This window comes from Acartia tonsa, chromosome 14 (genome assembly GCF_053477335.1).
Source record: "Acartia tonsa isolate MP-2025a chromosome 14, ASM5347733v1, whole genome shotgun sequence".
Classification (NCBI taxonomy): domain Eukaryota; kingdom Metazoa; phylum Arthropoda; class Copepoda; order Calanoida; family Acartiidae; genus Acartia; species Acartia tonsa.
This window is the reverse complement of record NC_137273.1, coordinates 14,691,840-14,824,544: the sequence shown is the minus strand read 5'-3', so window position 1 is coordinate 14,824,544 and position 132,705 is coordinate 14,691,840. Positions and strand designations below refer to the sequence as shown.

Genomic DNA, 132,705 nt, shown 5'->3' with positions numbered 1-132,705 from the left:
CTGTCTTTTTTACCAAATTATCTTGCGTCTTATAGGTCATGGGAAACGTTTATAACTATATAATTGAGTCGACTTTAAACTCCCCCTCCCACACCACAACTTCAAGTGCCCCTCGAGACTTCTAGGGGGCGTAGACGCTAGTATTAAAAACACAGTAATTATTCAAATAAATATAATCTAAGGAAGAAATATACAAATATATATGAAACAATAAATGAAAAAAAATTAAATTTGGCAAACTTTAGGTTAAGCCAATGAAAATCATTTCAAGTGGCCTGCTTGAATATGCAACTCCGCAGGGGTTACTAACATTTTGGATGCTCTTTATCTCTCTTATTGCTTCTCCTCTAGCTAACCGTTTAACCCTACTGCATCTTTGATGGTAAGGATGCTCATTACAATTAGGCTAAAACCATGAGTTAGCTGACAACTTTCCCCTCTGACATCTTGGGTAGTTGGGGTAGTGAGCAATCAGGAAGGCCAACCATGACTGATCTTTTTCCCCTATTGCATATTGGATGGTTAGGATACTCATTACAATTAGGCTAAAACCAACTAGTCCAACTATGATTGATCTCTTTCCTCTATTGCATCTAAAATAAAAATAAAAGAACATTTAGTATTCATAATCAAGACAAAACTTCGCATATAGTTTCATTTTATATAGAGATTTTTAATACCTAAATAAACTGTTACGTGGCAAAGGCGGCATACGTTCAAATTGACTCGCATCCATAAAAAAAACTATTTCTCTGGATACTGTGGGTTTTGCAGTGGAGTTTATTATCCCTTAACGGTCGGGGGGGGGGGGGGGGGGCGTTGAACGCCCCCCCCATCCGGTTTTTTCTATCTCATTTTCTGTGTGTGAAAGATAAAGAGCCCAAACTGCTTGACTTTTTAAGTATGGGTATGACACATAACTGAGAGTTGAAATTTTTTGAATATCTCCATCCTAGCGGGCACAGGATGCCAGCAAACCTGGCAGGGTCATCCAGGTAAAGAACAAAAATATTTTTAGCATTTTATCTTACCAAAATACTAAAAGATCCTCTAGTAGTACATCCTCATATTAAATACAGGTGTTCAAGTCAATTTCAGGTTCCAGGTATGATCCTGCAGGTCCTGATCCTCCAGGTCTCCAGAAATCTTTAAAAGGCTCCTGTGGCCGCAATTTTTGACTTAGAGACTTCAAATTTTAAACTTAAGCTTTTCTTACATGTATACAAAATGTATTTAAATTTCATAAAGATCCGCCGCCGTTTTCCTGCCGACCGCCGACTGCGGCGGCTGGCAGCTGCCAAGTACAGCTGCGGCCGCTGAAATTTATGTTTTGATATTTCAAATATAAAATTTACAAAAAAAAAACATTTTCTGCAAAAAAAATTTTCTTCTAGCTTCAAAAATAAATAAATTACAGCCGTTTGAAATTTTTAAGTAAAAAAGGACCTAAAAACAAAGGTTGCTAAATAAAAGGGTGAAGGAAGCGAAAATTGACCTTGACTTACTTAAGGTCGGAAATTCATCATAACACAGGGGACTTGCACAAAAAATTTTAGCCCTCTAGCTCTAATAGGAACTGAGATAATAAGGGGGGGGCGTTGAACGCCCCCCCCCCCCCCGACTGATTAAGGTGCGGCAAGGGGCCCGACTGTTAAGGGTTAAAAGAGTTCACCCATTCCCCATACAGTGCTATCAAGGAGGGAGGGGACATTGAGCTATTTATAACAAAAATGCAAGACATATCTTTTATTTTAAGATAGATTTTTTAAAAATCTGAATACTCCTTTTAATAAGTACATGCATTACGTCGTACTATATGCTATACTTTTAATTTAAATTACGTGATTAATGGTTTAATAAAATATATCTTTATTCTAAAGTGACAAAAAAAAGAGTTTTAAAGGATTTTAAGAGAAAATTGTTAAAAATAATTTTTTTCTCTAATTTGGTATTCACCTGTATGATCCTGCCTTGTTTGTTCGCATCCTGTAACCCCAAGGATGGAGATGTGGACTCTCAGTTGTTTGTGTGTCACACATAAAATTGGATAGAAAACACCTGAGGAACTCTAAAACAATGGTTTCCTATTAGTTTATTTGTTTGTTTTATCAAGGTAACGACTTACGGTCGGAAATTTTTTAACAACCAGGGAATATGCACACAACCTTCTTGCTGTAAAAGAGGATGATATAAAAGGTTAAAGGAAGCGTTCAATGCCCGTCCCCCTCCTCCCCACTCAAAAAAGAAAGGGTTGAAGCTACCTACAATTGCCATTGTTTTCAAAAATGATTATATGAATGGTGTCAAGAAGTTTCAGGTGTCTATCTTGAATAGTAGCTGAGAAAATCACCTTTCCCCTACTCCATTTGTGACAAAGTATAGATGGACATTTTGGAAATAGAGTAGCTTCGCTTCTAAAAAAAGTGTCATGACATCCTAGATGTAACTCGAATTTTTACATTAGTTTCATACGAAGTTGTCTGCGATGTCATCGCTAATTTTAAAAATCAAATTGATATTTTTGTTATGCAAAATTAAATTTCTTGATGATTCTAATTGCTTTTTAATACAGAATGTATATATTCTAAATATAAATTAATTTATTTCTACTAAGGCGTTGCAAATTTTTAAGTTTGCTAAATTTGAGATATGCCAGAGAGCCGGACCCATTGAATACTCCTTATGTTATTTCACTGTACAAGTGTACATAAATTATATCGTACTATATTCTATTTATTGAATATAGTCACTGTGGTCTAGAATTGAATCAAGACAAAAGTAAGTGCCGAGCCCTGGGACCTATGTATGGTGAAAATAGACATAAAACCATGATTATTCCAGGTAAAACCAAAATATTTCAGCGGGGGCTTTTTGAGAAAATTAGATTTGAAAATTTCAAGTTCAATTTTCACCCCCTAGGAGTTGCCGCATAATCATGACAAGAAAAGCAAATATTAATTATTTTAAATTTTGAACAACTTTGCTTTTATAAAGTTCTTCATAAAACCACTCCTGAAGGGAGTTAATTAATGGCCATTTTTATCACTTGCTTTGCAAAGGTCACGAAAATTCAGCCTAAAATAAATCATATATAGAGAGGTTTTAAGAAGGACTTCATAAAAGCAAAGTTGTTCAAAATTTAAAATAAATAATATTTGATTTTCTTGTCATGATTATGCGGCAACTCCTAGGGGGTGAAAATTGAACTTGAAATTTTCAAATCTAATTTTCTCAAAAAGCCCATTTAATATTTAAATTCTTATGTTGTATACTCTGTGTTGAAATCCCATCGTCTTCGTTCAATCAATCAATGTCTAAAAATTGTCGAAAAAACGCGGCATCTTTTAAAAACCCATCTCTGATAGTACACTACAGCCCAGTTCACAAAAGCTAAACAGTCGACTGATAGAAATTTTCAGTCAACCTTTTTTGAGGTCAACCTTTTTTCAGTCATACTTTTGAAAATATATGTAGGAAAAAAAATATTTAATGTTCCTTTTTCCCTGAAAAAACAGCTGGAGGTTAGGTCTTTTACAAATTTAGGCTGACGTTCTTATAATCCCCAAAAATATTTTAAATTATATTTAATTTTTCTAGCAAATTTTTAAAATGACATTTACAATCTTACAGTACCTATAATATAATTAATTATTGAAATGAAAATTAAATATTTGTGTTGTTATATTTTTTATAAAAATTGTGTAATGTTGAAGAAACATCTCTCAATTTAATAACCTAAGCTACAGCTGATAATAAAAATTAAGTCCAACCAAAAAACAAAATGGCCAGACAATAACAAATAATTTTTTGTAATCTTTATAAAAATAATACATTGTTGCATTACGTATGTTACATAAATCAGTTAGGGAGTTGAATCCATTTTTATAGAAGCAGAAATATAATCTATGATTATGGTTTGGACCCTCTAAAACTGTAATCTACCCTTCCACTTTCCCCTCTCTTGGTGAAGATATCTTCAACGCTGATACGATTTTTGAAATATAAGATTCCACTTTTGTCTCTCTTGTTGAAGATATCTTCACCAAGAGAGGCAAAAGTGGAATCTTAAATTTCAAATATCGTATCAGCGTTGAAGATATCTTCACCAAGAGAGGGGAAAGTGGAATCTTACATTTCAAAAATCGTATCGGCGTTGAAGATATCTTCACCAAGAGAAGGGAAAGTAGAATCTTACATTTCAAAAATCGTATCGGCGTTGAAGATATCTTCACCAAGAGAGGGGAAAGTGGAAAGGTAGATTACAGTTTTAGAGGGTCAAAACCAGGGTTTCGGATCCGGATCTGGATCCGGATCCGCAAGGATCCGCATATTTTTGAGTCCAAGGATCCGGATCCGGATCCTTAGACTCCAAAAAATGCGGAAAAAATGGAAAAATCTACCTAAATTTATATAAAATCTCAAACATTCTCTTGATGAGAGCCAATCTTTAAGGTTTAGGTTCAGACTTGAAAATTAAAAGTATTTTTGACTTCGAATTAAAGAATAAAATTTTTTTGAAAAATTTGGTGATTTTATTTTTATTGTCAAAGATCCGGATCCGCACTGACCAAATTTTGAGGATCCGGATCCGCATAAAATCAATGCGGATCCGAAACCCTGGTCAAAACCATAATCATAGATTATATTTCTGCTTCTATTAAAATGGATTCAACTCCCTAACTGTAAATGCATTATCATATTGAATTTTATTTGTGAATTTATCTAATATTACAATACTAGAGTTGGCTCGATATAATTATCTCCCTATTGGCTAGTTTTCTATATGCATATCTATTTCTCAATAAATCTATTTTCCTCACCCGGCATTACTATCTAAAAGAAAGTAAATATTTAATAATTTAAATGATTTTAAAGGGCGAATATAGGTTTGATATAATATGAGCTTATTTCAAAGGTGCCATTATATAGATTATAAATAACTTAAGGATATTGACATATCTAATTGTATAAGTCTGTTTATAGCTTAAAACCTTTCTAACTCAAGATAATATTATGTAATAAGTGTGGTTCCCTAAGAACCCAATTACCCTAGCATCACACAAGGCTTCGTAGCAAGGTTGAATTAAAAAGCTTTCGTAAAGGATAGTCGTAATAACGTGGAAACTAATTAATCAGGGGTAAATATACCCATCTTCTACCTTAATACAAATTATATAAAGTAAAATATTTAAAAGTTTAAAAAAACATCAAATAATGTAAAAAGTAAAAAAAAAATAATTGATAAAATTTTCTTGGAGGAAGAATGATTTCAAATCCCTGTTTTTTTAAGGTTCGTGTGTGTGTGTTAAAATTGCGTACATCAGGGTTTTTATATTTTCCAGAATTAACCAATGATCTTTGTACAGAAAATAAACTTTAAGACGTATTATTTACCCTAGTCAAAACTTTTACGCAAATTATTTCTACGCTTTTAAAAAATTGAATTAAAGAGTATATAATCTAAAATAATAAACATTTAAATTATCTTTTAAGGTGCGTGCCATTGTAATAGTCAATCAAACTTAAGCAAAATAGTCAAAAAAAAGTCTTGTAAAGGGCTAAAATAAACCGTTTGTCGTCAATCTCATTTATCATATGTTCAATTGAAACAGAAAATTGCAAAATCTACTTAAGGATTTTTTTGAATTTTTAAATTTGGCATAGATATTCTAAAAGTATGAAATGGCACCTTTCATATAAGCTCATATCATATCAAACCTATATTCGCCCTTTAAAAAGATTTTTTAAATTATATTTTTTTCTTTACATTACCATCACTAAAGGGTTAATGATGCTGATTACAATTTTAGTTTAATATTTGACCACACAAAATGTCGCCACAATCGAATTCTTTTAAAACAGAGTTTTCTTAAATTTATTATATTATAAATTTAAATTTTCTCTTTTATGATTAGAAATTAAATACATCAATATAAGGTAAATAGCTACATGAAATAAAAAAAAGGAATTTATTTTTAATAAAGTAAAATAATGAGTCTTATCGTTCTGGGCAATGAGAGTTTATTATGGATTATTGGAGCACTATGAGTTTTAGTCATATATTCCTTGGAAAACTTGAGCTCGTTTATAGACATTTATTTCCTATATAGATCTGACATGGATCTTGAAGCAAGTAAGCAGGCCGTTTTGTACATGTTAAAATTAGAAGATTTCATTAAATAAAAGTTATCGCAAATATACTTAGTAAATAAACGTTTGCTTAAAGTTAATCGAAATCAAGCGAGGCGGGCGGAGAAGACGTTGTTTTGGAATAAAAAGGTTACGCACTTGCAAGTGTGTGTGTGTGTATGTGTGTGTGTGTATGAAGTGACCCATAATTCCAATTACCACCAACTATTAACGTTAAAGATATATATTGCGTAATGAATAAGGCATAATAATTTATCTTTGGGTGTTATATCCCTGTTTTGTTTCGTCGATATACTAAACAGTTTGGATCTTTTCAGATTTTACTAAAGATGGGATGCAATTTTTTTTGAGTGACGGCGGATTGGTTTTCTACGCTGTTTTACTAACAGGTATTACATTATTTTTCATTTAAACTACAATAGAACCCACATGTTAAAAATTATTTACAAAACTTAAATCCGACGCAATAAAGAAGTAAAAAGGCTTTTTGTTGTTGGATTAATGGTATCTGTTAAAAATAGTTCAGTTCAACAATTACAAAGTTTTAATTATACAGCAATAGGAACCATTTTTAACATCTTTAGTTATGACGCGGTGTTAAGCTGAGATTCGACCCTATCACCTCCCTGACGACGAGCGGATGCGTAACGTTTTTAGCCATGGTCGTGGATATATAAACTAGATTTTATGAAGAGGGATTCATAAGTTTGATAGTTACTTCGCCCCTAGCATCATGGCGAGGCGAGAATAATAGTCAAATCTTACACAAGACATTTATAAAGCTTCCATGTAAAGTAAAATTATTAGGATTGATATGTTCTGAGATCATTAGCTTCAGACAAAAAAATCTTTATAAATAGGACTATTTGCTTCAACTCTATGTTATGCAGCTTCCATGAAAAGTAAAACTAATTTGGAGCAACAATTTATACAATCTTTAACTAAGACCTTAGCCTCTAATTTCCGAGTTAAATGTCATTAGATTTCTTAGAGATTTAATTGCCTTATTTGGCAATTGAAAATTGTATTCTTATGCTTAACATTTAGAGAGAAAAAATGAACAAGATACTTTTAATTAGAATAAACCTTAACTGGAAATATCACAATCTTTCAGTACACGCAGACAGACAGACATCCTGTTACTGATATAAGGATTATTCATAGTGTTGTTTATGATTTTTAAAAATTTAGGTTAATGGAAAGCAGACTGACTTGAAGCACGTCAATACAACAACACCTTTCACCAACGAAATAAAACAACGAAGAATTTCTCTGCCAACTACATCCTATATATATCAAGGTAAATATACGCAGCTTACATTTCAATGATAAGAATCAACTCTCTTATTTTAAGGTCTTAAATATTACAGTCTCTACACAGTTTAAGTCATATAAAATATCTACATGCAGATATTGATTATCTTATATCCTATATCACTTTATACGGAGAGGTTGCTCATGAGAAATGCACAAATGTTAAAATGAATAGGTATTTTTTAAAACTATCAAAAAGGGACAATACACGGATAAGAGAAAATCGTATTTTGGATTGAAGGCTATTAAAAAACCATTAAGTTAGAAAAACTTCCTTTTATTGTAGAAATGTCCCCTCCTTTCTTAAAGTGTGGCTTTTATCAGCATATCCACTAGTTTTCTAAAGCAGTAGTGGCCATATGACAGATAAAATGAATTTTGCAGTACCTTCGCTACTAACAGAAATGGTTAGACTTAGAATCTACTATTTAATTAAGTATTATTTTTTTTCAGGAAACAATGACGTTGTTTAGCCGTATGGAAGAAAAAATCATTTAAATATTAAGATTTTAAGATTTCTAAATTATACCTAAATGATTTGTAACAAAATAAAATAAGATATTTCTATATTTTTTATTAATTCAATGGTTAAGTGTGTGAAGCTACTCTTTAATTCCATATGTACGTTTAATAAACCAATGAATCAAAATTCAGTAAAAGTCCCCAAAGTTATTAAGCCAACTAAAACAGGGACTAGTGTATTAATCTCTATATTTATATTGTATTATTTGGCTTTGTTGCTTGTTAATAGTATCTTTTTAACATACAAACTAGACTTAAGAAAACACTTTTTAAAATCGTTACACATTTTTAATTGTTGCGGGTTTCCTCCGATCGCTTTTGATTTACTTATATATTTGAAAACGTTTTTAATTAGTAGAAAAGATACTCTATAATTCGAAATGTCCGTCCATCTCTATCTGGGGATTTTCTCGTCTCCTATCAAAGATAAACACCTGATATTTTTAGGGATTTAATAAGATACCATTTTTCATATTTTCTATAAGTTTCATTAAGATTCGACAATAAATTGGGGTGCTAGATCGATTCCTACATTTATAAGTTTTCATGATTTTCTCAACTCCTATTTTAGATAGATGGCTGAATTTTTCATGGATTGAATACTTTATTATCCTGCAAACTGTTATCAAGTTTTATTGATATTTGCCTATTGGTTAGGGTGCTAGTTCTATTCCTAGATTTTTAAGTTTTCATGATATTTTTTACCCATATTCGAGACGGAAGGCTGATATCTTCAGGGATTAAATAAATTTACAATCTACATATCCCCCACAAAGTTTAAAGTGCTAGATCGATTCATATATTTTAATGTTATTTATCTTACAAGGTTTTATGTTTTTTTATGAAACTGCTTTTTAGTTCATTTTTTCCGGATATCCGTCCATACGTTGTGAGCTTTACTACTTATGGATGTTGTCATCCTTGTTCTTATACTTTTTAAAGACTAGGATAGAAGATCCATGTAAGAGTAGTATCCCCTAAGGACAGGGCGCTGCAGGGATAAATAAGGGTTACACATAAAATATAATGTGGGAGGATTGAGATAAGACATCATAAATGTGATAAATGGGTAGGTATTAATAGAAAGAGTTTCCGCTGAAATTAAAAAAAAATTAAGATAATTTTTAACTTTTCGTTAAAATCATGTAGTGGAACTACCCTTTAGTTAAAAATGTCATTCTTTTAAACTTATTGAAATGTAACAGGATCTCTGTAAGTCTGTTCAAATGGATCCCTCTAAACACTGAACTGATACGATACTTCTTTACAGTGTTACATATCTTTGGTTGTGGAAGGTTTTTTGCTATTTTTGTAGAGGGTACCAATACCTCCCCCGTTCTAAATTTATAAATCTTAAAAAAAAAAATAAAATAAGAAATGGGGTTGAATTCCAACCCCCCCCCCTCATGTGCCTCTAAATGTATATATACACTAATAATGAATAATTATCCTATTATTTAAAGAAATCAGTTTTTGTTTGATTATTAAGATCTCGATACCTAACCACTGAACCATTAAGTTGTGTTGGAATATTTCTGTTGCTTTTGATGCTCAGCATGCATCTGCTAGTCATTCTGATATAAGACCAATGGGATGTTTGTCTGTCTCTTCCAAAGGATTCGCTAATTAGATACTGGGAATGTTCAGGAGTAGTGTAAATCGCCCTTGGAAAAAAACTTAAGCTGAAGGTAAACTACACCCCCCCCCCCTTATAGCATATAGAATCCCCTAAATGCTAGAGTGTAGCTGCTATTTGAATAAAATATTACGCAGTGTCTAATTTTTTTGATTGTCCGAAAATCAAGGTAAATAGAAGAATAACTTAAATAAGTTTCAATGGACATTCAGACTTTCAAGAAATGTACAGTTTATATACACGCTAAATTTTGCATGTTACAGATATCATTTTCACAAGCCTTTGTTACAGGAATCATCAAGCCAAGTTTGAATTTCATGACTTTAACTTGCCTAAGAACTTCTTTATTGATTATCCTTTATACGGACATACTTGCATTAAAAGTGTCTAATTATTTTATTCTATTCCTCATAATATAAAAATCTGATGAAAAAAAAAACAAAGTTAAAAAGACCATTTTGCCAGCAAGATTAAAGTTATGAGACAGGGCTAAAACGCTAAAATTATGCATGGTACTTGCTTTTATCGGATATAGTGTAGAACTGTAAAGATATGGCGGTGGGACCGCTGTTGCCGTCGTAAACAGCCATCTCCTGCGGTTTTATGCTAATAATTTTAAAATGTCAAATGTTTTATTGAGTTCAAACTGCTGTGACACAAATGAAATGTAAACTTTTTGAATAAGCAAGGATGACAACATCCATAAAAGTGAAGCTCTGAAGCAGTTGGACAAATGTACATTAACACTTGTAGAGTGTCAAAACTGAATAATCAGAATATAAAGGTATAAGAGTCGAAGCAAAATTGTAAGAAAATTGGTTATAAGAACTACTTGATACAGGATAATGTTTATGGGCATACATATAATATTAGGACGTTATTATAGAGTTGCTTTGCTTATACTATTCTGCTTTGTTGTCCCAGGAGTTAGTATACAACAAGGATGACAACATCCATAAGTAGCGAAGCACAAAAAATCGTCGATGGGAATACGTACAGGTAGATTTAAAAGGTTTTTACTAAAATCAAGAATAGATTTATTGGATAAAATAAACATGAAACCTTGTTTTATTTTGCATGATGACGATGGTCAAAGTAAATTATATTAAAGATGCTCATAACAATGGGAAAAATTAATTTGATACAGATATCCCATAAAAGTTTGAAAATTGCATCAAAATAAACAAAGATATGGGGAAATATGTAAAACATATAAAAATAGCCAAAAACCTGATAAAAGGCAGTCTGGCCGTCATGGTTGTTTTATTAAAACGACTAAAAATTTAATTTTTAAATCCTTAACTTAAAAAATTTGGAAAATCGGACCATATACACTGAAGATATGGAAAAAAGTGTTAAATATATAAAAATAACCTAAAACCTGCTAAAAAGGCAGTCTGGCCGTCATGGTTATTTTGTTTAAAAGACGGGAAATTTAATTTTGATATCTATAACGGAAAAATTTTGAAAATCGGACTGTAAACACTGAAGATATGGAGAAAAATGTTAAATATATAAAAAAAACAGCCTAAAACCTGCTAAAAAGGCAGTCAGGCCGTCATGGTTGTTTTCTTTAAAAGACGGGAAATTTAATTTTGATATCTATAACTGAAAAAATTTTGAAAATCGGACCATAAACACTGAAGATATGGAGAAAAATGTGAAAAATATAAAAATAGCCTAAAACCTGCTGAAAAGGCAGTCTGGCCTTCATGGTTGTTCCTTTAAACGACGGGAAATTAAATTTTGATATCTGTAACTGAAAAAATTTTGAAAATTGGACCATAAACACTGAAGATATGGAGAAAAATGTGAAAAATATAAAAATAGCCTAAAACCTGCTAAAAATCGGTCCCAACACCAATGATGTTTTATAGTCAATTGTGCTCCTTAATGATGGGAATGTTGTCAAAAAATTTCAGCATTCTATCTTTTATAGGAGCTGAGTAAATCCCATTTCCCCCATAGCGTTACGGACGGACGGACTGACTGACGGACGGACTGACTGACGGACGGACAAAGTGAATTATAGAGTAGCTTCGCTACTAAAAAATAAGATCAATGGGATAATTAGAACATATAAAAATTTGTTGTTAAAAAGTAAAAAAATCAACATGTTTTAAATGGATGTACGGCCATTCTGGTAATGATTATAGAGTTGCTACGCTTTCTAAATCGTACCTAACTACTACAGGAATTACCATGCAAAGATTGAAATTTGTAGGACAATTCTAACATGCCAAATTTACAAAAAAAAAGCTATTCGTTCTAGACGGACGTACAGACGAACCAACCCTAATTATAGAAAAGATTCGCTTTTAAAAATGTTAATTTAGAAAAAAGGAAGGTAACTAGAAATACTGTAAACTGTTTCATTAGTATACTTATGTATTTTACATCATTAGATTAATTTTTTAACATGTTATTTTATTTAAAACTTTGATTTTAACAAAACATTTGACGATATTGTACTTGGCAGTTGCCAGCCGCCGCAACCGGCAGGTAAACGTTGACAGATATTTAAGAAAATTTACTATGTCATAAAAACTATTAGAAAATTTTAAGTCCCTAAATCAAAAATTGCGGGCCCAGGAGCAATTTAAAGATTTCTAGAGACCTGGAGGTTCAGGACCTGCAGGATTATACCTGGAACCTGATACCTACATTTCATATGAAGATATAATACTATAGGATATTTAAGTATTTTCGTAACATAAAATACTTATTTAGGTCTAAAAATATTTTTCATTTTTACCTGAATGCCTGCCCATGCCAGGTTTGCTGGCATCCTGCCCGCCAGGAAGGAGATATTCAAAAAGTTCCGACTCTCAGTTATGTGTCATACCCATATTTAAAAAGTCACTCAGATATAATCCTAGTCCTTAGATTAACTTTCTTGTTCGTGCATCTCCTCTATGTCAGGAAAAAGAAATAAAACCGTTAGGATATAGCAGTTATTCCGCCGTTTCTCCAATTACATATTGTACCACATTAGAGCAACTACATGCTAAATTTCAGCGTTCTACTACTGTTTTAAAACACACAAATACAAGGCAAATCAGCAAGAAAAATGTCCTCTTTGTAAGTTCACGGAATGTAAGACACACACCTTGTTATGGAATTATTTAAGTTAATAACAAATATAACAAGGTCAAGGATGACAACATCCATTAAAGCGAAGCTCGGAAATGGAAGGACAAACAAACATTAACACTTGTTGAGGGTCAGAACTGAATGGACTGAATATTAATGCATATGTCTATACAAAATTGTTAGTAAATTTGTTTCAAAACTGATTAAATAAATGTTACTGTTCAAAGACATACTGACGTTTTTAGGACTTGATTATAGAGATGCTTTGCTTATAGCACTATACCTTGTTGTAATAGGAATCAGTATTAAAAAAATCAAACGAATTGGAAAATTTTAGCATTCAAAAATTTGTTGTCAATAAAGTAAAAAAATTAGCTTGTTTTAAATGGACTTCCGGACTTTCTAGTAGATTATAGACTTGCTGCGCTTTCTATGTTGTACCTAACTATTATAGGAATCAGCATGCAAAGTTTGAAATCGAAAGGACAATTATAACCTGTTTAAATTAACAAAAAGAGCTTACTGCAACGGACGGACGTACGGACCGACCCTAATTATTAAAAACTCTATTTAAAAAGAAGCCATGGTGTTAATACATGAAAAGTATTGATTGAGGGGATGATTATATTTTATTATAGATTTGAATATAATTGAAAAATCATAATTTAAAGTAAAATATGTAACAGTTATCACAGAATCATTAAAAACAGGTTTTTTTCTCTCGAAATGTTGATGCTTCAAATTGCATGCGATTGTGTTGCCAAAAACTTTAATTAATAATTTAACATAAGGGATAGTTCTATGACAGATAGTACCAAATATAAAGCTTGCGAATATGAAAGTTGATTCACAAAAAATGTATTAATGATAAAACAAGGTTGACTACGTTCATTTGAAGTATTGAAGCACAAAAAATTAAAAGATGACTAGAAAACAAACAGAATAGGTAACAAATTAACATTTATAATGAATGCTAATAAATAAGATTACTCATCTGGAATAATTTCATAAGCATATAATAATGCAATTGAGTTACATGCATCTTTATTTCAATGCCTTTAGAGCAACCAGAAATTGAGTTCTTGCTTAATATAGGAAGTAAAGATACTTGTTCTTTCATCTATGGACACAAAAGTCTCGTAGATCAAAGTCTAATTTAAAATTAATACTTTTATCAAAAAAAAATACAAATTAGATCAAATATCCAAATATCACATAGATACGGTATAAGCAATCATTAGCAAAATATTATATTGAATTAAATTGTATTAAATATAATATGGATGTGTGCTAGGCCAGATTATAAAATTTTTAAAAGAAAGCGGTATCAATATTTTTCATTTGTTTGGTAGGGAAAAAATGCTAAAACACACACACACATTCTTATTATATTTATTACTACACGTCGACATTAGAGATTTTTCTTGTGTGCTGCATTGAGTTTCATCTCGTTGGGTTTATTTCCTGCTTGGCTATCTGGAACCTCTAAAATAGTAAATATTTTTTAGTTGCAAAGGTACTCTAAAATTTGAAATGTTTGTCTGTCCGTCAATTTTCACATTGGGACATTTTATAAGAGGAGCTAAGGACAATAAGAGCAACTACACCTTTCATAAATGATTACAACCTATTACTAAAGGATACACTCATAGAAGCCTCTAGAGCACTTCCCTTGACCCTTAGGAAGCTTCACTACAAAGGAGAACCATATTGGTTCAGAAGATAGCGAGATCTTTCACTATAGACAAAAAAGCCTAATGCTTTAAAAAATACATCTAGGGGCTTGGTATTCGAAAAGGCAGAAATGGTCTAGAAAGATAGCTTAAATCCATTCCAAGAGTAAAATCGGAAATTACCATTGTCAAAAACCTTACAGGACCTATGTAAAGCTTACATAAAATAGAGAATCCAATCGGTTCAGTAGTTACTTATATCTTAAGCTTCAGACAAATAAATAATATTACTGTACATAATAGGAGGATAGAATATAAAGAAAGCTTTTTTTGTCCGTAGCACTGTATGGTTCTCCATTACTGTTAAGATTCCTAATTGGTCCATGGAAGGTTTTTACCTATTTTGAGGAAGGATTTCTCCGCCCTCCCAACAAAAATTGACCTTCCCCCCCAAAAAATTTTCCTTTTCTTTTTAAAACTAAAATTGAAAATAAAGTGGGGTAAGTCATCTACCCCCTCCTTTGCACACAGTCCTGGCACAACACTGTGCACGCCACTATATATTTGTCTGCAAGTACTTATTAAGCATGGTAATGAGTTGCACCTGCTTTGAGCCAAGGCCTTCCCCTATAATCTAACTATTTGTGTCACACACCTGACACAACAACAATATGAACAATTTTTAAATGTCTAAGTATGATGCGGGTTGGGGCCGAGATTCTAACCTATCACCTTCTCAAAAACGAACGGACGCGCTGCGTGTAACGCCACATGCAGTCGAGGGTTATGAAAATATTACCTGTTATTAATCAAAGAGAGAAGTGATCGGCTCAATGAAAATCATTTTTTATCTCTGAAACTTAAAACGGAAAATTATACATGGTGGACTTCTTTCTTTAAAGGTTAAAAATGAAAACTACATGAAAACAAGGATTACGACATTCATAAAAGCGAAGCTCTGAAATATTAGGACAAGCGAACATTAATACTTGTAGAGTGTTACAACTGAAAAAGCAGAATATAAATGTATATACTATTTAAGAACCTAGTTACATTTTCAAGACTTAATTATAGAGAAGCTTCTCTACAACTTTGTACTTTGTTGTCCTAGGAATCAGTATTCAAAAAATCAAAACATTGGAATAATCATATAACATAAAACTTTGATGTTAAAAAGTTAATTATCTACATATTTAAAAGTGAAGTATGGATATTCTGGTAAAGAATATAGTTTTTTCGCTTTTAAATCGACCTAACCTCTACATGAATCACCCTGCCAATTCAAAAATCTATAACACAAATCTAATATGCCTAAATTAACAAGAGCTATCCTTTACAGTCGCAAGACCGACCCTAATTATGGAAAAGCTTCAAAAACTTAAATTAAACAAAATTATTCGTGCAAATTGCTGAAAAAATTACTATCCCTTTCAGGATCACGGAAAGAAAACAAAGTAGCGGGTTTCGTCGTATTTTCACAGTAGCTTTTAATAGGTTAAGTAAGGTAAATGTTAATGATTGCCCCATAGGGTTAGAGCCCCAAGCAGGGGCTAGAAATAGGACGAAACCTGCTACTTTGTTTTCTTTCCATGATCCCCTCTTTATGATCACTTTTTTTAACTTTTAAAGTAAAATTTAATAAATAAAGCTTCCGGCCTATTTGTGGTGCTACCCTCTCCCAAAATAGTTATAAACTTCACCAGGACCTGTGAAAGTTTACTGTGTAAAGAAGAACCGTATAGGTTCAGCGGTTAGCAATATTCCTTGGTACAGATAGACAAAAAACATCCTGTTACTTTATTATAGGATAAGCCCGTTTTCTTAAACAAGCAGCTAACTGATCTAAAATAAGTGTGGTTAGGTTACTGTACTCAGTTCAGTTACCAATCATAAAGTACGCAAAAGTTTTATAATGGTTTCATAAATAAACTGATGTGGAAAATGCGTCATTTTTAACATAGGTTTTAAGCTATCGCAGTTAACCGATGAAAGGCAGGGTTGCCGTACTAAAATTCATTTAAATTAGCATAAAAGGCCTATTTGTGACAAATGTCGTCTTATAAAAAAGACCTAATACGTCTTGGTGTTTATTTAATTAATGGTATAAGTAATGAAAAGACGCAAAGAGTATAGAAAATGAAGAAAAAGTACAAAGAAGAAATTTTTAATTTAGGTTAAATACATATAATATTAGTATGATAAATTTTTTTTTTAAATCCCTTGTCAATTAAGATCTTCAAAATAGGCAAATGCTGAATTTTTCAAAATTTATTTTTTTGGGTGGGGGCAGGGGGCTGGGCGCGACCGCAGTCTTGTAATAAGTAATTTTTAATGTTTAGAATTAATTATATTTATTGGATAGCTTTGTTATGGTATGGTTTGTAATGTGAGAAAAAAAATTTTCTTCCTTAAAAAAATTTTATTTTTAAATCTACAAAATCATCGTAGCTGTTTGCTAATTTACAAAATTAATGCCACCCCATTTATTATTTGTTTTTATTTTTTTCTTCTGAAGTACAAATGCCACGTACGAATTTCGACAGCTGGCTTTGGTTAAGCTGTTTTTATCACCTTCGGTTAAGTCTTAACTGATGTGAACATTGGTTTAGCTTTAACTTATGTTATGACGTCACACATCGGTTATCATGATCAGTTAAATTTACTTCAGTTTGGTCTATGAAACACTTAACAGCACTCTTAACTTATGTCTAAGCTGCTAACCGATGTCAATTTATTTTATGAAAACGGGGTATAGATGTAAAATTATAACTTGAAGCTATTTAGTATTTACGTACTTAAATCATAGCAGCTGATTATTCTTTGTTTATAATTCTAGATTTTTTTAAAAAATACATAGCAATGAGTAGCTAGCTGAATATATATTTTTTTTTGTTTCAAAAAAATCAAATAAAAATAGTTAATCAAATTGTTTTTACTTAAAAATAAGTAAGTCGTTTTTTAAAGACAGCTTTTTATTAATTTTTTAATAAACTTCAACTATTGATATGGTTTGGCCCGGATTATGATCAGGGATAGAAAGATAAGATACAGATTTTAAAACTATTTGGAAAATGAGACTTAGTAAAGAGTGACTTTTTTTTCGCCAAACAATGTAATTTTATTTGTAAATCTATAAAATGGGGTTATTATTACAATCTCCTGCTATTTTTGTGTATGAAAACATTGTAATTGCAGCAAAAAATAAGAATATATTCAGGTTGGGTTATATTTCAGTTGTACTAAAATCGGTTGACCTACTGGAAAAAAAGGTCGACCTCTAAAAAGCTTTTGTGAACCGGGCATACATTATTGTAGAACATCTAGATCTCAAATTTAATAATTGGACCAATAGGAGGGTTTCAAATATTATAGAAAATTGGAGTAATGAATTGCTTATTACACTAGTACCCAAAGTTTTATAATAACGATTTCTTATTTGTTTGCCCAAAAACTTTGGGGACTTAATCTTAATGATTGGTAATCTTTTACCATCATTTAATCTTAAATGATTGGTTCATTAAGTTAATTGTTCAACCATTTCAACCGCAAATTTGAATCTACATTAGGGGCAATTTTGCAATATTTGAGGATGTACATCATGTTATCGGCCGTTATCTTATCCCTTAAGAACCTTTGCCATTTGTACAGTACATTTTAAAACTAGAATTAAGATAGTGGGGTCGACTATCCCCCCCCCCCCGAATAAAAATAAATCCCCCTCCCCCCCAAATTTTTTTTCTTTAAAATCTAAAACACGAAAAATTAGTTTGAACAAACCTCTTGGGGCAATGCCCCTAGAGGCTAGGGGCGAAGCCGCTAGTGATAATATAAATGTTCTAATTGGGTAATTGTGAATCTAGGCTTCTTATATTTATTTTTTGTACTATTGATAGTTTGTACTGTAAATTTATCTCCTAGGAGTTGTAGTAAAATCTGTTAGTCAGTGACAATTGTCCAAAGGATTCGGACAAATTTTATTTTCTGCCTTTAGATTTTTAGTGTTAAAAATTAATTTAAAGATATTAAGGTAATTTGATAAATCCTATTATATAAAGTAGTAAGGATTTTTGTCTGTAGTTTAAGATTTTGATAACTTCTGAACCGATTAGGTTCTCTATTTAGGGGAAGCTATACATAAGTCCCGGGATAGTTTAGACTGTGTTTTTCAGTCTTTGGATTGTTTTAAGCTTTTTTTTCTTCCTATCCCTTTATCATGAAAATCATTATCATGTAAGACTGTTTTTAAAAGTGAAGCTTTTCTATAATTAGAGTCCGTCCGTCCGTGTGTAATAAATCGGCTTTTCGATAATTTAGACAAGTTAGTTTTGTCCTATCGATTTCAAACTTTGCATGATGATTCCTGCAGTAATTAGGTACGATTTAGAAAGCGTAGCAACTCTATAATCATCACCAGAATGTCCATTTTTAAACATGTTGATCTTTAAATTTTTTACAACAAACTTTTTGTGATATAATCATACGATTGATATCATTTTTGGGGTATTGATTCCTATTATAATAAATAAAATGAGGTACAATATTACAAGCAACACTTATTTTTTGTAAATTCAGTTCTGACACTCTATAAGGCTTAATGTTCTCTGTCATACCATTTCAGAGCATCGCTTTTACGGATGTTGTCATCCTTGTTATTCTTAAAATTCAGCTTTTCTATAACTATGGTCGGTACGTCCGTCCATAAGTAATATCTTTTCGTTAATTTAGACATGTAAGAATATTCCTATTGATTTCAAACTTTGCATGGTGATTCCTATAACAATTAGGTACAAATAAGAAACCGCAGGAACTTTATGATCGTTACAAGAAAGTTTGTACGTCTACGTAAAATGTGCAGATTTTTTACTCTTTTGTCAACAATTTTTCATGTGACATAACTATCCAATTCATCTGATTTTTGGATTACTGATTCCTAGGAGGACATGGTAAAATATTATAAGCAAAGCTTTTCTATAATAAAGTCTTAAAAATATATGAAAGTTCTTAAACAATAACACGTATCTCAGCAGCTTTACAAATAAATAATTAAATTTTGTTTAAACTTATATATTTATATTCTGCTTATTAACTTCTGACACTCTACGAGTGGTAATATTCTTAGCATTTCAGAGCTTTGTTTTAATTGATGTTGTCATCCTTGTCTATTAGGGCGGGTAGATTTGCAATCTTTTTGAGATTTTCACATTAGTAGACATTGGTAGGAAACTGGGTCAATATAAAACCCTGTAAAACTTAAAAGGTTTTTTTAAATCTAAAAACAACGGGCGCGCGGGGGGTATAAAGTGCCTACCCACTTATAAAACCAAAAATTTAAATTCCTTCTAACACAGTTATGTTGCATATCAAAATGACCGCATTAAAATGCTGATTACGAATCTGAAAACCGTTTTGAAAAATATTGTTCCTAGTTCGAATAAGATATCATTAAGTACCTAAAAACAGCTGATTTAGTCAAAATTGTTTATTTTGGTAGGTTATTTGAAAATCATTTCAGGCTGGATCAATATTTTTTATAACTATTTTCAGATCTGTAATTAGCATTTCAATGCGGTCATTTTGATATTTAAAGGAATTTCAATTTTTGGTTTTATAAGGGAGCGGGCACATGTTATACCCCCCGCGCGCCTTTTTGATTTAAAAAATCCTCTTTCAAGTTTCACGGGGTTTTATATTGGCCCAGTAACCCTTGCCAATGTCCACTAATGTGAAATTCCAAAATCGACCCACCCTATTGTCTATTTCTTTATTTAAGACTGTAATTGTATAAAATGGTACTAATAGCATGTTGGCTAATTACACTTTCTATAAGCTCAGGAATATAATCAATGCATATAAGTACATATCATTATGATAAAGTAAATGGACTCTGTTTGTGTGTCCGACTGTAAGTGGGTACTGAAGGATCTCACTAACCACTAAACTGAAATGGTTCTCATTTACAGGACAGCTTCTTATAGGTCCTGTGTAGGTTTTAAGAGTGGATACTGCCACCCTCATAAGACAAAAAAAACATAACTAATTCCATCTATCAGAATTTTTTAAATTCTATATAGAAATTCTAACATATCAAATTAACGGACGGACCTACCCTAATTGAAGAGTAACTTCTCTAAAAATATGCATTATCTATAGTAAGGGGGCAGTATCCACCTCCCCCAAGTGGCGGGGTTGGTATGGGTAATGGAGGGGCTTATCCTGGGGGAGGCGGTTATCAAGGAGGAGGGGGAGGTGATGGTTGTGCGGTCATCATACCTGATAAAGTAAAAGGTGGTAAAAATCATCTGTGCATCCCTTGGAAGGTAAATTTTTAGTAGCAAAGCTATTTACTTTGTCTGTCCGTCAGTCAGTCATTTCGTAATGCTAGGGGGGGGGGGGGGTTATGATTTTCTTCAGCTATTCAAGATAGACAGCTAAAATTCTAAGTAATAATTTCTTTAACATATGTGCATCTAATATATACATTGTTTTGTCAGTCTGTCTGTCGGTCATGCTTAAAAAGATGTAATTTTTTTCCCATATCTTGATTTTCTTGAATTTATTTTTTTCATTGTTATGTTAAGCAAACATCTACTCTATAACAACTTTGTATCTTTGTCCATTTCATGATTTTTTGTTAAAGAAGTTTATCCTCTTTATTATTATGGCATGTTTAATGTTAATCTTTCTGATAGCTGAAATAACAAAACTCAGGTTCCCTTCCCTCCTGCTAGATGAGTGAGATGACCAATAAAAGTTGATCATATTAGCTAACTTAATTAAAGAAAAATTATTCCCTGGAAAATTTTGATGCACTTTTAATGGGTATTATTTTCTTTGAAACCTGTCTGTACGTCCGTAACATATAGCTGTGGTCGCAAGATTAAGCTTCTTAGAAACGTTACATTCTGCATGTTTTCACAAGGTTTCATTAAAATTTGTCTATTAACCCTTAACAGTCGGGCCCCTTGCCGCACCTTAATCAGTCGGGGGGGGGGGGGGGGGGGCGTTTAACGCCCCCCCTTATTATCTCAGTTCCTATTAGAGCTAGAGGGCTAAAAAATTTTGTGCATGTCCCCTGTGTTATGATGAATATCCGACCTTTTATAAGTCTAAGTCAATTTTCGCTTCCTTCACCCTTTTATTTAACAACCTTTGTTTTTAGGTCCTTTTTTACTTAAAAATTTCAAACGGCTGTAATTTTTTTTTATTTTTGAAGCTAGAAGAACAATTTTTTGCCGAAAATGTTTATTTTCATGTAAATTTTACATTTGAAATATCAAACATAAATTTCAGCGGCCGCAGCTGTACTTGGCAGCTGCCAGCCGCCGCAGTCGGCGGTCGGCGGGAAAACGGCGGCGGATCTTTATGAAAGGGATAGTTTCACGAAGTGCATTTAAAAAAAAATAGTGAACTGTAAGTTTTTTCTATTTTAAATAACGTAGTAGTGCATAATATAAAGTTATTGGTTAAAATTAAAAGATTTGACCAGGGATTTTCCTTAAATGAGTTTTTCATTTTATTTTCAACTTCGTTGCATGTTATATATCGCAAAAACTTTTTTGTCATAAATACAACTTTAGATAGCATTTACTAGTTAATAGAATTTAAAACTTTTTATACAACAAAATACACATAACAACAAAGAATGATCAATAAAATATTTAGTATGGTACTTAGAGTAGTGATCTTTTTATATGTCTTAGTAGAATATATTAGACATTGGATAGATATGATTGTGATAAAGAATTTTAACATTGACAAGACCAAACTTTTTTATTTGACAATATCTAAAAAAGTTAGTGATTTGCAACATAAATTACATGAGAATGGTCTTTTTATAATATATATATATATATATGTTTTATGGTTAGTTGGTATTTCCGCGTGAGATAATGTGTATATTGTAAGTAAACTGCACTGTTTTCTTAATTTGTTTAAAAAGAATATATAGAAAAACTGTCCTATAATGAACCGGACGTTATTTTTATGTTTTTTAAGTAACTTGTCCCAAGGGGAACCCCTGTTCAATTTTTTTATAACTCTTGTGAAATATGTGGAAAAAGATTCTCTGATATTGGTGTTTTGGCTATACATATTTGGAAAAAAATAGACCATTCTCATGTAATTTATGTGGCAAATCACTTTAACTTTTTTCGATATTGTCAAATAAAAAAAGTTTTGTCTGGTCAATGTTAAAAATTCTTTAACATATAATCATATCTATCCAATGCCTAATATATTCTACTAAGACATATAAAAGTTCACTACTCTAAGTACCTTAACTCTTTAAATACACTTCATAGAACTATCCCTTTTAATACATTATCTAGACATGTAAGAAAAGCTTAAGTTTAAAATTTGAAGTCTCTAAGTCAAAAATTGCGGCCACAGGAGCCTTTTAAAGATTTCTGGAGACCTGGAGGATCAGGACCTGCAGGATCATACCTGGAACCTGAAATTGACTTGAACACCTGTATTTAAGATGAGGATGTACTACTAAAGGATATTTTAGTAATTTGGTAAGATACAATGCTTTGTTTAAGTCAAAAAAATATTTTTGCTCTTTACCTGGATGACCCTGCCAGGTTTGCTGGCATCCTGTGCCCGCCAGGATGGAGATTTTCAAAAAATTCCAACTCTCAGTTATGTGTCATACCCATACTTAAAAAGTCAAGCAGTTTGGGCTCTTTATCTTTCACACACAGAAAATGAGATAGAAAAAACCGGATGGGGGGGCGTTCAACGCCCCCCCCCCCCGACCGTTAAGGGTTAATATGGGTGCTAGATCGAGTCCTTGATTTTTAATGTTTCGTGATTTCAAAGGTTACCTATTTCATCAAGTTTAATGTATACTTTTATGATACTAATCTATAGTAAATTTTTACCCAATATCCATTCATAATTTTGAGCTTTTTTTACATGTGGATGTAATCATCCTTTTTTATATTTATAGATTGTTGATCATTACATGTGGGAGGCTATTTTGACCCTTGATCTTGAGTCTGCACTAAAATCTGAGGAATTAGAAGTGGAGCTTTACCTGAGTAGTAAATTTTATAGTATTCCCAATAATAAAGAAAAATTATATTTTTCTAAGTACAGCTTTTATCTTTTTCACTAAATAAAAAGTAGCTGTGTGTTCAGTACCCTAGAATGTCACATCTTTTGGCCTACATAGTCTATTGACGTCATAGTAGAGGAAAAAAGAAAGGGAAGGGGGAAAAGGATGGTATAGGGTATTTCCTGACTTCAATATTATTGGAAGGTCAAAAGCAGTGACTTCTATCCCCATTTTGCTGGATCACTATTAATTATGATTGTTACCATTACTACTTAGGTCCTAACACTAAGAAACAATAGTTACACACACACAATACTAATGAAATTTTTCAAAACCTCATCAGGCATACTTAACTTCTTAATTGGAAATGTTGGGTTAGATTGAGAAAGAGACTGGGCAAGTGAAAAGTGCACTAGCTCCTGGAGACTATGTAGGTAAGATATAGATAAGTGCACTAGCTTCTGGAGACTATGTAGGTAAGATATATAAAAGTGCACTAGCTTCTGGAGACTATGTAGGTAAGATATATAAAAGTGCACTAGCTTCTGGAGACTATGTAGGTAAAATATAGAAAAGTGCACTAGCTCCTTGAGACTATGTAGGTAAGATAGAGAAGTGCACTAGCTCCTTTAGACTATGTATTTAGATAAGATATAGAAAAGTGCGCTCTCCTCTGAAGACTGTATAGGTAAGATATGGAAAAGTGCACTGGCTCCTCTGGAGACTGTAGGTAAGATATAGAAAAGTGCACTAGCTCCTCTGGAGACTATGTAGGTAAGATATAGAAGGTATTAGCATGTAAAATCTATTTTTATAATTTCTTTTATAGAAAACCCTAGTGTTGACTATCTGCACCGACTGGGTGAAGTATTGGCAAAGGTCACAAACAACTTGAAAAGAAGATTTAATTTGGATAAGGTTTGTGTTTACAAGTACGATAAAATTATTATTCATTATGGCTTCGAAACTGATTTTTAAACTGGATAATACCCGGTTCTTATCCAAACTGAAAAAAATCCTATATATTGTTTGTTATACAAGGCCCTCGGCTCCTCGGGGATTACATAACTGGTTTTCATTTTATTACATTTTTCATTTTTCTCTCCTCGGAATAACATTTCTGCTTTTTTTACACAAAGAAACAGATATATAAAATATGAGTTATGTTTTTAGTAGCGAGGCTACTCTATAATTTACTTAGTCCGTCCGTCCGTCCGTCCGCACACTATGGGGGGAATGGAATTTACACAGCTGCTATAAAAGATATAATGCTGAATTTTTTGACAACATTCCCATCATTAGGGAGCACAATCCTTATAATAAAGTAACAGGATGTTTGTGTGTCTGTCTGTGTGTTTGTGTGTTTGTTTGTACCGAAGGATCTTGCTAACCGCTCGGGTTCTCCTTAACAGGGTAGCTTTTCATAGGTCCCGGGAAGGTTTATAATTATTTTCTTGGGGGGTGGGACACCCCCAACTCCCCCCAAAAATGAAAAATACTCTCCCCCCCAATAAAAATTTATGTTAAATTTTTTTAACTAAAATAAAAAATTAGGGGGGGGGGGGGGCAACCACCCCTGAAAAAAAAGCTATATTTATATTTTTCACATTTTTCTCCATATCTTCAGTGTTTATGGTCCGATTTTCGAAATTTTTTCAGTTATAGATATCAAAATTAAATTTCCCTCCGTTTAAAGAAAATAACCATGACGGCCAGACTGTCTTTTTGCAGGTTTGTGGCTCTTTTTAAAGGGAGGGGGCGGAAATGACCCTTTATAAAACTAAAGTCAAAGGAACTCAATTGAATAAAAAGCTACGGTTTATAGATTTTGCATGGTAGTTACTTTAGAGAGGTAAAATATGGAACTGTGAAGAAACGGCGGTGGAACATCCGCTTCCACCGAAAATCGCCGTTTCCCGCCGATATTTTTTTTTGTCTTTTCTCGTTAAATTAGACAATTTTCAATCATCTGAGATAAACTTTTTTTTCTTAAAAATTTGCTTTATATTTTCACTTGACACTTCTAATATTTCAAATATGTCAATATTAAAAAAAACGCAAGAAAAGGCAAAAAAATCGGCAAGAAACGGCGGTTTTTGGAGGGAGCGGCGGTTCCGACGCCATTTCTTCAGTTCCATATTGTACCTCTTCAAAGCAACTGCCATTCCAAACCTCAGAGCTGTAACTCTTTATTTATTTGAGTTCCTTTGACTTTTAGTTTTGGTTTTAAAAAATGTCACTTCCGCCTCTCTCCTTTTTCACGTATTTTTCCTAAAAAAATGGTCCAGTTTTCCAAATTTTTTAAGTTAAGGGTATAAAAATTTAATTTTCTGTCGTTGAAAGAAAACAACCATGGCAATTAGACTGCCTTTTATCAGGTTTTTGGGTATTTTTATATGTTTTACATATTTCTCCATATCTTTGGTGTTTTTGGTCCAATTTTAAAACACAATTTTTCCCATTGTTATGAACATCTTTTATGTAATTTACTTTTACCGTCGTCATCATACAAAATAAAACAAGGTTTCGTGGGAGAGGTAGGTTTCGGGTAAAATCCGTAAAGGTGTGTTTAAGGCTTAAAAATAGTAGTAGAACGATAATATTCACTGAATATGTGTATTTCTTATTGAAAAAAACTATAGACAAAATTTTTTTTTTTTAAAGTTAACATAAATTTTTATCGTGCTACTACTGTTTTTAACTTATAACACACAACCATTACGGATTTTACCCGAAACCTACCTCTCCCTTTATTCTTGAGTTTAAAAATTACATTTTAAATCTACTTTTACGTATTCCAATCCACGATTTTTTGTGCTTCGCTAATTATGGATATTGTCATCCTTGGTTTTTGTGTCACCCAATACAAATTACTAATTTTTTAGATTGCCATAAATGAATTTTTACCAAAAATTGACACAACAAAAACGTGTATCCAGAAGTACTGCCCTCTGTACCTGTCCACCTGGGACTGTATCAGTTCTAAATACATGTAAGTAAAATTCTAGAACGTAGCTGCTTTTTAAAAACTCTCCCTCTATACTGTATAGTTGTTTTATTTCTATGAAAGTCATGATTCCGATTCCCCTTATTTAAACCCTATTTGTTAAACTTTAAACAGTTGGGAAGTTCAATCCATTTTTATAGAAGCAGAAATATAATCTATGATTACGGTTTTGACCCTCTAAAAAACGTAATCTACCATTACACTTTCCCCTCTCTTAGTGATGATATCATCAACGCCGATACGGTTTTTGAAATGTACCATTCAACTTTCAATAGAGGTGAAACTGGAATGGTACATTTATGTTTACATATCAGCGTATTCATAAACATTGATTCCCTTATTTAAATTGACATAATAGTAATGGTATATTCTATTTATCATTTTTATTTTGCATAATTTTTTTAAAAATTATAAATAGTATTTTATTCATTCCTACGATTAACATAATTTAAAAATAGTATGTATGATTTCAATTATGTCAATGTTAAAAGTGTAAACCACCATTCCAGTTTCGCCTCTCTTGAAAGTGGAATGGTACATTTCAAAAATTGTATCGGCATTGATGATATCATCACCAAGAGAGGCAAAATTGGAATGGTAGATTACAAAAATCATATCAGCGCTGATGATATCATCACCAAGAGAGGGGAAAGTGGAATGATAGAATACGTTTTTTTAGAGGGTCAGAACCGTAATCATAGATTACATTTCTGCTTCTATAAAAATGTTAAATTCCAAAAGAAACCTGTTTCCCTCAAAGTGCTTGGGTAAGCAAACAATTTTTTAGTAGCAAAGCTACTCTATAATTTAAAATGTTCGTATGTATGTCTGAAACGTTTTGGGGGAAACGTAATTTACCGACTCCTATTCAAGATAGACAGCTGAAATTTTTAGTGAAGATTCCTTTGACATATGCCCATCTAATCTATACATTGTTTTGTCCATATGTCTGTTAATTGGGTTGCTAGATCGACTCCTAGATTTTCAAGTTTTTGTGATTTTCTCAATTCCTATTCAAGATGGAAGGCTGAAACTTTTAGAGATTAATTTATTACATTCAAAATATTTTCACCAGTCTTTATTAAGATTTGTTAATTAATTGGGGTGCTAGATTGATTCCTAGATTTTTAGGCTTTCGTGATATTCTCTATTTCTATTCAGGATTGACGGCTGAATTTATCAGGGATTGAATATGTTTTTATTCTACAATTTCCATAAGTTTTATTAAGATTTGTCTGTTAATTGCGGTGCTAGATAGATTCCTAGATTTTTAAGTTTAGGTGATTCAAAGGTTGCGTGATTTTAAAGGCTTAGTGATTTCCCAATTTTATCAAGTTTAATGATTATTGTATGACACTGCTCTATAGTAATTTTTTCCCGATATCCAGTTATAATTTTTGAGCTTTGCTACTTATGGATGTTATCATATGTGTGTGTATTACTTAGTATATCTTTGGTGTAGGTAAGACACGCTGTGTTAGCCCCCCCCCCCCCTAAGATTTTAATGTGAAGAGGAGGTTTCTGTGCTCCCTAGGCACTTTAAGAGAAAGGACCTTAAGATATATGCTCAATCCTCCTATTTTTCATCACTGACTCATTATTACAATCTAGCAGCTACGCCCCTAGAGGACTCTATGGGCACTAGAGGTTAGAAAGTTGTAGTCTACCTCCTCCCTATTTTTTTGGAAGCTGTCTTTTAAAGGAGCTATTTATCTTGGAATTCCTGTGGTACCTTTCCACAAAATAGGTATAAAACTTCTTCGGACCTATGTAAAGCTACACTGTAAAGGACAACCATATTGGTTCATCGTTCAGCAAGATCCTTCGATACACACAGATAGATAGATTCATAAATATCCTGTTTCTTTTATATAAGAATAGTTTATTATTTTTTCTTTTAAATCTTTGGATCATGGAAAAAAAAAGTAGCGGGTTTTGTCACATTTTTTCACAGTAGCTTTTAATAGGTTATTTTAGGTTAGGTAAATGTTAATGATTGTCTCGGCGAATTAGGAAATTGGCCCCGCAGGGGCTAGAAATAGGAAAAAAGCTACTGTAAAAATACGACTAAACCCGCTACTTCGATTTCTTTCCATGGTCTAAATCTTTTAATCAATAATTTTTCTTGTTGATTTTCAAGGTCATTTGATGGCAGCTGTAACAACCTACAACAACCTTGGTATGGAATGAGTAATACAGAGTTTAAAAGGTATTCACATTAAATCTATTTAAAACTCTAGGCCAGGGTGATGTAATTGTAGTAGTATGGAAGCAAAGAATTTTATAGAAGCTACTTACCCAGATAATCCTGTAACTATTATGGTTGTTTGTGTTTGAAAGGACCATCTGCAAGAATGTGCCCTGCAAGGGGAGGGAGGGCCTTTCTCTTATTTGCATAAAGCAAGTCATTGTACTGATTTAAAGTTATAACCAACCACCTGTCATGCCTACTGAGTGGAGGGGAGATGTCTCCCCCCAACCATCCAAAGAAACTTCCCATTTCCCTAGCTGCGCCTCTACACAGCCCCTTTTTTGCCCCTGTTCATCCCCTCCATCACAGTGACCACCAGGCCCCCCAGGCTGTTCTCATGGCTGACCTGCAATCTATCTATTGTGTATATGACTATTTATATGGATGTAATTCTGTATTTTAACTCGGTTCAAATATACCTTCTTTCCAACCTTCATCTGTCTATTGTTTTGCTGCCCAACTATACCGTAGCCGTTTCCATCTTTTACTCGTGCCTCAACAGGGTACCCTCCCCAAAAATAGATATAAACCTTTCCAGGACCTATTAGAAGCTACATTGTATAGGATAAACTAATCGGTTTGGCAGTTATCGAGATCCTTCGGTACAAACACACAGACTGACATTCGGTTGCTTTATTATAAGGATGGGCGTGTGCCTTATTTACATTGTTATTATTTTAGATTTTTGTCCCCGGCATATGATGATATGGTCATTTCTCCCCGAAACTCTGTTTCAGGTTAGTTTTTTTTTTTGGGGGGGGGGGGACAATTTTTTTTATTTGCGATTTCTCTTAAGATGGTTGTAGTACCCTTTCTTCAAAGTTAAAAACCTACTCGGGACCAACGAGAGGCTACAGCAGGGAGTAAGGGAGGAGACAATGGGCAATTACTTCAATTTTATAGTTGTGACCCTTTATTTCCAGATAAAACGAGTATTTCCATTATAGCAACTTTTATTGGTAATTTATAACTTTTTGAATTAATTTTCATTTGAAATGCACCATCCTCAAAATGATATTGCACTAGAAAACTTTCTTTCTCGAGATCAAAACTCTTGATTATAATTCATTTCCATAATTGTTAAGATTTAAACTATGGAAAATTAAAAAAAAACAGACTATTTTTCTTTTATAACTACTTTTACCCATAGTTTTGTATTGAAATTATTACAAAGCTTAGACATGAAAAAAACTTTTAAAAATTTAATTATAAATTTTTTTAAAACAAATACCTTCCTACAGAACTTTTAACACAATTTATTTCATTATTAAGCTAAAGACAAAAAAAATCTTCTTTAGATTAAATCAATAAGAAACCTCTAACATGTCTAAAGTAATGAAAAGAGCTAATCGCTATGGACGTACGGAGGGCGGGACCTAATTTTAGGAAAGCCTCGCTCATAATCACTAATAATCTTAACATAATTTCTTTCTACAACACAATAATCGGAATAAATATTAAACAAGAATTAGATATAAAAATTTATTAAAATGATTCAATTTACAAAAGTTAAATAATTTTCAAAATCAAATTATTCCGTCTGCTTGTTATTGTTTATCTTTTTGTTAACACTTTAGTTTGCCGTGAGATAATGCATGATTTCTGGTGACGTCATTCATACCCAAAGTTGGTTAGAAACTGCTAAATTCTTGTACATTCCCTTTAAGCAAGTACCCAAAGTCTGAGACTTCTAAAAATTGAATTTTCGATCCAATGTCCCCTCCCTTACCCCCTGGGCTATAGTGTATTTATAGTAAAATGTCTGTTCTGCGTTTAGTGAGATTGTTAGTCACTGACACACATAGACATACTGTTACTTTGTTAAAAGGACTATTGCCCTTTGAGGTGTTGGGAGGGGGGGGGGGAGGTTGTGGTCAACCCACCCAACTTTCAATTTTAGCTTTAAAAAGAAATTTTAGCTAATACTCATTAATTCTTATTGTCCGTATTATCATCCTTGATTTTTTGTGTTTCAATACTTTTGGATGTTGTCATCCTTGTTCACTTTTTTAGGTGCTGATCTAGACCTCCCATCTGGAAGAATTCTTTCCTTGTTGGTGCATGCGGTATGGTTTTAATTCTTTTTTCCAGTATGGCTTCGAAACCGATTATTATCCACTGGATTAGTACTACTTTTGAGCCAAACTAAAATTCCCGTATTTTATTACAGACATTTTACTACAAATATTTAAACATAAAATTGATACCAGTTTTGTTAGTACCTCGTAACAAAACTCGTTTCAATCTTATAATTTTTTTATTTTAATATCCACATAAAGCTGTTTTTATTACGATGCGATATATAATTTAAATCCTAGTTTATCTAATCCATCCAATGAGCCTAATTATAATTAACGTTTTCTTATTGGTTGGCTTAATAACTTTATGAACTTAAGTGAATTTGATTAGTTTTTTTTATTGATTTGAGTGTTCAAATGTTTCTGCCACAAATTTTTCGCCACAGGAGGGGTACTTTTGTGTATAATCATTAGGGATGTTATTGTTCATCCATTTATAAGCCATTGTCTTATTCCTTTAGATCCCTGATGATTATAGAAAAAATCTCTTTTTTTTTAGGATATCAAAAGGTGTGGATTGTCTGCCAATATGATGCACATATGGTATGGACAGATGTTGAACCATGAAATGTCTAGGAAGGTTGGCAGCAGAGCGGTGAGTTTTTAGTAGCAAAGCTACTAAAAATTTTGAAATTTTCTTCGTTCCGTCCATCTGATATAATTTGAAATGTCCGTCTGAAAAGTATAGGGGAAAACCTGATATTCTCGGCGCCTTATTAAGATAAATGCCTGAAATTTTTAGAGCTTAAATACATTCTTCATATTTTCATCAAAATTGGTCAATTTATTGGGTTGCTAGATTGATTCCTACATTTTCAAGTTTTCATGATTTCCTCGACTCCTATTTAAGATAGACAGCTGAAATTTTTCAGGGATTAAATAAGTTTTAATTCTGCATACTTCTATAAAGTTTTGTTGAGATTTGCGTATTAGTTTGGGTGCTGTTTCGATTCCTAGGTTTTTTAAGTTTTCATGATTAAATTTACCTAGTCCCATTTAAGACAGACGGCTGAGACTATTAATTAAATAAATTCGTATTTTACATATTCCCACAAAGTTTCATTAAGATTTGCTTATTGATTGGGTGCTTGATCGATTCTTAGATTTTAACGTTATAAAGGGAGGAGTAGCACGATTTCGAAAGCGTAGCAACTCTATAATCGTTACCAGAATGTCCGTACGTTCAATTTAAACATGTTGCTTTTTTACTTTTTTAACAACAATTTTTTATGTGATAAAATTATACGATTGATCTGATTTTTGGATTACTGAATCCAATTACAATTAGATACAATAATACAAGAGTTAAAGTTCGTCTGTCATACCGTTTTAGAGCTTCTCTTTTATGGATGTTGTCATCTATGTTTATTTTAATACCCGCATAAAGGGAGAGGTCATTTTCTAGTAAATCCCGTAAAGGTGTGTGTTATAAGGCCTAAAAATAGTAGTAGAACGATAAGGTGCTCTATATATTTGTATTTCCTATTGAATAGAACAATAGGGAAGAAATTTTTTTTTTTTTTTTTTGATAACCGTACCTGGAATATCTGAAATTTCTATCAAACGCTTTGTTTGGCTCAAACTGACACAAATAAAAAAAAATATAATTATAATAAATCAACCTGTAAAGAATGACTTCTTCCTTTGTTTAATGGTATAGATTGTTCTTAACCTTTACCTTGTACCTATAGAAAACATTATTATTATAATTATATTTTTTTTTAATTTTTGTCAGTTTGAGCCAAACAAAGCGTTTGATAGAAATTTCGTATTTTTTTTAGATAATCCAGGTACGGTTATCAAAAAAAAAAAAAAAATTCCCTATTGTTCTATTCAATAGGGAATACATATATCTAGAGCACCTTATCGTTCTACTACTATTTTTAGGCCTTATAACACACACCTTTACGGGATTTACTAGAAAATGACCTCTCCCTTTGTTAATAATACAATGAGATAAATAACGATTCTTTTAGTTGAGATGTTGTGATGAGACAGAGAACATGAACAACCTAATGTGTTACCCTATAAAGCTGGATCCTTCAGATGACCAGTACATGAGTGAGGATATCTCGTGCATGAGCTTCACTAGATCACAGGTTGTAAAAATCCCTTTTTTTGTGGGTTTCCTTCTCCTCAGTCCTTCCTTTTTAGACGTATTTTATGACGTCGCACGTGACATTTCAGGCTTTCTCGAATTTAATGACACGGTCTGCACAAAAAAAAGCATGACGACGTTGTGTGATAAGGAAAGTTCTCTGAGAGGTGCGCTGTGCGCGGCATGTTGTCATTATTTTGATGTGTGTCTCTAAGTGGCTCGATCACAATATCCAAGCTAGTTTTGCCGTACATTTAAAAGAGAAGGATATACGATTCTTTTGAAATAGATAAAAACTCATGCATGAGCTTCACAAGATCACAGGTTCATTAAAGCAGGGATCTAAAGGGATAAGACTATGGCCAATAAATTGATGTACATTCTCTCATAATTATACACAAAATTATCCCTGCTGTAAATTTACACTATTGGTTTGGACAATTGGGCATTTAACATAATGAACCAACCAATTAAAATTCAATAAAAGTGAAAGAGCATATAGTGTCATGCAGTACAAATAACCAATGATAGGCCAGTAATTGACCAATGGTAAATTTTATACTGGGCTATCATTTTTCATTTGTATTGTATGATGTCAATTTTTATTGAACACTATACGCCGCGCTGTTTCAATAAAAATCTCCAAAGTTGTTAAAAAGTTATCATGAAACTTTTTGGACTAGTTTAATTTTCAGCTCAATGTCCCTCCAATTTTACTCAGGGATTATGAAGGATAAGACAATCTACCAAACTACCTCGTAGATTGATGCAGATAAAAAAAATTTTGTTGAAAAGTTTGGGCACAACTAGTTTGGAACCAACCATATAAAATTCAACAAATACGATACCTAGAGTGACCCCTTTCACCTTTTTATAGGACCCCTAAATATTGTTTTGGATTTATATCGCTGGCTATACCTTATTTCTGTATTTCACGGCACCATAAATGTTTCATATCACCTTGCTAAACCTACAATTTTTGCAATTACTCAAATTATTCAGCAATTGATTATTAATTATTAGATGTTGCACGAACTGACCAAAAAATAAGGCCCATATTAGCAACCTAAATTTCCCCCGGTTGATATATCCAAGTTTTCAATATCAGGGATATAAAGGGATAAGACAATGGCCGATAATTTGATTTAAATCTCCAACGATGATTTACAAAATTAACCTTTCTCTAGTATATAATTAGTCATTGAAAAGTTTAGACACTCAAATTGATAAACGAACCAATCAAAATTCAAAAGGACTCAAAGCTTTTAAGCCAACGAATAGTTAACGTTACTATAAAACTAGACAAGTGTAATAAACAGTCCAATGTCCCCTCCCTCTCTGATTTAATATCTATTTATATCAGCATGCTGTGTCGGACCATTGTAGACTGGGCCCCATGAACCAACTGAATGCCCAGTCTGGAGTTATGGATGGCAGCTCTTGGTATGGTGCGGATAAAGCAACAGCTGACAAATTCAGGTATGGTTTGGTTTGGATAGAAAGCCTAAAATGTCACTTGTGACGTCCTAAAAATGCATTTTTTTTGTTGGGGGGGGGGGGGTTCCTTCCTCCTTCTCCTCTCATCCTTCCTTTTTAGACGTATTTTTATGACGTCACGCGTGAAATTTTCGGCTTTCTTGTGGTTTGGGTCCGATATTTTTAGAGGCCTTTCAGCAAGATAGAACCTCAAGGCATCATCCGCTTGTAATTGGATGCTTTACTCAAACACCCATGGATATTAGGTTAAGTAACTACCAACTCTTTCATTGCACAACATTTGTCTGAAAGTCCTTACTGTGCATGAATGGTAATGAGTTTCACCTGTTTATGTAGCACACATGACATAATCGGTTTTTCAGGTTGAAACCTATATCTTTTGGCTGCTATTTCAGATAGACAGCTGAAATTTATTGAGTGGATTTCCTGTACATATTTGGGAGGGTGGTAGTGTGGTATCCGCCGAGGATAAATGGCAGACACCGGAGTTCAATTAGATTACGGCAGTGTGATCAGACGTGGACACCTTACTATAGAGAAGCTACGCTTCTCTAGCATTCACTAGATAATAATCAACATCTATTTCAGTTGTCACTTTATTGAAGGTCTAAAGAGTACTAAAGCTATATACAACAAACAATAGTTACACAGATAGGAATAAATAATCATAACATAAAAGCATTATAATACATATACAATAGTCAGTTTGGGCAATAATGATCCCCCATCCCTGGAAAGGGTGGGGGGAATTAACAATGCAGCTTAACAATAATAAAGCTTGTCAGATTCAATCATTAATTTAAGGCATAGGGAGGGGGTCGGCAGACCCCTTCCCCAGGACTCGGGGGAGGGCCTGTGGCCCTTCCCCGAACCCCGGTCAGGGGTGCCATAGGCATGGCTCACGGTTGCCGAATACCACAACTCTCCCCTCGGAAGGCTGGGAGAGGGTTTCCCTACCAGACTTCCGACAGTGGTTGAGGCCTTCGGCCCGCTCCTTAGGGCTAAGATATATACAAATGATAATGATTCAATGGAATCCTAGTGGTGAGTCTTTTCAGGGCTGATGGGCTCCCAACGTGGGATAGAAGGCAGAGGCTGGCTTTGGTTGGACACGTAGCTCGGCGCCGGCAGGTGTCAGGTTGGCGTGGGGCACAGCTGTTGCTGGGACGGTCAGCAGCGGGGCATTCTGGTTGTTGTTGGCAGCGGCTGGGGCACTGGCTGCCAAGTTGACCGTCTGGGCGGCAGCCTGACCTCCCGAGGGGCCGCGGGGTCTTCCAGAGGGCGGCCCTGGCCTGCCTGGGCGGTCATGCCCGCTATCGGCTGATTGCATGGACACCATTTCCTCGGCTGCTTCCCGGCCGATGGGAATGGCATCCCAGTCTACTGAAAAGTCCCGAGACTTGGCATGGGTGCGCCGGGCTCTGGCCAAGGCCTTCCTGTACAAAGTTGGATGGTACAGGAACACCTGTGACATCGCATTCATGGCGGCCCGTACACCTCCTTGTGCGGCTGCCAGGGAAATGATGGTCAGGTCCCCCAGCAGTTTGAGGATTAACAACAGCAGGCACAGTATGGCTGCGCCATCTCCCCACTCGTGGATAGCTTGTCTGAACCCCGCCCAGACATCCAGGGCGGCCTCTCCTTCCTCTGCCAGTCGGTTGATATTGTAGGACACTATCCCATGGTCCCCAGTGGCCGAACAGCTACCTTGCTGAACGCATGAGCCATAGGACAGGCCGGTCAGCATGGCGCTTTTATACGCTGGGAACGCCAGCAGTTGCTGCCAGTCGTTCAACTCAGCCTGCGAATACAAGCCCCCTGAACTGAAGTCATCCAAGGGTTCTGTCAGCAGCTGCTTGGGCGTATCCAGCGGGGGTGGCCTTTTCTTAGGTGCGGGGGTTAACTCTATCCAGCCTTCCTCCGCGTGCACAGTCAGGGGGTATGTGGAGGAGCAGGGAATCTTGGTGGCGTGGCCGCTATACACTCGTGTCACGGCGTCTACAAATCCTGTGGGTTCCACTGGTACTTTGTCCCAACATTCCTTGCTTTCACGGACAACGTATTTGTTGCGTTGGCAGGTAAGTTGGAGCAGGACATCTCCCCTCAGCACTGAGAACGTGCTCCCCTGGACACGCACCGGGTGGGCCGGGTCTAGTTGCTGGAGCTTCCAGCAGTTGGCCGCTACTTCTTCTGCTGCTGTGCTTTTCATGCGTGTCTCCAGAGTAAATCCAATATAACCTGCATGTATCTGGGCCTGCAGGGGGACATCAACATCCCTGGCCGATACTCTGGGCAGCGCTGCCGCGGCTGGGTCGGCTGCCACGAACAATGCTGGGTGGTTGGTGGCATGGGCCTCAAAGTTGCAGTTCACTATTGAGGTGGGGTTGGTCATGTTGATGAAAAACTGGGCTTGATGGTCAACCAGGAACGCATCCATCACTAGGCTAGGCTGGAGGCTGTGGATCAGCCTCAAGGGGCAATCTCTCCCCAGGTGGTCCCACACGTAGGTTGCTTCCCCAGTGATGCAAGACAGCTCAGAATGGGGACATTCTAAGGCCAGGTGGTCAGATTGGGACTCCACCCGTCCATCCTCTACTACGTAGGTCTCTTCCTTGACCAGCAGCCGTCGTTCCTGGAGCACTAATTCATTGCGGTACAGCTGGCCCTCGAAGTGGACGTCCTCCCCTTCACAACCCACACCCTCGGGGCTGTTGACAAGGGCGCCCACCATATCGAGGGTGAAGAACAGGGGATGGTTCAGCTGGAACGTCAGTGGCTGGGTCTTGCCTGGCAGCGTGTAGACTCGGTTCCTGGCCAGGTCTCGGCACGTTTCTGGATCGATCTTGGTTGGCCTCATGAGGGTGGGGACCGAGGTCACCTTGAGGTGACCCCATACCCCACACCTGAATGTCCACTGGGACACAGTGAGCTGACAACTGTATCCTGTTGTTTCCCTAATCTTGACTTGCTGCAGGACGTGTACTTCATGGCCCAGGGGCACCTCCTGGTGTAGCGGTTCCGTGCTACACATCTTTTCTTTATTGTAGGCTGTGACGTGGGTGGGGTTGGCGCAGTCCCACCCCACCAGGACGTAGCTGGTTGTAGGCCACACGGCTGCCAGCAGTAGTCCCCACAGGACCATCCACCAGTGTGAGAAGCTACCAGGCAGCCATCTACCTCGCACACGCGGCTGGGGATCTTCGGCTCGGGTCATGGCTGCTTCTCGGGGCTGGACACGGCTGGGCTGCTCCTGGCTATATACAAATTTCCATTGAGCATTATCTTTGTGTGGCCGGGGCACCCCGATACCCTCCCCAATGACAGACTGGCAGGCGACTGGCGCTTGCCTGGGTGTCGGCTCCCCTAGCCCCAAGGGGTCCCTTCCCTTGTCCATGGCATGCCCAGTGGCATGGGGCTGAAGTGCGTGTGGCACAGGCTCGCCCTGACTCATGTCCCTCCCCTGCCCTAGGAACTCAGGTGCATGTGGCACAGGCAAGACCTTATATCCCCAGCCTCTGGTGCAGGGGGCACAGGCAAGGTTGGGGTTTTACAATAGTTTGGATACAACACATTTGTTAAATTTAACTTATCCTAGCTCGACTGGAAGTGCTGGGCAGCTGGGTTCCTTCCGCTGGCAGGGGGCGCTGGATGGTGTATAGTTGGGCTCTCCCTACAGGCTGGTGGCGCTGGCTGACTGGGGGTGACGGGTGTCACCCCTTCCTCTGGGACTGCTGGCTCGTTCCAGGATCCAGGTATCTCGGTGGCGGCGACGGTTGTCGCCCCAGGCACCAGGTTGGGGGCTGGCTCGTTCCAGGATCCAGGTATCTCGGTGGCGGCGACGGTTGTCGCCCCAGGCACCAGGTTGGAGGCGCTGGATAGCACCCCCCAGTCATCGCAGGTGGCGGCGCCGGGTGGCGCCCCATACATCGACTCTGATGCGCTGGCTAGCGCCTCCTTCCTCTCTCGTTCAGCGGCCGCCAGGGCCTCCCCGTACACTGCCTCAGTGACGCTGGGTAGCGCCCCTCCACTCTTGCTGGGTAGGCTCGGTCGAGCAGGCTCCATCATGTTTAGGCTAAAAGGCTGGGGCCTCAGAACTTCTGGCTCGGCGATGTTGTTGGGTTGCACCAACTCCGGCCCCAGGTGGTTGAGACTGAAGCCCAGGCCAACCCGGTTGGGTTCAGCCGCGCCTCCCAGTACGTTGATCCTAGCTGGAACGGTCCCAAACTGCGGCATTCCGTCGGCTCGGCCCGCTGCGTTGGGGGCGGCTGCTTGCTGCGGTGGTGCTGGGGGCGCGCTCCCTTCCATGTGGGCTACTCTGCTGGGCTTCCCTGGGGGAGCCCCCTTGTCTGCGGTGCGCCTACGGCCGGCTACCTGGTCCCAGTTGGCTCTGCACTCGGCCGCCGTATGGCCGGCATAGTGGCAACGCTCGCACTTGGTAGGACGGTCACGGCGTGGCTGGGTGCGTCTCTCCTTTAGGCTGACTTCCACCGGCGTCGGGCAGTCTCGAGCTCGGTGGCCTTTCCCTTGGCAGCGGAAACAGCGGCCTGGAACCTTGTCATCTGGAGCGACCTCCCATCTGGTGGAGACCCGGAGCCAAGGCGCCAATCTCCATTGGCTCCGACTCGTCGTAATGGGGCAACTGGATGTTGGCTGATCCCGTGAGCCTGTCGGTGGCGTCCACTAGGCACACACCCTCCTTCAGCTGCTTGGTAATCATTGTGACGGTGAACATGGCTCGCCTCGTGTACTCAGGTACAGAGGCGATCTCATGACTCATCATTACACGTTTCACATTAGCGTTACGAATGCCACGATTTAATTCGTCGACTAATAATTCGAGATCCTCATGGCTGTAGGCGTCCCTATACAAGGCACACTTTGTGGATATGTATGCTTGTATAGGTTCTGTCGAGTGTTGCCTGTAATCCCTAAACGCTTGTTTCAGCGTCTGGGATTCAAAGGCGGGACGAAATAACATTTCACAATCGGCCTTGACTTGTTCGTATGTCAAGGCTTGGCCTGCCTCGCCAAATAGATGAGAAGCCATTTCCGCCGCTTGCCCTACCAGTGACAGTAGGAGGGCGTTGCGGCGGTTGAGGGAGTCATGGGGCGGCACGCGGTAAGCCGCCCATGACATCTCGAGTCTGCGGATGTGGGAACTCCAGGATTGCTTGGGCGGTCCTCTATACTCCGGCAGGTTACTCAGCATCAGCTTGCGGTACTCGGCTGGAGCCGGCTGAGGGTCATCCTGGAGCCATCCTGGGGCTTGGTCGCCTCCTGGCGCTTGCGGCTGCTCCATCGGGTCAACGGTTCAACGGCAGGACACAAAGTTATAAGTCAATATTATAAATGGTTTGTCACTTGAGGCTTTCTAGCCTAACAGCCAACACTGTTTTATCACTAGGTTGGTAGTTTAGTTACAAAGATATAACTTAGCTGTACTTATCACTAGTTTTATTCTGAGGTTGTAGAGTAGGCTGGTAGGGGTAGATAGCTGTTGAGGGTCTGAACTGCTGTCAGGAACTGATTGGGTTTTCCTTTATCACACTATAGATAGGAGGGAGAAGCTTGTAATGCTTTATTTTCTAAAAAATACCTCTGTTAGATGCTATGGAGTAGCTCCGCTCCTGTGTGTGTGTGTGTGCGTGAAATCTCCTGTCCTTGCAGCGCGCTTACGCACCGTCAAATCCGCGCACACAGGTAAAACGCGCACTTATCCCTCAACTCGCTCTCTCATTGGTCCGCTTTGTCCGTTGAATTTTATGATATTTCCGAACTCCGTTGCGCAACCCGTAAATGGCGCTCTGTGTTCCCGGCCGCTAGCTCCACACCGTGGGCAGACTTAGTCAAGTGTGGGTAGGAGGGGGGAAGCGCGTGAGGGGACGGGGTAAATCCGTCCATTCCCCCTGTGAGGAAGGGGGGGAGTGCTGTGGGTTTGAGGTAACTGTGTGATGAGGTAATGGTGCCCTTTCTCCTTAATCCTAGGCTTATCTGTTATGTCACCTTGATTGTATTTCCTTCAATGGAGAGTGGGCCCCTCCCTTTCCTCTGGAATAAGGGGTGTATTTTTGTTGTGCTGTAGGCTTGGGTGGTTCGATTGTTTATCAAGACATTGTTATATTACATCTAGATTCTATTTTTGGCCTTATCACAATACATAACAGATTTGATTACCAAACCTGTTCTATTTTTAGTTGTTATCACAATACACAACAAATCCAAGCCTGTTCTATTTTTAGTTTTATCACAATACACAACAAATTGTTTGCCAATCCTTGCTCATAAATCTATTGTTTAACCATCACACTAGGGTGGTAATCCCTACAATGTGATATAATATCTGCTTTTCTAGATGGGTGGCTGCGCTGTAGCCTCTCAGGATACTTGGAGTTGACGTAGTTTTCTCTGCTTTGGTACACTACACTCGTATGTTGGCTCGCAGCTTGCAGCTATGTGGCGTGTTTCAGCCTATCGGCGGCAGGGAATGTCCCGTCCTGCTAGCGCCGCTTATCCAAATCCGGCTGATGGCGGCAGGGAATGTCCCGTCCTGCTAGCGCCGCTGGTTCGGATCCTGCTATCTCTTGCAGTAAGGTTGGCCTATTTTCAGCCGTTTGCACTTATTTGGCCTGTTTCAGCCAGTCCGCAGGCCTGTTTCAGCCCTTTGAGCGCTCAATTCTCCGTTAGATGTCGGCGCTTCTCGCGGTTCTCCGTCAAGTTTCGCTGTTTCACTTCCACAACTGCCGGATGCAGAGTTAGACCTTGCTATCCAGGGTGGGTAATTCAGGTTGCTTGTGTCAGTTTTGCCAGTTTCACTGCTGGGAGTACCTTAGCCTCAGCTGCGTGTCTGCTCTACACTTGTGGTTTGCCGTAATCTCACACAGCTGTCACCAAAAGTTGTGGTATCCGCCGAGGATAAATGGCAGACACCGGAGTTCAATTAGATTACGGCAGTGTGAACAGACGTGGACACCTTACTATAGAGAAGCTACGCTTCTCTAGCATTAACTAGATAATAATCAACATATATTTCAGTTGTCACTTTATTGAAGGTCTAAAGAGTACTAAAGCTATATACAACAAACAATAGTTACACAGATAGGAATAAATAATCATAACATAAAAGCATTATAATACATATACAATAGTCAGTTTGGGCAATAATGATCCCCCATCCCTGGAAAGGGTGGGGGGAATTAACAATGCAGCTTAACCATAATAAAGCTTGTCAGATTCAATCATTAATTTAAGGCATAGGGAGGGGGTCGGCAGACCCCTTCCCCAGGACTCGGGGGAGGGCCTGTGGCCCATCCCCGAACCCCGGTCAGGGGTGCCATAAACATGGCTCACGGTTGCCGAATACCACAGTAGTACCCTCCTCCAAAATAGTTAAAAACATTCTGAGAACCTATGAGAAGCTACATTAAAAAGGAGAAACCTTTTGGTCCAGCGGTTAGTGAGATCCTTTGTTACTCACAGAAACATAAACATCTTGTTACTTTCATATTGACTAGCGGCTACGCCCCTAGAGGTCTCTAGGGGCACTTGAGGAGGGTGGAGTGAATTTGATAACCCAATTTCTTATTTTAGATTTTAAAAGAAAAAGTAAAAAAAATAATTTTGGGGGTGGAATTTTTTTTTTGGGTATTTTTCATTTTTTGGGGGGGCTGGGGGTGTCCCAACCCCCCAAAAAATAGTTATAAACCTTCCCAGGACATATGGGAAGTTACCCTTTTAAGGAGAACCCGATCGGTTCAGGGGTTAGCAAGATCCTTCGGTACAAACACACAAACAGACAGACAGACATCCTGTTACTTTAGTATAAGGATTTCTCTTTTGACGTTGTCTTTATTTTCACATAAAATAATAAAATATTTTCTTAGGGCGGGCTATGGAGGAAGATTAATTGTTGATGATGTTTCACCATTGAAAGATCTTTTGCCTGGAAAAAACTGCCGCCAGTAAGTATTACGCTAATTAGTAAAGGATAATACAATGCCCGATAGATTACTCTTTTTGCATATTATAATTAGTAGTTGAAATGTTTGGACAAATAACTTAATGAACCAAGCAATTAAAATTCAATAAAAGCCCCCAAAGTTGTTAAACCAACTAATAAGTAAACATTATTGTAAAAATTTGGGTACTGGTGTAATAAAGAGCCCAATAACTACCTCTCTTCCTGGTTATTAGAAAACTTTGGGGATTAGTGTGATAAATAGCCCAACGTCCTTTCTTTCCCTGGTTATAGTAAGAAATCATTGTATTAAACAATAAACATAATTAATAATTTTTAGCCCTAGTGTTCTATCATAGACAGAGATGAGATGATAATCTATAATACAAAGTAGAATGATGTCTGTCCGTCTGTCCCTTAAGATCTCGGTAACCACTTAACCGAACGGATTCTACTCTTAAGGGAATATACCTACTGGTCCTGTGGTGGTTTTAGGCTATTTTCTTGGGCGTGGTACACCCCCAACCCCCCAAAAAACAAATAAATCCCCCCCCCCTTTTTTTGCTGAAGATATTTGGTCCTTTTACGAATTTCGCCTAAATTATATTGATCACCTCTTGGGGCATAGCCCCTAGAAGCGAAGCCGCTAGTGCTTTTATAAACTTTTAAAACGACCTCACTTCCCCACTTCCTGACTTTTTAAGAGTTAATTAGTTAATTTCATTCAATATATTATTACTTTGATCTTAAACTGTTTTTAACCTATTTTTAAAACGTATATAAAAAATATACTATGACACCAGTAGAATCAGACTGCAGAGCCTAAATTTGAATTAAATCTCCAATAAACTTTTTTGGGGGGATTTAAATATTAATTTTTACTGTTGCCGTGATCATTTTGACCGAAGCAAAAGGTTTTTTTTTATTTGGGTAAAATTCGTAGCTTTTAGAGTGTTTTGCTTCATAAATATTGTATTCTGGTATAGAGTAAAATTAGGCCTTATGATTTTACTATAAAAATTCACTAAAAAGTTAATTCTTTATAATATATCAACGAATTAACATTAACATGTTTGTGTTCTCTCACTAATTTTAAAAACATAAAAAATGGCTGTAAAGGGTTAAATGACAACAAATGTTTATGCAATACAACAAATTTAATTTGTCACATATACAAATGCGTTATAAAATAAGATTATTCAAACTTATTTTTTAAAATAATTTTTAAAAGAATGTATCTTTTATGTGTATGGTTTTCATTCTTTTCATTTTAATTAAATAAAAATTATTTAACTACATTGGAAATAAGTCACTTTGTGAAAACACTCTTTTTTTGAATTGTTAGGAATTGAAATAAAACATGACTTCTTATTGGTTAGATTTCAGAATTATTTGTTTTATTGTAAATGTTAGATTTTTCAATTAAATTAATTGTTTTGGAAAAAAAAATTATTTCCAATGAACAGAGTAATGTTTTTTTTATTGTATCAATATAAAGTGAATTATATAAAAATGTTCTGTAAGCCACAATATTACCCGAAGTAAAAAAAGAGCTTTTGCTTCGGTCAAAATGATTACAGCAACACTAAAAATTAATTTTTAAATCCCCCAAAAAAAGTTTATTGGGGACTTAATTCAAATTTGGGCTCTGCAGTCTGATTCTATAGGTGTCCTAGTATATTTTTGACCCCCCATTCAAAAATAGGTTAAAAACAGTTTAAACCAGATTATGTTCTCTAATAAATTGAGACATGTAGCGGGTTTAAATAACTATTCCCCTTCCCCTCCCATCCTACTGATCAATAAAAAAGTTCCTTATAAGCAAATGAATTTGACGACAGATTTCCTTTGTCAATATATCCCCTATATATATCCATTGTAATATCTAGAGTATCTGGTGAAGAGAATGATTGTAAAGCTAATACTGTCAATATATCCATGTATATCCTATATCCATAGTAATGTCTAGAGTATCTGGTGAAGAGAATGATTGTAAAGCTAATGCTGGTGATAACAGAGTTTCTGAATCCTATGGTAAATAAAAAAAATTTTTCCTTGTTAAGTATGAGGTTGTTTGTCTGTGTGTGTACCAAATGACAGGGATCTAAAGGGACAAGAAAATGGCCAATAAGTTGATGTACATCCCCAATAATAAAACACAAAATTACCCTTATGTATATTAAAATTAGTTGTTAAAATGTCTGAACACTCAATGAATCAACCAATTAGAATTCACTATAGTCCCCTCATTCTCTTTAAAAGGATCTCTTTAAACGCTGTACCATAATAGTTCTCTTGCAGGGTTAGGGGAAGGTTTGTAATTACTATTGGAAATCGCACCTAGAAAAGATCATCCGCCCCCCCCCCCCCCCACCCAAAAATAAAACTCTACCTCCGATCCGGCACGAGGCCTCTAGGGGTAATCTGGTAATTACTTGATGGATAGCATTGACTTGCTTTATATTTTGTGAAATAGATTCTGCTAATGGAACATATATGTAGAAATTGCGTAATGGAAGGGGAATAATCAAAAGGCTATTTGATTTTAGCACTTGCTAAGAATAGTTATTTCTCACTTCTTATTATAAACGGCTTTCGGTGGATATTAAATGTACAATCATAAGATTAAAACCAGTTTTTTAAATTGATATGTCAAAGGCGAGGGCAAAAAAACTGGTTTTGATCTTATGATTGTACATTTTTATATTCGTAGAAAACTGGATATAATACAATGCTAGACTAAATTTTTTTTTTATATGACAGAGAACTGGTTCTAACCAACTGGATATTAATCTGTTTTAAATGAATACGAGAAAAGAAGTTTTATGATTCCTGTTAAGGTTTGACTATGGTAACAACGTTGTGGTGGAGGGTGCATAACTACATGGCGGATGAACTCCATTACATGCATTCTGAATGGAATGATGATCAGATCTTTATGGTAAGTCTACCTAATGGATAGTGTGAGAGAACAACTGACCAAGAAATGAGGACTTAAGTATAAACCTAAATTTATGAGAAAATTACCCTGTCATAATATCCACGTATTCTATATTTATTATTACTTATTATAGATTGGCATTTGTATGGTTTCTTAGTTTGGTTATATTTGGAATGGGTATTTTTTTAGCTGTTTATGGAAGATATCAGCCCTAAAATTTAAACCTGACCTAATTAAAACTAACCTTCCTATTCAAAAATTTACCTTAAAATTCTTTAATATAGGTAAAAAATTTAAAAAAGGATTTTTTAAAGAAAAGTACATTTTAAAGCTTTCAAAACTTTTCATTGAAGTTTATTCACTATTTTAGGAAGCCCGGCGTATTACACTTGCTATTTTACAACATACAGCATACAATGAATATTTGCCCCTGTTTATTGGTATGGAAAATGCAAAGGTAAGGTTTAAAGATTTGTTTTAACCTATTAATAACCTTGGACGGGCGAGGCTGCTGTCCTTGATTCTTTAACGTTGAGTCCAATTACCAATAATAACAAAGAAGAGATAATTTCTATTTTTCTGTCCAAACATCCAGGGGTTTAGGTTAAGTAACTCTCAACAGACAATCAACTCTGTAATTGAATGTCCCTTGTCTGGAATGCTTAGTAATGAATTGTGCCTGTTTTGGGACAAGACTTTCACCTACTTTAAAATATTTATTGCACTAGGAATATTTTTTAATGTCTCTTAATAATTTTCTTTTTCTCTATATATTTATTTCATTCTATTTTTCTCTTTTTTTCTCTATATTTAATTTTTCTCTTTAATTCTGTAATTTTTTCTTTTAATTTCAATCTTTCTTTTTCTTTCTTTCACTTTCTGACCCTTTCTTTTTCTTTCCAAACATTTAGTCCCAGCTTTGCAAATTTTCCTATATTTTTAGAAATACGATATATTGCCTGGACCTGGCTTCTTTAAAGGATATAACAGGTACAGTTTGAATCATTCCACATTCATATTTTGTCATTTGTTAGGCCCTAAGGTCCTCCCATAACAGTGGTCTCCAAATATTTTATCGTGTGTGTTTAGTGCCCAGTACTTGTAATGTGCACACTGCTCCTTTTATTTTTTAGCTTACAATTTTCAGAAAAAATTTGTAGATGTTCTATATGATTTGAATTTTTGTTCAAAAAGAACATTTTTTTTCAAAAATGGTATAGTTTGTTAAATACATGTTTAGTGGCGTGTAAAGGGTTTTGACACTCCCCCGAAACCAAACTCGCTTTTGGTTGCAGGGTGGTGGATGTATTACAAACCTCAATATTAGCGAATTTTTAGTTTTATGGGTGCCTCTACACCCCCTTGGATGTCCAAAAACCTACCCAAAAGCCATGTAAGAGTCCCTGAATTGGTAAATTGTTTTTACCACCCCTTGAATGTCGAATTTATAAGGTTGATGTAGACTAGGGTGGGTTGATATTGGACATTTTTTTTCTGAGACCAAAGCGGGGATCTGCAAATGATTTGTATGAGTATAATACACCTCTGGATGATTTAAAATTTAAAAGTCTTAAAACCGCTGACAACCAGACATACAATTGTATAGATATTTGTAAAAGGGTGTCAAAAATTTATTGAATCAGAACTATGGCTTCATTGTGCTCCCAGGAAAGGCATTGAGGAGTAGAATCAGGAACTTTTGACCGTTACAAAAAATCTCGTTCCTAGCCTGAGAAAATCTAAAAAACCTCTACAAATTGGACAATTCTCAATAAACCTTTAAAAAAAGGGGTTTTTTAGTTATTTCTAAGGCTAGGAACAAGATATTTTGAAACGGACAAAAGTTCCTAATTCAGCTCCTCAAGGTTTTTCCAGGGAGCACAATGAAGCCATAGTTCTGATTCAATAAAAATTTTTGAATGTCGTCTTTGCATATTAATAAGTAATCAAATATATTTTGTAGTGGTCGCGTTCTAGAACTCAATTTTTTAAAATTCTTTTTCGGTCAGATATGTTTAAAGGTTAATTTTATCTGTTGCATATCCCCTATTTGTCTAATTCCGATATGAACCCGCCCTTATGTAGACCCTTGTCAAGGGTTATGTAAAATGGTGGACACCTAGAGGGTGAATCCACCCCCCTTTATTTTGCCAGGGGTGGATAAACACCCCTACACCCACCATTCTGCACGCTTACTGTCTTACTATGAATATATATTTTCTTGTTTTAGTCAAGTGGATCCCTATCATAGCTCATCCATAGAATAAGAGGGAATTACTTACATGCATTGTCGCAAATATAGTTATTAAATGTAATATAACCTGTGTCTCTGTGGTCTTTATATTACTCTTGTTTTAGTAAGGTGAATCCTCAGATAGCCAATGTTGTATCAACAGCTGCCTTCCGAGCTTCCCATGCTATGATTGCTGGCCATATCGAGTATAGACATGTCAATGGAACGTAAGTTTTTTTTTGTTTGAGTATGAAGCAGCTTATAGTGTCAATTATAATGCATACTGGCCCACCATTGGTCATTTTTATTGTAATTTCATTTTTTATCAGGCACTATAAGCTGCTTCTTTGAGTGTAGACATGAGGATGGAACGTAGTTTTGTTATAAAAAACTTTCCAGGCTTTGATTTCAATTAATTTCCACTGAATTAGAACCGGTTCTTAGCATTACTGAAGATCATTTTGTATTATATAACAGACTTTTCTATTAATAATAAAATACAAATCCTAAAATCATTCCCTGCTTTGTTCCTTTGGCCAAAAAACTTTAATTATTTCTATAATTTTTCAATATAATAACATAACTGCTAAATGTTGTCTATTGAAGTGAAACACGCATCAGGTTAAAATAACGTACTTCCTGTCTACCCATCCGTTCCCCATCTACTAAATCAACGAACTGGCCAATAAATAAGTTCCTTGTTAGCAAGCCAAATTGGCAACAGTTTTAGCTCTGTAATAATATCCGCTTATTTATTACATCGTTTTATAGACAGCAATTGATGTAGAATATGGTACTACGTCAAACACTAACACTAGATACATAAAACAGTAGATGCGACAAACGCTAGACAGACAAACGGTAGATGCGTCAAACACTAGACTACACCAAACAGTAGAATTTTCAATTTTTCAACAAAAGGTAGAATTTGTAATTTAGGATGATAGGTTTTATGCCAATTATTTTGTTGACTTTAAAAAAAACCCATCTTTTTTGTTTATATACCTTTTTTATCATAAAATGTGAGAAACAGCTTTTTTCATATATAATGCAAAAAAAAGTAACACTGAGGAAAATTGTATTGTCTTAAGTATGTTCTGAACTTACAGATAAACAACTTTCATTTAAAGATTTTTTTTCTAAATCTGTCATTTACAGCATAAAATTAATTTTGCAAGTTATTATTGCACATTTTGCAAATAACTTGCAAATATGATTTATGCAGATTTTCTAAATTACATAGGCATTTTCTATAGATATTCCTCTTTCCAAAAATACCTCTCTTGTCAAGATTGGATAAAAAATCTTTATGGTCAAGATTCCATAACTGTGATTGGGTAGAGGGGGGGACTGAGATATCATTATTTAAGAACACTACAAGTTTCACTTTACCAGAGTAATAATAATCTGGTGTGAGGTCCAATAATACTAAATCCATTATTGTAGCATTGTTGACACCGAGGAGATGAGTGAGATCCTCAATAGCGAACTAGACCATACTATTGATGAAACTGTCATGGGTGCATTACTACAGGTTAGTGATCAAACTATTGATGAACTGTCATGGGTGCATTACTACAGGTTAGTGACCATACTATTGATGAACTGTCATGGGTGCATTACTACAGGTTAGTGATCAAACTATTGATGAACTGTCATGGGTGCATTACTACAGGGTAGTGACCATACTATTGATGAACTGTCATAGGTGCATTACTACAGGTTAGTGACTATACTATTTATGAAACTGTCATGGGTACATTACTACAGGTTAGTGACCATACTATTGATGAACTGTCATGGGTGCATTACTACAGGTTAGTGACGATACTATTGATGAACTGTCATGGGTGCATTACTACAGGTTAGTGACCATACTATTGATGAACTGTCATGGGTGCATTATTACAGGTTAGTGAACATACTATTGATGAACTGTCATGGGTGCATTACTACATGTAAGTGACCATACTATTTATGAAACTGTCATGGGTGCATTACTACAAGTTAGTGACCATAAAGTTAATATGGAATTGAAAGATTATAAAATACCAATTTTTTTGGACCTGAGGAACTGAAGGCTCTGGCTAAGATAATTGGTTAAAATTAGTGATTTTTATTTTGATATTCGTGAAAAATTGTCTGTAATATAAAGCCATGCATGATCTTTTTAGTACAGCTGAGAACCAGTTCTGATACATCGGATATTAATCGGTTTTGAAGCCATATTGGAAACCTTTTTAATTTTTTATCTAGACATCTAGGGGCACTTGAAAGGACAGAGGGTTAAAGGAAGCCTGCAAGAAATAACACGCTTTAACTGCTGAAAGACTGCCACAAGAAGACCCAATACCCCAAATTTAAAGCCTTAAGCTTCAATAACAAAAAAGTTCTAGGCAGTTCAAAATAGCATTTTATGTACAATGGAATTTTTGAAAGATTTCCAATGCTCATAAAAGAAAAAACAATATTAAATTACGTCGCCTAGACACAAAATTATAACCTTATCTTTGTCAGAAACTTAGATTGCCTGTAACCGAATACATTTTTACAATAAAAACACCACTTTTCATAGTCAAAATCTATGAAAAAAATTCGATTTAAATTGCATTTTTAAACGAAAATCATAGCGGAAACAAAGGGGTAAAATAATACAAGCTCAGCTGTGATTGGTTGTTAAGCTGATTCAGCCTTCTGATTGGCTACAGTACATTCGGTGCAACGCAAGTAAAACTTAATTTTTTAAAATGATTTTGACTATAAAAATGGGTATTTTTATTGTAAAAATATAATTAGTTACTGGAAACCTAAATTTATGACAAAAATAAGCTTATAATTTTGTTTCTGGGCCACGTAGTTTAATTTCAAAGTTTTCAACATGAGCATTGCAATTCTTTCAAAATTTTCATTGTACATAAAATGTCATTTTAAAATGCCTAGAACTTTTTTGTTATAGAAGCTGAAGGCTTCAAATTTGGGTTATTTGGTCTACTTGTGGCAGTCTTTCAGCAGTTAAAGCGTGGTATTTCTTGCAGGCTTCCTTTAAACCCTCAAGCTTAGTTTGGAAAGAAAAAGAATATCAACTGGGGGTAGGGTGTAATCTTTTCTAGTGATTGTACACTCCCTTAAATAAACTTTCCTATACTAAAATGAAAAGAAGACCTTATTGGTTGAGAATTTTCAATAAAGAAGGTTGATATAGTGGAGGTGGTTTGAGAATAGGTAAACAAACCTGAATCAGTATTCCGCCCTCATTCTTTAAATGTTCAAGTAAGGTCCAGTTTTTAGTCAAGGTTACGGTGTGGGGAGATAAATGACCCCCCAAATCAATTTCAAACAATTATTTTTATAGTGTCATCACACCGAGGGACCTTCAATGACCCACCAATTGCGTGGTTTGATGTTCAAGAATGATGCCGGCATTGGCAATGATCTGGCGGCCATTAATATCCAACGTGGCAGAGACCATGGCCTTCCAGGATATAACAAGTAAAGTTTTATTTATCTTGCATTGTCCTATCCCTTAAAATACCTTAAAAACTTTTAAAGACTCTGCTATAAAAGGTTTTCATGCTTCTGTTAGACGTTGTCATTTTTTATAATAGCAAAACTACTTTATAATTAACTTTGTCTGTCCATCTGTACCTCCCTCCTTAATGCTATGAGAGACTCAGTGTTTGAGTTTATTTAAATTTTGGGTGATGATTCCCTGTACATATGTTAAAAGTTTCATGATTTTTGTTCAATTAATTTATTCTGTATCTATGACCATTACCCCGTCCCGGATTTGTAAAATTTTGTTAAAATTTTTGCCCCCAGCTAAATTATGGTTTATTTATGCATAAAAATGACCCATGCAAAATATTTTTTCTGTAATGCAAAAATTGCGACGGTACAAGCACTGCAAAGTTTTTAAAATCTGCAAATAATCCTGTTTTTATGGCTTTTTTGGGGCTTTTGTACCATCCCAATTTTAAAGATTTTTACAAAATTTCAATTCAAGTGTGTTGATATATACCTGAAATTTACCAAAAAAAATGGGGGCAGTCTCAATTATAAGATATGAAGGTGTAGCAAGTAATCTTCCAAATACAAAATTGTCAAATTGCATACATATATAATAGGGTTGGGCTGGATACTTTTTTGGACGGATATTGGATATCTGGCTGATTTATAATGCCAGATATCCGGCATCTGGCCATATATCTAGCAAACATCCGTTAATTTGGCCGGATATCTGGTTATTCGGCCGGATATCCGGTAATTTGCCGGATACCAAATATCTTGCATTATAAATCATCCGGATATGCGGTATCCGGCCAAAAAGTATCCGGGCTACCTCTATTATATAAGTATGAAATTAGTTTGATACACAAAACTATCCCTTCTGTAGATTAAACTTAGCAGTTGAAACGTTTATACACTTAACTTAATAAAGCAACCAATCATAATTCAATAAAATTCTCAAAAGTTGTTAACCTAATGAATTAGAAAAACAATTATAAAACTTTGGGGACAAGTGAAATAAACAGTCCAATTTCCCCTCCCTCTCTGAATTATACCAGAGTGTACCAAAAGTCTAATAATAACTAGGGAGGCAGAGCACAATGGACTGTTAATTACACTAGTCCCCGAAGTTTTAAAAAACTTTTACATTTGTTTGCTCAACAACTTTTTAGATTGTTTGAAATTTTAATTGGTTTAATAAGACGTTCCCACCACCTATTGTAATCAACAGAAAGGTTAAGTTTGTGTATAATCATGGGGTATACACGTCTATTTATCAGCCATTGTCTTCTCTATCTAGATCTCTGTACCCAAAGTCTAATAATAACATTAACACTTTCATTTTTATTACATAACTAGAAATAACATGTTACTCAAGGATGTTACTCAGGGATAAGACTATGTCTAATGAATTGATGTACATCCCCATTGATAATACACAAAACTAACCCTTCTGTAGATTAAAATTAGTATCCCTGAAAATTAGTGGTAGAAACGATTGAACACTCAAATTAATAAACCAATTCATCAAAATTTATTGAAAGTTATTAAGTCAACGAATAAGAAAAGGTTATTTTCAAACTTTTGGGACTAGTGTATTAAACGGCCTATTTTGTCCCATCTATTTCTGATACTTATTAAAAGCAAATCTTTTCTATAATGAGTCTGAACGAACTCCGTAAAGGTTTTAGATTAGATTAGATTAGATTTATTATTCTTGGGTGTACATACATAGAAAAAAAAAACAACAAAATAATAAATGAATTAAATGAATATTATATACATTTATATATACAGTCAAATTTTATTGATATGATTAATTTATAAAAAAATTTTCTTCCCAAATGGCAGTTTCCTAAAAACTAGGAAGTATGCAGTAATGTGTATTCACACATTGTTTTCATACAGGCCATATAAATAAGACAAAAAAAATAGAAAAAAAGATAATAAGCAATAAATAAAATCATATTGGAGAGGAAAGAATGATAATAGGAAGGATTGATTAGGACATACAAGTCTCACACCATTATTGCAATAATAGAAATTAAAAAAAATTTTAACAAATAGATTTTGATTGATTTATCAGATTTCAAACAATATTGAAAAGAAATATAATTTTATCTACATTCTTGACATAATGGGTTGTTACACACTAAAGTTAAGCTTGATAACAAAGATTCTTTTAGATTTTTTATAAATTTTTTTCTTGATTGATTGTGGGTTAATAAATCATTATTACAATGGTTATTCCATAATTCTTGGAAATGATACTTAGGAAATCTTTCAATAGATTTAAACTTCGGTTTTTTAACATCAAACATATTAGAGTTTCTAAGATTTCTGGTATGTAATTGATTACGGCGAAGCCATGTACCTTGAAAGGAACTTGGTAGCTTACTGTTTATAAAATCATACATAAATAATAATTTCAAATAATTAGCTGATTCATGTAAAGGAAGGACATTCATTTTTTTAAATAAAGGCATTGTGTGTGAGATGTGTTTCTTACTAAAAACAATTCTTATTGCCTTTTTTTGCAATTTAATTAATGGGTCCATAGTAGATTTTAGACCACAACTCCAGGCAGGTAAACAGTAAAGTAAATGACTATTTATAAGTGAGTGAAAAAGCATTTTTTTGCTATCTAAATTCAGTATATGTTTAGCTCTATTTATAAGAAATAAGGAACTAGAAATCTTTTTACGTAAATGTTCTACATGATATTTAAAATTCAAAGAAGGATCTATAAATACACCTAGGAATTTAATTGCAGGAATATTGCTACTTGAATTGACATAATTTAAGATTTTTATTTTCTCAGGATCAAACTCATTTTCATTGTTAAAGTTTAGCTTAATATTAAGAGCATTCCAATCAATAGTATTTTCATTTTTATTAAATATCATGATTTTAGTTTTATCAGGATTTAAGCTCATTTGATTACTCCTAAACCAATCAGATATCTTTTTAAGTTCATTGTTTAATTTCAGTTTTATCTCTGTAAAGTTTTTACCAGAAATTAAAAAATTACTGTCATCAGCAAATAATAGGGTAAATAAATCAGTACAGTTTTTAAGATCATTTATGTAGATTAAAAATAGAATTGGTCCTAAAATAGAGCCCTGTGGGACACCTCTATCTATGTTCAGCTTTGTTGAGTCAGTGTTGTTTACATGTACAAATTGCTGTCTATTACTTAAATAATTTTTAAACCATTCAAGTTCAACGCCATTAATGCCAATTTTTGACAACTTTTTAATTAAAATAGAGTGTGGAATTGTATCAAAACATTTTGCAAGATCACAGAAGACTCCAATTACAGTTTTATTATCATTTTTTGCTTCAGCTATATAATTTAAGAGGTGTATCACGGGGTGTATTGTAGACTTTTTTGATTGAAATCCATACTGATGTTCAAAAATGATATTATTTCTAATCAAATAGCATGACAGTTGTTGATAAATGACTTTTTCTAAAACTTTTGAGAAAATAGCTAATAAACTTATCGGCCTATAGTTTGATGGATCAGCTTTTTCATTAGAATTATTCCCTTTTAACTTAAAAATAGGTATAACTTTTGCGATTTTAAATTCAGAAGGTATTTTTCCAGTTAAAATAGTTTGGTTAATGACATGAGAGAGAGGAAGGGCAATAACAGAAATTATTTTCTTCAAAAAAGAATTTGACAGGCCAAAAATATCCATACTTTGTTTATTTCCCATTTTTTTAACAATATCTATAACTATATTTGGGTTTATTGTATGCATTTTAAAACTGGAATTATAATTAGGTATATAGCTACACGGATCAATGTTAGAAGGATTTATTTTAGATGATATCTTGCTTGCTACAGAAGTGAAGTGTTCATTCAATTTCTCAGAAATTTCTGCATTATCTAAATATATAGCATCATTAAACTTCAATTCATTGATACATGTTGCTTTATCTTTTGTTTTTCGGATTGCATCTCTAATAATATCCCAAGTTTTCCTCAAGTCAGATTTACATTTTTTTAGCTCATTGCAATAATACAATTTTTTAGCTGTTTTTATTGCACGATTATAGACATTTCTATATCTATTATACATCCTAATATTATCAGCAGTTGGTTCATTAATACTTAACGTGGACAATTCAAATTTTTTATCTCTACATCTCATTAAACCATCAGTCATAAATTTTTCAATTTTATGTATGTTCTTATTAATTCTAATCCTTTGTAAAGGAAAAGAAAGTTCATAAAATTCATTAAAAAGCTCATAGAATTTATTAAAACAATTTTGGGGTTCTAAACTGTTAGTTACATTTTCCCAATTAACATTTCTTAATAGATTGATAAACCCAGTAATTTTTTCTTCATTAATATTTCTTGTAAAAAAATAAGATTCTTTACTTGCTTTATATGAATAAGGTGTTATTGTGAAAATTGGGAAATGATCAGATATATCATTTAATAAAATTCCTGAATGAAAACTATTATCTTTTGCGTTAGTAAAAATTTGGTCAATACATGTTGCTGATGTCCTAGAAATTCTTGTTGGTCTTGTTATCAAAGATAAAAAACCATTTGCAATGCAATTTTCAAGGAAATCATTTGTTTTTTCATGACAGTGATACTTTAAGATGTCAAAATTAGAATCTGTGAAAATGTAAGAGGCACATTTAAAAGACATTAATTTACTTTGTAGGTTAGAAAAATTATCAATAAAAAAATCCATTTGTTGAGATTCAGTAAATCCCATTATAGAAGTATTAGGCCGGTAGACATTACTCAAAACAAATTTTTCTTTGTTATATTCAAGTTGAATTGTGAGTGACTCAAATAAGCCTTCTTCAAATGTTGACAATTCATTCAATATTTTGAATTTTAGATTTTCATGAATATAATAAGCTATCCCGCCGCCCCCTTTATTCTTTCTACATTTATAGATAAATATATAATCATCTATTTTAAATATATCTTGGTCATAAATAGTCCAGACTTCTTGCAAAGATATTACATCTATTGTAACTTTATTTTCTTTTAAATAATCTATATATTCTTTAAGCTGAATAAATTTACTATTAAGACTCTGAATGTTCCAAGAAAGAAATTTTAATGTTTGAAATTGCTTACATTTTTCAATAAATTGTTTGTTATTAAAATATGAACATGCCAAATCAATTTCATAATACGGATTTTCATAATTATTACCATTTAATGTAGAATCTTTATATCTAGATAAGAAATCATATTCAATATTATTTAAAATCTGACAAATACTACCCACCCTATCGAAAATCATTAGATAAATATAGTGTGAGACAAATACATAAAGGGTATGATGAAGAAACGAAGTTGGGGGAAAATAGGGAGAAGTTTTTAATGAATGAAAAATAAGGAAATTGGGTGTAGATTAACATGTAAACAAAACTCAGCCTACAAGGGTATTATATTAATTTTACATGAAGCAATTTTTAGTTGCGAAGCTACTCTATAATTTAAATATTATAAAATATAATGTAAGAGGATAAAACTTAGAAAAAAAATCAAAGTATTACATATAATAGAATCATAATGTTTAACATTTAACAATATTTCTCAATTATTTGATTAGGTGTGATTTCAAACATTTTCACTTTGAATACTTTATCACTCTTTTTAGTAATAAATTTGACAATTTTGCCATCTAGATGCCAAACTTTTTCAAATTTCTCAGATTGAATCAATTTTTGCATGACAGCATAACGGCGTTTGGTAAGATCAGCAGCAATACGATAACTTTTTGTGCCTTTTTCACAATCAATTTTCCGAACCTTAGCAAAATTTTTGTTGGCAAGAATTAGATTTCGAAGGTTGCGATTTTTGAAGCGCACAAAAATAGGTGGGCACATATAGTTACCACTCTTTGGGATGGGCAATACATGAGCTGTTTCAATGTAATCTGATGGATGTTCAACGCTGAAACCAATAGAATCTTTCTTTTTGTTCAAAACAGGCCCAAGCATCTCATGCACCGCAGCCATGCAAAGCTTAGCATGGTCATATTCAGAGATATTTTTGGCTTGGGCTTCTGGTACGAACAAACCATTTATACGCACACAGTAATTCCTTGATGCCTGCTCTCTAGCATCCACTCCTTCTCTGACAGCCTCAAGTCCTTCCTTTAAAGGAAGTATATCCTTATCATTAATTTGTGCTTTAAATGCAGATAGCTCGCTTTTTAAAGCATCTAAATCTGCCTTTTTAGGCCTGGACTCAAGATCTTCATTAAGCTTCTTTACCTCCTCTTTCAGATCTGTATTAGTATCCTGCAAATCACTCATGGCTTTAGAAAGAGAAGCCAGTTCTTTCTCATTTGCAGTAATACGGGCAGACAGACTCTCAATTACTTCTAATTTAGATAGCCTATCCTTAATATCCCGAATATCTTCTGATAGTGTAGTTTCTACACTTAAATTGTTAAACTTTGACATTTTGTTAATTTGATCCCTTGTATAGGAAATGAATTAGAAATACATGTGTTTATAGGATGAAAACTAAACACTAACTGATAGTTAGCTCGTTTATTTAATCTAAGCAAGTTAAAATTTTTTAATTGAAAACTTTGATTGGTGATTCCTGTAACAATAAGGGTTTAGAAAGTGTAGCAACTCTGCAATCGGTACTTCTGCTTTATAGCATTAGTTTTTGATATATAGAAGATGTAAGTTTAATGCAAATTATTGCCAGTTTCCCAAGTGCCAAGTCGAGCACATACCCCCCCCCCCCCCCACCCCATCTCCTGACCTTGAAAAAAGGAAGGGATACTTTCTAGTTTGTTTCTTAATTATATAAGGTCAGGTTAGGATAGTTTATATTGGGTACCAGGGACCCAGGGGTTGTCAGTGCTCAAAAGACACTTTGAGGGAAAGCACCGAACATCTTTTATAAGTTAAGACATCTTTTTCCATAAAGTCAATACAAAATTAACAGAGATAAACTATGAATAATGACACATAAAAAGAAAATGTTAAAAATTATCTAATTTTCACAACAAGAGCTTCTCCATAGTACTTTCTAGCGGTAACGCTCCTAAAGGACTCTTGGGCACCTGAGAGAAGAGTCGATCCTCTAATCTTATTTAAGTTGTAATAACTGAAACATTCCCTGGATCTATCAGAAACTTTACTGTAAAGAAGAAACAATTGCATACATATATAATAGGGTTGGGCTGATACTTTTTTGGCTGGATACCGGATATCCGGTTGATTTCTAATGACAGATAATCGTTATATGGCAAATTACCGGATATCTGGCCGAATAAAAGAACATTGGCCGAATAACTGGATATCTGGCCGAATAACCGGATATCCAGCCAAATACCGGATATCCGGTTGAATAACTGCATATCCGGCCAAATAACATATATTTGCTGGATATCTGGCATTATAAATCAGCCAGATATCCAGTATCCGTCCAAAAAAGTATCCGGCCCAATCCTATTATATATGTTTGCAATTTGACAATTTTGTATTTGGAAGATTACTTGCTACACCTTCATATGTTATAATTGAGACTGCCCCCATTTTTTTGGGTAAATTTCAGGTATATATCAACACACTTGAATTGAAATTTTGTAAAAATCTTTAAAATTGGGATGGTACAAAAGCCCCAAAAAAGCCATAAAAACAGGGTTATTTGCAGATTTTAAAAACTTTGCAGTGCTTGTACCGTCGCAATTTTTGCATTACAGAAAAAATATTTTGCATGGGTCATTTTTATGCATAAATCAACCATATTTTGGCTGGGGGCAAAAATTTTAACAAAATTTTTCAAATCCGGGACGGGGTAATGACCATCTCACATCTGCTCCTTAAATAGGCTTGCCTGTTTGTTTATCCTTGTTTTTTGTATACTTTATATTCAGCCTGATATCCAGTATTATAATTCAGCCAGACATCCGGTAGTAGAAATCAGCCGGTTATTTGGTATTAAAAATCGGCCAAATATTTGGTAGTATAAATCAGCCGGATATCTGGCCAAATATATTTTCTGCCTATTACTAGTTGTCATCTTTGTCTAATGTTTAGATGGCGTAAATGGTGTGGACTTAAGCCTATCACGGACTGGAAGCAATTGTATGAGGTAGGTTATTAACGCATATTAAACCTTAACGGTCGACCCCCCCTCCGGCTTTTTTAATCTCATTTTCTGTGTGTGAAAGATAAAGAGCCCAAACTGCGTGACTTTTTAAGTATGAATGACACATAACTGAGAGAGCAAAAATATTTTTTTGACTTAAACAAAGCATTTTATCCTACCAAAATACTAAAATATCCTCTAGTAGTACATCCTCATATGAAATACAGGTGTTCAAGTCAAATTTAGGTTCCAGGTATGATCCTGCAAGTCCTGATCCTCCAGGTCTCCAGAAATCTTTAAAAGGCTCCTGTGGCCGCAATTTATGACTTAGACTTCAAATTTTAAACTTAAGCTTTTCTTACATGTCTACATGACGTATTAAAATTTCATAAAGATCCGCCGCCGTTTTCCCGCCGACCGCCGACTGCTGCGGCTGGCAGCTGCTAAGTACAGCTGCGGCCGCTGAAATTTATAATTTGATATTTCTAACATAAAATTTACATAAAGATAAACATTTTCTTCTAGCTTCAAAGATAAAAAAATTATAGCCGTTTGAAATTTTTAAGTAAAAAGGACCTAATAAAGGTTGTTAAATAAAAGGGGGAAGGAAGCGAAAATTGACTTTGACTCACTTAAGGTCGAAAATTCATTACCAAACAGGGGACAAGCACAAAATTTTAGCCCTCTAGCTCTAATGGGGACTGAGGTAGAATGAACGCCCCCCCCCCCTTCCGACCGATTAAGGTGTTTAATTAATATGCAAATCTTGGATGCAAGGACGTCCAAGCTTTTTTGTTTCAGGGGGGAATTAAAAATTTTTTTTTTTTTTCTGGGGGGGGGGGTGGGGTTAATTTTATATGAAATAGGCAAGGACGCAAAGAATTTTTATCTTGTTTATAAAACATGAAATTGAAAGAAGGTCTTCTAACTATTACCTTTCCTTTTAAAACCACAATTGAAAATGGGGGATCGACTCCCCCTCCCTTAAGTGTACCTAGAGGCCCGTAACAGCGTAGCTCCTTTACTGGTTTCAGGCAATTCTATTTTCTTAATTTTTGGGCCAATCTGGATTGTTCTAGGCTATTTTTCTAGTCCCTCCCTGCCTTTTCGAATACAGACCCCTAGACAAGGGGTGTAACTGCTAATTTACTTAAAAATATTTTACCTTTTTCCAGATATTCTATGATTATGAAACTGTGGACTTGATGAAGAAACTTTACCTGAGTGTAGATGATATTGACATCTGGGTGGCCACCATCTCGGAGAAGACCCTGCCAGGCGCTACAGTTGGCCCAACTGGTGCCTGTATAATGGGTAAGTATTTAATATTGACTGACATCTGGGTGGCCACCATCTTGAATAAGACCTTGCCAGGTGCTGTAGTTGGCCCAACTGGTGCCTGTATAATGGGTAAGAATTTGATATTGACTGACATCTGGGTGGCCACTATTTCAAAAGACCCTGCCAGTTGGCCAAACTGGTGCCTGCATTACGGGTAAGTATTTAATATAGATATCTATGAAAAATGGGGATAGATTTCACTGCTTTTTGGCAACCTATTCTATTGATGTCAGGAAGTACCCCATACCCCATCTCTATTCTGGGGAAAATCACCCCCCCCTCTTCCTTTCCCTGTCCTATGACGTCAATAGAATAGGTAGGCCAAAAGATTTAATATCTATCCCAATTTTCCTAGGGCACTAAACTGCAGCTACTTGGATCGTATTACAGACATCTTTCTGGATAGTAAAATAAGTTGCATACTAGATTAGTTATTTTTCGCATGGTATTATAAACAGCTTTTCACGGATTTAAAAATGTACAATTATAAGATTAAAACCAGTTTTGTTACCTCTGAGATGTTTAATATTATGATAGGTAGTACATTTTTATATTCATCGAAAACTAAATATAATGATACGATACATGATTTTTCAGTATGGCTTAGAACCGGTTCTAATCCATCGGTTAATCAGTTTTGAAGTGATAATGGACATATCCTATGTTCTAGGCAGAGGTATGAAAGAACTGAAGATTGGAGACAGATTCTGGTATGAGAATGCTGGTATGAAGAATAGCTTTACTCCAGGTTAGTGTTTTAATAATGGTTGAAACGTTTGAACACTTAAACCAACCAATCAAAATTTGCTAAGTCCCAACAAAGTTGTTAAGCAAACTAATAAGAATACGTTATTATAAAACTTTGGGGACTAGTGTAATAAACAGCTTATTGTTTCCTTTCCCTCTGTATAATAGAATAGTATTTCTGAATGTATGATAATGTTTTCATTAGATTTATTTTTTTTTAAATGGTTTCTCAGCTTAGCTTTTAGAACCTCCAAAAAAGTGGTCTCTAAAAAGTTTGTCTGTGTGACTCTATGTCATACATTGAGGTTTTTCAGTTCACTTCTTCCACAAATTATAAATGTTTTTTTTTGTCATTTCTAAGTGTGGCCCTTGGGGCTTCCAAAACAGTGGTCTCAATTCAATTATTTTAAAATAGTTTTTAATCACTTTTGTGGCCTTTGGAACTTCCAAAACAGTGACATCTAAAGTTTGCCTGTGTGTCTCTGTATCACACATTGGAGTGCTACTGGGATCTACTTTTGGCTAAGTTTTTAATGAGTGGTACATTTCCTCCCTATTATCAACCCTGAGGGGGGGGGGGTGCTAAGGGGTCTGTCTGTCTGTCCCTTAAGATCTCGGTAACCACTGAACTGATCGGATTCTACTTTTCAGGGTTTATACCTATTGGTCCTGTGGTGGTTTTAAGCTATTTTCTTGAGGGGTGGGACACCCCCATCCCCCCCAAAAACTAAAAAAAAACACCTCCCAAAAATTTTTTTTTTACATTTTTGGTAAAATCTCAGTAACTGCTGAACAAATCGGGCTCTACCCTTCTGGGAATATACCTACTGGTCCTCTGGTGGTTTTAAGCTATTTTCTTGGGGGATGGGACATCCATCCCCCAAAAAATAAAAAATCCCAACTTCCAATTTTTTTTTTTACTTTTGTAAACAAAAACCAGTAATTGGGGTGGGGGAACCCCACTGCACCATGGGGCGAAGCCCCCATGAATCCCCCCCCCTCAAAAAAAAAAAAATATTTTAAATATTTAAATATTTTAAATATTTTTTTTTATAAATTTTAATTTTGTGTATGCGAACAATTTAAATTTTTACGAATTGAAATTTTTGTGTATACAGCAAACAACCTGGATTTAATTTGTACGAATTGAAATTTTTGTGCATAAAGCGCACAACCTGGGTTTAATTTTACCATAGGGCAAAGCCCCTAGAGGCTAGGGGCGAAACCGCTAGTTTTATAAACGCCAACACACATCTTTACGGAAAATACGCAAGTACCTCTTTCTTAAATCTGAGAAATTACAGATCCTTCTTTTTTTAGATCAACTGGCTGCCATCAAAAAGATCAGATTTTCCAGTCTGGTTTGTGAAATGACTGATGAAATTTACCAAGTTCAGCCTTGGGCACTGGCTCTCCCTGGTCCAGGTAGGTTTAATAATGGATATAGAATACGTGGATATTGTTACAGGCAACTTTTTGTTGGGTGGCTAATTTAGTCTTCTGATTTTGGTCAAAACATTCTTCCATGGTCATAGGAGGGGATAGGGTAATGTTATAAGGGGGGAATGGAGGGTATTGTTATATTAGCCAGCTGGGGAAACATTTGGCAGGGTATGCGAGAATCTCTCACAATATCCACATAATCTATATCCATTGGTTTAATCCATCTGCTGCAATATTTTTAAATGTCTTGATAGTTTTTAGGGGGTGGGGAAGTTTGTACACTGATGGAAAATGAAAATTCAGAGCTGGATCTTTAAATCATTTCAATGGTGCGCCAAATCGGGGTGAACCAACTTTCCACCAATGAGAGTACAGCATTTTACAAAATGCCGCGCTGTGATTGGCTGAAATTCGGCGCACCCCGATTTGGCGCACTGTTGAAATGATTTAAAGATCCAGCTCAGTATAAAATTTTGCCCTGTACGTTTGGGCTTGTTTTTATAGTTATCAACCTAATTCTTTTTGCAAACTCTCATATGATTGGTTCTACCTGTAAAACTTAAAAAAAATAATTTTGGGTCTTTCCTTCTAGGGGCTAGTGGGGCAAAAGACTCCTCTAAACACTAAAATTTTAAGCATTTAACTTATTTTTAAAGATATCGAGCTGGGTTTTTTTGAAACTATTTTCACATAACTGAAATAAGTAGTAACTTATGATTTCATTTATGCACTATCCTACTAGGGTCTTTTGGGGTAAAACAACCCCCCCCCCCCTAAATACTAAATTTATAAATTTTGAGCTTACATGCCCCTAGAAGTAAAGTGCAAAAATGAAATATGGGGTGGCTAATCAACTCATTTATGTAATAAAAGATTAAATTTAAAAATCAGCTCAATATCTTCAAAAAAAGCACATAGCTTAAATTTTAGTTATTTGGGGAGTCTTTTGCCCCACTAGCCCCTAGAAGGAAAGTCCCAAAATTTAATTTTCAAAGTTTTGCAGGAAGATCCAACAATATAAGAGAATTTACAAAGAGAATTAGTTTAATAACCATAAAAACAAGCCCAAGTGTCCAGGGCAAAATTTGATACTGAATTTTTATTTCCTATAAGTGTACAAACTCTCCCCCCCCCCCTCCCTATATATTGACTCTTTTTAAAAGTGGTTTAATATCAATTTTGTAAATTTTACAATATTTGTACATGAATTTTATATTCTGCTGGTTGATCTGTTGTTTGCTGTACTCTCTGATTTGTTGATCTTAGCATAGCCTTTATGGTTGTTATCACCCTTGTTTTTATCTAAACAGAAGTTGTTATTGCTGTACTTATAATATTCATCCAATAAAAATATATAGTATAGATGTATGACCAGGCCGTGGTAATATTCCCGTCACTGTTGGTTGATTTTCAAAGACTCAATTTAGGAATCTGCACAAGGTCCTTGTGATGGGGACATACAGTTATAAAACTCCTTCCCCCTCTAGTGTTTTACCCTAATATTCATCCTATTCTTGTTTCTGCAGGGAATGAGATGGAGAGCTGTTATGATATACTGGCAAAGTACCCCATTGATCTATCTGCATGGGATAATGAACCCACCCCAGAAGTACCTGAAAGGTAATACCTACATTTTTTAAGGATAGGCGTTTTCTGAGATGACCCGATACGCTTATCTGTAATTAGGGACTGTCCGTACGTATGTCTCTACGTAAATGTTAACTCTTAAGGGGGGGGGGGGTTTTTAATGCAACCATCTCGTAATCAATGATTAAATGGCACTTAGAATTCGAATTTCGATCAGAAATTTTGCATGAATAATCCTTGGTAGGTATATTTTCCCTAAATCTAACAAAAAGTTGGAAAAGTAACGGCTAACGGCTGGCGGCTCAGCTGTTTTGCCATTTTATTACTATCTTAAGAGCAAAAAAGTCACGAAACCTATCTTCACATAATACTTTTTCTCACTTCAAAACCTTATCAAACGGTTCTAGACGGTAGCAGTTGGTACTAGAAATTTTAAAATTGGTTATTGCTATCATTTAACATGAATTAAACCAAAAATATGTTTTAAAAAGTTGATTCCTACGTAATTAATGATGAATTTGCCCTGAAAATAGGCAAAAAACGGCTAAACGGCTGAGACGCCAGCCGTTACTTTTCCAACTTTTTGTTCGATTTAGGGAAAATAGACCTACCAAGGATTACCCATGAAAAATTTTAGATAGAAATTCGAATTCTAAGTGCCATTTAATCACTGATTACGAGATGGTTGCATTAAACCCCCCCCCCCCTTTATGCATGTTAAAATTGTTTTATTAAACTTAAAATGATGATTCCTGTAACAGTTAGGTAGCAACTCGATAATCGTTTTTGTATGATATATTTATTCTATTAATCTGTTTTTGTAATATTTATTCCTTAAATAACAAGGTACAAAATCAATTCATACAAAATGTAAGTATGTCCTTCAACAGTACTCATTCTTTAAATATTTTTTTTCACATTTACTTGCATACTATTTTAATATTATTCTGCATACTAACTTTATATATCATACAGTCTAATTTTAGAGCTTTGTTTATGGATGTTGTGTTTCTTGTTAGATTAGATTTTAGTAAAACCGCTGTGTTTATACTTTTCTTCAAATAAAATATCTGATAAGGCTGCTATCTCGGGTGCTTATCATCATACCAAACTTAATTTAATTTTTTGCATATTAGAAGATATTTTAATTGAAGAATAAAACTTTTTTTTAGAAAGTTTATCATTACACTTTACCAATTAGGACTATGCAAGACTTGTAAGAATAAAATGCGCGGTCTAAAATAAAAAAAAAATAAAAAAAAACTATTGTAATGTGAAAAAATTATTTTTTCAAAAGTCCTTAACTTTGACAGATTTTTATTTTTTTTTTTTGGGGGGGGGGGTTGTATGATACTCACCCTACTTCCGTATACAGTTTGGAACATTTAACTTGGCCTTCCTTTAAACAGTATCTAGATATAATGGATATAGAATACGTGGATATTGTGAGATTCTAGCATACCCTGATAAATTTATTATTCTGTTTATTAAACAAGTCCCAAAAGTTTTATAACGTTTTCTTATTTGTTGGCTTATTAACTTTGGGGACTTTTATTGAAAATTTGATTGGTTGGTTCCTTAAGTTGAGTGTCCAAGTGTTTCAAACACTAATTGTAATCTATCGAATGAGTAATTTTAAGTATCATCTCGGGGAATGTACTTTAATTTACTGAAAATTATCTTCTCCTACCCTGACCAATGTTTAAGGACCATATTAGCAACCTAAATTTATGACAAAAATTACGCTGTCACTATATCCACGTATTGTAAATCCATAAAAAGGTTTTCGTTCTAAACCTTATTATTGTTTAGGTACTGTACAACCAACTGTGCTGGGTCTAGTGGGATGTCCAGTGGTCAAACGTGGGATTTGCCCTAGCTAAATGCTACCAAATTGAGATATATGCGAAGATGAGGGACATGTTTTGCGAAATTTCGTAATATTGGGTGTTGGTTTGTAGTCAAATACTCTTATCAAGTCAAAGTGTTCTTAATTATAACCAAATGTAAATATATGAAGAGGTCCATAATTATCAACAGCTTCACTACAACCCAACACTTAGAATTACAGAATTAAGTGAAAGAAATAATTCTCCTTATTTGTTATTAACACACCTTTTTTTATTATTAAACCATGTTTAGTTCAGTCTATAATTTTGATAGATTATAAAAATATAAAAACATAAATTACTGAAATTAAAATTAAATTTGCTGTTGGTCTTTTGTCCATCCTTGTTTGTGTTATTGTTAGGATACATTGTATTGTTTTTGATTTAGCACACCAAAAATGTTTTTAAACTTGTAAAAAGCAAGAAAGTCTTTTTGCGTAATTTCGTAAAGTTGGATGTTAAGTTGTACTCTTATAAAGTCAAATTCTTCTTAGGTATGAACCATTTCATTCAAATACATTTGGTTTAATTAAGAGCACTTTGACTTGATAGCATTAGACTACAATCCAACACCCTTCTTTACTAAATTACAAGAAAATATGTCACATTTAATTAAATTGATGGGAAAAAAAGATTTTATTTGGATGTCCTTTCATTACTTTTAGTATATGTAAATTTATTTAAATTTTTATTATAGTTTTAAACTTGTATAAATACTAAATAAAATTTTAAAAATATCTTTTTTTATATTAGTTGCTAATGTTTAAGTCTTCTTAACCACAAATAATTTGATAATTAAAGTTTGGTATGATGATAAATAGAGAATCGAAAAGGAGATTAATTTTCAAAGCTGCTAGCTGCTAACCATACATGTCATGACCGCACACTCTGTTAAGGGTCACAAGAAGTTATATAAATAATTTGGAATAGCCAAGTTACAATAAAGCATACGGAAAAATTCATTTAAGAAATGCGGGCAATGGAAGACTTTTTCGCGCATTTATATGCATTGCGAGATAACTGTACAATATCGAGCAACGACTATTTCCGATTATTTATAGTCCTGTTTTATTAGGGTAAAATTTTTTGCTAGTTCAATCTATACGTTTGACAGTTAGCAGTCATTTACTAAGTATATTTGCGATAACTTTTATTTAATGAAATCTTCCAATTTTTAACATGTACAAAACGGCCTGCTTACTTGCTTCAAGATCCATGTCAGATCTATATAGGAAATAAATGTCTATTAACGAGCTCAAGTTTTCCAAGGAATAAATGACTAAAACTCATAGTGCTCCAATAATCCATAATAATCTCTCATTGCCCAGAACGATAAGACTCATTATTTTACTTTATTAAAAATAAATTCCTTTTTTTTATTTCATGTAGCTATTTGCCTTATATTGATGTATTTAATTTCTAATCATAAAAGAGAAAATTTAAATTTATAATATAATAAATTTAAGAAAACTCTGTTTTAAAAGAATTCGATTGTGGCGACATTTTGTGTGGTCAAATATTAAACTAAAATTGTAATCAGCATCATTAACCCTTTAGTGATGGTAATGTAAAGAAAAAAATATAATTTAAAAAATCTTTTTAAAATCATTTAAATTATTAAATATTTACTTTCTTTTAGATAGTAATGCCGGGTGAGGAAAATAGATTTATTGAGAAATAGATATGCATAAAGAAAACTAGCCAATAGGGAGATAATTATATCGAGCCAACTCTAGTTATGTATATTTGTATACTTTTTGAAATTCTGTAATAAGAGTATTGATTTTGAAAACCCACGGGTTTTAAATAATTAGAATTAACAATTAGAATTTAAAATCAGGCATAAGGTATAACCAACGAACCTATTTCAACTATCTTATAGGTTTTAATGCTTAATCCTTGCGGGGGGCTTATTTGTATATCCATATCTTAACCTAACCTTTATAAAAATACTTAATTTTATTAATACTTTAACACTCCTGCATTTGTCTACTCTGACGTGTGAGACTCCTGCGTTTGTCCTAGAACTAAAATAAAGTATGAGTTTAATAAATCATTTTAAATCAGCTCCGTAAAAGTTTAGGGCAAATAGTTTTTTGATCAGGTGCCATATCACTGCTATTTTTTATGGTCCATAAAATAGAGGAATTACAATACATTTCTTGTCAAAGTAAATTAACCAGAGGCCCCCCCCCCCCACAGTCAGGTGCCTATTAACCAGAGCCCCCCCCCCCTCCCCCAGTCAGGTGCCTATTAACCAGAGCCCCCCCCCCGGGCCCCCCCCCCAGTCAGGTGCCTATTAACCAGGGATAAGACGATGGATGATAAATTAATGTACATCCCCAATGATTATAAACAAAATTGCTTTTTCTGTAGATTAAGATTAATGTTGGAAAATGGGTCATTGAAGGACTCAAAGGTGGAAAAGTAATACACACCTTTACAATATATTATACTAGCGGCTACGCCCCTAGAGGACTCTAGTGGCACTTAAAATTTTCTATGTTGCGTTCAAATCTCTACATAATTTTTATGTGATTTTTCTTGAGAGGGTGGTGGTACCCTCCCCCGAAATAGTTATAAACCTTCCCGGGAACTATGAGAAGCTACCCTGTAAAGGATAACCCGATCGGTTCAGCGGTTAGCGAGATCCCTCACTACAAACAAACAGACAAACAAACAGACAGACAGACATCGTTCTACTTTGTATTATAGATAGTTATATCAGGAATCGAATGGAGTAAGAAAATGGCCGGTAAATTTATGCACATCACCACTGAATAAACATAATTACCCCTTTTGTAGGGGTTGAAACGTTTGGACAATAAACTTAATGAACCTACCAATCAAAACTCGATAAAACTTCCCAAAGTTGTTAAGCCAACGAATAAGAAAATGTTATTATAAAACTTAGGGGACTAGTGTAGTCAGCCCTCTGGATAATATAAAACTTTGAGGACTAGTGTAATAAACAGCCCAATGTCCCCTCCCTCCCTAGTTCAATCCCTAAGTATCTCCTTCAGGAAAAAGACAAACGTGTTCTTTTTTTTCTTTTGTGCAAAAACAATAACATTTTGTTCCCCATTCCCAATATCATAACAAATACAGATACAAAATATAGAGATTCAAAACAGAAAATGAGAAAATATCAGAAAGTCGTTTGGGGATATTGTACTGTAAATGATTGCAGTACCCAAAGTTTTATTATGCATCTCAAGTGACAATACAATGGACGGTAAATTGAAATACATCCACATGATAATAAATAAAATTACCCATTTTGTAGAGAAGAGCTAATGTAAAAAATAACATAGTTATAAGCCTTTGGGCAGTTGGCACCCATGTAATTTACAGTTCAATGCCCCCTACCTTCCCGAGCTATATAAACATTCGTTAGCAAAAAAAACTTTGGACAGTTTGTGATCTTTTAGAAAGCAATTTTCGTGTTAAAAAAGATTTCTTGAATATCCCAAACCAATTTCCATATCTTTTAGAATTTCACACTATAATGTAGAAGAAATTTTTTTTTTGCAATTTTATCAAAAAGGGCCAACTGTAAAATTAGCTTTTACTTTTTCCGTATGTCAAGACTTTAAGGCTGTGCAAACTGCTTAAATAGGTATTTTCAAAAACCTGGAATTTCTTAAGCCTACCCGGCCGTGCGGTGAAGAAAAAAAAATTGAATTGCTGAATTAAAGCCTGGATGCTTACATAACATAACAAAGACTATCTATGACTAATACCTCACTTTTAAATCACATATATCTCCCATCCTACTATCTTTATATAATTTTATATTTTGTTTTCTACATAAAAACATAGAACATGATAATTTCTTTGAATAGCGGCAGGTTTAACAGCTTCAAAAATCAGTGCTATCCAACAATAATCGGGTATAAAAAAAATCTATGATAGTCTGACTGCTTTTAAGCAGCTTTTTAGCTGATTTTCCTTTTACAACTTTGAAATAAGATAACCTTTTTATAAGGTTTTGTGATTATAAATTTTTGCTTATTCACTCTTTTTCTTTTCTTTGTTATGATAACAGAGAATCTGCTTTATATCTCAATATATATTGTACGTTTGTATATGGCACAAACGTTTGCTTCGCTAAATATGGATGTTGTCATCCTTGTTTTTAGTTGTACAATTTTCTTCTCTTTTTTTTGTGGCGACTAAAATTTAATATTTTGAACTTTTTATTAGATTGTAAGCTAAAACATTTTTTCAAAGAAGTTGTATCAACTTTTTTGCTTTTTATTTAAGATAGCTAGCCGGTCCTTTCAGTAAGTAGTAGATGTAAAATTTTTCATAGAATTCAGATATTCAATCGGTTTTTTTGTAGACCTCTTATTTTTTAAGTAATTTAAGTTTTTTAAAAAAATAATTAAGTCGGTTTTAAGGTACTAAAACGCAACAAAATAAAAGAAGAAAATAGCCAGTATAAACAAAAATAGTAAGATCTTTAATTTGACACCTTACTTTTAAAATTCTGTTGAGTAATTGTTGAAAAAATCTATTTTTTTAACCTCGGTTTAATCAAAACATTAAACCTAAATATTTTCTCATACAGACATAAAAAATATGGGTTCATATATACCATTAGAATGAGAAAAATAATATGAATCCATTGTAAGCAAAATTGAAAAAGTTTAAAAAAATTGTAATAAAAAATAGAAAAAAATAAAAAAGTTATTTTAAGAATTGTAAATACTAAACTAGCCAATCACAAATCACAAAAATTGACGAATCGGGAAGCTTAATCTATAAAATTAACCTATAGAATTGCCAGAAAAAAAGGAGAACGTTCATACAATATATATGTGGTATTCGGCAACTGTGAGCCATGCCTATGGCACCCCTGACCGGGGTTCGGGGAAGGGCCATAGGCCCTCCCCCGAGTCCTGGGGAAGGGGTCTGCCGACCCCCTCCCTATACCTAAAATTAATGATTGAATCTGACAAGCTTTATTATGGTTAAGCTGCATTGTTAATTCCCCCCACCCTTTCCAGGGATGGGGGATCATTATTGCCCAAACTGACTATTGTATGTGTATTATAATGCTTTTTATGTTATGATTATTTATTCCTATCTGTGTAGCTATTGTTTGTTGTATATAACTTCAGTAACTCTTAGACCTTCAATAAAGGAACAACTGAATAGATGCTGTTTGTTATTTAGTGATTGTTAGAGAAGCGTAGCTTCTCTATAGTAAGGTGTCCACGTCTGTCACACTGCCGTAGTCTTTTCGAACTCTGGTGTCTGCCATTTATCCTAGGCGGATACCACAACTTGGTGACAGCTGTGTGAGATTACGGCAAACCACAAGTGTAGAGCAGACGCGCAGCTGAGGCTAAGGTACTCCCAGCAGTGAAACTGGCAAAACTGACACAAGCAACCTGAATTACCCACCCTGGATAGCAAGGTCTAACTCTGCATCCGGCAGTTGTGGAAGTGAAACAGCGAAACTTGACGGAGAACCGCGAGAAGCGCCGACATCTAACGGAGAATTGAGCGCTCAAAGGGCTGAAACAGGCCTGCGGACTGGCTGAAACAGGCCAAATAAGTGCAAACGGCTGAAAATAGGCCAACATTTACTGCAAGAGATAGCAGGATCCGAACCAGCGGCGCTAGCAGGACGGGACATTCCCTGCCGCCATCAGCCGGATTCGGATATACGGCGCTAGCAGGACGGGACATTCCCTGCCGCCGATAGGCTGAAACACGCCACATAGCTGCGAGCTGCGAGCCAACATACGAGTGTAGTGTACCAAAGCAGAGAAAACTACGTCAACTCCAAGTATCCTGAGAGGCTACAGCGCAGCCACCCATCTAGAAAAGCAGATATTATATCACATTGCAGTGATTACCACCCTAGTGTGATGGTTAAACAATAGATTTATGAGCAAGGATTGGCAAACAATCTGTTGTGTATTGTGATAACAACTAAAAATAGAACAGGCTTGGTAAGCAAATCTGTTATGTATTGTGATAAGGCCAAAAATAGAATCTAGATGTAATATAACAATGCCTTGATAAACAATCTAACCACCCAAGCCTCCAGCACAACAAAATACACCCCTTATTCCAGAGGAAAGGGAGGGGCCCACTCTCCATTGAAGACAATACAATCAAGGTGACATAACAATAAAGCCTAGGATTAAGGAGAAAGGGCACCATTACCTCATCACACAGTTACCTCAAACCCACAGCACTCCCCCCTTCCTCACAGGGAGACGGACGGATTTACCCCGTCCCCTCACGCGATTCCCCCCTCCTAACCACACTTGACTAAGTCCGCCCACGGTGTGGAGCTAGCGACCGGGAAAACAGAGCGCCATTTACGGGTCGCATAACGGAGTTTGGGAAATATCATAAAATTCAACGGACAAAGCGGACCAATGAGAGAGCGAGTTGAGGGATAAGTGCGCGTTTTACCTGTGTGCGCGGATTTGACGGTGCGTAAGCGCGCTGCAAGGAAAGGAGATTTCACGCACACACACACACACACAGGAGCGGAGCTACTCCATAGCATCTAACAGAGGTATTTTTAGAAAATAAAGCATTACAAGCTTCTCCCTCCTATCTATAGTGTGATAAAGGAAAACCCAAATCAGTTCCTGACAGCAGTTCAGACCCTCAACAACTATCTACCCCTACCAGCCTACTCTACACCCTCAGAATAAAACTAGTGATAAGTACAGCTAAGTTATATCTTTGTAACTAAACTACCAACCTAGTGATAAAACAGTGTTGGCTGTTAGGCTAGAAAGCCTCAAGTGACAAACCATTTATAATATTGCCTTATAACTTTGTGTCCCGCCGTTGAACCGTTGACCCGATGGAGCAGCCGCAAGCGCCAGGAGGCGACCAAGCCCAAGGATGGCTCCAGGATGACCCCCAGCCAGCTCCAGCCGAGTACCGCAAGCTGATGCTGAGTAACCTGCCGGAGTATAGAGGACCGCCCAAGCAATCCTGGAGTTCCCACATCCGCAGACTCGAGATGTCATGGGCGGCTTACCGCGTGCCGCCCCATGACACCCTCAACCGCCGCAACGCCCTTTTACTGTCACTGGTAGGGCAAGCGGCGGAAATGGCTTCTCATCTGTTTGGCGAGGCAGGCCAAGCCTTGACATACGAACAAGTCAAGGCCGAGTGTGAAATGTTAATTCGTCCCGCCTTTGAATCCCAGACTTTGAAGCAAGCCTTCAGGGATTACAGGCAACACTCGACAGAACCTATACCAGCATACATATCCACAAAGTGTGCCTTGTATAGGGACGCCTACAGCCATGAGGATCTCGAATTATTAGTCGATGAATTAAATCGTGGCATTCGTAACGCTAATGTGAAACGTGAAATGATGAGTCATGAGATCGCCTCTGTACCTGAGTACACGAGGCGAGCCATGTTCACCATCACAATGATTACCAAGCAGCTGAAGGAGGGTGTGTGCCTAGTGGACGCCACCGACGGGCTCACGGGATCAGCCAGCATCCAGTTGCCCACTTACGACGAGTCGGAGCCAATGGAGATTGGCGCCTTGGCTCCGGGTCTCCACCAGATGGGGAAGGTCGCTCCAGATGACAAGATTCCAGGCCGCTGTTTCCGCTGCCAAGGGAAAGGCCACCGAGCTCGAGACTGCCCGACGCCTATGGAAGTCAGCCTAGAGGAGAGACGCACCCAGCCACGCCGTGACCGTCCTGCCAAGTGCAAGCGTTGCCACTATGCCGGCAATACGGCGGCCGAGTGCAGAGCCGACTGGGACCAGGTAGCCGGCCGTAGGCGCACCGCAGACAAGGGTGCTCACCCAGGAAAGCCCAACAGAGTAGCCCACATGGAAGGGAGCGCGCCCCCAGCACCACCGCAGCAAGCAGCCGCCCCCAACGCAGCGGGCCGAGCCGACGGAATGCCACAGTTTGGGACCGTTCCAGCCAGGATCAACGTACTGGGAGGCGCAGCTGAACCCAACCAGGTTGGCCTGGGCTTCAGTCTCAACCACCTGGGGCCGGAGTTTGTGCAACCCAACAACATCGCCGAGCCAGAAGTTCTGAGGCCCCAGCCTTTTAGCCTAAACATGATGGAGCCTGCTCGACCGAGCCTACCCAGCAAGAGTGGAGGGGCGCTACCCAGCGTCACTGAGACGGCGTACGGGGAGGCCCTGGCGGCCGTTGAACGAGAGAGGCAGGAGGCGCTAGCCAGCGCATCAGAGTCGATGTATGGGGCGCCACCCGGCGCCGCCACCTGCGATGACTGGGGGGTGCTATCCAGCACCTCCAACCTGGTGCCTGGGGCGACAACCGTCGCCGCCACCGAGATACCTGGATCCTGGACCGAGCCAGCCTCCAACCTGGTGCCTGGGGCGACAACCGTCGCCGCCACCAAGATACCTGGATCCTGGAACGAGCCAGCAGTCCCAGAGGAAGGGGTGACACCTGTCACCCCCAGCCAGCCAGCGCCACCAGCCTGTAGGGAGAGCCCAACTATACACCATCCAGCGCCCCCTGCCAGCCGAAGGAGCCCAGCTGCCCAGCACTTCCAGTCGAGCCAGGATAAGTTAAATTTAACAAATGTGTTGTATCCAAACTATTGTAAAACCCCAACCTTGCCTGTGCCCCCTGCACCAGAGGCTGGGGAGATTGAAATTTGGGGATATAAGGACTTGCCTGTGCCACATGCACCTGAGTTCCTAGGGCAGGGGAGGGACGTGAGTCAGGGCGAGCCTGTGCCACACGCACTTCAGCCCCATGCCACTGGGCATGCCATGGACAAGGGAAGGGACCCCTTGGTGCTAGGGGAGCCGACACCCAGGCAAGCGCCAGTCGCCTGCCAGTCCGTCATTGGGGAGGGTATCGGGGTGCCCCGGACACACAAAGATAACGCTCAATGGAAATTTGTATCTAGCCTGTAGCAGCCCAGCCGTGTCCAGCCCCGAGAAGCAGCCGTGACCCGAGCCGAAGATCCCCAGCCGCGTGCGCGAGGTAGATGGCTGTCTGGTAGCTTCTCACACTGGTGGATGGTCCTGTGGGGACTACTGCTGGCAGCCGTGTGGCCTACAACCAGCTACGTCCTGGTGGGGTGGGACTGCGCCAACCCCACCCACATCACAGCCTACAATAAAGAAAAGATGTGTAGCACGGAACCGCTACACCAGGAGGTGCCCCTGGGCCATGAAGTACACGTCCTGCAACAAGTCAAGATTAGGGAAACAACAGGATACAGTTGTCAGCTCACTGTGTCCCAGTGGACATTCAGGTGTGGGGTATGGGGTCACCTCAAGGTGACCTCGGTCCCCACCCTCATGAGGCCAACCAAGATCGATCCAGAAACGTGCCGAGACCTGGCCAGGAACCGAGTCTACACGCTGCCAGGCAAGACCCAGCCACTGACGTTCCAGCTGAACCATCCCCTGTTCTTCACCCTCGATATGGTGGGCGCCCTCGTCAACAGCCCCAAGGGGGTGGGTTGTGAAGGGGAGGACGTCCACTTCGAGGGCCAGCTGTACCGCAATGAATTAGTGCTCCAGGAATGACGGCTGCTGGTCAAGGAAGAGACCTACGTAGTAGAGGATGGACGGGTGGAGTCCCAATCTGACCACCTGGCCTTAGAATGTCCCCATTCTGAGCTGTCTTGCATCACTGGGGAAGCAACCTACGTGTGGGACCACCTGGGGAGAGATTGCCCCTTGAGGCTGATCCGCAGCCTCCAGCCTAGCCTAGTGATGGATGCGTTCCTGGTTGACCATCAAGCCCAGTTTTTCATCAACATGACCAACCCCACCTCAATAGTGAACTGCGACTTTGAGGCCCATGCCACCAACCACCCAGCATTGTTCGTGGCAGCTGACCCGGCCGCGGCAGCGCTGCCCAGAGTATCGGCCAGGGATGTGGATGTCCCCCTGCAGGCCCAGATACATGCAGGTTACATTGGATTCACCCTGGAGACACGCATGAAAAGCACAGCGGCAGAAGAAGTAGCGGCCAACTGCTGGAAGCTCCAGCAACTAGACCCGGCCCACCCGGTGCGTGTCCAGGGGAGCACGTTCTCTGTACTGAGGGGAGATGTCCTGCTCCAGCTTACCTGCCAACGCAACAAATACGTTGTCCGTGAAAGCAAGGAATGTTGGGACAAAGTACCAGTGGAACCCACAGGATTTGTAGACGCCGTGACACGGGTGTATAGCGGCCACGCCACCAAGATTCCCTGCTCCTCCACCTACCCCCTGACTGTGCACGCGGAGGAAGGCTGGATAGAACTAACCCCCGCACCTAAGAAGAGGCCAAGCAACTGCTGACAGAACCCTTGGATGACTTTAGTTCAGGAGGCTTGTATTCACAGGCTGAGTTGAACGACTGGCAGCAGCTGCTAGCATTCCCAGCGTATAAAAGCGCCATGCTGACCGGCCTGTCCTATGGCTCGTGCGTTCAGCAAGGTAGCTGTTCGGCCGCTGGAGACCATGGGATCGTGTCCTACAATATCGACCGACTGGCAGAGGAAGGAGAGGCCGCCCTGGATGTCTGGGCTGGGTTCAGACAAGCTATTCACGAGTGGGGAGATGGCGCAGCCATACTGTGCTTACTGTTGTTGATCCTCAAACTGCTGGGGGATCTGACCATTATTTCCCTGGCAGCCGCACAAGGAGGTGTACGGGCCGCCATGAATGCGATGTCACAAGTGTTCCTGTACCATCCAACCTTGTACAGGAAGGCCTTGGCCAGAGCCCGGCTCACCCATGCCAAGTCCCGGGACTTTTCAGTAGACTGGGATGCCATTCCCATTGGCCGGGAAGCCGCCGAGGAAATGGTGTCCATGAAATCGACCGATAGCAGGCATGACCGCCCAGGCAGGGCTGGACCGCCCTCTGGAAGACCCCGCGGCCCCTCGGGAGGCCAGGCTGCCGCTCAGACGGTCAACTTGGCAGCCAGTGCCGCAGCCGCTGCCAACAACAACCAGAATGCCCCGCTGCTGACCGGCCCCGTAGCGGCTGTGCCCCACGCCAACCTGACACCTGCCGGCGCCGAGCTACGTGTCCAACCAAAGTCAGCCTCTACCTTCTATCCCACGTTGGGAGCCCATCAGCCCTGAAAAACTCACCACTAGGATTCCATTGAATCATTATCATTTGTATATATCTTAGCCCTAAGGAACGGGCCGAAGGCCTCAACCACTGTCGGAAGTCTGGTAGGGAAACCCTCTCCCAGCCTTCCGAGGGGAGAGTTGTGGTATTCGGCAACCGTGAGCCATGCCTATGGCACCCCTGACCGGGGTTCGGGGAAGGGCCATAGGCCCTCCCCCGAGTCCTGGGGAAGGGGTCTGCCGACCCCCTCCCTATACCTAAAATTAATGATTGAATCTGACAAGCTTTATTATGGTTAAGCTGCATTGTTAATTCCCCCCACCCTTTCCAGGGATGGGGGATCATTATTGCCCAAACTGACTATTGTATGTGTATTATAATGCTTTTTATGTTATGATTATTTATTCCTATCTGTGTAGCTATTGTTTGTTGTATATAACTTCAGTAACTCTTAGACCTTCAATAAAGGAACAACTGAATAGATGCTGTTTGTTATTTAGTGATTGCTTCTCTATAGTAAGGTGTCCACGTCTGTCACACTGCCGTAGTCTTTTCGAACTCTGGTGTCTGCCATTTATCCTAGGCGGATACCACATATACAATAGATACTACAATAAATATAGTGATATTAAAGAACATGTAAAGAATGAAAAATTATGAACAAATATGCATCAGTCTGTTTATAAACTTCAAAACAATGCAGTTAAAAATACATTATTGTTTCTTGTGTTTAAAAAATATCTGCTACATTGCATTGTCTTTTGTTTAGGTTTTATTCAGGTTTTATTCAAGCTAACCCTTTAAAGCCGAAAATTATGATTCTTAAAATAAACTTATTTTTTTTATTATAGTTTTATAAAACTTTTTCAATTTTGCTTAGAATAGATTCGTAATATTTTTCTGATTCTAAAGGTATATATGAACCCATGTTTTTTATGTCTGTTTGAGAAAATATTTAGGTCTAAAGTTTTTATTAAACCGAGGTTAAAAAAATAGATTTTTTCAATAATTACTCAACAGAATTTTAAAAGTAAGGTGTCAAATTAAAGATCTTATATTTTTGTTCATACTGGCCATTTTCTTCTTTTATTTTGTTGCGATTTAGTACCTTAAAACCGACTTAATTATTTTTTTTAAAAACTTAAATTACTTAAAAAATAAGAGGTCTACAAAAAAACCGATTGCATATCTGAATTCTATGAAAAATTTTACATCTACTACTTACTGAAAGGACCGGCTAGCTATCTTAAATAAAAAGCAAAAAAGTTGATACAACTTCTTTATCATATTCTTTTATTGCTCCAATTAGGACAGAAACAATTAATTCAATGTCTCTCTCTATAGAAATAATTTATTTTAGGTTAAATCATAGATATTATAATATTGCAGCCACACTTTTGCCTCAAATTTGATCTCGCTTGTGTGCAAACAAAAATTCAGAAAAGATGGATTGACTGTTTAGAAACAGGTTTAAACATCCAACTTAATTTTAGAATAATAATATGACATTTTCACGGATGCTTACACGCAGCTGTCGAGACTTAGTTATTAGTCTTGTTTGAGATTGACTAAAACTAATATGTCAAATCTCAATACTCAATGACAAAAAGCATTATTAGCTACCTGAATTTCATCTATTTCATTTATCTATGCTTTGATGCACCAGAGAGGAAGGGGACAGTGGGCTTTATATAACACTAGTTAATATAATAACGTTTTCTTAATTGTTGACATAACATTTTGTGCACTTTGTTGAATTTTTATTGGTTGTTTCATTAAGTTGCGTGTCCTCCTCACGTTTCAATAAGTAATTATAATCTACAGAAGGTTGACTTTTTTTGTGTATCATCATTGGAGTGTACATTAATTTAACGGCCATTGTCTTATCCCTTTAGATCCTGATGTTGCATAAACAGAGGAAATGAAAGAATATATAAAGATTGTTATCCAATGTCAATAACAGCATAAAGATTGATTAAAACCAGGGATCTAATGATGATACACAAAATTACCCCTTCTTTAGATTACAATACGTGTTTGAAACGTTTGGACACTCAACTTAATGAACCTTCCAACCAAAATCAATTAAAAGTCCCCAAAGTTGCTATGCAACGGACAAGGAAACGTTATGCAAGGTCAAGTTAAATTGGGTACAGGTAATATCCACAGGATTAGGAAACCTAAAAACAAATATAGGGGTCCTTACTGATTGACTGTTTATTACACTGGTCCCCAAAGTTTTTTTTATAACTTTTTCTTATTCATTGGCTCAAACACTTTGGGGTCTTTGAATTTTCATTGGTTGGTTCATTTAGTGGAGTGTCAAAACTTTGCAACCACTAATTGTAAACTACAGGAGGGTTAACTTTTTGTATAATCATTGCGGATGTACATCAATTTATTGGACATTGTCTTATCCCTGAGTAAAAAATAGCCGTACATATATTGCATAATTCAGACAAACATTCAAAGGGCCGAGTTATTGAGTAGCTTCGCTAATGTTAACACGAGATACAGGGATAAGTAAATGGCAGATAGTTATTTTTTCTCTCGGGAAAAAAGAAATCTATTTCTCGTATTCATTCGAATCCGGTGGATAGGAACCGGTTCTCATCCATAAGAAAAAAACTATGTCTAGCATCGTATTATATCCAGTTTTCTACAAATATAGAAATGTACAATCATAAGATTAAAACTAGTTTTTTTAGCCCCGAGGTGCCGGAGGCATAATTGTACATTCTATATCCGCGGAAAGCCGATTATAATACGATACGAGAAATAACTATTAGAAACTTGCATCATGAAATACGGGGAAAAGTACATTGAAGATAAATCAATATTGCTATGAGCTCGATTGAGTTTTTCATTTTTGGGTAGCTATATTTAGGTCCCGGTATGGTTCTAGAATTCTTCATTATTAAAATCAAGACTTAGATTATGCTATTTTTCTGTTCCTTTCGGAGTTAGATCCCCTAGATACTAGAGGCGCAAGTCTGAAGAAAGAAAATTAAAATTTTTGTATTTTTACCCAACAAGAAATAACGGCAAATTTACGATTAATATAATAAATAAATCTTGAGATATATATTAATTAAGTTAGCTTTTTTTCATTTTATTTAGTATTCTTTTTTAAAAAAGAAATAATGTACCCAATAAAATCGAATGTACGTTACTTATAACTTTTGTAATTTATGTACTGCTAAATTCTTTGGGTTGTACTCAGAAATTGCTGCTTTTTTTCCTGCGATTGTTCAACAGTTTTGTTTTAGAATATATAGTTCAAATAAAATATCATTAAAGGAAAAAATTATAATAAAAATGATGTAGATTAAAAGTTTTAACCAGCCAATAAAGATTTGATGAAAGTACCCGTAGTTTTTTATACAAATAAGAGAATGGATGTTTAAAACTGTAGGTAACAGTATTATATGTTCGTCTGTCCATCAATCCGTTTTTATTTTAATTTTTTACTTTCAAAACCGTATATCATCCCATGAAGTAAAAATGGAATCTTAAATTGTTTCTGCAATAGAAATAGATCTATGCATATATTACAGTAGATTGCATCTTTGCAGCTTTTTAATTAGACAGTTTGTTATGTACAAAGGTCAACCTTTTTATAATCAATAAATGTGTTTGAATGTATAATCCCCATAAATCCTGGCCCATATGGTGGAGACCCGTTTCATCATTTAACATTTTGCTTGACTCGGCTGTGTTTATATTTACAAAACAAAATCGGGACAGGTTACCCGCCCTGTGGACATAGTTAGATATAGCTCACACTCCCACTACTCTTTTAATTTGATATAATACCGACCCTATTTGTAAAAAGGCTTTGTTTTTAAAATGTGTTGCAAAATTTTAAGTTAGCAGGTTTTAAGATATGCTTATAAGATACCGAAAACTAGCTAACTAAAATTTTGTACTGTTCACACTAGTTAATTGCTAGGGGTTGTCTGCAGAGGTCATATAGTTTTATCTTGTTATATTCTAAGTTATGAAATTTTATTGAAGAAGTGTAAGGTAAGAAATTTTTATAATGTTTTTTTAATAAAACTTTTAATATCTAATTTATTTTTTTATTAGTAAAGCTTTTTTAAGGCTAGAGTTTGTATTTTTTTTTATCAGTAGTAGTAATGCTAGATTTTACTTTTACTTTAATTTTGCATTATTTTGTTATTTTCTACTATGTCGTTGTAAGTTTTATTTTAAATATATTCATTAGTTTTTAAAAAATTATACTTCTAAACCTGTTTTTCTAATAAAGTTTGTAGATGTTGACTGAAGTTTTCTAGAACATTTTAGGCTTTAGATTTCTATAAATAAAAATTTAATTACTCATTAATAATTAATTAGTAATCTATTTTGTTAAATCTATCTTTTGGTTGCTCACGGGGCCAACTTAAATTATTTATTTCCTCTTATTATAGATAGCTTTCTGAAGATATTTAAATGAAAAAAATTAACAAAACTAGTATTTATTTTGTGATTTATATTATAATATTCGCGAAAAATTTTCTGTAGTACGATGTACACATGATTTCTTAGTATATCTTGGAACCGGTTCTAATCCAGCGAATATTAATCTGTTTTAAAGCTATACTGAGCTGGATCTTTAAATCATTTTAATGGTGATTTAGATCGGGGTGCGCGAAATTTCAGCCAATCACAGCGCGGCATTTTAAAATGATTTAAAGATCAAGCTCTGGTAAATCAAATACAAATTAATTAATGTTTATCATATTAAGGATAGTAACTGTGCAAAGATGGCTCTTGTAGCATTTTTGCTATTTACTATTGGTTTTAATTCAGGAACGTAATCATTGTTTTTAAAAATTAAGGAAGCCTGTAAGAAATATACCGCTTTAACTCCTGAAAGATTCTCACAAGTAGACATAATACCCCAAATTTGAAGCCTTCCGCTTAAATAACAGAAAATAGGTTAAAGGCATTTTCAAAGAAAATTTTAGTTAGATGAAAATTTTAAAATTTCAACAATTATTTTGTTATTGAAGCTAGAGACTTCCATTTAGGGTATTGAGTCTTCTTGGATTAGTATTTAAGCAGTTAACGCGGTGTATTTTTTGCAGGCTGCTTCCTTTACAATTAAAGGAAGCCTGCAAGAAATACCACGCTTTAACTGCTGAAAGACTGCCATAAGTAGACCAAATATCCCAAATTTGAAGCCTTCAGCTTCTATAACAAAATAGTTCTAGGCATTTTAAAATGACATTTTATGGTCAATGGAAATTTTGAAAGAATTGCAATGCTCATGTTGAAAACTTTGAAATTAAACTACGTGGCCTAGAAACAAAATTACAAGCTTATTTTTGTCATAAATTTAGGTTTCCAGTAACTAATTATAGTTTTACAATAAAAATACCCATTTTTATAGTCAAAATCATTAAAATAATTAAGTTTTACTTGCGTTGTACCGAATGTACTGTAGCCAATCGGAAGGCTGAATCAGCTTAACAACCAATCACAGCTAAGCTTGTATTAGTTTACCCCTTTGTTTCCGCTATGATTTTTGTTTAAAAATGCAATTTAAAACGAATTTTTTTCATAGATTTTGACTATGAAATGTGTTGTTTTTTTAATGTAAAAATGTAATCAGTTACAGGCAATCTAAGTTTCTGACAAAGATAAGATAATAATTTTATGTCTAGGCAATGTAATTTAATATTGTTTTTTCTTTTATGAGCATTGGAAATCTTTCAAAAATTCCATTGTACATAAAATGCTATTTTGAAATGCCTAGAACTTTTTTGTTATTGAAGCTGAAGGCTTTAAATTTGGGGTATTGGGTCTTCTTGTGGCAGTCTTTCAGCAGTTAAAGCGTGTTATTTCTTGCAGGCGTCCTTTAAGATGGTTTATTTATAAATGCATGTTCTTTTTGCCTATCATATGAGAAACAGACGAACTAAGGGGGGGGGTTTTTAATGCAACCATCTCGTAATCAATGTATAAATGGCACTTAGAAAACGAATTTCGATATAAAATTTTGCATGAGTAATCCTTGGTAGGTCTATTTTCCCTAAATCGAACAAAAAGTTGGAAAAGTAACGGCTAACGGCTGGCAGCTTAGCCACTTAGTAATTTTTTGGCTTTTTTCTATAGAAATAAATCACAAAACCTCTCTCCACATAATGCTCTTTTCCGATCCAAAAAGTTTTTAAAAGATTCTAGCCGGTAGTTGCTTGTACTAGATATCTAAAAAAATATTTTTTGTATCATTTCACATGATTTAAAGCAAAAATATGTTTTAAAATGTTGATTTCTACGTAATTTTTGACAGATTTGCCCAAAAAATAGCCAAAAAACGGCTAAATGGTTGAGCTGTTAGCTGTTACTTTTTCAACTTTTTGTTCTATTTAGGGAAAATAGACCTACCAAGGATTACTCATGCAAAATTTCAGATCAAAATTCGAATTCTAAGTGCCACGAGATGGTTGCATTAAAACCCCCCCTTAATAACTTGTACTCTTTTGATAGGGTAATATTCACTGTGATATTTAGAAGCTTGCATAAATATTTTTTTTTGGTTGTTTGGGCGTAAAATTTGAAAACAGCTTTATCATAAAAATGATTGAAAATAAACGGCTGATAACTTACTCTTATTCAATTTACTTTCTTGACTCCAACTTTTATTTCCTATAGCAGCAGAGAAAGTTCCTTGCCCCCCATAGGGTTACGGACGGACTTACTGACAGACAAAGTTAATTGTAGTGTAGCTTCGCTAACATGTCTTTGCATGCAAGAACAGTAATAAGGGGGGGTGGGGTAATGCAACCATCTCGTAAACAATGATTAATTGGCACTTAAAGTTCGAATTTCGTTCTGAAATTTTTCATGAGTAATCCTTGGTAGGTCTATTTCCCTAAATCCAACAAAAAGTTGGAAAAGTAACAGCTGGCGGCGCAGCCATTTATCCGTTTTTTGGCTATTTTTAGGGCAAATCCATCATTAATTACGTAGGTATCAACTTTTAAAAACATATTTTTGGTTTAATTAATGTTAAATGATAGCAATAACCATTTTTAAATTTCTATTACCAACAGATTTTGAGCGACACAAAGTATTATGTGAAGATAGGTTTCGTGACTAATTTGCTCTTAAGATATCCAGAAAATGGCAAAATGGCTGAGCCGCCAGCCGTTAGCCGTTACTTTTCCAACCTTTCGTTCGATTAAGGAAATTAGACCTACCAAGGATTATTCATACAAAATTTCAGATGGAAATTCGAATTCTAAGTGCCATTTAATCATTGATTACGAGATGGTTGCATTAAAATCCCCCCCCCCTTTTTTTCTGCAAGTCATTTTTTTCATGAAAACTAATTTTTTACCGAATTTTTTAATACAATGATTTATAATGTGTGCATTATGCAGTTAGGGGACAATACCCACCTCCCCAAAGTGGAGGGGGTGGTTTTGGTGGAGGGGGTAATCCTGGTTGGTCAGGCGGTAATACTGGGGGAGGAGGGGGAGGTGGTGAATGTGCGGTCATCATACCTGATAAAGTGAAAGGTGGTAAAAATCATCTGTGCATCCCTTGGAAGGTAGGTTTTTGTTTTAGGGATCTAAATGGATAGGACAATGGCTGATAAATTTATGCACATTCCTAAAGATCATGCACAGAATTACCTTTTCTGTAAATTAAAATTAGCTGTAAAAACGTAAAAACAATTAACTTATTACACCAATAAAATTTCGAAGTCCTCAAAGTTGTTAGGCTAACGAATAAGATAATGTTATCATGAAACTTTGGGGACTCTTATAATAAACAGCCCTTTGTTCTCTGTTTTTTTTGTAAGGAGCAATCCTTCTGTATGCTTGTACATCTTTATGTTAGTCTAACTGAATGTATAAAGACGTCTAATGTCTAAAATCTAAGCTTTTATTTTATTGTGTTTTCTGTAAACAACATTTTTAACTTGCAGTTTCCAGTGAAACTATACTTTATTATTTCATTTTGACATGGTGTGCTGGGTGTAAAATGTTTCTGTACTTTATTATAACTTTATAAAGGAAGGAAGGAGACAATTGGCTGTTTATTACACTAGTTCTTAAAGTAGTTTATTAACATTTTCTTATTCATTGGCTTAAGAACTTTTGGCCTGGGGATTCTTTTGAATTTGGGTTGGTTCATAAAGTCTATTTTACAAATTTTTTAACCACGTATTGTTCTCTAAAGCAGGGTAAATATTGTGTATCATTGGGGATGTGCATCAAATTATCTTATCCCTTAGGATCCCTGATTTTATAACTTTGCTTTGCAGATTTCTTATGACTGAGTTTTCTTAGTTATACTCTATATTCCTTTTTGTTAGATCTAGTTTTCTTAGTATATGCTTTATTTGCCCTTCTGTTAGACATAGTTTTTCTTAGTATATGCTTAGATTTACTTTGTTATCTTATTTGAATTTTCTACTTATGCAACATTCTGGAGGAAATGTGATTTTCATGGCTGCTAGTTAAGATATACAGCTGAAATTTTATGTACCAATAAGTGTAAAGTTTATTATTTACTTGAATCACTTGTTTGTTAGTCATGCTTTAAAAACCTAAAACTATTTTTTAGAAAGGTCAATAGTTTTCAATTCACATATTTTTAAAATTTTTTGTTACCGAACATATACTCAAAAACTTTGTCTGTTTGACCATGGTTATTTTTTGCTTTGCTACATATGAATGTTGTAATCTTTCTTTTTTGATTTTAGATTGTTGATAAGTATATGTGGGAGGCTATTTTGTCTCTTGATCTGGAAGCCAAGCTAATATCTGAGGAATGTTCTCCAGTTTAGGATCTCTACCTGAAATATAATAATTGTTTACTGCATTGTATGATGAGTAGCTTTCTGGGAATATAAAAATTTACAATTGTAAAACCAGTTTTGTATCAAAATATTATGATAGTACTTTTTTTACTATAGCACTTTAGTTAATTTAGTTCTAAGTTTATTTTTTATTTTGGCTTTGTGTACTTCTCTCCTTTACTGGAAGATTTGGTTAGATTGAAAGAGAAACTGGGGAAGAAAGAGATGTACTAGCTCCTGGAGACTATGTAGGTAAGATATAAGTGCACTAGCTCCTCTGGAGACTATGTAGGTAAGATGTAGGTGCACTAGCTCCTCTGGAGACTACATAGGTAAGATATAGGTGCACTAGCTCCTCTGGAGACTATGTAGGTAAGATATAGGTGCACTAGCTCCTCTGGAGACTATGTAGGTAAGATATAGGTGCACTAGCTCCTCTGGAGACTATGTAGGTAAGATATAGGTGCACTAGCTCCTCTGGAGACTATGTAGGTAAGATATAGGTGCACAAGATCCTCTGGAGACTATGTAGGTAAGATATAGGTACACTAGCTCCTCTGGAGACTGTAAATAAGATATAGAAAAGTGCCCTAGCTCCTCTGGAGACTGTAGATAAGATATAGAAAAGTGCCCTAGCAACCTGAAGACTGTAGTAGGTAAGATGTAGGTGCACTAGCTCCTCTGGAGACTATATAGGTAAGATATAGGTGCACAAGCTCCTCTGGAGACAGTAGGTAAGATATAGGTACACTAGCTCCTCTGGAGACTGTAGATAAGATATAGAGAAGTGCCCTAGCTCCTCTGGAGACTGTAGATAAGATATAGAAAACTCCCCTAGCAACCTGAAGACTGTAGTAGGTAAGATATAGGTGCACTAGCTCCTCTGGAGACTAGGTAAGATACAAGTGCACTAGCTCTTGGAGGCTGAAGGTAAGATATAGGTACACTAGCTCCTCTGGAGACTGTAGGTAAGATATAGAAAAGTGCCCTAGCTCCTCTGGACACTGTAGGTAAGATATAGGTACACTAGCTCCTCTGGAGACTGTAGGTAAGATTTAGGTGCACTAGCTCCTCTGGAGACTGTAGGTAAGATATAGGTACACTAGCTCCCCTGGAGACTGTAGGTAAGATATAGGTACACTAGCTCCTCTGGACACTGTAGGTAAGATATAGGTACACTAGCTCCTCTGGAGACTGTAGGTAAGATTTAGGTGCACTAGCTCCTCTGAAGTGCTTTAGCTTCTCTGGAAACTGTAGGTAAGATAAAGAAAAGTGCACTAGTTTCTTTGGAAGGTTGTTTTCTTTTATCAAAGATAACTAAGATTAATCTAAAGATTTAGATTTCTTTATGATCATTTCTTAATTGATAAAAAGATTTGCAAAGAATTCGTTCATCCATCTTTTATGGCAATTAAGCAAATCACTTTTTTTCCCTTAAATATTGACCAATACACTTAGTTTTTGTTTGTAAGTATACCTTTACTATATTGAGCATGTTATTCTGTTTCATTTAGAACATCCCAGCAATGATTATCTGCACCGACTGGGTGAAGTGTTGGCATTGGTCACAAATAACTTGAAAAGAAGATTTAATTTGGATAAGGTTAGGTTTTATAAGTATAATAAAATCATTATCTAAGGATGGCTTTAAAAAAAAATATTAATTTTAAAAAAAAATTTAGCATTTTTTTAGTTTTGATTAAAGTTATATTAAATATATTTATTTTGTTATTGATTTGGTGGTAATTTTTTTTGAAACTTTTATGTTATGTTTATAAATATAAAAGTAAAATTTGCAGCCGAAGGAGAAATTCAAAGATTACTAGATACCTTGAGGGTAAAGACATTCAGGGCCATACCTGAAATCTATAATTGACTTGGAGACTTTTAATTTACTATTTACTATTATTAGCTCTTTAATTTTTTCTTAATTTTAATGTTTTGTTTTGACTTTATTAATTTGGTAATTATTTTTTTTTTTTTATTACAAATAAAATTAGAAAGTACCGATGTGAATTATCTTTTGGTCTGTCACCCAGTATGATATATTTTTTTAGAGGGCAATAAATGAATTCTTACCGAAGATAGATACATCTAGAACATGTCTGCAGAAGTACTGCCCTATGTACCTGTCCAGATGGGACTGCATCATTTCTAAATACATGTAAGTTCATTTAAGTGCAGATATTTTTAGTAATAGGTATGTCTTATATTATCACTGTAATATCTTGCATGTTATCAATAAATTAACCCTTAACGGTCGGGGGGGGGGGGGGGGCGTTGAACGCCCCCCCATCCGGTTTTTTCTATCTCATTTTCTGTGTGTGAAAGATAAAGAGCCCAAACTGCTTGACTTTTTAAGTATGGGTATGACACATAACTGAGAGTTGGAATTTTTTGAATATCTCCATCCTAGCGGGCACAGGATGCCAGCAAACCTGGCAGGGTCATCCAGGTAAAGAGCAAAAATATTTTTTTGACTAAAACAAAGCATTTTATCATACCAAAATACTGAAAAATCCTCTAGTAGTACATCCTTATATGAAATACAGGTGTTCAAGTCACTTTCAGGTTCCAGGTATGATCCTGCAGGTCCTGATCCTCCAGGTCTCCAGAAATTTTAAAAGGCTCCTGTGGCCGCAATTTTTGACTTAGAGACTTCAAATTTTAAACTTAAGCTTTTCTTACATGTCTACATAACGTATTAAAATTTCATGAAGATCCGCCGCCGTTTTCCCGCCGACCGCCGAATGCGGCGGCTGGCAGCTGCCAAGTACAGCTGCGGCCGCTGAAATTAATATTTTGATATTTCTAATCTAAAATTCACTTAAAGATAAACATTTTCTGGGAAAAAATTTTTCTTCTAGCTTCAAAAATAAGAAAATTACAGCAGTTTGAAATTTTTAAATAAAAAAAAGTCCTAAAAACAAAGTTTGTTAAATAAAAGGGTGAAGGAAGCGAAAATTGACTTAGACTTATAAAAGGTCGAAAATTCATTATCAAACAGGGAACTTGCACAAAAAAATTTAGCCCTCTAGCTCTAATAGGAACTGAGATAATTAGGGGGAGGGGCGTTGAACGCCCCCCCTTCGACCGATTAAGGTGCGGCAAGGGGCCCGACTGTAAAGGGTTAAACTTATTTACAGAACTATTAATCTAAATAAACATAAAAGGGGAGGTAGGTTCTCGGAATTTTAGCACAACCTACCTCCCCCTTAATCAAGTTATTATTTTTGTTAACACAGGCTTGTTCAATAAGTCTTTTTAGGAATAATATCTTGCTGGTTTTCTAAAAGTTTCTATTATTGACTATTTAGAATCTATAATTAAAATCTTACTGGCTTCCTTAAAGTTCCTATTGGTGATTTATTAGAAATAAAATCTTATTTATTTTTAGGTCATTTGATGGTGGCTGCAACAACTTGCACTTTCCCTGGTATGGAATGACCAACACTGTTTTTAAAAGGTAATATTTTTATTAATAATACATGATTTTTTCTTAAATTGTTGGCTTAAAAACCTTTGTTTAGGATGATTTGTAGTTCATATTTTTAGGCAACTTGAAAATTGTACCATAACTTTAGATGGCTCCTTGCCATGATTGATACTTTTAAAAAAATTTTGTACTTTGTTCCCAACTAAACCGTAGATTACGCTGTGGTGTCTTGTAAATTGGATCACCCCCCTCCTCCCCCACCAAGAATATGATAAAAATTTGATTTTTTTTCACTAATAGTTTTTCTGCAATGGGATTTAATTGGTTTATTGGGCATTTAAGACTGTTTGCTATTAACTTTAAAACTTTTTTTGGTGTATTCAATAAAAGTTAAAGCATTATTGATAACCAGCGGCTACGCCTCTAGAAGCCTTTAGTGGCACTTTTTAGTTTTTTTTGTTGCGCTCAAGGTTGCATAGGAGTCTCTTTCTACGATACCTCGCTATATTATGTAGGAGTCTCTATACTTAAGATAAAATTTCGATTTATTGGATTTCTCTTGGGAGGGGGGGGTGGTACCCTCCCCCAAAATAGTTTTAAACCTTATTGGGACCTATGAGAAGCTACCCTGTTAAGGAGAACCCGATCGGCTCAGCGGTTAGCGAGATCCTTCAGAATAAACACACACAAACATCCTTTTACTTTAGTATAATGGATACATTTATTTTTAAAACTATTCTAGATTCATGTCACCAGCATATGATGATATGGTCATCAAGCCCCGAAACTCAGTTTCAGGTTGGTGCCATTGTAGATTATAATATCTATACTCTAGTATACCTGAAAGCATTGATATTCAAGTGGGGGGGGGGGGGCGGGGGGGAGTTTTAATGGGTGTGTGAATTAAAAGTTGAGGTAGCGTATCCTAAATTTTCTTTTCTATATCTTATATTCATGTTTCAAACTTTTATTTATATTACCCTGACCTGAGACATTTATTTTATCAATTAAATTTAAAACACCCTGAAGCTTTCACAACTCTACACCACAATGACAATAAATTTGTCAGTAAAAACATCCCCCTATAGTTCTCTTTTTGATTTAAGGGAAGTGTTAAATTTTCAGATATGCTTCATGCAATCCCTGGGCATGCTACTGAAATAAATGCACAACAAATTTTCTTTAAAGCTCTTTGTACTGTTTTTAATAGAAGAATCTAAACAGGATTATTACAGTTTTCATGAACTGAACCTTTTACATTTTTAGGTGCTAATCTGGACCTTCCATCTGGTAGAGCACTTTCATTGTTGGTGCATGCGGTATTGTATAATTCTTTTCATAGTACTAGCAACTTCGCCCCTAGAAGGGAAGAAGTTAGTTATTTTTTGGGGGGAGGATGTTTTTTTTATTTGGAGGGTGGAGACTCCATCCCTCATAATAGTTAAAAGCCTTCCCAGAATCTGAAAGAAGATTTGCTGCAAAGGAGAATCATATGGGTTCAGTGGTTAGTGAGATCCTTCACTACAGACAAACAAGCTTACTACTTTATACAATGGGAAACTTACTTGCTTTTTAAATTTTTTAACAAGTCTGCTTATGTTGTTAAACTATTTTGAAACATTTTTTAAAGGGTATCAAAAATAGACTCTGACACGTGTAGAATCATACTGCAGAGTTAAGAATAATAAATTAATAATCACTTTGTAGATTTTAATTTCTACTATTTATTTGGTCCATCTGGCTTAATGTTTGTGTTTTTCCTTGCTAAAATTCTGAGAAACGCATAATTGTATTAACTACCCAACACCCAGAAGTAACTTTGGCCTATAATAGTGGATTCCCTAATTAGCTCATTTTATCTCTAAAAGGTTCTCACGTAAACTCTATTCCCTTGCAGCCGAAAGGGCACATCCTCCTTATTTATTTGTTTTTAAGGATACAAAAAGGTGTGATATGACTGCAAATATGATGCACATTTGGTATGGACAAATGATGAACCATGAAATGTCACGGAAGGTTGGCGTCAGAGGGGTGAGTTTTTTTTAATGATATTTTTGGCGGGTTTTTTGCTTTTTATGGGTGGTTACGGGGGGTTGTATTTGTTTTAATTTTTCTTTTTCTTATTTTTTTTTTTTGAGGGTATGTTTGAATAGGTTAAAAAAAACTTTGTCAAATTCTTATGTAAGGCTAATTTTACTTAAATACCTTTTTTAAATCTTTGATACTTTTGTTAAGTTGAAATGCTGTGATGAGAGTTCTACTGGCGACATGAGTAATATTATGTGTTACCCAATAACTCTGCATCCTACAGATGAACAGTACATGGAGAAGGATATCACTTGCATGAGCTTCACAAGATCACAGGTATGTTTCATATTGGGATTATTCAATTTTTTTTTCAAAAAAATTTCACTATCAATGCATGTATTATAACAAGTATGACAAAATCCATAAAATCGAAGCACTGAAACGGTAGGACAAACTGAAATTAACACTTGTATAGTGTAAGAACCGGATTAATCAGAATATAAATGTAAAAGAGTCGAAGCAAAATTGTTAGTAAATTTGTTGAAAAACTGCTTGATATAGGATATGTTTATGGTTATACTTACATTTTTAGGACTCTATTATCGCTTATAACATTATACTTTGTTGTCCCAGGAATCAATATACCAAAAATCAGATCAATCGGATGATTAGATCACATAAAATTTTTTAAAGAAAGTAAAAAAAAATCAACATGTTTAAAATGGACGTATGGACATTCTAGTAATGCTTAGAGTTGCTACACTTTCTAAATCTTACCTAATTACTATATAAACCACCATGCAAAGTTTGAAATGGATAGGACAATTCTAACATGCCTAAATTAACGAAAAGAGCTATCTCTCTGTGACGGACTGACGTACGGACCGAATCTAATTATAGAAAAAGCTTTGCTTTTAAAACTAGCATGTGCCCCCCCCCCCAAAAAAAAAAAGGCTTAAATCAATCTTGAGGTTAAACTTCATGGTACTAGTTAAACTGCTGTTGGGTTACACGATACACTGTGGTTACACACTTCCCTGGTATAGGAGCTTTCGCTCCTGAGTTACTTATTCACAATTACTGTTTATATAGTTAATTGTTTTAAATTTAAGTTCAAATAAATGCATAAAGATTCATTTTCAAATTAGGTTAGGTTAAACTTACAAAATTAGGAGGAGAAAAGATATTCAGAGTCTGTCTGTCCTTAGACTCTTTGACTTATATCCCTTACTAAATGTATCATATATATGATTGGTTAGCTTCTTTAACTTTGCAGTGCGCTGTGGCAGACCGTTGTAGACTAGGACCCATGAACCAACTGAATTCTCAATCTGGAGTCATTGATGGTAGTGCATGGTATGGGCCAGACAAGGCAACTGCCGACAGTTTCAGGTATGGTGTGGGTTAGTGCTTTCCACGCCAGGCTTTAATTGAATCAAGACTGAAGTGCCGAGCTCTGGGACCTATTAATGGTGAAATTAGACATAAAACCATGATGGATCCAGATAAAACCAAAATATTTCAGCGGGATCTTTTTGAGAAAATTAGATTTGAAAATTTCAAGTTTAATTTGACCCCCTAGGAGTTGCCGCGTAATCATGACAAGAAAAGCAAAGATTATTTATTTAAAATTTTGAACAACTTTGCTTTTTTGAAGTCTTTCATAAAACCTCTCTATATATGATTTATTTAAGGCTGAATATCCGTGACCTTAGCAAAGCAACTGATAAAAATGGCCATTAATTAACTCCCTTCAGGAGTAGTTTTATGAAGAACTTTATAAAAGCAAAGTTGTTCAAAATTTTAAATTAATAATCTTTGCTTTTCTTGTCATGATTATGTGGCAACTCCTAGGGGGTGAACATTAAACTTAAAATTTTCAAATCTAATTTTCTCAAAGATCCCACTAAAATATTTTGGTTTTACCTGGAATTAGCATGGTTTTATGTCTAATTTCACCATAAATAGGTCCCAGAGCTCGGCACTTTTGTCTTGATTCAATTGTAGCCTGGTGTGTTTCACATTGAGTGCCACTTTGTCCTAGGAGATTTTTGCTGTTTACTCCCTTATACTTTGAAACTCTTAGTTTACCCCCTCAATTTAAAAAATATGTGTTAACCAGTATGACCTTACATAAACTATAGTAAGAATCATTCTTTATAATAAGGGGCTTACAAGTGCAATATTGGTATTTTTAAGACTAGCCAGTTGCTAAAAGCATAAGGGTAAATTGTAATGATGTAAACGGTTTGATGTATGTATTGTAAATACCTATGCATTTTACTGAATTTCATTATGTTTTTGAAGTGCTATTATTTTTCCACTTTAAACTTCACAAAATATTTTTTTGTTAAAAAATGCTTTCTATTTGATCTTTTATGAGCTTAATGATTTGATGAGGGGTAATTTTTTTTGCTTATTTTCGTTAAGTCAAATGCGCTTATTAAGTCCAACTGTTCTTTAATGACTTTCTTTAATAATGCATTAACAAATGTCTCTTAAAACTTTTTTCAGATTGGGTATGGATGGAAAATTAAAAGTTAGTGCTGTTGCATATATGCAAGATCTTTTGCCTGGAAGAGATTGTGATCAGTAAGTTTCAACCGAATTAAAATTTATTTAACAGCTTATTTAACCGTCTTGGAAGGATTTTAGATTATTTCAGTTACTTCAAGCAGTAAGACAATGAATGAAAAATTGACGTACATCCCTAATGATACAACAAAAGTTTTAAAAGGGGGGAGGTAGGTTGTGCTAAAATTCCGTAAAGGTATGAGGTTAAAGATTTAAAATAGAAGTAGATCTGAAAATTTGGTATGGCAGTTGCTCTAATATAGTACAATTTATACATATCTACGTTATACCCCATTAAAGCAACTGCCATGCCAAATTTTAGAGTTCTACTTCTATTTTAAGTTCTTAAAACTCGCACCTTTACGGACTTATAGCACAACCTCCCCCCCCCCCTCCCCTTTGTAAACTTACTCTGTTCGATTATAAAGAATCCTTGATTTGTTGTAATAACCAAAGTTTTTGGGCCAATGAAAGAGTATAGGTGTTAATGCAAAGACTCAAAAGCGCTTTTTTGAAGGGATTAAAATTTTCAGTGGGTTAATTCCTATTTGAGGGGGGTAAAATTCAGTTTGGACACACTACAAGTGTTGTATTCGTTTGTCCTGCTCTTTCAGAAATTTACTTTTACGGGTTTTGTCCTTGTTAATTAAAAGTATATACGTGGATATTATATGACAGGGGGGAAATTGTCATTTTAGGCTGTTAATATGGAAATCATTTATTGGTTAGTTCGTTCATCCAGTAGGAGGGAAGGGATTGGGGTAAAGGGTGAATGGGGGGGGGGGGTGCGTTATTTAATATAACTACAAGTTTCACTTCATTGGAGTACATGATAACCTGGTGTAAGATCCAAGTTGACTCACGATTGTGGCTAAACACGTAGCATATCTGATCGTCGCCGGGGAGGTGATAGGTTCGAATCACGGACCAACACTGTATCCTAACTAAAAACGTTAAAAATGGTTCCTACTGTTGCTATGGCAGGTGCGGGACATAAATAGTAAGAGTATGGGGATTGCCTTGGCCCATAAACTGGCGCAACTCATTACCATGCAGTTACGATTTCTCAGACAAAGGTCGTGCAATTAAAGGGTCTGATGGATGTTACTTAAAGGAACCCTGCAAGATATATACCGCTTTAACTACTGAAAGACTGCCACGAGTAGACCCAATACCCAAAATTTGAAGCCTCCAGCTTCAATAACAAAAAAGTTAGACATTTCAAAATGATATTTTTAGTACAATAAAATATTGAAAGTTTTTCATTGCTAATAATAAAAATTTCATTATTAAAATAAGTCTCCTAGAAAGAAAATTATAAGCTTTTTTTTAGCAGAAACTTAGGATGCCAGTAACTGATAACATTTTTACAATAAAAACACCCTTTATAGTCAAAATCATTTTTTTAAAAATCCGTTTAATTTACTGTAGTGGGAGAATGCCAGCCTTTAGGATTTCTAGCCAATCAGAAGGCTGAGTCCGTGCTAAGTCAACTGAACAACCAATCAAAGCTGATAATCTATATTACTTATATTAGTTTTAGTTTTTTCGCTATGATTTTGCGCTTACAAATGTAATTTAAACCGAACTTTTAAAACAGATTTTGACTATGAAAAGGGGTGTTTTTATTGTAAAAATGTTATTAGTTACTGGCATCTTAAGTTTCTAACTAAATAAGCTTTTAATTTAGCTTCTAGACGACGTTATTTAATTTTGAAATTTATATCTTGAGCAATAAAAATCTTACAAAAAATCATTTTTAAATGTCTGTAACTTTTTTGTTATTTGGGTATTGGGTCTACTCGTGGCAGTCTTTCAGCAGTTAAAGCGGTTTATTTCTTGCAGGGTTCTTTTAAGCTAATATCCTTACATTCCATTACTTGTAAATGATGCTCTGGATTCTCTAGATGATCACTTAAACGAAGGAGAATCCCACCTATACGAGTTAATGGTAATAATAAATCCATTGTTAATCCTAACTTTCTGTAGAACGTCTGGTGCTGGAAATACATGCAGAGCTAATGCTGGTGATAGCAGAGTTAGTGAATCTTATGGTAAATAAAGAGGCTCTTATTTTTTGCGTATTTTTTAGTGATGGCAATCCGTCGAATTTTTGGGCCGGATTCGGATTCCGGATTCTTAAAGAATCAGTCAAAAAAAGTGGCGGATTCCTGCGAATTCCGGATTCTTATTTTTGGTGGATTCCGGATTCTAGCAATATTTTAAAAGGATTTTTAATTAAATAAAAAAAGAAGTGCTACATATGTCCTGAAAATCAATGTTCTTGGTGTTCTCTATAATTCACTTCCGAGAATTGAACCAGATTTTAAAAGATTTATATATAATGATGAAAATCTTTGCCTTCAAAGAGGAGGAGTTGAAAGAAAAAACTCAAGATGCTAATTTTAGCCTACCAATTAAGAATCGGGAATCCGCTATTAAAAAACGGATTCCGGATTCAGATTCCAAAATTGGCCAAAAATTGGGTGGATTCTGTATCCGGATTCAGGATACGGATTGCCATCCCTAGTATTTTCAGTAAAACTTTTGTTAGTGTCTAGTCAAACTGTTTTTAACATATGGTCAAAATTAAGAACACTGACTTAAGAAGAGCATTTGACCAAACTCGAATAAAGCTTTACATAAAATACACTAAAATAATGACCCTCTTATATATTTTTATATGCGACGCTACTCCAAAGCTAATTTTTGTCAGTAAGTCATTAACATATTAAAGAAATACTTATGTTCTCTGATGCTTTTTAAGATAAAATGCTGAATCTGATTATGTGAAGATTTCATTAATTAATCAGTACGTAATTTACGTAGTCACTAATATAAATTTGTTTTTTTGTCAAGTCTGTATGTCCTTTAAGAATTCTAGTTCTCACCAAAACTATAATTAGCTTTATATGCTTTAAGCCAAAGATACACATTTAGCCCGCAAGCATTTAGCAAACACAAATGCGTGAAAAAGATTTATTTTGAGCACGTTTTCTTCTGCTAAACTTGTACACCATTGGAGTTATGCTATTCCAGAATCAATAAATATGCCCCTTGTAATAATGTGCGGAAAGGATATGTATTTTATGCAGTTTGGCAGATTTTTGGAGATCCCGGAATAGTTTTCTTTGAACTGCAATAGATCCCAGGGAACCTAAAAAATTTTAAATCACTAAGTTAGTAAGTCAACTAATAAGAATAGTTATTTCTTTCATCGTATTATAGACCGCTTTCCGCGATTAAAGATTAAAACCAGTTTTTTTTTAGCCCCGAGGTGCTGAAGGGACGGGCTAAGTAACTGGTTTTAATCTTATGATTGTACATTTTTATAATTGGAGAATGCGGTTTATAATTTGATGCTAGACAGTTTTTTCGTATGGATGAGAACCGGTTCCTATCCACCGGATTCGAATGAATACGAGAATAGTTATTTCTTTCATCGTATTATAAACAGCTTTCCGCGGATATGGAATGTACAATTATAAGATTAAAACTAGTTTTTTTAGCCCCGAGTTGCCGAAGGCACGGGCAAAAAAACTGGTTTTAATCTTATGATTGTACATTTCTATATTAGTGAAAAGATGGATATAATACGATGATAGACATAGTTTTTTCGTATGGATGAGAACCGGTTCCTATCCACCGGATTCGAATGAATACGAGAAATGTTATTAACTTGGGGGACTAGTGTGATAAACAGGTCATTTTCCCCTCTCCCTCTCACTGATAAGATCTTAATTTATTGTTATGTAGGGTTGGTGATGGTAACAACTCTATGGTGGAGGTTGCATAACTACATTGCTACTGCACTTTCAACTATGCATTATGATTGGAATGATGATCAGCTGTTTATGGTAAGTAAATATTATATTGGCAAGGTTTCGTGGTTTTCACAAAAGCAAAATGGTTATGTAAGTTATTACAGTTTTCCGCGGATATCATAATGAAAAATCATATTGAAACCAGTTTTGTTTGCCCCAGAGGCCTATGGTCCTGATTAACAGAACTTCAAATTTAAGATTTCCATTTTGATATTCAAGGAAAATTATCCGTAATACTATGCTAAATATCATTTTTCAATAAGGTTTAGATAGGTTCTCGTCCACTGGATACTCATCAGTTTTGAAGCAATACTGGAATAGGGTTTTTTAGTATTATGTAGATTTCAACCATAAAACTAAAATAAAAGAAACCTTTATTAGAATATGAAATAGATTTTTTGATCACTTTATTATGGGGGAAGGTGTATTTAAAGATTATTGATATTATTAAAAAGTAATTTTTATAGAGATCTGTGAATGATCTTTTAGAATTTCCAATAACTAAAATTATATTTTTAGGAAGCTCGCCGTATTACAGTTGCTATTCTACAACACATAACATACAATGAGTATTTTCCTCTGTTTATTGGTATGGACTATTCTAAGGTAGAGTTTCAGATAAATTGTAGATCTAAGTATCATTTTAATTGGCTGTTACGCCCCTTGAATGACTCTTTCCTTAGGCGTCCAAGGGGGGGGGGGGGTAATGGGCCATTTGGCACCCCCAAAATTTTGTGAACAATACCCCCCCCCAAAAAAAAATTACCCCTACCTTGGGGGTGCCGTAGGCACCCCCAACGATTTTAGGGGGGTATTTACCCCCCCCAAACCATTTTGGGGGGGTAATTAACCCCCCCCCCCAAAATATATGTTCTTAAAAAAAAAATTTTACAGAAAATTTGCATCGTGGCAACGCCCCTTAAGGGGCAATTCGTCGTATTTTTAAAATAGCTTTTGATAGTTTATTTTAGGATAGGTTATATTGGTTTAGGTGATTGTCCCACATGGTTAAGCAATTGGCCCCCCGCAGGGGCTAGAAATAGGAGAGAAGCTTGTGTGAAAAAAACGAAGAAACGCCCCTTAAAGAGCGTTGCCACAAAAGGGACTATACCCCAATATAGTCCAACCAGTTAAAACAGTTCTTAACCATGATAACAAAAAATTTAATAGTTTGATCATGTTTTATTTGCTTGGGCCTTTATAAGGGCTAAAACCATCCCGGGGATCTATGATGTAATTGTAAAGCACTGAAGATTCCATAAAATAGATACCTAACTAAATTAAATATTTCATTAAATAATGAAAAAGAATTTCTATAGGAGATTTCTTTTGGGAGGATGTCAGGGTGTCTCAAAACTAGTTATAAAACTTACCAGGACCTATAAGACGCTTCACTTTAAAGTATAATCATATTGGTTCATTGGTTAGTGAGTTAATTATTGTATTTTTATGTTCTAAAGAATGAGATACTACTATATATTTGAATAGTAGTGGCGCCCTTAGCATCTAAGAACTCGTATTTTCTAAAGGGTAAAAAGGGAGGAGAAAAATAGCCTAAAACCACTCAAAGGATTGACCTATAATAGTGTGGAACCATCATGGGATCTATGTGAAGCTTTCCTAAGAAGGAGAACTCAGTATTAAAAGTAATGAAATCTGAAGCTATATTCAAATAAACCTTACTTACTACTTTATGTTATAGGATAGTACTTATTAACTTAATAGATTAGGTAGGTGCTTTTTTACATAATTAAATTACCCCCCCCAAAAATTTTACCCCCGGGATAAATTAGTTTGGGGGGTGTAATTACCCCCCTCCCCAACAGATTTGGGGGGAGTATTTACCCCCCCCCCCAACAGACTTTAGGGGGGGTAATTACCCCCCCCAATCAAATTTTACCCCCGGGGTAAAAATTTTGGGGGGGGTAAAAAAAAATTTCGGCGCGCTTCGCGCGCCATTTTACCCCCCCCAAACACGAATTACCCCCCCCTAAAATTTTTTACCCCCCCCAAAAAAAAAAGCTTGGACGCCCCTGACTCTTTCCCCACCTTTCTACATTTTTGTGTTAAAATGTAAACAACAAAGGGGGAGGTAGGTTGTGCTAGAAATCCGCAAAAGTGAGTTTTAAGGCTTAAAACAGTAGTAGAACAATAAAAGTTATCAAAAAAAATACATAGTTAGTGAATATTATCGTTCTACTACTGTTTTTAAGCCTTAAAACTGACAACTTTACTAAAGAAGGTGTATCAACTTTTTTTTTATGGCTAGCCGGTTCTTTTAGTAAGTAGTAGATGTAAAATTTTTCATAGAATTCAGATATGCAATCGGTTTTTTTGTAGACCTCTTATTTTTAAAGTAATTTAAGTTTTTTTTTAAAATAATTAAGTTGGTTTTAAGGTACTAAAACGCAACAAAATAAAAGAAGAAAATGGCCAGTAAGAACAAAAATAGTAAGATCTTTAATTTAATACTTGTGAAATGATAAAATTGAGTTCAAAGTTTTTATTCTCGTGGGTTTTAAAAAATCAATTTTTTCAATAATTACCTGACAGAATTGAAGAAGTAAGGTGTCAAATTAAAGATCTTACTATTTTTGTTCATAATGGCCATTTTCTTTCTTTTTTTTGTTGCATTTTAGTACCTTAAAATCGACTTAATTTTTTGGGTATAGTCCTTTCCATGACATCGCTCCATATGGGGCGATGATTTTCTATAGCTCCTTCAAGGAGCTATAGCATAGCCTCTTATCATATGGAGCGATGTGATAGCCCCTTTTAAGGAGCGTTCATATCGCCTCTTATGATAAGAGGCTATGCTATAGCTCCTTCATGGCCTCTTAATAGCTCCTTTGAAGGGGCGTTAATATCGCCTCTTATGATAAGAGGCTATGCTATAGCCCCATGATGGCTCCTTCATAGCCTCTCCATCGCCCCTCCGTAGTCCCTTACCTTAATTTATATAACAACCCACTTGATGGCCCCTACATCGCTCCTCCATCGCCCCTTCTCCAAATTTATATTACATTGTACTTTGATGGCCCCTACATCGCTCCTACATCGCCCCTACATCGCTCCTACATCGCTCCTTCATCGCTCCTTCTCCAAATTTATATTAAATTGTACTGTGATGGCCCCTACATCGCTCCTACATCGCTCCTTCTCCAAATTTATATTAAATTGTACTGTGATGGCCCCTACATCGCTCCTACATCGCTCCTTCATCGCTCCTACATCGCCCCTTCATCGCTCCTTCTCCAAATTTATATTACATTGCAACTTGATGGCCCCTACATCGCTGCTACATCGCTCCTTCATTGCTCCTACATCGCCCCTCCATCGCTCCTACATCGCTCCTTCTCCAAATTTATATTAAATTGTACTGTGATGGCCCCTACATCGCTCCTACATCGCTCCTTCATCGCTCCTACATCGCCCCTTCATCGCTCCTTCTCCAAATTTATATTACATTGTACTTTGATGGCCCCTACATCGCCCCTCCATTGCCCCTCCATCGCTCCTACATCGCCCCTCCATTGCTCCTTCATCGCTCCTTCTCCAAATTTATATTACATTGTACTTTGATGGCTCCTACATCGCCCCTCCATCGCTCCTACATCGCCCCTCCATCGCTCCTACATCGCTCCTTCTCCAAATTTATATTAAATTGTACTGTGATGGCCCCTACATCGCTCCTACATCGCTCCTTCATTGCTCCTACATCGCCCCTTCATCTCTCCTTCTCCAAATTTATATTACATTGCAACTTGATGGCCCCTACATCGCTCCTACATAGCTCCTCCATCGCTCCTCCATCGCTCCTTCATCGCTCCTACATCGCCCCTTCATCGCTCCTTCTCCAAATTTATATTACATTGCAACTTGATGGCCCCTACATCGCTCCTCCATCGCCCCTTAATAGCCCCTTACCTTAATTTATATAACAAAGCTCCTATATGGCCTCTCTATCGCCCCTTAATAGCCACTTAATTTAATTATATAACATTGCCCCTACATAGCCTCTCCATCGCCCCTTAATAGCCCCTTACCTAAATTTATATAACAAAGCTCCTATATAGCCTCTCCATCGCCCCTTAATAGCCCCTTACCTTAATTATGTAACATAGCCCCTACATAGCCTCTCAATCGCCCCTTAATAGCCTCTTACCTTAATTTATATAACATAGCCCCTATATAGCCTCTCCATCGCCCCTTAATAGCCCCTTACCCTAATCTATATAACATAGCCCCTACAAAGCCTCTCCATCGCCCCTTAATAGCCCCTTACCTTAATCTATATAACAAAGCTCCTACATAGCCTCTCCATCGCCCCATAATAGCCTCTTACCTTAATTATGTAACATAGCCCCTACATAGCCTCTCCATCGCCCCTAAATAGCCCCTTACCCTAATTTATATAACATAGCCCCTACATAGCCTCTCCATCGCCCCTTAATAGCTCCTTACCTTAATTTATATAACATAGCCCCTACATAGCCTCTCCATCGCCCCTTAATAGCCCCTTACCTTAATTTATATAACATAGCCCTACATAGCCTCTCCATCGCCCCTTAATAGCCCCTTACCTTAATTTATATAGCATAGCCCCTACATAGCCTCTCCATCGCCCCTTAATAGCCTCTTACCTTAATTTATATAATACTTACCTTAATATATATAACATAGCCCCTACATAGCCTCTCCATCGCCCCTGAATAGCCCCTTACCCTAATTTATATAACATAGCCCCTACATAGCCTCTCCATCGCCCCTTACCTTAATTTATATAACATAGCCCCTACATCGCCCCTCCATCGCTCCTACATCGCCCCTTCATCGCTCCTTCTTCAAATTTATATTAAATTGTACTGTGATGGCCCCTACATCGCTCCTACATCGCTCCTTCATTGCTCCTACATCGCCCCTTCATCGCTCCTTCTCCAAATTTATATTACATTGCAACTTGATGGCCCCTACATCGCTCCTACATAGCTCCTCCATCGCTCCTCCATCGCTCCTTCATCGCTCCTACATCGCCCCTTCATCGCTCCTTCTCCAAATTTATATTACATTGCAACTTGATGGCCCCTACATCGCTCCTCCATCGCCCCTTAATAGCCCCTTACCTTAATTTATATAACAAAGCTCCTATATGGCCTCTCTATCGCCCCTTAATAGCCACTTAATTTAATTATATAACATTGCCCCTACATAGCCTCTCCATCGCCCCTTAATAGCCCCTTACCTAAATTTATATAACAAAGCTCCTATATAGCCTCTCCATCGCCCCTTAATAGCCCCTTACCTTAATTATGTAACATAGCCCCTACATAGCCTCTCAATCGCCCCTTAATAGCCTCTTACCTTAATTTATATAACATAGCCCCTATATAGCCTCTCCATCGCCCCTTAATAGCCCCTTACCCTAATCTATATAACATAGCCCCTACAAAGCCTCTCCATCGCCCCTTAATAGCCCCTTACCTTAATCTATATAACAAAGCTCCTACATAGCCTCTCCATCGCCCCATAATAGCCTCTTACCTTAATTATGTAACATAGCCCCTACATAGCCTCTCCATCGCCCCTAAATAGCCCCTTACCCTAATTTATATAACATAGCCCCTACATAGCCTCTCCATCGCCCCTTAATAGCTCCTTACCTTAATTTATATAACATAGCCCCTACATAGCCTCTCCATCGCCCCTTAATAGCCCCTTACCTTAATTTATATAACATAGCCCTACATAGCCTCTCCATCGCCCCTAATAGCCCCTTACCTTAATTTATATAGCATAGCCCCTACATAGCCTCTCCATCGCCCCTTAATAGCCTCTTACCTTAATTTATATAATCCTTACCTTAATATATATAACATAGCCCCTACATAGCCTCTCCATCGCCCCTGAATAGCCCCTTACCCTAATTTATATAACATAGCCCCTACATAGCCTCTCCATCGCCCCTTACCTTAATTTATATAACATAGCCCCTACATCGCCCCTCCATCGCTCCTACATCGCCCCTTCATCGCTCCTTCTTCAAATTTATATTAAATTGTACTGTGATGGCCCCTACATCGCTCCTACATCGCTCCTTCATTGCTCCTACATCGCCCCTTCATCGCTCCTTCTCCAAATTTATATTACATTGCAACTTGATGGCCCCTACATCGCTCCTACATAGCTCCTCCATCGCTCCTCCATCACTCCTTCATCGCTCCTACATCGCCCCTTCATCGCTCCTTCTCCAAATTTATATTACATTGCAACTTGATGGCCCCTACATCGCTCCTCCATCGCCCCTTAATAGCCCCTTACCTTAATTTATATAACAAAGCTCCTATATGGCCTCTCTATCGCCCCTTAATAGCCACTTAATTTAATCATATAACATTGCCCCTACATAGCCTCTCCATCGCCCCTTAATAGCCCCTTACCTAAATTTATATAACAAAGCTCCTATATAGCCTCTCCATCGCCCCTTAATAGCCCCTTACCTTAATTATGTAACATAGCCCCTACATAGCCTCTCAATCGCCCCTTAATAGCCTCTTACCTTAATTTATATAACATAGCCCCTATATAGCCTCTCCATCGCCCCTTAATAGCCCCTTACCCTAATCTATATAACATAGCCCCTACAAAGCCTCTCCATCGCCCCTTAATAGCCCCTTACCTTAATCTATATAACAAAGCTCCTACATAGCCTCTCAATCGCCCCATAATAGCCTCTTACCTTAATTATGTAACATAGCCCCTACATAGCCTCTCCATCGCCCCTAAATAGCCCCTTACCCTAATTTATATAACATAGCCCCTACATAGCCTCTCCATCGCCCCTTAATAGCTCCTTACCTTAATTTATATAACATAGCCCCTACATAGCCTCTCCATCGCCCCTTAATAGCCCCTTACCTTAATTTATATAACATAGCCCTACATAGCCTCTCCATCGCCCCTTAATAGCCCCTTACCTTAATTTATATAGCATAGCCCCTACATAGCCTCTCCATCGCCCCTTAATAGCCTCTTACCTTAATTTATATAATCCTTACCTTAATATATATAACATAGCCCCTACATAGCCTCTCCATCGCCCCGAAATAGCCCCTTACCCTAATTTATATAACATAGCCCCTACATAGCCTCTCCATCGCCCCTTAATAGCCCCTTACCTTAATTTATATAACATAGCCTCTACATAGCCTCTCCATCGCCCCTTAATAGCCCCTTACCTTAATTTATATAACATAGCCCTACATAGCCTCTCCATCGCCCCTTAATAGCCCCTTACCTTAATTTATATAGCATAGCCCCTACATAGCCTCTCCATCGCCCCTTAATAGCCTCTTACCTTAATTTATATAATCCTTACCTTAATATATATAACATAGCCCCTACATAGCCTCTCCATCGCCCCTGAATAGCCCCTTACCCTAATTTATATAACATAGCCCCTACATAGCCTCTCCATCGCCCCTTAATAGCTCCTTACCTTAATTTATATAACATAGCCCCTACATAGCCTCTCCATCGCCCCTTAATAGCCCCTTACCTTAATTTATATAACATAGCCTCTACATAGCCTCTCCATCGCCCCTTAATAGCCCCTTACCTTAATTATGTAACATAGCCCCTACATAGCCTCTCCATCGCCCCTTAATAGCTCCTTACCTTAATTTATATAACATAGCCCCTACATAGCCTCTCCATCGCCCCTTAATAGCCCCTTACCTTAATTTATATAACATAGCCTCTACATAGCCTCTCCATCGCCCCTTAATAGCCCCTTACCTTAATTATGTAACATAGCCCCTACATAGCCTCTCCATCGCCCCTTAATATCCCCTTACCTTAATTATATAACATAGCTCCTACATAGCCTCCCCATCGCCCCTTAATAGCCCCTTACCCGATTTTATATAACATAGCCCCTAAATAGCCTCTTCATCGCCCCTTAATAGCCCCTTACCTTAATTTATATAACATAGCCCCTACATAGCCTCTCCATCGCCCCTTAATAGTCCTTTACCTTAATTTATATAAAATAGCCCCTATATAGCCTCTCTATCGCCCCTTAATAGCCAATTTATATAACATAGCCGCTACATAGCCTCTCCATCGCCCCTTAATAGCTCCTTACCTTAATTTATATAACATAGCCTCTCCATCGCCCCTTAATAGCCCTCCATCGCCACTTAAAAGCCCCTTACCTTAATTTATATAACATAGCCTCTACATAGCCTCTCCATCGCCCCTTAATAGCCCCTTATATCCTCCTTCAAAACAGTTATACACCTTCCCAGGATCTATTGGAAGCTACCCTATAAAGGAGAACCATATTGGTTCTGCAGTTAGCGATCTTCTTTGATACATACAGACAATGATCCTGTTACTTTTTATAAGGATTAAAAATAAAATGGCCTAAAGCCATCTCATTACCCATAGGAAGCTTCACTGTAAAGGAGAACCATGTCGGTTTAGTGGTTAGCAAGGTACAGACAGACATACATACAGACAAAGATCCTGTTACTTTATTATAAGGATTAAAATAAAATAGTTATTAACCTCCCCAGGACCTATGAGAAGCTACCCTATTAAGGAGAACGATCTCAGGACCTATAGGAATCTTCACTGTAAAGGAGAACCATATTGGTTCATCGGTTAGCAAGATCCTTCGGTACAGACAGACATTCATACATACAGACAAAGATTCTGTTAATTTATTTTAAGAAATACAGATAAAATTGTTATAAACCTTTCCAGGCCTAAAACCATCTCAGGACCTAATTTCTGCCGTTGACAACTCGAGTTAAGTTACTATATTATTTTTACAATGTTTAACTTATCTGTTATTATTGGCTGACGAAAAGTTTGGGCAAAAAAAAAATTTATTCTTCAATGAAATATCTCTCCAGTATAATTTTGCCAAGTGCTAATTTATTAAGAATAAAGTTTGCCACAAATTTACCAAAAAATCTCATTGTCATTTCGCCAGGGAGGATTAGGATAGTTCCCAAAGTGTTATAAGTTGGCTTATCCAAGAGTGCTGTCTAGTCTCCAAAGTTTTATAATACCGTTTTCTTATTCGTTAGATTAACAACCTTGGGGACTTTTTATTGTTTTGTGATTGTTTAGTTCATTAAGTTGAGTGTCTAAATGTTTCAACCACTAATTCTAAACTAAAGAAGGGGTAATTTTGTGAATCATCAATGGGAATAATTAATATATAAACATACATATATATACAGTGTTTTTTTTTATGAGAGCATTTTTGAAAGCAATTTTACCCTACTTATAGTTATCAGAATTTAATGATTAATGGCTTATTCTCTTCGTTTTTTATAACCATTAACAGAAAAGCAAAAAAATATTTCAGTTTTTATTTAAAAAGTACAGTAAATTCAAAATTTCAAAACATGGGTGTCAACATCTAAAATAGTTATTTCTCGCATCGTATTATAAACGGCTTTCCGCGGATATAGAAAGTACAATTATGAGATTAAAACTAGTTTTTTTAGCCCCGAGGTGCAGAAGGCACCGGCTAAAAAAACTGGGTTTAATCTTATGATTGTACATATCTATATTCGTAGAAAGCTGGATATAATACGATGCTAGACATAGTTTTTTCGTATGGATGAGAACCGGTTCCTATCCACCGGATTCAAATGAATACGAGAAATGGTTTTAGCGCATTTTTCTTATGCTCAAATCTTCTACCCTTTCCAAGAATGGAGGGAGTACATTGGGGGGCCAGTATTCCCTCCCTGGTTGAGATATGGCCTTCAAATTTCAAAATGTTCTAGTACATGTCACAAGTAGTATCTATATAAATTTTTAGCTCAATATCTCAACTTTGAAGCGTTTTGCAGCCATTCTTGCAAAGGTAGATTATAAGAAAAATGCACTAAAACCATTTTTAGATGTTGACACCTAAGTTTTAAATTTTTTAATTTACTGTACTTTTTGAATAAAAACTGAAATATTTTTTGCTTTTCTATTAAAGGTTATAAAAAAGAAGAGAATAAGCCATTAATCATTAAATTCTAATAACTATAAGTAAGGTAAAATTGCTTTCAAAAAAGTTCTCATAAAAAAACACACTGTATATATGTATATATATCATTTTATCGACAATCGTCTTATCCCTGTAGATCTCTGATTATCAGAGCATTTTTGAAATATTTGCTGCTTATTTTTTGGCTGCCTTTGGCAAAATAATTTTTTTTCATAAAAAATGTATACAAAATTATCGTATTAATTTGGTAAATATATCATTGCACTTGAATTATTTTTAAGTCACTAACGGCTAATCCCATAGATGACCCTAGGAGTACTTTAATGAATAGATGTGGTGGAGAGGGGGGGGAGGGGGAAGGTTAAGAATTTAAGGGAAGTGATACCTTCCGGGGGCTGAAAGTGTTAGTCCCCTCCCCAAAATGAAAACTTTTCCTGCGAGTAAAATAAGCTTCAATGTAAAGGAGAAGCATATCGGTTCAGTTGATACTGATAAACATCCTGTTACTTTAATGTAAATATTAGTTTAAGGATAGTCTGTATAATCTCAGGGATAAAGGAAACATTAGGCAATTTTTACAATAGTCTCCAAAGTTTTATAATGAAGTTTTCTTATTCGTTGGCTCAAAACTTTGGGGACTTTTGTCATATTTTGGTTGTAGTGTTGCAATTTTGTGTATCGTTATTAGGGATGGATAAAAATTTATCGGCCATTGTCTTATTCCTTTAGATCCTTGGTATAATCAACTGAATAACAGTTCCAACAACAAAAATTAAGATATTGCTTCGCTTTTTATGGACAAATATCCTGTTATTTTATTATAAGGAAAAAAAATAAACTATCTTAAAATCATCTCAGTACTCAGCGGTTAGCAAGATCCTACGGTATAGACAGACAGACATACATCATATCGGTTTAGCAGCAAACGAGATCCTTTGCTACAGACAAAAAAAAACTTTGTATATCGACTAGCGGCTACGCCCCCAGCATCTATTGGCTCTGTATTCAAAGGGGAATGAATAAAAGCCTAAAGCCTTCTCAGGACTTAAAATAGAATAGCCTAAAACCATCCCTCGACTTAAAATAAAATAGCCTAAAGCCATTACAAGACAAATATTAAGCTTACCTGAAATAGAAAGCCCAATCTGTTTAGTAGTTATTGAGATCTTAAGTTTCAGAACAGAAAGCCTTACTAACGTGGACAAACACAGGATATTTCGGACAAATGTCGGAGTGGACATTATATAAGTAAAACGCAGAAGTGTCTATAATATCTTAAAAATTAGGTTTCAACAACATTTGTTTAGTTATTTCTACACAGGTTAGGTTAGGTTAAGATATAAATATACAAATAAGCCCCCTGCAGGGGTTAGGCATATAAAAAAACCTATTTGACAGTTGTAAACAATGTGAGAAAAAAATATGTTTTAGTTTAATGAAATGTTCTATCTGTTTCAAACCTTTGCCTTTCGATAGAACTTACCTACTTTGGAAAACTGTTAGACTGATTTTAAAATTTCAGTCTGTGAGAAAAGATATTCAAGATTTTTTTTTGTTTTGAAAGATTTTTATCTTATAAATAAAATAAAAGACACTCCTGCGTTTTACATAAGCAATGTCCACTCCGACGATTGTCCCATTCCTAGGTTTGTCCACTCCAACGTTTGTTTATGTTTTACTACTTTATATAATAGGATAATATGTATTCTTCTTTTATATTTCTCTTTTCTTATTCACTTGCAGCTGCGCTCTTTTTAATGTAAGGAGGCAGAAAAATAGCCTAAACCAATTAGGGGCTTAAATCTGAAAATGAAAAAGCAAAAAACCATCCCATGACCTATGTGAAGCTTCCCTTAAATGGAGAATTTAGTCAGTTTATGAAATTTTTAAGCTTCAGACCAAAAAAAATACTTTTTTTGTTAAAAGAGAGACTTTTCTACAATTAGGGCTAGTCCTTTCGTCATTGCTCTTCTCATTAAGTTAAGCATGTGGTTTTCTCTGCTATTGTTAAAGATAGACTGTTGAGATTTTTAGTGAATATTCCCATGACATATGTATATCCAGTCTATAAATTATTTTGTCTGTCTCTCAATTATGCTTCAAAAGACTTAGGTTTCGTGATAATCTTTGAGTAATAGCATATTCTCTTAAAGTCTGCTCTATAACTTACTTTGTCTGTTTGTCCATTATATGATCCTTATTCAATATTCTATTTAACTAAAAAATTTCATTCTCTTAGTTTATTTTTTTTCTTTATTTCATTATGTTATTATATTATTTATATTTATTTTATTAATTCATTATATTTTCATTATAATTTTCCTTTTTAAATGCGAAACTTTTCTATAGTAAGGATTGGTTTGTCCGTACGTCCAAACGGTTAGACGACATTTTCTTTAATTTAGACATGTTATAAATATCCTATCGATTTCAAACTTTGCAGAATGATTTCTATAACAGTTGGGTACAATACTATATTCATTACTAGAGAGTATGTACGTCCATTTTTTTGTATAATATCATTGTCCCATTCATCTGGGTTTTGGAGTAATGTTTCTTAGGACAACAAGGTTTAGTATTATAATCAAATACTAAAAATAAAATTATGCCCTTTTACTATATTCTATACTAGCAGATTCGCCCCTAGCCTCAGGGGCTTTGCCCCAAGAGGTGATAAAATTTTTTTTTGGCGAAATTCGTAATAGGACCAAGAAAATCTTCAGCAAAAAAAAAAATGGGGGGGGATTTTTTTGTTTTTGGGGGGGTTGGGGGTATCCCACCCCCCAAGAAAATAGCCTAAAACCACCACAGGACCAGTAGGTATATTCCCTGAATAGTAGAATATAATCGGTCCAGTGGTTACCGAGATCTTAAGGGACTGACAGACGGACAGACAGACGGACAGACAGACGGACAGACAGACGGACAGACAGACGGACAGACAGACGGACAGACAGACGGACAGACAGACAGACGGATGGACAGACATCATTCTACTTTGTATTATAGATTTACGCTAATTTTAACAAAATTTATGTTTGACCTCCTGATTTTAGAGCTTTGCTTTTGTGAATGTTGTTATCCTTGTTATCTTGCTTTTTTTTCCTTTTTCATAACCTATTATATAAAGTAGTAATCTTTTTTTTGTCTGTAGAAAAGCTAACCGCTGAACCTATATGGTTCTCCTTTACAGTGAAGCTTCTTTTAAGTTCATAGAGGGTTTATAATTATTTCGAGGGAGGGTATCTCCACCCTCCCAGAAAATTCACCCCAAGAAAAATATTACCCCATCCCCTCAAAAAATCTTTTTAACTTTTTAAAAGCAAAGCTTTTCTATATTAAGGATCAGTCCGTACGTCCGTAACGGTTAGCTATTTTCGTTAATTTAGGCATGTGATTCCTGTAGTAGAAAGGTACGATTTAGAAAGTCTATAATCATTATCAGAATATCCATACGTCCATTTTAAGCATACTAATTATTAACTTACAACAAATTTTTATGTATCAAAATTATCCGATTAATCTGATTTCTGGGATACTGATTCCTAGGACAACAAAATAGAATGTTATAAGCGAATCATATCTATAATCAAGTCCAAAAAATGTGAGTACGTCCTTAAGCATTTTCCTGCATGTTAGCAATTTCTCAATAAATTTACTTACAATTTTGTTTCGAATTTTAAATTTATGTTCTGACTATTCAGTTCTGACACTCTACATTATTAATGTTCATTAAAGGACGCCTGCAAGAAATAACACGCTTTAACTGCTAAAAGACTGCCACAAGAAGACCCAATACCCCAAATTATAAGCCTTCAGCTTCAATAACAAAAAAGTTCTAGGCATTTCAAAATAGCATTTTATGTACAATGGAATTTTTGAAAGATTTCCAATGCTCATAAAAGAAAAAACAATATTAAATTACGTTGCCTAGACATAAAATTATAACCTTATCTTTGTCAGAAACTTAGATTGCCTGTAACTGATTACATTTTTACAATAAAAACACCACATTTCATAGTCAAAATCTATGAAAAAAAATCGATTTAAATTGCATTTTTAAACGAAAATCATAGCGGAAACAAAGGGGTAAACTAATACAAGCTTAGCTGTGATTGGTTGTTAAGCTGATTCAGCCTTCTGATTGGCTACAGTACATTCGGTACAACGCAAGTAAAACTTATTTTTTTTTAATGATTTTGACTATAAAAATGGGTATTTTTATTGTAAAAATATAATTAGTTACTGGAAACCTAAATTTATGACAAAAATAAGCTTATAATTTTGTTTCTAGGCCACGTAGTTTAATTTTAAAGTTTTCAACATGAGCATTGCAATTCTTTCAAAATTTCCATTGTACATAAAATGTCATTTTAAAATGCCTAGAACTTTTTTGTTATAGAAGCTGAAGGCTTCAAATTTGGGGTATTTGGTCTACTTGTGGCAGTCTTTCAGCAGTTAAAGCGTGGTATTTCTTGCAGGCTTCCTTTAAACTTTTTTCTACCGTTTCAGAGCTTTGCTTTTATAAATGTTGTCATCCTTGTCATCCTTTTAAAACTTAAATTTAAAACTGTAAAGGGTCACATTCCTTCCTTACCTTAATGCCCTACCTTCTATAATGAAGGGGCAATACAATTACAGAGGCTGTACAGGAGCCATAAAGGGCCTATGTTATATAAATTAAGGTAAGGGGCGATGAAGAGGCTATGAAGGGGCTATGTTATATAAATTAAGGTAAGAGGCTATTAAGGGGCGATGGAGAGGCTATGTAGGGGCTATGTTATATAATTAAGGTAAGGGGCTATTAAGGGGCGATGGAGATGCTTTGTAGGGCCTATGTTATATAAATTAAGGTAAGAGGCTATTAAGGGGCGATGGAGAGGCTATGTAGGGGCTATGTTATATAAATTAGGGTAAGGGGCTATTTAGGGGCGATGGAGAGGCTATGTAGGGGCTATGTTATATATATTAAGGTAAGGATTATATAAATTAAGGTAAGAGGCTATTAAGGGGCGATGGAGAGGCTATGTAGGGGCTATGCTATATAAATTAAGGTAAGGGGCTATTAAGGGGCGATTGAGAGGCTATGTAGGGGCTATGTTACATAATTAAGGTAAGGGGCTATTAAGGGGCGATGGAGAGGCTATGTAGAGGCTATGTTATATAAATTAAGGTAAGGGGCTATTAAGGGGCGATGGAGAGGCTATGTAGGGGCTATGTTATATAAATTAAGGTAAGGAGCTATTAAGGGGCGATGGAGAGGCTATGTAGGGGCTATGTTATATAAATTAGGGTAAGGGGCTATTCAGGGGCGATGGAGAGGCTATGTAGGGGCTATGTTATATATATTAAGGTAAGGATTATATAAATTAAGGTAAGAGGCTATTAAGGGGCGATGGAGAGGCTATGTAGGGGCTATGCTATATAAATTAAGGTAAGGGGCTATTAAGGGGCGATGGAGAGGCTATGTAGGGCTATGTTATATAAATTAAGGTAAGGGGCTATTAAGGGGCGATGGAGAGGCTATGTAGGGGCTATGTTATATAAATTAAGGTAAGGAGCTATTAAGGGGCGATGGAGAGGCTATGTAGGGGCTATGTTATATAAATTAAGGTAAGGATTATATAAATTAAGGTAAGAGGCTATTAAGGGGCGATGGAGAGGCTATGTAGGGGCTATGTTATATAAATTAGGGTAAGGGGCTATTTAGGGGCGATGGAGAGGCTATGTAGGGGCTATGTTACATAATTAAGGTAAGAGGCTATTATGGGGCGATGGAGAGGCTATGTAGGAGCTTTGTTATATAGATTAAGGTAAGGGGCTATTAAGGGGCGATGGAGAGGCTTTGTAGGGGCTATGTTATATAGATTAGGGTAAGGGGCTATTAAGGGGCGATGGAGAGGCTATATAGGGGCTATGTTATATAAATTAAGGTAAGAGGCTATTAAGGGGCGATTGAGAGGCTATGTAGGGGCTATGTTACATAATTAAGGTAAGGGGCTATTAAGGGGCGATGGAGAGGCTATATAGGAGCTTTGTTATATAAATTTAGGTAAGGGGCTATTAAGGGGCGATGGAGAGGCTATGTAGGGGCAATGTTATATAATTAAATTAAGTGGCTATTAAGGGGCGATAGAGAGGCCATATAGGAGCTTTGTTATATAAATTAAGGTAAGGGGCTATTAAGGGGCGATGGAGGAGCGATGTAGGGGCCATCAAGTTGCAATGTAATATAAATTTGGAGAAGGAGCGATGAAGGGGCGATGTAGGAGCGATGAAGGAGCGATGGAGGAGCGATGGAGGAGCTATGTAGGAGCGATGTAGGGGCCATCAAGTTGCAATGTAATATAAATTTGGAGAAGGAGCGATGAAGGGGCGATGTAGGAGCAATGAAGGAGCGATGTAGGAGCGATATAGGGGCCATCACAGTACAATTTAATATAAATTTGAAGAAGGAGCGATGAAGGGGCGATGTAGGAGCGATGGAGGGGCGATGTAGGGGCTATGTTATATAAATTAAGGTAAGGGGCGATGGAGAGGCTATGTAGGGGCTATGTTATATAAATTAGGGTAAGGGGCTATTCAGGGGCGATGGAGAGGCTATGTAGGGGCTATGTTATATAAATTAAGGTAAGGATTATATAAATTAAGGTAAGAGGCTATTAAGGGGCGATGGAGAGGCTATGTAGGGGCTATGCTATATAAATTAAGGTAAGGGGCTATTAAGGGGCGATGGAGAGGCTATGTAGGGCTATGTTATATAAATTAAGGTAAGGGGCTATTAAGGGGCGATGGAGAGGCTATGTAGGGGCTATGTTATATAAATTAAGGTAAGGAGCTATTAAGGGGCGATGGAGAGGCTATGTAGGGGCTATGTTATATAAATTAGGGTAAGGGGCTATTTAGGGGCGATGGAGAGGCTATGTAGGGGCTATGTTACATAATTAAGGTAAGAGGCTATTATGGGGCGATGGAGAGGCTATGTAGGAGCTTTGTTATATAGATTAAGGTAAGGGGCTATTAAGGGGCGATGGAGAGGCTTTGTAGGGGCTATGTTACATAATTAAGGTAAGGGGCTATTAAGGGGCGATGGAGGAGCGATGTAGGGGCCATCAAGTTGCAATGTAATATAAATTTGGAGAAGGAGCGATGAAGGGGCGATGTAGGAGCGATGAAGGAGCGATGGAGGAGCGATGGAGGAGCTATGTAGGAGCGATGTAGGGGCCATCAAGTTGCAATGTAATATAAATTTGGAGAAGGAGCGATGAAGGGGCGATGTAGGAGCAATGAAGGAGCGATGTAGGAGCGATGTAGGGGCCATCACAGTACAATTTAATATAAATTTGAAGAAGGAGCGATGAAGGGGCGATGTAGGAGCGATGAAGGAGCGATGGAGGAGCGATGGAGGAGCTATGTAGGAGCGATGTAGGGGCCATCAAGTTGCAATGTAATATAAATTTGGAGAAGGAGCGATGAAGGGGCGATGTAGGAGCAATGAAGGAGCGATGTAGGAACGATGTAGGGGCCATCACAGTACAATTTAATATAAATTTGAAGAAGGAGCGATGAAGGGGCGATGTAGGAGCGATGGAGGGGCGATGTAGGGGCTATGTTATATAAATTAAGGTAAGGGGCGATGGAGAGGCTATGTAGGGGCTATGTTATATAAATTAAGGTAAGGGGCGATGGAGAGGCTATGTAGGGGCTATGTTATATAAATTAAGGTAATGGGCTTTTAAGGGGCGATGGAGAGGCTATGTAGGAGCTATGTTATATAAATTAATGTAAGGGACTATTAAGGGGCAATGGAGAGGCTATGTAGGAGCTTTGTTATATAAATAAAGGTAAGGGGCTATTAGGGGCGATGGAGAGGCTATGTAGGGGCTTTGTTATATAAATTAAGATAAGGGGCTATTAAGGGGCGATGGAGAGGCTATGTAGGGGCTATGTTATAAAAATTAAGGTAAGGAGCTATTAAGGGGCGATGGAGAGGCTATGTAGGGGCTTTTTTATATAAATTAAGGTAAGGGGCTATTAAGGGGCGATGGGGCGATGGAGGAGCGATGGAGGAGAGATGTAGGGGCCATCAAAGTACAATGTAATATAAATTTGTGGAAGGAGCGATGAAGGGGCGATGTAGGAGCGATGGAGGAGCGATGTAGCAGCGATGTAGGGGCCATCAAGTTGCAATGTTATATAAATTTGGAGAAGGAGCGATGAAGGGGCGATGGAGGAGCGATGTAGGAGCGATGTAGGGGCCATCAAGTTGCAATGTAATATAAATTTGGAGAAGGGGCGATGTAGGAGCGATGAAGGAGCGATGTAGGAGCGATGTAGGGGCCATCACAGTACAATGTAATATAAATTTGAAGAAGGAGCGATGAAGGGGCGATGTAGGAGCGATGGAGGGGCGATGTAGGGGCCATCAAAGTACAATGTAATATAAATTTGGAGAAGGAGCGATGGAGGAGCGATGAAGGGGCGATGTAGGAGCGATGTAGGGGCCATCAAGGGACTAAGATATATATAATAGTGAAGGGGCCATGAAGAGGCGATATTTAATTAAATAGCCCCTTGGGATAAGAGGACATATCATCTCCTCTTTAGAAGGGGCGATAAAGGAGCGATAAAGGATCATTTAATCGCCTCTTAGGGCAAGGGGCTATTAAATCGCTCCTTTCAAGGAGTCATAACATCGCCTCTTGTTATAAGGGGCTATTAAATCGCTCCTTTCAAGGAGCCATTACATCGCCCCATGTCATAAGAGGCGATCAATTAAAATCATCGCCCCATATGGAGCGATGTCATGGAAAGGACTATACCCAATTTTTTTTTTTAAAACTTAAATTACTTAAAAAATAAGAGGTCTACAAAAAAACCGAGTGCATATCTGAATTCTATGAAAAATTTTACATCTACTACTTACTAAAAGGACCGGCTAGCTATAAAAAAAAAGTTGATACAACTTCTTTTAGCAAAACTTACCTCCCCCCTTTTTGGGGTTTCATCTCTTAAGAGCTTTTGTCTATGAAAGGGTGGTTATATAGTTAGAAACCTTCCCAGGATCTATGAGTGTAAAGAACTAAATCAATCTATCAGCACAGATTGATATTCTTCTACATTTATTTAAGTAAATGATGCCTACTACAAAGTATACTGTTATAAGCGAAGCATCTCTACAATAGTCTTAAATTTATGTATGTCCTTCTAAACAGTATCCTGTAATACTAAAATATTAGTTTGTCCTTCAGTTTCAAAGCTTGCTTTTATGGTTTTGTTCTTGTTTGCCTAAAATTTCGCTGTATTGTTATATTCCAAACGGAAAAAAAGTTTAATTTATCGCCAATGTTGGCAAATAAATGTCGAATTTGCAAAATATTTCCAAAATATTTTTTTTATTTTAGAAAAATGATATTTTACCCGGAGCTGGCTATTTCAATGGTTACAACAGGTACAAAAAATAATTTTAGACCGTTTAATTAGTGGCTGCGCCTTTAGCATCTTGGGCAGAAAATAGCCTTAAATTATCAGGATTTTAATAATTACCAAAAACTATCCCAGGACATGTATGAAGTTGTCTTAAAATGTAGAACTCTATAGGATCAGTAATTAACAAAATCCTAAGCTACAGACAAAATTATAGTACTACTTTATATAATGGGATTAAATGTTCTGTTGATATCTTGCCGGTTTTTATTTTAAAAATGAGGAGAAAAATCAGCTCTTTAATGGAACACATTATTATATTTCTCTCGGCTCACATTGGTTATTTAGATATGCCCTTGCCATTACAGACGCTCTATGCTTTCACCATGAAACTATCACTTAAAAAGCGCATCCATAGAGTGAGTGGGAATTAATGCATTTGCAGTTTCTTTGCAGTGAAAGTTGTCACAAATATAGGTATTAAATGTAATAGTACTTTTGTCTCTTCAGAAGTTTAAAAGATCTTTCAATCATACTATTTTAAAACATCTTCTCAAAATGCTATAAAGCATTAACGTCGTCCAAATATGACTATTCCGTTTTTACAAATTTGAGGCTTGAAGCATCTGATGCGTGGCTGCTGAGCTATTATCATAACTATCCTTGTTTTAGTAAGGTGAATCCTCAGATCGCCAATGTTGTATCAACAGCTGCCTTCCGAGCTTCCCATGGTAATGTTGCTGGCCATATTGAGTATAGAGATAGTGCTTTAAAGTAAGTGTTTCTTCAAAGGTGTTACGTCTTAATCTTATCCCCAGTATTTTAAGAGGTTGTGTGATTATTTGGTTGTGTTAGGTTGGTTTGTGCAACGCAACCTTAAATAATCTAATATAACCTAACCTAATAAAAATATTCTTCCATGCATGCACAAATGCTCCGTAACCTCTAAAGGAAAATAAATCACTTACAAGAATGAATATTTAGTTGTGTTTCGGGAACGCATGCCTTGCCGTTCTCGAAATCTTATCTCCAAGCCCTCCGAATGACCAACATAGCGAAGTTTACAAATGTGTATTTATTACCATGAAAACAGTGAGTCTAAAACAAAAATATAAAAATTAATTACATAATATTAATGGTTTATTATTTTTGTAAGATCGAGGTTGCGTGATTTCAATTTAATTAAAAATATAAAATTTCTAAAAAACTTTAAATTGGCACGAAACATATTAAATAGCATCAGAAATTGATAATTTTAGATTCAAATGATCAATAAAATTAAGAAAAATATTCGTATGTCAAAAGTTAGCAGTTAAATGGTCTATTTGTTGAAAAATTAATGTTTTAAATTTCTTCGTAAAAATATACCATACTACACTTATTATTAAGAATTAAAGATAAATTCTTACCACATATGATGTCAAACTAAGCAGGAAGGCTTATTTGAGATCTTCCACGGATTAGAGCGCATGTATATTCAACCAATACATTATTTTCATTCACGTAGCTCTTCACATGGGAATCATCAAAGGAAAAATGCGCGGCTTCTTGTTTGTTTACAAGCGACGCGCGGAGATAGTTAGGAATGCCGCGTAACACACTCATTCTCTGGTGTAAGGAAAAGGGAATTAATGGGTTCGAACTTGCCAGGGAATACAAGAAAAATCATTCCAACACAAGTTGTCATATAAAAAAAAAGATTTAATATGTCATGAATCGTTGAAAATTGTAAATTGACTGATAAAATAAATTCTTTAGTTTATGCTCAATGTTACAGGGATTCTTTAACATAAACTTCAGCTTTTTAATTTGAATAATGACATAATAAATCACATATGCCATGTGGCGTTCAGACTCTCACTGACTGACAGAAGAACAGATTGGCAGACAAAGTGAAAATTATAATTCTTTTTCATTAGTAAGATGATAGATTTAAAGCAACCTATAACTTGCTAATCAGCAATGAATATTATTTGGATGTTACAACAGATTTATATATGCACTCACAGTGGTCTAAGATAAATATACCCCCAATCCAAACCCTTAACCTTACCCCCTAGCCTCCCTACTTATTAGATGAACCAACTAACCAATTAATAAGTTCCAGGTTAGCAACCTTATTAAAAATTTTCCCACTGTAATTTGACATTCCTTGTCTCAGAGCACCTAACTTATCGGATGATGGCTAATTAACAGTCTGCCTTGCTAAAACCTGACTTTATATTTCTTATAGTATCGTGGAAACTAAAGAAATGAGCGAGATTCTCCTCACCCCGGTGGATAATCCTTTGGATGATATTATTAGGGGAGCAATGTTACAGGTTAGAAAGCAGTTATTTTATTAAGGCATCGAAACCGATAAATATCCGCTGGATTAGAACAGTTTCCAGCCATACAGAAAAATCCTTGTATCCACTTTTCTACGAATATTAGAATGTACAATCATATAAGAAGTTTTGTTAACTCGTGCTCAAGAATCAATCTCGGTAAAGGTTTATCTTAAATTGCGATTATATATATCTGACTCAATATGGGAAAAGAGAAAATATGCTTTTATCAAGAAATATCTACATAATTTCAACTTATGACCTGTCTGAAATGTACCTCTACTGTTCCCCTATTACCCGATTTATACAAGGGCTGCTATTCAGCCAATCAATTCAATTTGAAATTGCCAAAAATTAAATATTTTGTTGGAGTTAAACTTGTTTTTTGGTGTAACGGAAAGGGAATTAGGTAAGAAGGGAAAAACAGGAAAGGTGGTTAATCGAAAATTTCTACTTGGAATTGTTTGTCAGAATCACATTCCCTTTTCCCTAGATTTATAGAGTATGTTTCTATATTATCTCTAATATGTTTTTAGTGTGCCCACTCCGAAGGTCCTTCAATGACTGACCAGTTGCGTGGTTTGATGTTCAAAAGAAATGGCATTGGTAATGATTTGGCGGCCATTAATATCCAACGTGGCAGAGATCATGGTCTTCCAGGATACAACAAGTAAAGTTTTTTTTTATTAAATGAGATTGGCGGAAGTGAGTTTTAATAATCTTATTTTATATCATATTTGTAAATGTGATAAAGATAAATTTGTTGTATTGCATAAACATTATTATTTTACAAATTTAGTCCTCTACAGCCGACTTTTATGTGTTTTAAATGGATAATAGACATGAAACATTTTTATGTTAATTCATTGATATATTGTAAAGAATTAATTTTTAATTAGTTTTGATAGATAAAATCAAAAGACCTAACTTTACTTAATACTAGCATACAATATTTATGAAGCAAGACACTCTAAAAGCTGAGTATTTTACCCACAAAGGAAAGAAACCTCACGATTTAGTAAAATTTATTTTATCCATAGTAAAAAATAAACTTTAAAATCTTAATAAAATTCGATGTGGGTAATTGTTTTAAGTTTTGGCTTTACAGTATGATTCTACAGGTGTCCAGAGTATATTTTTGATTTACCTTTCAAAAATAGGTTAAAAACAGTATAACTTCCCTCCCCCTTTGATTTGAAATTGCTAAAAATTTGGATATTTCTGTGTTTTAATGTTGGCGTAAAATCTGTTTTGAACTTTAACTAAAGTATATTGTGTCGTGGTGAAATTTTTACTTTGAATTTCTAAAGTTAGACACCCAAAAATCTTGTTACTTATTATATAACTAGCGGATACGCCCCCTAAAGGCCTCTAGGGGCACTTGGGGAGGAGAAGTTTAATTCAAAAACCTTTTTATTTTACATTTTAAAAGAAAAAATCATTGGAGGGGATTTTTTTGGGCGGGAGTCTAATTGTATTTAAAAAATTTAATTTAAGTTAAAAAATTTAAATTAAATAAAATTTTTTTTTTTGGGTGGGGGTATTAGGTGCGATTACTTTTTGTAGGCAGATGTTATCCTCCCCCAAAATAGTTATAAATCGTCCCAGGACCTATGAGAAGCTACCCTGTAAAAGAGAACCTGATCGTTTGAGTGGTTAGAGAGATCCTTCGGTACAAATTTAGATAAGAGACAAACAATCATCCTGTTACTTATAAGCATAGATGAGGCTTTGTTAGCATTCTTATTTTGTCATGTTAAGGTGGCGTAAATGGTGTGGATTCGAGCCTATCAGAGACTGGAAGCAACTGTATGAGGTTTGTTTTTTATTACTCTAGACATGTTTTTTTCATGTTTCTTACTCGACGTAGAAAACATGACTAATTTTTAATTCTGTTTGTATGTTTCATATCCAGTTTTTTTTTTCGTGTAATTTTATTTCTTTAAGTTAAATTTGGTAGTGGTAGTCCTATATTAGATAGGGTACCAAAGGTACGATTAGGGATTAGACTTAAAGAGGAGTTATCTCACCCATCCTCTTGGCAATTTATTTGAAACTAAAGGAGGAAAGTTCCAAAATTAGTATTTTTTTTTTCCTGTCAATATGTTATTTCAGGGAGGAATGGGACATAGGGCTATTAATTACACTAGTTCCCAAAGTTTTATAATACCTTTTTCTTTTTTTGTTGGTTTACCCTTTAATGAATTAGGATTGGTCGATTCATTAGGTTTAGTATCCACATATTTCATTCACTAATTGAAATGTGCAGAAGAGGGAATTTTGTGTCATCATTAGTGTTATTAATTTATTGACCATTGTTTTATCTCCAGTGATATTTGATCTTATTTTCTTTAATGTTTCCTCAACTAATAATAGTTTTTTATCACATTGTATTATAAACAGCTTTCCACAGATATAAAAATGTACAATTATAAGGTTAAAACCTGTTTCTTTGCTTTAAGATGCCGAAGGTATGGTCTAAAATATACTTAAACTTAAGATTGTATATTTTCATATTTGTATAAACTGTATATAGTAAGGTATGATACACAAATTTTTCAATATGGCTTAGAACTGGATCTAATCCAGTGGTTATAAATCTGATTCGAAGCTATAGTGGTAAAACTATTGCAGGTATTTATTGACCCCTATACTGTTGACATGATGAGAGAACTGTACCTGAGTGTAGATGATATTGATATCTGGGTGGCCATCATCTCTGAGAAGACCCTGCCAGGAGCTTTGGTTGGTCCAACTGGTGCCTGTATAATGGGTAAGTATTTTATATTAATATCTGGATGGCTATTATCTCCGAAATGCTCATGCCAGGCGCTTTCGTATTTCCTGTAACAATTCCCATTGAAATGTGTAGAAAGGTGTAACTAATAATTTTATTTATTAGTCATTCGCCGCTTGAAGTTGTACTTTTTTCATACCTTTTAAAAGCGAAGCTGCTTTTCTATAATTAGGGTCGGTCCGTCTATGACTGATAGCTTTTTTCATTTTATAGGCATGTTTGATTTGTCCTATTGATTTCAAACTTTGCATGATGAATTTTGTAGTAGTTAGGTACGATTTAGAAAGCTTAGCAGCTCTAATCGTTACCAGAATGTTTGTACGTCCATTTGAAACATGTGATTTTTATCTTGTTTAATAACAATTTTTATGTGATACAATCATTAGATTGATTCTATTTTTCTTGGAGTATTGATTCTATTACAATATTATAAGCAAAGTATCTTCAAAAAATTCCAGTATTTCCTTTAACAGTATTCTGTATTTAAGAAGTTTAGCAACAAATTTAAGTTTAATTTGTCTAAACTTATATATTTACATTATTTATATATAATATTCAGTTCTGACACTCTACAAGTTTTAGTGTTTGTTTGTCCTAATGTATCAGAGCTTCGCTTTAGCTTGGTGTTTATAGTTTTGTTCCGAGCAAAATGTTCTATTCTAGGCAGAGGTATAAAGGAACTGAAGATTGGAGACAGATTCTGGTATGAAAATGCTGGTATGAAGAATAGCTTTACTCCGGGTAAGTCATATTATATAGTATTTTCACAAAACTTTCAGCAGTATGAACATAATGTACTTATTCTGTTATTATTTAGCTACAATACAGTGTTTTAACACTCAGAATAGATATTCTGGTTTCCAAAGTTTTATAATAACTGATTTTTATTCGTTGGTTTGACTATTTGGAGGTTAATCTGAAACCTTTGCAACATTGAACAGATTTTCCACGTGTTGTCAAAATTTAAGCGTGAGAAATTGTTAGAAAATTTTATAGATACAACAAAATTGGCACTGAATTTATATTTTAGCTCAATTGGCTGCCATCAAGAAGGTTAGATTTGCCAGCTTGATATGTGAGCTGTCTGATGATATTTACCAGTCTCAACCTTGGGCGCTGGCTCTTCCTGGTCAAGGTATGTTTATTAAAGTTTAGAATACGTGGATATTGTGACCACTAATATCTTTAATTTTCCTTGTACAATATTTTTTTACCTTTTACCCCTCCCCCTCTCTTGTACTCTTTGACCCTTATCTCTCTCTTGTATTTTTTGATCCTTACCCCCCCTCTTGTACTCATTACTTTTACCCCTACCTTTTGTACTCCCTCCCTGTACTCTTTGACCCTTACCCCCCTGTACTCTTTGACCCTTACCCCCCTGTACTCTTTGACCCTTACCCCCCTGTACTCTTTGACCCTTACCCCCCTGTACTCTTTGACCCTTACCCCCCCTGTACTCTTTGACCCTTACCCCCCTGTACTCTTTGACCCTTACCCCCCTGTACTCTTTGACCCTTACCCCCTGTACACTCTGACCCTTACCCCCTGTACACTCTGACCCTTACCCCCTGTACTCTTTGACCCTTACCCCCTGTACTCTTTAACCCTTACCCCCCCCCTGTACTCTTTAACCCTTACCCCCCCCTGTACTCTTTAACCCTTACCCCCCCCTTGTACTTTTTTACCTTTACCCCCCCCCCCCCTTGTACTCTTGAATATAGTTTTTGACATCTTGAATATATATTTTGACATCTTGAACTTAGCAAAGCATTTGATTTGCACACTTTTTAAATTCTTTTCATAAAACAATAAGTTTATGTTCAATTATTCAAATTTAATAGAAACTTTGCATATTTGTTAATAACATTACATGGCTATTATACATATTATCTTAATAAAAACTTTATTGCCCAACTATTAACAGATATTAAATACTTTTTTTTTTTTATAGGCAACGATTTGCAGAATTGTAATGACATTCTGAATATGTTCCCCATAGACCTCTCTGCTTGGACAGATGAACCTGCACCTGAAGTTCCCGAAAGGTAAGTTAAAAACAGAAATTTATGTTTGTCAAATTATATTATGAATTAGGGTCATGGGGATGGGACAATAGGAATATAATTTCTCGTATTCATTCGAATCCGGTGGCTAGGAACTGGTTCTCATCCATACGAAAAAATCATGTCTAGCATCGTATTATATCCAGCTTTCTACAAATATAAAAATGTACAATTATAAGATTAAAACCAGTCTTATAATCGTACATTTTATATCCACGGAAAGCTGTTTATAATACGATGCGAGAAATAAATATTCCAGTATCACTTCAAAATTGATCAATATCCAATGGATAAGAATTGGTTCTCAGCCACACTGAAAAATTATGTATAACATCATATTATATCCAGTTTTCTACGAATATAAAAATGTATCATTTATTTCGCTTGTTAATCTTGTTAAAATACTTGTTTCAATCTTATTATTGAAATTTTTTATATCCGTGGAAAGCTATATATTATTAATAATATTATACAATAAATAACAAATATAGTTGTAGTCAAATTCAATCTATAATCTGTTCTAATCCACTGGATATTAAATGGTATTGAATGAATATGAGAATAGTTATTTCTCGCATTATATTATAAAAAGCTTTCTGGAAATATAAGATGTACAGTCATAAGATTAAAAAAAAAAATTTAGCCCCAAGATGCCAAAAGTATGGGCTAAAAATGGTTTTAATCTTGTGATTTATATTCGTAGAAAGCTGGATATAATATGATGTTAGACATAGTTTTTTCGTATGGATGAACACCGGTTCTTATCCACCGGATTCGATTGAATAGGAGAATAGTTATTTCTTTCATTGTATTATAGACCGCTTTCCGTGGATAAAGAATGTACAATCATAAGATTAAAACTATTTTTTTTAGCCCGCGGTGCCGAAGGCACCGGCTAAAAAAACTGGTTTTATCTTATGATTGTACATTTTTATATTCGTAGAAAGTTGGTTAAATACGATGCTAGACAGTTTTTTTCGTATGGATGAGAACCGGTTCCTGTCCACCGGATTTGAATGAATTCGAGAAAATATATATTAAAATACTTTTTGGTATAAGGATAGAACTATATAGTAAAAGCAATAGATTTTCACTAAAACTAATAAAAAATTTTGAACATAAATGAAGTTGTTACCGTTTATAATTCTATTACTATCAAAATGTATTTCCTCTATAGCAAACGTTTAAAATAAAAAATTTGTTAATTACGTGTATTAAAACAATAGCTTTCATTCTTATTAGAATATAAATGACGAAAAACTGCAACAAAACTATGTTTTAAAGACCTAAAACAAGGATTTGTTTTTATGTTTGTTTTAAGTTTATGTCATAACAGTCATTGTCGCCGATAAAGAAGAAAAATATTTAAATATATTTATATAACAAATTGTAATGATGGATCAATCCTTGTAAATAGTGTCACAAATTCTGATGGTTACAGTGGAACGGATTTTGTTGACTCAACGTCCAGTTTTGATATGTGGGATGTTACGTGGGCACTGCTTTATTCAAGAACATAATTTATGTACTTTTTTAGGTACTGTTTCACAAACTGTGCAGATTCAATGGCTGAATCAGGTGCTGGATCAGGATATGTATCAGGAGGTGGTACAGTTGAATCGTTTACATGTGAAGACCGGAGCACCGAAAACCCCCCCCCCCCGCTTAGTTTTGACAAAAATCAAAAATAAGGGGGGGGGGGTAGTTTTTTAACCCCCCGCTTAGTTTTGACAAAAATCAAAAATAAGGGGGGGGTAGTTTTTAACCCCCCCCCTTAATTTTGAAGAAAATCAAAAATAAGGGGGGGGTAGTTTTTTCACTGTACAACACGCCAGAAAGTTGAGTGAGGTAAATCAAGTAAATCCAGTATACCAGAGGGGAAACCTTATTACAGGGATATTCATGTTTTTGGGCATAATTTCCTTATTTATTGACTGATTTTAGTAATTGATGTATCCCTGAACAGAAAATGAAAATAAGGAGGAGGGGGGCCAGTAAAAGGTTTTAATTTTGCGCAAAATGAATGTCCCTGTAATAAGGTTTCCCCTCTGGTATACTGGATTTTCTTGATTTACCTCACTCAACCTTCTGGCGTGTTGTACAGTGAAAAAACTACCCCCCCCCCCCCTTATTTTTGATTTTCTTCAAAATTAAGGGGGGGGTTAAGTCTTTGCCTTGCTGAGCTTTTTTCCTCCTTGCCGTTTTCCAGACATTAAAAAACTAAAAAAACTACCCCCCCCCTTATTTTTGATTTTTGTCAAAACTAAGTGGGGGGGGGGGGGTTTTCGGTGCTCCAGTCTACCACATGTAAGCAAGTACCGATTTAGAATGGTTTGATGTAAAATAAACTGATAATGTATAAAATATATTTATTATTTTTATTTTTTACATTTAAATAGATTTTATTCATCTAATATACATTTTATTGGATAATTTATATTTTACTTATTGCCTAAATCATAATGGTAAAATTAATAGTTCATGATATATTAAAAAATTCTATCAATGTTTAGAAAATTGTATATGTTAATTTTATAAGTTTTATATTTATATGTAAATATATAATATAAATTTAGTTTATCTGTTTTATTGTATAATTTTAGTAACTGCAACTCTATAATTTCTTTTTTCTGTCCGTAGGGTAGTTAAAGATATATTTTATTGATTGGAAGGTTATATAAATTCCTAGATTTTTATGTTTCTTTTATTAGCTTAATGCTTCAGAAAACTTTTCTACTTTTTAAAAGATTCTAACAGAATTAAATTTTAACAACTGAATTTTTAGACATTAGACACCCTTTGCTATTTTTAAAATCCTAGAAAAAATTTTTTGCAAGAAAATTGCATAAATTCGCAACCTTTTTAGCACCACTACTTAACTCGAGTTTTAAAAGTTTTTATATAAAATCCTTTTTACAAAAAATATCAATGATTACTTAAAACTAAACCTGAAAGAAAAAAATTCTCATCACACGTGTTAATTTTCATGTTTTAGGTCTATTTTTGAGGAAAACATAACTTCTCCTTTTTTGACAATAATATATTTTTTTAACAATTCAAAGTAAAATATAATAAAACTTAAACGATTTTTCTTGAAAATTTCATCAAACATGCAATTTAAGTGATGAAAATTTAATAAAATCATTTTTTGAATGTTTAGAATTACCAATTTTCTACATTTAAAACAAAATGTTAACAAAATTTAAAAACATTCTAACATATAACTTAAAAAATCAATAACATTTTATAAAAAGATGTTTCAAAAAATAAATCAATAATAGTTATTTCTTTTTCGTATTATAAACGGCTTTCCGCGGATATAGAATGTACAATTATGAGATTAAAACTAGTTTTTTTAGCCCCGTGGTGCTGAAGGCATCGGCTAAAAAAACTGTTTTAATCTTATGATTGTACATTTTTATATTCGTAGAAAGCTGGATATAATATGATGCTAGACATAGTTTTTTCGTATGGATGTGAACCGGTTCCTATCCACCGGATTCGAATGAATACGAGAATAGTTATTTCTCGTATCATATTATAAACGCTTTCCGTGGATATAGAATGTACAATTATAAGATTAAAACTAGTTTTTTTAGCCCCGTGGTGCCGAAGGCACCATGGGGCTAAAAAAACTAGTTTTAATCTTATGATTGTACATTTCTTTATTCGTAGAAAACTGGATATAATACGATGCTAGACATAGTTTTTTCATATTCATGAGAACTGGTTCCTATCCACCGGATTCAAATGAATACGAGAAAAGGTATTAAAATGCATTTGAAATTACTTAAAATTAAAACGAGAACATCTTTTTACACTGTATTCTGTGTAATAGAGTTTAAATGACATGATTAGTGAATGAAATATTTCCTAAACTCATTAAGCCTTTTTGTGACTATATTAAAAATAATTTATTTTGTTTTATATTGTTTTTTTATTCAAATAATTGACAAAATTTTCCCTACGTCAATAAAATAAAGTCAGTTTTTTACTGTTTCCAGGTTTTTCTTTATAATTATAACAATTAAATATAATATAAATCTTCATTATTTTTTATTTGAATTATCATACACATTAAAATATGAAGTATAAGCTAGAATAGCACTTTTTTCAACGAATATTTTAATGACATTATATCAAAATAATTCCTCTTAAATATCACACAACATATGATTGGAAAGTATAGCCATTTCTTGGAGGTATAATATTTACAAAAATACCATTAATTCTGTTTTTATCAGGAGTTAAAAAAATTGAACAATTCTAAAACAATGGTTGGCTGTCTAGATATTGAGTACACTATAAGACTACGGCTCTGTTCTATTGAAATAACGTTGCAAAAAGAGGGGTTCTGAAAGTAATCTACCTAATTTTTGTAAAGAACCAACAAGTACTGTCAGTATCTTTTTTCTTGTAATCTAGCAGACAATCAAATCATAACACAATTTTCATGATAAAATATTCAGGTTTCTACTTCACATTTTAAAAAATATACTGATCAATAAAATGTTCAAAATTTTACTTTGTACTAATTGAAAAAATATGTTGTAATTCTTATTTAAAGTTACATTTTTATCCCTGACAAAATCATAGACGACTTTTAAAGGCATCTTATCTAAACTTTTTGAAGAAAAACTTAAAAACGTTAATTAAGTATGAAAACTATTTTCTTCGATTTTTCTGAAGTTATTATCGCATTCTATGGGTTTTTTATTATCATTTACTTTTATCGAAAGTGCCAAACATTAACCCCAACTTATTCATTTAATAAAAAACGAAGCGTGTACATTAAATAAATTTAAATCCGGAATTAATTTAGCAAGGAAGAAAACAGTAATAATAAGCGAAGTATAAAAAATGTATTGATAAAATGAATTATGTCAATAGCAGTTGAGAAATTTCCCATTCTTACGATACGCATTGCTGGATAGTCGGTATTTATTAAGTTATCATATCTACCAAAAATGTTATGCTTTGACTTTTGTGTCCGAACCTAAATTGGGACATAGTGCATTTCATTACCCTAGGTTAAGTAACTTCATAAATTAGATTTTCAATAAAATCTAAAATGGAGCCGTTTTTGAGAAAATTAGATTTGAAAATTTCAAGTTCAATTTTCATCCCCTAGGAGTTACCGCATAATCATGAGAAAAGCAAAGATTATATATTTGAAATTTTGAACAAGTTTGTTTTTATAAAGTTCTTCATAAAACCACTCTTGAAGTGAGTTGATTCATGGTCATATTATTAGTTGCTTTGCTAAGATCACGGAAATTCAGCCTTAAATAAATCATATATAGTGAGGTTTTATGACAGACTTTATAAAAATAAACTTGTTCAAAATTTTAAATAAAAAATCTTTGCTTTTCTTGTCATGAATATGCGGTAACTCCTTGTGGGTGAAAATTGAACTTGAAATTTTCAAATCTAATTTTCTCAAAAACGGCTGCATTTTAGAGACTAAAAGTAATGAAAGAACATAAAAAAAATCTTATTTCATTTAATTGCTCAATTCAAGATTTAAACAGGAAATTTAATTTTCAGCAATTTATGTTTCTAATCTTTTAAAATTTCAGACAAAACATAGTTTAATAATAGAGGGATCATTTCTTTCACGTAATATTGACTATCAACGAACAAGAGCAAGTGATTCTAAGCACCTTCCAGCATTGATACCTAGTATTTTTTTAATGAATATACTAAGTTTATGTTTAATATTTGGTTTATCGACGAAACAGTTAGGTTTCAATATGGATTTATATGAAAAAGACGTTGAAATGTTAAGCATTATTTGGTGCAATATCATGTTTAAACCTTAATGCAAAAATATATCAAATGATTGAAAATGTATTTTAAGATAAGGGTTGGTAAATTGTAATATTGTAATCAGTTTAATTAATGTACTTTTGCAATTTTACAGCATTTGATGCTTTTCTGCCATGTTATTTTATTTTGTCCTTTTAACTCAACAAAGCATTTGTTGATATTGCATAAAAAATGCTTGCTGGAAGGTGCTTAGAATAATTTGCTCTCGTTTGTGATAGTTCCCTTTTGGTTTCTGGTTGAGTGAGCTATCACATATCCCGGGCCTGAGATAGCCAGTAATAGAGGATTTTAAATTTGACACCTCATTTGAAAGGTCTCAAGGTTAATTATTGGGGTTGAACACTCTGAATAGCGCTAATAAGCATTAAAGATAGAAAATGTGTTGTGTTGTTTTGTGCAAAAATATACAAATATTTTATAAAAAATATGATGAGTGTTAAAAAAATCAGTTAAAATACTCAAAAATGTTGATTAAAAAAATACTAAAATAGTAAATTTATTATATTACAAAAGCATAAGTGACATTTACCCCCAACCTTCTTGTGATAATTTATCCATACCATATAATCCTTTACTAATGTATCCCACCCCTCCCCTCTCTCTTTCCTGGTCATAACACAATCTATAAAGAAATAGGAAGTATCACCTTTATAAATTTGTCCCTCCCCCCAGAATATATATTTTTTAGATATGTAGTATCTCTATAAGTCCCTTCCTCCCTCATACACAATGTCTTTCTTTTTTACTGTAATATGTTCCTAAGATCAATCAAATTCATAATTTGTAAATTGCATATTAAAAATTATACATTAAACAAAAGTGCAAAAATAAAATATGTTTAACAGAAAAAGGTCAACATATTTCATGAATAGCATTCCTCACAATGACCTCCCACCCTTTCTTTTCTCTTTTCTACCTCGTAACTATGTATCTATGGATGCTTTAGTTCTACTTGATGACATTGGTGAAAATGTTTTCTTCCTCCCTCTCTATTTCTACATCAATTCTTCTTATATTTTAAGTACATTTTGGGATTTTTTGTCCTTGTTTTATAAACCCTCTTCCCCCCAAATTCCTTTTATTGGGTGGAGAGTACTACTAATTAGTGACACTTTCTTTGAATCCGTTTCACACATTCAACTTACAGATAAAACAAGGATGACAAAATCCATGAAAGCAAAACTCAAAAATCAGAATGAAAGACAAACTAATAATAACTTCTATAGATTGTCAGCACTTAATAAACAAAGCCATATAATTTATATTCATAAGCCTAAACAAAATTGCACAGAAGTTTGTTACATAATTGTGTAAATACAGGAAACAGAAAAAGGACTTACTTTTATTTTTAGGTTTTGATTATAGAGATGTCTTGCTCTTAATATTGTACTTTGATGCCCCACGAATCATTATTTAAAATATCAGATGGATAGAATAATTGTATCCAAAAAAAGTAGTTGTCAAAAATGTTTTAAAATCAGCTTGAATTAAATAGACATAAGGACTTTCTGGTGACAATTACAGAGTTGCTACAAAATCATACCTAACTGTTGTAGGAATCATCATACAGAGTTTGAAATTTATAGGACAATTCTAACATGGCTAAATTAACGAAAAGAGGTAACCGTAACAGACGTACGGACCGACCCTAATTATAGAAAATCTTCGCTTTAAAAAAAACACTATCTGTGCTTAAAAATTCATTAAAAAAAACAGCAGTTCGTTAGCCGAGGCCTCGGCCCCTCGAGAATAACAAATTTGGTTTTAACATTATAATTTTTCTCTTTAATATCAGCGGAAAGCTGTCTATAATACGATGCGTTAAATAATTATTCTCGTAATTTGGGGATTACTTCGATTTATTAGCCATTGTCTTATGCCTTAAGATCCCTGTATCAACTAGTTTGATTTTTATAAATTTGAATGTATTACTAAAAAGTGAAGGCTTTATTTGGATGCCAATTGGTATAAATAATATTTACAACAAAAAAATTGGCCGTAGCATATAGCCAAGAAAGTTAAAGGACAAACATTTATAATTAATGAGTGACTTAGATGCCAAAAAGCTTTATGGTATATCAATCACTGACGTCGCCATGCAAATATTCTTATATAAAAGTAACAGTTTTTTTTTACAATGTAGCTACTCATCGGCCCAGAAAATGTATATAACTATTTTTGGAAGGGTACCAAGGAAAATGCTTATAGAAAAAATCCACATCACAAAATTTTTTTGGGGTATAGTCCCTTTCGTGACAGCGCCTCTGAAGGGGCGTTTCCTCGTATTTACAGTAGAACTTCTCCTATTCTAGCCCCTGCGAGGGGCTCTGCTCCTGTGGGGTCAATAGACTAACCCTGCGGG

General features: G+C 35.5%; 2 protein-coding genes and 2 long non-coding RNA genes across 27 annotated transcripts; 3 read left to right on the top strand and 1 right to left on the bottom strand.

Annotated features, from left to right (window-relative positions):
• The first annotated feature begins 6,435 nt into the window (after window positions 1-6,435).
• Window positions 6,436-8,031, top strand: LOC145306523 (uncharacterized). The gene is made up of 3 exons (XR_013875054.1): window positions 6,436-6,539; window positions 7,342-7,450; window positions 7,918-8,031. It is a non-coding gene; the product is annotated as an uncharacterized LOC145306523 (long non-coding RNA).
• Window positions 8,032-13,325: 5,294 nt separating this feature from the next.
• On the bottom strand, window positions 13,326-15,255 carry LOC145306522 (uncharacterized). The gene is made up of 2 exons (XR_013875053.1): window positions 15,188-15,255; window positions 13,326-14,200 (listed from the first exon to the last, which is right to left on the bottom strand). It is a non-coding gene; the product is annotated as an uncharacterized LOC145306522 (long non-coding RNA).
• Window positions 15,256-18,331: 3,076 nt separating this feature from the next.
• On the top strand, window positions 18,332-66,860 carry LOC145306520 (salivary peroxidase/catechol oxidase-like). 24 transcript variants are annotated; one of them, XM_080148678.1, is made up of 27 exons: window positions 18,332-18,415; window positions 20,539-20,705; window positions 23,339-23,404; window positions 23,826-23,880; window positions 24,276-24,364; window positions 26,332-26,438; window positions 28,594-28,662; window positions 29,386-29,441; window positions 30,718-30,770; window positions 31,282-31,377; window positions 32,759-32,881; window positions 34,244-34,359; window positions 42,258-42,335; window positions 44,301-44,365; window positions 45,172-45,272; window positions 45,643-45,729; window positions 46,216-46,262; window positions 47,631-47,732; window positions 48,952-49,039; window positions 50,858-50,994; window positions 59,065-59,119; window positions 60,292-60,526; window positions 61,128-61,205; window positions 62,525-62,629; window positions 64,174-64,267; window positions 66,047-66,568; window positions 66,718-66,860. In XM_080148678.1, the coding sequence occupies exons 2-26, from the start codon at window positions 20,580-20,582 to the stop codon at window positions 66,111-66,113; spliced, it is 2,295 nt and encodes a 764-aa protein (XP_080004804.1). In that variant the 5' UTR covers window positions 18,332-18,415; window positions 20,539-20,579; the 3' UTR covers window positions 66,114-66,568; window positions 66,718-66,860. The 24 variants fall into 24 exon arrangements, with proteins under 24 accessions (XP_080004804.1, XP_080004815.1, XP_080004816.1 ...); XM_080148689.1 differs by lacking the exon at window positions 18,332-18,415 and having other exon boundaries at window positions 60,292-60,430; window positions 66,047-66,171; window positions 66,306-66,573; XM_080148690.1 differs by lacking the exon at window positions 18,332-18,415 and having other exon boundaries at window positions 60,292-60,430; window positions 66,047-66,171; window positions 66,306-66,573; window positions 66,682-66,860.
• A 14,067-nt stretch (window positions 66,861-80,927) lies between these two features.
• LOC145306521 (peroxidase-like) lies at window positions 80,928-126,220 on the top strand. Its single transcript, XM_080148692.1, has 27 exons — window positions 80,928-81,226; window positions 81,952-82,015; window positions 84,595-84,764; window positions 85,926-85,991; window positions 86,219-86,273; window positions 87,536-87,624; window positions 88,079-88,185; window positions 89,419-89,487; window positions 90,200-90,255; window positions 90,724-90,776; window positions 91,393-91,488; window positions 91,693-91,821; window positions 92,762-92,877; window positions 94,000-94,077; window positions 96,049-96,113; window positions 97,816-97,916; window positions 98,403-98,489; window positions 117,306-117,352; window positions 118,000-118,101; window positions 119,561-119,648; window positions 120,191-120,324; window positions 121,416-121,470; window positions 122,289-122,427; window positions 123,115-123,192; window positions 123,482-123,586; window positions 124,403-124,496; window positions 126,052-126,220. Exons 2-27 carry the CDS (start codon window positions 81,970-81,972, stop codon window positions 126,203-126,205), a joined length of 2,379 nt encoding a protein of 792 aa, XP_080004818.1. The 5' UTR covers window positions 80,928-81,226; window positions 81,952-81,969; the 3' UTR covers window positions 126,206-126,220.
• The last annotated feature ends 6,485 nt before the right edge of the window (window positions 126,221-132,705 follow it).

What these genes read in the sequence shown, in the direction of transcription:
- LOC145306520 (XM_080148678.1), top strand. Translation starts at nt 20,580, where the DNA reads ATGGGTAATGGAGGGGCTTATCCTGGGGGAGGCGGTTATCAAGGAGGA. An exon ending in AGTCTGCACTAAAATCTGAG is followed by an intron (nt 23,405 to 23,825) that starts GAATTAGAAGTG and finishes ATGTTGGGTTAG; the next exon opens with ATTGAGAAAGAGACTGGGCA. An exon ending in ACTGGAAGCAATTGTATGAG is followed by an intron (nt 59,120 to 60,291) that starts GTAGGTTATTAA and finishes ACCTTTTTCCAG; the next exon opens with ATATTCTATGATTATGAAAC.
- LOC145306521 (XM_080148692.1), top strand. Translation starts at nt 81,970, where the DNA reads ATGGCTCTTGTAGCATTTTTGCTATTTACTATTGGTTTTAATTCAG. An exon ending in TACTATTGGTTTTAATTCAG is followed by an intron (nt 82,016 to 84,594) that starts GAACGTAATCAT and finishes TGCATTATGCAG; the next exon opens with TTAGGGGACAATACCCACCT. An exon ending in GGAAGGTTGGCGTCAGAGGG is followed by an intron (nt 91,489 to 91,692) that starts GTGAGTTTTTTT and finishes ACTTTTGTTAAG; the next exon opens with TTGAAATGCTGTGATGAGAG.